Source organism: Megascapheus bottae, chromosome 6, assembly GCF_031878675.1.
Source record: "Megascapheus bottae isolate mThoBot1 chromosome 6, mThoBot2.hap1, whole genome shotgun sequence".
NCBI lineage: Eukaryota > Metazoa > Chordata > Mammalia > Rodentia > Geomyidae > Megascapheus > Megascapheus bottae.
In genome coordinates, this window is record NC_143514.1 from 75,998,411 (window position 1) to 76,142,589 (window position 144,179).

Here is a 144,179-nt window from a genome sequence, read left to right on the forward strand (position 1 = left end):
GATCTTAGAGGTGGCTTTGTTTGCCCTTGGTCTACTTAAACACAATAAAAGCCTGTGATCAGAGGCAGGTCAGCTGTGGAGATAGCTGTACTGACAGCCAGGGCAGGCTCACAAACACCAGTGGATGAATGACTTCTCTTTGAGGCCTAGGGAGTTGCCTTGTTGCTAAAGGATGGATTTCGCCTCTGCCCTTAGCATGGATTTGATTTCCCAGTTCTGTGTCACTGAAGCCATTGTGTCATTTATTGCCCAAACTAAAGCCCTGGAAGGTGCAGAGGCAGTGGTAGTCATAAACTAGAAGAGTGCTAACCAAAGTGAGACGTTAGCTTGCAAGCCAGCTCGGGACCAAGCTCACACTCCAGAAATCTCCCAGTGTCACCCAGGGGTGGTCGGAGATTGGAGCTAGGCTGCCAGCTGTGTTATTAAAGCAGAGCAATTGGGCTTTTCTTAACTTCCTACCGAGCAGCTCCAGCCATTAGATCTGAAATAGGAGCAGCTTTTATGGGATGTGTGCAGACTCTCTCTCTCTATCTCTCTCTCTCTCTCCCTCCCTCCCTCCCTCCCTCCCTCCCCCCCTCTCTCTGCATTACTTGCTAGGTGCCAAATACCATCACTGGCAGAAGACAGGCACGGTAGGCTTTGTCCTTGTGAGAGGCAAGCCAATACCCAATCCTTCTGATTGTCTCTCTCAGGTTTCCCAAGTCAATATTAGAGGCTGAAAATCTGGACTGCTAAAGGCAGGGGACCCCAGGGCTCGCTGCAGGAGTTTCATAAATAGTTGTTCAAGTGCAATTGCCTCTGAACATCTAACTTTCATACCTGCTGCTTTTCTGTGCCTGAAAAGCTCTTCCCCTTGGTCCCTTGGTTAGGTTAACTCTTTCCAGCCCTCAGTATCCAGTACAGAAATCCCTGAGGGCCACAGAAGCTGTCAGATAATATGCAGACTTTGCCAATAACCATGCAGAGAAAGAAGAAGTTTAATGGAGGGGAGGGGGGAGGAACTGGAAAGCCCTTTCCACAAACACTCATGTGAGAAGAAGCACCCCTGGCTATTGTCTCGGGTGACTTATATTACCTGTGGGGTTTAGGGGGTGGAGAGGAGGAGGAGACCCTAGTGTGGACGTGAGGACTAGAGGCAGATTAGGGTGTGTGAATACTGTCCAAACCGGAGATAAGAGGGTCTGCAAGTTGCTCAGACCTGAAGGTCACTCTGGGGGAATGCTGTGGCCCAAATAGATTATGGCTACCCAGCGAAGTGCCATCCAGAGGTAAAGGGGTGGGAACTAGTCATTTACTGTCCTAAGCAGGGCTCGGTGTTGTTTGTGTAGGGCATGCTAAACTATGGGAAGGGAGAAGGGGCCCTGGGCCAGGGCCTGCTATGTTACAAGCTCAGCTACTGGAGAGGAGGCCTCTGGGCCTCCAGCGTCACCATCAGAAGTCAGGATGTCTCTGTCTCACATGACTCAGACCTCCAGGGAGGAATCAGATTTTGATCTGAGATTCAGTGACCTTTGTTTAGCTCTCTCCTGCCCCAGGACCTTTGTAAGGGCTGCTATCTGAGCTAGGGTGTTTCTGCAGGACTCCAGTAAGCTCGTCAGGGGTTAAAGATTATGGTCCTGTAGGTCAAAGCATCAACACTGCAAGCTGGTTAGCAGGCCGCTCTGGAGCTGGTGTCATGGCACCATGACATCTTCCAATGCACAATGTCTCCTGAAAGTGGAGCCTCAACTTTCTCCCCGTTCCCATGCTCTCCCAGCCATTGGGGAGGGAGGAGAAGGTCACACCTCTGCTTAGTCAGGGAAACAGAGCTTACAGAATGAGTGTGCATCCCTCAATGCCAGGCTTTGCCCTGCAGTTGCTGCTGGGCTTTCAGGAGCAACACCATCCCCACAGAGAGTGGTGGCAGGGAGCAGGCTGGGAGGCACTGGCGCCCTGCTAGGAGCTCCCAGGTGACCTGGGTGCTCACGTGAATAAGAGCCAGCTGATTCCTCAGACACATGGCCACCAGAGCTGCAGGAACAAGAGACAAGCTCTACCCCGATGCCGCGTCTCCATCTCTCCAAGTTCCAGCTCTGCTTCTTCTTCACTGACACTTTGTTTCCTATCAGCTCTCCACACTGGAGTATCATGGTTTTATTGAGTCCTGCAGACCTGCCTGAGAGGGAAGGACGGAAGGAAGGAAGGAAGGAAGGAAGGAAGGAAGGAAGGAAGGAAGGAAGGAAGGAAGCAGGGAGAGAGGGAGGGAGGGAGGAAAAGAGTAGAAGGAAGAGATGGAGGGAGGGGGGAAAGAGTCCAGACTGAGATTTGCTGTGCTACTCAGTTGACCTTGGAACAGATTCCCAGAGCGTGAGCTCTGATCTTTAGAAATACAAGTCTTTGGGCAAACCTGTCCCTTTTAGAGACCCCAGGGCAAGGCTGTCATTTTGGAGAGGATGGAGGTTACCCTGCCCCAAGACCTTTGCACTTGCAATACTCTCTCACACTGTGTTGTGTTTTTTTTCCTACATGCCCTGTGCACAGTGAACTCGACTTGTCAATCTGGTTTGGGTTGGACATTCTCCTCCAGACCTTCACAGTAAATAGAACTTCCAACGGAAGCTCAGAGTGCTTTAGGGAGTCCCTCCACCATGGCTGCAGGAGAACTTTGGTCAAGAGGGGAAGAGCACGAGGATAATCCAGGGGCCTTGTGTTCACAGCGTTTCCTGCTGTGCCTGCACTCGTAGAGCTTGTAAATCTAAGAATAACCAACTGAAATCCAGGAGGACTCTCTGGCTGAAAATACACATACACCAGGTGTGGCAGGCTTTTTCATCATGCAGTTTAGCTGTGTTGGCTTCCACTGTGTTTGTAGTCTTTATGTTCACCTTGGCCAAAATGTGATTATTCACCATTTTTAAAATGCCATTTTTTAAGCCAGGCAGTGGTGGCTCATGCCTATTACCCTAGCTACTCAGAATGCTCAGCTCTGAGGATGGCAGTTCAAAGCCAGCCAGGGCAGGAAAGTTGTAAGACTCATCTCTAACCAACCCCCAGAGAAAGATGAAAATAGAGCTGTAGCTCTAGTGGTAGAGTGCTAGCCTTGAGCCTAAGGACAGAACCCAGTCCCTGAGTTCAAGCCCAGGATTCGGGGTGTGGGGAGGTGGTGAGGAGAAAGATCTTTATGGCTGGAAGTATGGCTTAGTAGCAGACTACTTGCCTAGCATGCCCGAAGCCCTAGGTTTGATTCCGGGGTACTACATACACAGAAAAAGCCTGAAGTGGTGCTGTGGGTCAAGTGGTAGAGTGACAGTAACCACACCCTGAGTTCAAGCCCCAGGACTGGCAAAAAAGAAAGAAAAGGGGGGGAGAGGAAGGAGGGACAGACTTTATTAAGGTTGGTATACTTGGTAAGATTAAGGTTAAGGTGCCATTTTTGTTAAATATATTGGATATTTTTACCCATAACATTATGAAGGTTTGAGCTTGCTTGCTCAATTGACAGCTCCACTGAGCCATGCCTCCAGCCCTGTTTTCCATTGGTTATTTTGCAAGACAGCGTCTCTCTGTCCAGGTGCATGCCTGAGCTGTCATCTACCTCCTCTAGACTTCTCATCCTTGCTGAGATTACAGGCAAGAAGCAATGCATCCAGCTTCCCTCCTGTGGAAATGGGGTCTCACGACTTTTCTGCCCAACCTAGTCTCGCGCCTTGATCCTCCAGTCTCAGCCTCCCATGTCTCTTGAGGTGACAGACAGGTGGCAGACACCCAGCTGTGAGGCTGGGAAGGGACTGTGGTAGCTTTTCTTTGTGTTTTTTTTTTAATTAATTAATTTATTTATTTTTTTGTTGTTGCCAGTCTTGGGCTTAGGCTCAGGGCCTGAGCATTGTCCTTGGACTTTCTCAAGGCTAGAGCTCTACTTGAGCCTCAGCACCACTTCCGGCTTTTTTCTATGTATGTGGTACACCGAGGAATCGAACCCGGGACTTTGTGCATGCTAGGCAAGCACTTTAACCACTAGGCCAAACTCCTGGCCCCTGTGGTAACTTTTCTGTGTCTGCTGCCTTGGACAGTAACCCTCTCAAGTCGCTAGGATTACAGGCAAGCGCTGCCAATCCTAGCTCATTTTGTCTTTAACTTTTTCTACAGGATTTTTTTTTAAATAAGGGACTGCAAATGTAGAGAACTGCGTGTGTGTGTCTTTTGCCGGAGGCCTTAAAATTCCAGTCTTATTTCACACATTGGAAATTGGTGGAGACTTTGCCAGAAGCTCTAAACATTTCTAGTCTAAACATTTCTTTGGGGTTGTGGAATGCTAGCTGAGAGAAAAACAACCAAAACTGTTTTCACACACACAGACCTAAGATGGCTTTTGCTGCTTTTTTACGTGATTTTTTAAAGCTCTTTCTTTTCCCTTCTAGCATTTTGACAAATATGTGTTTCAGTTGCCCTAAAAGTGAATCTTTGAAAGTTAAAAAGAAACTCAACCAAAAGACAGTACCAAAATGCCAGTAGCTGAATGTCAGAAGGCCACTCAGGTGATACAATATTTAGGGCAGTGTGTGTGTCTCAAGTTAAGGCCTCTAAACCTCCAGCCAAGTTAATATGACCTGGCATTGGCAACTGGCTCTGCCTTTCTGGCAAAATTAAAGACAGAACTGGTAAAGGTTTAAAACTAAAACCTACCAGCATCTGACAGGCTCCCTCCGCCCTACCTGACATATTAACAAAAATACTTCCTCTTCTTTTCTCATTTCTTCTTTGATGATACTGTGATTTGAACTCAGGGCCCTGCACTGGCACTCTACCACCGCTCTAGCCGTATTTGCCTTGGTTCTTTGTTCTTCCCAGAGAGCATCTCATATTACCTAGAGCTGCTTACGACTGTGATTCTCCTATTTATTCCTCCCTCATGGCTGTGATTACAGGTCTACACTGCTATACCCAATCTATGAAAAATGCTTCCAAACACTTACAGGCACATTTTCAAAAGTTTGGTTAGCTGTGCGCCATCTGATTGGGTTTTCAGTGACTCTCAGGCCTAGCTGCCATTCCAACACCGGCTTGTGTTTCTTCATTGCAATTACCAGTGGCTTGGATGCTCAGGATTTAGTTGGAAGGATTTTTGCTGGAAATCACAGTAGCTTGAACTTGCTAGATGTGAACACAGAACTTCAAATCACTGTGAAAATAGAAAGACTGCTTCTCCATATCCATGTTGAGAGCCAGCACTGGGTGAGCTGTACTTATTCTAATGTGATTAAAGTAAAAGGCTAGAAGGAAAGACAAGGATGAGGCCAACAGAATGAGTCTGATCCGCAGTGACATAGCTCATCTCTGGTCTCTGAGTTTGGTAACTCGCATTCTTTTATCTCAAGCATTGTGTCATAGCCTAACTGTCCATTGTCTTGTCTGATATTGTCCACAACTTGACTACTTCTTTTTTTGGTTGGTCATGGGACTTGAACCTTGGGCCTGAGCACTTCAGATCAAAGCTACTTCTCTACCCCTTTGGGTCACCATGCCACTTCTGGTTTTCTGGTGATTAATTGGAGATAAGAGTCTCATAGATTTTGGGGCCTGGGCTGGCTATGAACCACGATTCTAAGTCTCAGCCTCCTGAGTAGCTAGGATTACAGGCGTGAGCCACCAGCGCCCAGCTAACTCAACTACTGCTGACCACTGGCTACCCCTGGCCTCTACTCATCCACCCAGCTTCAAGGCGAGACAAATATACAAATATACCTAGGAACTTAGCACCCTTCTGCTGACAATGAAGAACCAGACATGAATCATTATGGCTATAAAATAAATAAAACATTATCAACAAATAATCCCAGTTGACATTTATACGACACACCACCTAACAACAAAATCAGCATTATTCTCAAGTTCCCCCTGAAACACATACGAAACATACCATTTGTGCCATAAAATAAACTCTAGGAAAAAAAATTAAAGAATGAAATCAAACCAGGTGTTGGTGGCTCACATTGGTCATCTTAGCTACTCAGGGGGCTGAGAACAGAGGATCATGGGTTCAAAGCTAACCCAGGCAGGAAAGTCAGTGAGATTCTTATTTCCAGTTAACTAGCAAAAGGCCAGAAGCCAAGCTGTGGCTTAGTGGTAGAGTGTCAGCTTTAAGGGGGGGAGGTGGGGAAACCTAAGTGAGAGCTCAAGGGCCTGTGTCCGATACTGGAAGCTTCACCCCCCAAAAATCATGCAGCATGTTCTCTGAGCATAATAGAATACACACATAAGCCAATAGTCAATAATAGAATATAGAAGGAATTCTCATATGTCTGGAGACTGAGCAACTGTGTCATCTAAACATATGGGTAGAAAAGGCAGAAGTCTCAGAAAATGCTAAGGATATATTAAACCAAGTAGGAACACAAGATATAAACATTTCTCACACATAGCTAAAGCCAAAAGGGAATTTACAGCACTAAATCCACACTGGGAAAACAAAAAACAGTCTCACATCAATCATCCAAGCTCCTACCTCATCTTCCCTAGCAAAATAAATGTAAAGCCAGACAAAGCAATGCAATAGTGAAGATTCAAAAATCAATTAAATTAAAAGCAGAAAGACAATATTGGAAAAATCAATGAAATAAAGAGCTGGTATATATATATATATATATGTGCATATATATATATATGTATCTTTTTTCATTTGTGCCAGTACTAGATTTAAACTCAGGGCCTCAGATTCATGCTTTTTTACCCAAGGGACCATGTCCAGGCCCTGAGTTTAAGCCCTAGTACCAGTACAAAAATAGACACATAGGGCTGGGAGTGTGGCCTAGTGGTAAGTGCTTGCCTAGCATGCACGAAGCCCTGGTTTTGATTCCTCTGTACCACACACACAGAAAAAGCCGGAAGTGGTGCTGTGCAAGTGGCAGAGTGCCAGCCTTGAGAAAGCCTAAGGTCAGATTCCATAAATACATAAATTGGAGGTGGGTTTTGTGAATGAGCCGGTTTAAAAGCACACAAAAGACAAGTTGCAAACGTGGAAGAAAGCATCTGCAAAGCACAGATCCGGGCCAGGACAATCATAGAAAGGGCATAGAGTCCTCAACTCAGCTATAGGAGACAAATGATTGCAAGAAGACACCTGAGAGGCACTGCTGGCACCACGCCCACCCACCCCCACCCTGCAGAGACCCTGTGTGCAGACTCCACCTCCTCTCCTGCAGCCAGGGGGCCCCACATTCACCTGCATGGACACAACTTGCTCAGCTGTGCTGACTGTACGGGGGACAAAATAGCTCTGCCCCAGGACTCTGATCCCCGAATGTTACAATTACAAAGCCATCTCATCAGGCAGAACAGTCCCTTGCCTCTTTTCTGCCAGATGCCCCAAGGTGGCATTACAGAATCTTGTGTTGGCAGAAATCCCATAAGCACTTGGGGACAATGATGCCCTTGAACTTCCCACACAACTGCCTCTCCCTTGCGCACCTGCACCTGAGCCCCCGACAGGCTGAAAGCGTGGAGGGCTGGGCTTCCTCTCCAAGGAGGACTGCCAGAGGGACTGTGTTCAGGAGAACACGACCAGCGTGGTCGGGGGAGGAGCTCCCGCCTGCAATCCCAGCACCCTTAGCTACTCTGGAAGGAGAGATGGGAGAGGAAGTCAGTTCAGATCCAGCTCAGGCAAATGGTAGCAAAGGCAGCCAGCTGGGGTGGTGGCACACACCTGTGATACTCAGTATTCCAGGAGGTAGAAAAAAGAGCTGGGGGCATTGGCTCAAGTGGTAGATCACCTACTCTTACAAGCATAAAACATTGAGTCCAAACCCCAGTACCACCACCAACGTCCCCCCCCCAAATAAAGTACTTTTTCCAATGTGTTAAGTAACCACTGAGTCCTAGGGGAATGCCTACAGGAGCTGTGCTCCTTATGAGTTGGCCACAGCCCAGGCCTAAGGAGGAGACATGTGCTATGGTGCTGGCCTGGCTTCATCAGGGCACCCTGCGGGCCTTCACACCATGTGTGCCCCCTGCCTGCCCTCCCTCACCACGGCACTGAGCAAGGTGGCAGCGAGGCACAGGGCAGCATGACCAGAAGTCCCTATGTGGCTACCAAGTGCTGAGCTCCCCAGTGAGGCCCCCGCAGGAGGAACCCTTTATGCTGTCCTTCCAGCTGGTGCCAAACAGGTCCCCTCAATTGTTCCTCTTGGCATCAGAGAGCAAGAGTGGGTAGGTGCTTAAACAAAATAAAAAATAATAGTAGTAATAATCTGGCAAGCAAAGGTCAGAGCCACAATCCCAGCATGCAAGCAGCCGGTCTCTAGGCCACTTGAACTCTCCCCAGAGCCCTCATGGCTGCACTTGACATTGGGTGACCTTCACGTCTAGGCGTGAGTGGCTGTTAAGAGTGGATATAGCAGGCGCCTGGGCGATGGGCTGAGGGCCAGGGTGGACTGCAGGCAGTGGCAGTACTGACCATGAGACCCTCCCACTGACCCAGAAGAGAAGGTCCTTGTGAAGGGGCTCAGCCCTCCAAATCTGGCCACCAACTCCTTGAATTGCAGCCCAGAAAACCCATCCATCGGATTTCCTGATAATGGACGACTCTCTTAGTGCAAGGCTGGAATGGACCACACTTAAAAGAGTATTCAGTGGTTATTCAACAGTCACATGTACTCAGAATGGTCCTTGTGTTTTGATTGATTGATTGATTGATTTTTGTGGGTCATGGGGATTGAACTCGGCCTGGGCACTGTCCCTGAGCTCTTCAGCTCAAGGGTAGGGGGGTGGCCTACCCCCCTACCCTTGAGCCAAGCCCCACTTCCTGTTTTCTAGAGGTTAATTGGAGATAAGAGTCTCAGGTCCTTTTTGCCCTGGCTGGCTTTGAACCTTGATCCTCAGATCTTATCCTCCTGAATAGCTATAATTATAAGTGTGAGCCACCGTACCCGGCTGGTACTTGTGTTTTGTATTGTACTTGGGCAAAATGTTTCTGTTTTATTTTTGTTTTTGTTTTGCTGGTCCTGGGGCTTGAACTCTGGGCCTAGGCATTGTCTCTAAGCTTATTTGCTCAAGACTCTACCACTTGAGTTCCAGTGCCTTTTCCGGCTTTTTCTGTGATTAACTGGAGATAAGGAGTCGCCTGGATTTTCCAGCATGAGCTGGCTTTGAATCATGATCTGTAGATCTCAGCCTCGTAAGTGGCTAGGATGGCAGCACCTGGCTGTATCCTGTGTCTTGCTTACCTGGCAGTCCCATCTCAACCAAAAGGCTGGCCTGGAGTCAAAGACTGGCACAGAGAGCCCTGAGGCTGGAAACCCACCAGCACCTTCACTTCTGGGGCAGGATTCCCAGGAAGGCCTCAGATGGCTGAGGTGGTGAGCTGGACGGACTTCCTGGCAGCCTGAGTACTGCTGGGGTGGAGGCACACCGTGGAGGGACCAGGACAGGCCGAGCCCCTCTGCTCCCCAGGGTTGCTGTTCTAATCAACCAAGCGGCCTGAAGCACCAGCAGCACTGAGTGCTAAGAATAAAGCAAACCTGCGTCCAGCTCCTACTGGGGGAAGCAAAGGAGGAACTGGTTTGTGCCAAGGCCCTGAAGAAAATTTATACATCCCAGAAAGGAGCTGTGACTGGAGTCAGAGAAGCTCTTCTCCTCCCCCCCACAGCCCGCCCTGCAACAAAGAAACCCAGAATCCTGAGCCACAGGACCAGAGCCAGGGCGCAGTCGGGGCCTCAGGGCGTAACACTCAACACCCCTCCGTCTCTGAGCCTTCCTGGGGACCTGGCAGGTTGAAGGGAGTTGGCTGAGGCTGAATATGGCCTCTTCCCCCACTCCAGCCCCGGGCTACATGGCTCTGGGGACCCAAAGCTCCTCTGGGGAGGAGCCACTGCTGGCAGGGCCAACAGGGCAGCCTCAGGGCGCTGCCCCGCCCACCTGGGCCTGGCACCCAGCCACGATGATGACCATGCTGATGCTGTGCGGTGAGCAGCCATCGGGTGCTTCTGGTTCCCTTGACCAAATGAGCAAAACCAGTCTTGATCACGTCTGCCTGCTGCAGAGGGGGATGGGCTTCCTGCCCTTACGCCCCCATCTCCCCAGGACTCTGGGGCTTCAATGAGAATAGGATGAGGTGCAAAGGCCCTGAGTGGTGGCCAGGAGGGGCTCACGGTGCCATCTCAGCCCAGCTCCCTCCTGCTCCTGCTGTTGATGCCCAGAGTTGCCAGGGACCCCGGGGGTCGGCTGTCATCCCGGAGCCCTTGGCCTATGGGTGGGCTGGAACCCGGGTGCTATGCTTGGTCACACCTCAGACCAAACAGGTATAAAATGTGCAAAACGAAGAGCACACCGACGAGGCAGGGGCACAGACGCACAGCTCACCCCTCCGTCTGACTCAATCTAGTCTTTTCTTTGTGTGTGTTGGTTCTGGGACCTGAGCTTTTGTGCTCAAAGCTGGAACTTTATCACTGGAGCCACAGCTCCACTTCTGCCTCTAGCCGCAATCCTCAGATCTCAGCCTCCTGAGGAGCCGGGATTACAGGTGTGAGCCACCACTGCAGCTCAATGGGATCGCTTTTAACCAATTCAGCAGGTGATTCTTGCAACTTTGGTTTAGAGTGACTGGTCTAGATTGGCAACTACACAAATGTCACCATGTGTTCAAACAAGGAACAAAGCTGAGCTCCGGAGCCAGCCTGATCTAACCCCAGGGAGCTGACCTGGGCTGGGCACAGGTGATCACGGGTCCCAGCTGAGCCCTGGGGGCCAGGGACTGACCCCTGTTTAAGACCAGGACGAACCAGCAGGGTGTGGACAGAAGTCGTGGGGCGGGCAGGGAGGTGTGAAGAGGGCTCAGAAAGATGTGGTGTGGACTTCCTGGCCCACAACAGCCAGCTGTGAGACCCTCACCGAAATGTCCAAGCTCTCTGTGGACAAATGGCTGTGGATAGAGATGGGGCCTTTGCCTGACAGGCCCCTGGGCTCAGTAATGGTTCCAGGATGACTGAACAGGGTGGGGGTGGGGGGTGAAGTTGAGAGCACCAGTGTCCCTGCCTCCTGCAGGAAGTCCTCCCAGATACCACCTGTCTGATTCCAAACCCAAGCAGGACTGGCCTTGAAGCCTGCTGTCTCCTGCAATTGTCCTTCCTCAGCCTCTGCCAGCCTTCTTCCTGCCTGCTCTTCCACGTGGAGGCCTGTTACGAGGCCTGCGTGGATTCAACTCCACCTGCCTGAGGTTGGGAGTGGCTGGAGAGCCCAGTGCGAGGGTCCCACCCCTTGGTTCAGCGGTGGGTCTTTGTGGAAGTTATGGCGGGTGAGCGAGTGGATGGTAGGGAACACTGTGTCTGGAGGCTCTTCCCAGAGGAGGTGACCCCCGATTCGCAGTGGGGTGTGGTAGTGACTCCTCACCCTTCCTCACCTACATGAGTTCTGGGACCTCGAGCCTGGGGTAGCAGGATTGCTTGGACTCAGCTGTTTCCATGGAGACCCCTGGTCCCCAGAGCGCAATGGCTTTTCAGAGGAAAGTGCTTGAGTGAAAAGATAGAATTCGGGGCTCTTTCTTACCATTGTACAAGATTAAGACAGGAGCAGAGCCCCTCCGGGGGGCCTCACCCCAAACCCACTCCAGAGAGGAGAAGGCAGGGTCTCTTTTGCCATTGCGCTTTGGTCCTTGGCTCCACGGCCCCCGGGGCCTTGGTGTCTGCCTGGCCTAGGATCTCAGCCCCTTCCTTCTGTGTACTGAGTGGCTAAAACCAAACCAAGTCAGCGCTAAGTGCAGTCAGACCTGGGGAGAAAGTTGGGCTCTCACTGGGAGAGCCATCGTGTGTATGTGTGTGAACACTGGGAGAGCCATCGTGTGTATGTGTGTGAATGTGCGTGCACCAGTCCTGGAGCTTGCACTCCAGACTCCAGGGGGCTGTCCCTGAGCTTTTGTGCTCAGGGTTAGTATTCTACTACTTGAGCCACAGCCTCACTTGCAGCTTTTTACTGGTTAATAGGAGACAAGAATCTCATGGACTTTCCTGCCCAGGGCTGGCTTTGAAATGTGATCCCCAGATTTCAGCCTCCTGAGTGGCCTGGATTCCAGTCGTGAGCCACCGCGCCTGATCAGAGCTGTCTTTCTACCAGCCCCAGGTGTGCCCAGATGAAGTGGAGACGTGGACAGGGAGCATGCATTCACAGAATACCGGAACCTTACAAGATGGCTACTGCCTGGAGACGCTACACTAAAGACCGTGTGTCCCCTGGCCTATTGATGTGACGTGCCTAAGATGGACAAATTCTTCTTTTTTCATTTTGACTAGTTCTGGAGCTTGAACTCATGGCCTGAGCACTATCCTTGGACACTTTTTGCTCAAGGCTAGTGCTCTGCTACTTGAGCCTCAGTGCCACTTCTGGTATTTTCTATGTGTATGGTACCCAGGAACCAAACCCAGAGCTTTGTGCATGCTAGGTGAGTGCACTCTACCACTAGGCCACACTCCAGCCCTGAGATGGACAACTTCTTAGGGACACAAAGGAGGTTTTATAGTAAAGGAATTCTGGGAGGTAGGTGGAGTGATTGCTAAAAGTTTCTCTCTTTTGTGGTGGTTTTGTGTTGGTGTGTGTGTGTGTGTGTGTGTGCATTCACACACACACGTGCTGGTCCTGGGGCTTGCATTCGGGGTCTAGGTGCTGCCCCTTAGCTTTTTCACTCAAGGCTGGTGTTCTAGAACCACAGCTTCACTCCTGGCTTTTTTTTCAATGGTTAATTGGAGATAAAGAATCTCACAGTCAGGGCCAAGAGCGTGGCCTAGTGGTAAAGTGCTCACCTAGCATCCAAGAAGACCTGGGTTTGAGTCCTCCAAACCACATCCGCAGGGAAAAAAAAGCCAGAAGTGGTGCTATGGCTCAAGTGGTAGAGCTCTAGCCTTAAGCAAAGCCTGGGGACAGTGCTCAGGCCCTGAGTTCAAGCCCCAGGACTGGCAAAAAAAAAAATCTCATGGTCTTTTCTGCCCAGGCTTGTTTTGAACTGAACTGTGAGCTTTCCCCTGAGTAACTGGGATTACAGATGTGAGCCATCTGGGTTTCTTTTGAGGTGACAAAAATCTCCTAAAGCCAGAGGGGGGCAGCTGACACCACAGGAGTTGGAAGGCAGAGTTAAGGAAGATTATAGTTTGAGACTAGACCAGGCAAAAAAGTGGGCAAGACCCTTCCTTGTCTCAAATAATAAGTTAGGTGTGGTGGTGAGTGCTTGTCGATTGAGCTATGTGAGAAAACACAGGTATAGGTGGATCTCAGTTCAGGCCAGCTATGGAAGGAAAAACATGAGCTGAAAATGAACAGGCATGGGCCAAGTGGTTAAGCTCTGAGTTCAAATCCTAGCCCCAACAGCATAAAGAAATAAAGTTGCTGGTCACGATGGCCGTACATCTCCAAACATTAAATTCGAGGGTGACATTTGCATTTGCAGCTGCAGGTGGCCTTTTGACTTGATAAATGGCTTCATCGTTGCTTGGCGGGTGGGTGGATGGTGTGGCTCCTCTGCTGTCTCAGGCGGCATTTCACCCACCCAGCCGCCCATGTGGGAGGAGACCAGGCCGATATCCACAATGACCACGCCACGCCCTATCCTCACCATCCCTTTCCAGCCTTTATTTCCACTGGCTTCCCCTGGTAGAGCCAACTGACGATGCCAAAAGCTGGAGGCCTTTGAAGGCCCCCACAGCCAGGTCTGTCCCCACAGGCCAGCCAGCCTCTGCCGTGAGCAGAGCAGCTCTCCTTACAGCCACGCGTGGACTGGGCTCAATGTGCGTGTGGACAAGGGGGACTCCAGGGGTGAGGGTGACGTCAGCCGCTCTCTGCGTGGTCCTCGCCCCTTGGGGTGCAGAGGCTGGGGGACAATCCGTGGGTGGGGGCGTGTAGTGGACAAGGCAGCATCCGTGCTTCGTGCTGGCGAGGGCTCCCACGGGGGGACAGATGGGTTTAAACAAAGCACCAGCTTCAGCTGGGTGGAAGCTAGGAAAAGGAGGACCCCAGCCACTGGCCGGCTCATTTCTGCCCAGGTGTCCTTCTCCCAGAGTCCCCCAAACCCCCATCCTGCAGCCAGGACACAGATGAATTCAATGAGAGGCATTATAAAACTTTAAAAATGGGGCATTTACAATGGGGGGCATAAATAACGTGCTTTTTTAAAAGCGTCTCCATACGTATTTACAGAGTTGGGAGATAAACCCGAGTAGCCCTGAAAAAGGAAACAAAATCTCTACGCGCCTCCCCAGGCGCTGTCCTGCCACCCCAGGGACATGGCACCACAGGGGTCCCAGGGTGCCTCTGCCCGGGTCCACCCCCAAGGCACCAGACCCCTCCACCTCGCTGACCCCCAACTTCCCGTGGCTGGCAGGTCCTGGCCTCTGAAAATCTTTCCTCCTTCACTGTGCTTTTTGTAAATTCTTCCTATTTCTTTTCTTTTCTTTTTCAGTTCGTGTGTGTGTGTGTGTGTGTGTGTGTGTGTGTGTGTGTGTGTGTGTGTGTATACGTGTGCACAGCCTTCTGCTCCCATCCCATGGGCAGGGAAGGGAGAAAGGGGGTCCCCAGTGTTGGGGTGGGGGACTCGGGCTCAGCCTGTGGGGTCTGTATGCTATGGATTCCCACGGGTGGGCAGGGGTGGTGAGGGGAGGCAAGGATGGGAGTCGAGGGGAATTTGGCCTCTTAGAAAGCCCCTGAACCCCAGGCAGGACTAAGGCTGACTCCTGGGTTAACCCAACGTCCCTACAATGGCCAAAGACAGCTCAAGAAGCAAAAAAAAAAAAAGAAAAGAAAAAAAAGCAGGGCAAGGAGCTCTTGAGAAATTGCATAGTATGAGAGACCCCATCTCAACAGCAAGGCTGAGCTGCAGAACACCTTCTGCCGTCACATCCAAGGGTCAGTCCAGAGGAGGTGTGAGCCAGCTGCCTGCCTGCTCCCCCGGGTTTGGGACCTCGGTGTGAAGAGCATGAGTGGACCTGCAGGCCCAGACACACACGCATGCACTCGCCACCTCACACCACGGGAGCAGGCCACTGCTCCCTGCAGGGTCGGCCGACAGTCCCTTTGGCTTCACTGATTCCAAGTCACTTCCGGTGCTGAGGAGAAACGGGAAACAGAAATGACAGTGGTGACTACATGCATTGGTGGTGGTTTCGTGGCTGTTGCGCGGTCCTGAGGCTCAACCTCTGGGCCTGGACACCATCTCCCCTTCAGCTTTTCCTGATCCAAGGCTGGTGCTCTATCACCTGAGCCATGCTTCCACGTCCAACCTCCGGTTGTTCACAAGAGATAAGACTCTCACGAGGGCTGGAAATGTGGCTTAGAGGTAGAGGGCTTGCCTAGCATGCATGAAGTCCTGGGTTCCATTCCCCAGTACCACATACACAGAAAAAGCCAGAAAGGATGCTGTGGCTCAAGTGGTAGAGTGCCAGCCTTGAGCAAGGGTAGCTCAGGGACAGTGCCCAGGCTCTGAGTTCAAGCCCCAGGACAAAGAAAGAAAGAAAGAAAGAAAGAAAGAAAGAAAGAAAGAAAGAAAGAAAGAAAGAAAGAAAGAAAGAAAGAAAGAAAGAAAGAAAGGAAGAAAGAAAGAAAGGAAGAGGAGGGAGGGAGGGGAAGGGAAGGGGAGAGGGGGGGAGAAAGGGGGGAGAGAGGGAAGGGAAGGGAAGGGGAGGGGAGGGGAGGGGAAGGGAAAGGAAGGGAAGGGAAGGGGAAGGAAGGGGAGGGGAGGGGAAGGGAGGGGAGGGAAGGGGAGGGGAGGGGAGGGGAGGGGAGGGAAGGGGAGGGAAGGGAAGAAAGAAAAATATCTCATGGATTTTCCTGCCTGGGCTGGCCTCAAGCTGTGATCCTCTGATCTCAGCTCCTGGACATCTAGGATGATACGTGTGAGCCATGGCTGTTCTGCTGCCTCCCAGGTTTTTAACCACCTACGTCTAATGTCTACATTTCACGGATTGGGATCATTTTTGTTCTCAAACCCATGGTGTGAATGGGGACTCCACAATGCGTTGTGGACCTAACGACACTGAAGGTTTGATTGTTACTGCTTCTTTCCACTGTGTATCATCACATCACGACACCATAGGCCAACACCCAGAGCTGGCTGGCAGCCAGGCACTGGGCCATGTGCTCTGTATATGTGTCACCTTTACACGTTGCCCAATCATCCCACAAAGCATGCTGTTGTGTTCCCCATTGTACAGATGTGGAAACTGAGGCCCAGAGGTCAGTGAGGGGCAGACCCGGGGTTTGGAAGCCCAGGGGCCCAGGGTCTGCACCTTGAGTCAGGAAGGCCCTCCCTCGGGAGGTCTGGAGAAGCCCACGCCAGCCTCTCCACCCCAAGAACCACCACAGGGGTCCTGGAGACATACACGCCACCACGTCCTGCTTCCTACCTGTTGGGGCAGGCGAGCGTCTACTCTTTGAAGAAAGGCGCCTGGAACTGGGCCGCGGCTGGGGCCTTCACCTTTCGGCATTGCCTGGTGATGTAGGTGGCCGCTGGGGGACTCCGGGACGCCAGGCGGAGGCTGTAGCTGCAGGGAAAGAGGAAGAGGAAGAGGAGGAATGGTTCCCTGGCACCCAGCTGTGCTCTGACACGGGAGGAGTCTCAGCCACCGACCAGGTGGGATGGCACGTCCTGAACTAGTGCCTGGTTTCAGCTCATGCGCCCTGGGGTCTCCTCCTTTGTTTTGTTGTGCCAGTTCCAGGGCTTGAACCAGCCGCTATTTCTGAACTTTTTTCAGCTCAAGGCTGGCTCTATTGCTTCGGCCACAGCTTCACTTCCAGCTTTTGGTGGTGGAGGGCAGGGAGGAGATAAGAGTCTCACAAGCTTATCCTGCCTGGGCTAGCTTCCCACCGTGATCCTCAGACCTCAGCCTCCTGAGTGGCTGGGATTCCAAGTGTGAGCCACAGTGCTGGGCTATGCTGAGAGATTTACTCATCAGTATATGCACTGTTGGGTCCCATCAACACATCTCTCCCTGGGGGATCACACAGAAATCTGGGCAAGAAGAAATAAACATCCATTTCTGAGGCCCCACAGTGATCCCTAGGAGATAGATGGACAAGCTCTGGCTGCAGAACCCACAGCCAGCCTTGCCTGCTCTGCCTCCATTTCCCACCGCCTCCCTAGTCCTTCTGCCTGTGAGGCCTCAGTGCTCACAGGCAGAAAGCACCTGGGGTGGCACAGACACACCTGTGTGGGGACAGGATGGGGTGATCATGTCATGAACCCCCAAAGCTGACATCTACCCTGAGTCTCAGGAACATCAAGGGAGATGAGTCTCATGGACTTTGCTGCCTGCCCACCTCTGGAGATGGACCAATAGAAGGCCAGCAGGATGCTGGTCAAAGCTGCAGGAGGTGAGACGTAGGCAAAGCCTTCTGGGCCTCAGCTCCCACAGATGCCAGCTGACAGGGAGATGGGGCTGGGGAAAGCTCAGCCTCATCAAGGGCACTATGGGAGCCAATGGTGTTTCAGCCGGGCACGCAAGGTGGTATTGAACATTGATTCTAGAACATTCAACGCCCAGCTCTAGCCAGCCAAGCCTGGCTTCCCTGGCTGCCCAGGTTCTCTCTTGTCCCCCACATGTTGCACAGCCATCCATTTCCACTAGGGGGCGTGCTCGTGCCTGCACCGCCCCCACCCCCAATCTGTACACTGCCCACCCGGTGGACAGCTCTAGCTGCCACGCCCGGGGCCCCCACTTCTTTTCCTACCTTCCTTCTGAGTCCTCCAGCAGCCCAAGAGGGAGGAAGGGCTGGATGAGGAAACCGAGGCTCAGGTCCCCACCTCGGGACCCTGACTCTGGAACTAATTAGTCCTCTGGCGGTCAGCCCTGAGCCCCACAAATATGGCAGCAGGGGACATTAATAACTGCACAGCGCTAGGTGCTCACTCCATGGCCACAGCACCTCAGCAAGCCAGGGCCCTCTCTGAGCACCAGGCCCACCTGCAAGGTGGGAACATGTGGAGACAGGTCTCGGCATGCTGCCAGTCCAGGGTTTGGAGGGTGGCATTTGGGGACACTGATGCCACAGGGTAGCGGTGTGGCCCTCAGAGAGCTGGGATCCACCCCACCACCCCACGCCATCCAGGCTCAGAGTGGAGGACAGCCATGAGCACGGGAGCCTGCCTGGGGGAGGAGGCACAGGGGCCTCTTGGGTCCTCCGAGGCCAACAGGCAGCCTGCGCCCAGGCTCACGGTTGTCTTCCGCAGCAGGCTGAGATCCAAGGACGGGAACGGGAAGCCAGGGCAGGCAGCAAAGTCCACGAGACTCATCTCCAATGAACCATCCAAAAGCCAGACGAGGAGCTGTGGCTCAAGTAGTGGAACACTAGCCTTGAGTGCAAAAGCTAAGGGACAGCACCTAGGCCATGAGTTCAAGCCTCACTACCGGCACACACACCAGGACACACACATAGTGGCAAGAGACACTTCATGGGCCTCCCATGGCCTCCTTCCCCTCCATCCCCTTCAGTCCTCCCCACCAAACAATGGCAGCGGCCTCTGGAGGACCCCAGATGGGACACCGCCCACAGCACCGCATCACACAGTGTCCTGCTGGCTGCCCTCGGCTCCCCTTGCCCATGGATAGTGGACGGGCCTTGGCTTCCCCATAGCCATGCCCAAGGGACCCCAGTCCCTGGGGCACACTGCTGTCCCTCCTTGTGCCCTGGGCCCGCCCAGTACTTACCCAGCCCTAGCTTTGGGAACATTCGGTACCTTGGCTGCAGGGATTGGGGGAGGGGGGCGGGGTTAAGGCTCCAGGGTGTGTGGCATCCATTCCCAAGAATTGTCTGGTGTCATTCAACACAGGGGCTTCTTTGTGCCACTTGATGACACCCTCAGGCTGGGAGCCAGTGTGGCAGGGGAGAAGGTGGCTGGGGTGACTGGCTCTGTTACTGACTTGCTGTGTGGCTTTGGGGAAATGCCTGCACCTCTCCGAGCCCAGGTAGACACATGGGTCAAGGAGGCAGGAAGTAAACTGAGGAAGCAGATGGGTGCCCCTCCTCCACACCTCCTGGGGTATGCAAATCTGATTTCTTAAAAAGAAAAAAAAATTAAATCCCGGGAACTTCACAAATGGGTAGAAACAGAAACAAGGAAAGGTATGCACATGTGGCACAGAGTTCCTTGCCAGTTTCCAGATGATGGGGGGACACCACCTACCTCACCCTCCCTGCAAAAACCCCTGTCTAAGGTTGAGGAGCTGCTGGCTGCACCCGTCCTTGCCCAGCTCGGAATGTGGAACAGCAGCAGGGAGGGGGAACTGTCCCCACAGCCTCCACCCCACTTCCTGAGTGGGGAACACAGTGTTTCTCTCCTTTTCTATTTTTCTCTACTTTACCCTGAGATACAAAAATAAATGTGTGCTAAAACTTGAAAGAGAGAGGGAGGCAGGGGAGGGAGGGAGAGAGGAAGACGGGGAGAGGGAGGGAGGCAGGGGGAAGGGAGGAGGCAGGGGGAGGGAAGGAGAAGGAAATAATGTAACAGCATGTCTGAGCACCTCCATGTGGGGTCTGCCTTGGGGTGTCTTGCAGGCCTCAGGCCCCCTGTTTTGAGGGCAGGGCTTCTACCTGTGTGTTCTAGACAAGGGGACAGAGGCCCTGAGGCAAGTTCTCTTGGCCATTTGAGCTCTTTTGGCCAATAAGAAAGCTGTGAAATTTGAACCCAGGACCCACGGTTCATTTCTCTGCCTGTATCTGTACAGCCCCAGGCCTTGTGGTGGGGATGGAAGATCAGAGCATGTGGGCCCTGGCCCTGGGTCACGGAACTGCCATGCAGAACTGGCAGGGGAGGGGGAGGCTGCCTGGGAGAATCTCACACACCACGCTCTGGGTCCCCAGGTCCCAGATGAAGTGCCCCTGCCCAGGAGATCTGAGTGGAGATGGCTGGGGTGTGAGGAGGCGGCAGGCTGTGCTCTCTGCCCAGGTGAGGTGGGAGCCGGCAGCCCAGCAGCCCAGCAGCCCAGACCCTGGGCCCCGCCAGCAGTCGGTCATCTCCATCAGGGTGTGCAGTGAGTGAGGCCAGGCTGGGAAGAGCCCAGGAAACCGGACGCGGCCAGCCCCTAGTGCCCGTGGACCAGGCCGCTAGGCCATGTCTACCTAGATTTCACTCTGGCCCATTTCCTTCCCAACAGTCCTGGGGGAGGATATGGGCCCAGTGGGCCCCCATTTGGCCTTTCCCCCCAAAAGCCCCGTCCTACCCCACCCGTGGGTCATCTAGGCCATGCCCTGAGCCTTTCCGGGCTCCAGGTCCTGAAACCTGTGTGGTCTGCCCTCAGAATGCCCAGCATGTGACACGCTGGTCACACCTGATGCTGTGAACAGGAGGAAGGCCAGCACTGAGGCCTGATGACCTCTGTGGGGTCCCCGTGTGGCTGCCACCCTTCCTGCCAAGAGTCCACACCCAGACAAAGAAACCAAGTGATCGCCGAACAGCGGCTGGCTCACCAACATGCTGCATGCTGCCTCCTGGGAAGAGAACAGGCCAGGTTCATGGCTTCCTGGAGGAGTAAGGCAGGGAGGGGATGAAGCCGCAGGAGACGAGAAGGAAGTTCAGAAGGCAGGAACCTGCTGGCACTGCCCTGGCATGGCACCACCCACCACAGAGCCACCACTCTGCCTGACACAAGAGCCCTCAGAGAAGGCAGTGCCAGTGAAGAAAACAGCAGACCTGGCCCTGCCCCACCCAGTGTGTTTTCAAGAACAGATAAGGTCTGAGGTGGCTCCTACCTGTAATTCTAGCTACTCAAGCAGCTGCAATCCAGAGAATCAATAGTCGAGGCTAAAAAAATCCTTAAGACTCTAGCTCCAAACAGAGAGCTGGGCTGGGGGCATGGTTCAAATGGCAGAGCAGCAGCCAAGCAAGCAAGCAGAGTAAGCATGGGGCCCTGAGTTCAAACCGCCATACATTAAAAAACAAACAAAAAACAAAACAGACTGTCCAGAGATCCAGCTTCCTTGGGGCAAAGGCTCCATTTTTTCCAGTTCTGTGAACCCAATTGTGTGGCTGCAGGTCCCTGGGGCAGACCCTGCCCACTCATCTCAGGGCTGGGCTCCAGTCCTAGGGACCTCATCCCTGCAGGAAGCCACCATGCCCTGATGTGACCCACTTGGGCCAACGAGCCACAGCCAGCCTCAAAGCTGCTTCTCCCAGACCTCCAACCCAGCATCGGACCTCACCACACTCCTCTGCACTCACCTACAGCCCCAGCACACCCCAATCCCCGGTGTCTGAGCCAGCCTGCTTCTTCCCAAAGGAAATGACTAAGAATGGACACAAGCCCAGACAAAAACTTCACGCAAATTCATGATACAGACAGATTTGCCTAGGGGAGACATATTTCCATTTGGGACAAGAGACGTGGTATCCTCTAGACATCAGATAAGGAAACTTCAAAGTGGTGAAGCCCTATAAGGACCCTAAGAGTTCGTTATGCCATCATTATTGGTCTCCTAGGCCAAAGGAGGTAAAAAGCTGAGGTCAAGCTGTAATCTCAGGCATGAGGAGGCTGAGATCTGAAGATGGAGACTCAAAGCTACCTTGGGAAAACTCTTAGCTCCAATTAAGACACAAAAAGTTGAAATGGAGCTTTGCTTCAAGTAGTAGAGCTCCTTCCTTGAGCAAAAACGTCAAGGGACGGCATGCAGGGCCTCAGTTCAAGCCCCAGGAGCAGCAATCCTACAGCTGGCACTTGCAGGCTTACTAGGTGTCCAGGACGGGACATAAAATCACAGGAACTTGGAACTGGGCGGTTCTGGATTTCAGGTACATGACCAAAGCACAGAGAGGTCAGGCTGCTTGTTGGACAACACACAGCTGGCCAAAGCCAGGACTGAAGCATAGCCATAAACCTACCACAGGACTGAGAAACACAAAACAATAAAACACAGCCACGTCTACACCCCCAAGAGTCGAAGGCGGCTTGTCCTTTACACCAGATGGCATTTCCAGGCAGCCTACTCCAGGCCAGGCCTGAGGTCAGGGCCGGCCACACAGCATGTGCCTAATGCGCGAGGGAGCACGGCGCATGCTCAGTACTCACACGAGCAAGGCGCGCAGCGCATGCTCAACGCGCGGCGGCGGGGTAGGGCGGACAAGGCGCATGCTCAGTGCGCACGGGGGTGTTCTAGGAGACGGCTGTGCTCCCGGCCCTGGCCGAGCCTCAGGAGGACTCTGGAAACGTCCCAGACGTTTTCCAGGTTAATCTTCTTGGGTGGACGTTCTCCCGCAGCAGGCCGGGCTGGCTTCTCGTTGCGCATGCGTGCTGGACAGGGCCGGTGCACACGACCCCGCCGCCCCGGCCTGGTCTCCCCGGGCATCGCGGGCTCACGCCTGCAATCCCGGCTACTCAGGAGGCCGAGGTCCGAGGACCGCGGTTCGGAGCCAGCCCGGGCAGGAAGGTCCCTAGATCCGCATCGCCACTCAGCTACCCCCAAAGCGGGCAGTGGCGTCGTGGTCCTTGTGGCAGAGCGTTAGACGTGGGCAAAGAGCTCATGGACGGCGCCCAGGCCGCGAGTTCGAGCCCCGGGACAGCCCACGAATAGACAGCAAACTCGAAACATGCCGGGTGTCGGGTGTGAGCAGGCGGCGCACACAGGCCCCGCGCGGAGCCCTGCGGGCCCTGGACCCCCGTCCTCATCACAGCCCCTCCGGACCCGGGGCCCCGCGCAGGCCCAGCCCAGACGGCCCGGCCCGGGCTGCTGAGCCCATTCTGCATCCACACATGGAGGGTGTGGCCTGCTGTGTGGGGACGCCCGGAAGGGAGCGTGCCAGCAGGGGATTGCTTCTGCCCCTGAAGGCCACAGCTGGCAGAGGAAAGGGGCTTTCTGCGGCGGCCCACTAGTCCTCTTCTAGCTGTGTCCCAGTCTCCCGAGACCCAAAGCAAGGCTCCCGAGGGGACACGGGAGCTGCAGGCTGGCTGACAGTTTTCCTCCAGCCGTTCTGCTAACAGTGGATACGGAATCTGGTAACCAGCGGCCATTGGCCTTTTCCCAGCGCTGGATCTGCAGGTTTGGGAGCACAAGCAGAGGTTACAGTGTGAGGTCATGCCTGGCTGGCTGCAGGCAGCTTTTCTGAGGAGACCCCCGCTCTCCCAGCCCAGGCATACATGGAGAAGTGAGGGACCCTGCTGGGGACTGTCTTCAGGGAGAGCGGGGGCCATGAGCACTGTGTGCACCCCGGGGCCACCCATGGCAAGGCCATGCAGCAGAGTGCCCATCATCCTAGCTACTCACACGGTGCAGCTCTGAAGATCACAATCACACCATTAGCTCCGACTAACCACCCCAAAGCTGCAAGTACAGTTGTAGCTCGAGTGCCAGCCAGGTGACTGTGCAAGGCCCCGAGTCCAAGTCCCAGAACATGCACAAGTGTGCACACACACACACACACACACACACATTCCTGCTTGCATAGAGCCAATGGGATGTTCTCTTTTGAATCAAAGTCATTTTAAAGCTTCCATCTGGCACTGACATTCCAATCCAGGGAAGGCATGGTAGAATATGAACTTGCTGACTTCCTGTCCTCACCTCACTCTAGTTCCTTGTGGTCTGATGTGTTTTGGGGTAATGGTGTCCCAGTGGCTCAATCTCTGGGTGGAGGAAGGAGAGGATTAAGGGAGCTCTGGCTATTGCAGTCCGGTCTCTCCTGAAACCTTACACCAACCATGGTATCTCAGGTTCGAGTTGAGGCTCAAGAGGACATCTTTCAACCACAGCAGTGGTGGCAGCTGTCTGTGAGGCCCCCTGAGGGCAGCAGCTGCAGTTTTCAGTGGCCGGCAGACATCTTCTCGACTTTCTGTGGGCCCAATGGAACGGCTTCCTCCCTACCCCCTCCAAGAGGGCCAGTCAATAGCTAGCAGAAGATGTGTTCAGAATAAGTTCAGGATGGAGCCACGGATTCAAATACTTTATTCAACAAGGATTTACTGAGCAGTTACTACACGGGAGGCATTTGTCTAGAGGCTGAGAATGTACCCAGAGCCAAACCAAGTTGCTGCCTGGGTGGAATTCTCTTTCAAGCAGGGGGAGCCCTATAGTGAGCAAGCTGATACCACAGTGCAGAGAGGAATTCAAGCCTCAAGAACAGTAAGGCCAGTGTGCAGAGGGGCAAGGAGCACTGTCTGTTTCTTGGAAGGAGTCTTGTTTCTGAGAAGTTCCTCTCAAGGAGTTCCTTCTTGGTGACACAACCTCCACTCCCCCATTCAGTCCCTGAACCTTACTTGGCTGTTAGCTTGGTGCCCCCCAGAGTCTGCCCCTGAAAGCCCTCAGGGGTTGGCAGTCAGTGCCACCATCATCTGGCCAGCAGCCATCAAATTCTGCCTAGGGACCTGTGCCACCTTTAAGTACCAGTCATGTGGGCAGGGAGCGCGTCTAGCCTGTTACTAACAGGGACCCAGGGGAGGAAATGCAGATCCACAGCAACAAAACCACCCAGTCATCTAAACCCAGGCCCATCAGCTGGCTCTCACTGCCACAGAGCATGGCGCCTGCAACCGCCATGCCTGGTCACTCTACACCCATCCGACTGACTGATCCGAAAACAAGAAGCCCGTCTTCCTTGGGCTGGGGCAGAGCTCAAGGTGAAGCACGCCATGGCTGTGCAGGACAGTGGCCAGAGACATCGGCTCCCTCCACGGCAGCTGGCAGCACCTGGTCCTCACCCCCAGCCACCATGCACAATGCATCAGCTCCACAGCCCAACACCTCTACAATCCAGCTTGACCATTTAAGGGCTTTTCTTTTTAAAGTTTGAAAACCATGATCACTTCAGGATGTAGGTGATCTCATGAGTTCCACTAATTGCTTGGGAAAAGCAGGCATCTGAAAATATTCCTCTACTCTAATGGGCTGGCACCATCACATGTAATTGTAAAAGAAAAAAAAAAGGGACAATGTCATCATAAGGAAAATTGAATCTTCATCTTTAGTTTCATTCCAATAAAAAATACTACTTTTTGCCAAAATTAAATACCAAAAAATAGCCAACTGCTTTAAATTGAAATTGTTTTTAAATAAAAAATTAAAAGTTGCTACAGCTATATCAGTACCCTTTGGTTAATTAACTTACCTGTGTAGCAAATTCCAGGTCCTGTTTAAAATGCACATTTGACATCCAGGTGCGGTAGCTCACGCCTATAATCCTAGCTACTCAGGAAGCTGAGATCTGAGGACTGCAGTTCAAAGCCACCCTGGGCACTAAAAGACCCCGAGACTCTTAGCTCCAACTGATCACCAAAAAACCGGAAGTGGCACTGTGGCTCAAGGGGTAGGAAAGTAGCCTTGAGCTCAAGAGCTCAGGGACAATGCCCAGGCTCAGAGTTCAAGTCTCACAATTGACAAAATAAAATAAAGTTCTTATTTGGATTCAATGTTAAAAACTTGGTGATTACTAATATAGGTGGAAACTGTCTAGCAGTAATCTGGAAGAATTTGGGGCTTAAAAGTGTGTCGTGTTCAAATACAATCCTGTCTCCCCCCCCCCCCCCCCAAGGGACCCGGTACTTCCTCCACACAGGGAAATGCTGGGCTGGCACTGATCACCGGACATGGAGAAACGGAGGTTTCCCAGCTGACTTTCTGCTACGGTTTCTTGGCGGGACAAGAGAAGGCACATTTAGGCAGCCATGTCTTCAGATATTTCTACTACTACCACAAAGACTTGCAAAGAAATCCAGCTGGCACCGGTGAGGTAGGAAACACAAATCCTATTGTCTCAGTAGGCTGATAAATTTTACTCTCATACAACTATTGCCAAGTCTCATACAAGTTCGCCACAGAACTTTTTTTCAGTGGAAGCAACTAACTCTGCAGAATCACGAGGGTTTTCCAATTCTTTGTAATCCAGGGACTATATGAGGCTACCCCACCTTCCCCACACCCACACCCACGGCCTCCACACACAATGCTCTAGTGGCACTTCTTGTCGGGGTGAGAAGTGAGCCCGAACCAACTCTTTCTGGGTTCATACCCAGCCGTCAGGTCAAGGTTCTCTGGGGATACCGAGGCGTCTCATGACACCCCAGTGCCTTCTTTAGTCCTCCCCCAAACCATTGAGCCTGTTTTTAACAGGACAGGAGGAAGCAGCAGGAGGTCAGCCAGCAGCCATGGTGGTAGCATATTTCTCCTGAGAGAAGTCAAGGCGAGGAGTGGCTGGCCAGGAGACCCTCAGCCCAGGTGACTGCCTGGAATGCTGACTGATGCTGGCAGGCTCTCATGGAGTGGGGGTTGAGGCTAAAGTTCTGCACTGACAAAATGAAAGCCACTTGTGACGAGAGGGGTGGCAGCCGACACCGGATATTGTTCTCCCGACAGAATTGCTTCCGGCCCTCCAAGTCCTGACAGCCCTACCTGGCATGGCAGCCCCTTGGCTCCTGAACAGCTTACTCAGCGCTGGGGAGGTTGGAAGAGGTCTGGCCTGTGCAAGGCTCTCGACTCCATCCCAGAAAAGCACTTATCCCAGTACCCAGCAGAGCAGCTGGAGCAGGAGGGGCAGATGGGAGGAGAGGGAGAAGTGACGTGAAACAGGCTGGTGGTGGCCGCAAGTGGGTGTTGGCCTCGTGGCACCCTGTCCATGAGCCAAGGAGCAGCTGCTTGTTTCCCCTCAACCTCACATCCACTCGGAGCTCAGGTGCCGGCTTAGTGTCACCGCTGGCTCTGTGGAGAATGTTGCTAAACACCAGAGGTGCCACCAATGTGGACCTCATTGTTGGCAGCTGACCTCTCAGAACACTGTGCAGGCCTGCATAAGGCAAGCCCTGTAGAAGTTAACTAAAGCACCAGGCAGGGCTGGCCTGACACAGCTGAAGGGAAGCAGCGAACAGGCCAAGGTCTGCGCTCCCCCAGCAGCACAAGGACCAAGAGTGACTCCAAACCGTAGTTCATGCCTGTCCTAGTTACTCAAGAGGCTGACGTCTGTGGATCATGGTTTAAAGCCAGCGAGGGCACGAGATGCTTTATCTCCAATTAACAAAAGTCAAAAGTGGAGTCGTGGCTCAAGTGGCAGGGTGCCAGCTTTTGGTGAAAATGCAAAGGGACAGTACCCAGTTCCTAAGTTCAAGTCCCCCAGAATAGCCCAGGTTCTTCACCTTTATCATGGCCACTGACCTGAGGATTGATGTGGCACAAGCCCTCGGACAATGAAGAATTATAAGAATTCCTTATTTCCCAGCATGTAGTCGAATTACCCAGAGCCTATATAGGCAGAGTAAGGTCTAATTAATTTGTCTAACACAAAAGGGTGGCCCCAGGAGAACCATAGCAGCAGCATGCTCGGGAACAGGACTTATGGCCCATCTTGTCTCTCTGATCCACCATCCAGTGCTTTACTGGAACCTTCACTGAGAGCCCATCCTAAGAGGCAGAGCAGGGCTGATGCCAGAGGAGGCAAGCCTGTAGGGAAGCAGAGCCAAGTCCTCGGCGTGCCGTGGACTCGATATCCATCCACCCATCCATCTCAGCCCTCTTCCCACCTACCTGAGCTCTCATCCATCTTTTCAAAGTAAATCACCCTTAGGAATGTAAGCTGACCTAAGCAAAAAAAAAACCTTGATACCAAATAAAAATCCCCATGATATAATCTCCAACCCACTAAGTGAGCTCATATCCCAGAAGCCCTTCCACAAAGTACCACGGACCGTAGCTGTCCAGATGTGCTCAAGTGTGACGCTGGAATCGCCTTGAAGATGAGGGACAATCCAACAGGCAAGCAGCAGCTCACAGGGCCAGGAATTACATCCATGCTGCCTCTCATGAGTCCTCAGATCCAAAGACCCAGCCTGGCACATACTGAATACTCCACCAGCTGTTGACAACCACCCTTCTGCAAAACTAACCTGACATCACCAGTCTGAACAGGGCGTCCTCACTGCACTCTGAGAGGTTCAGAAACAGACGTGGAGGCGAAGGCAACCAAAATGAGACAGCAAGACAGTGGTCAAGCAACGTGTAACATGTGTGAAGCCCTGCTGTCGGAGCCAGGGTGGTGAGAACCGGAGCCTCGCCAGCTCCTCGAAGCAGTGTGGCCAGGCGCTGCTGTATTGGGCCCAAACAGTCTCACCATTTGTCCTCACCTCTGTAAACTGGGGACTAAGATCCAGAAAACAGAACTCCTCCAAGGCCCTCCCCACCAAAGCAGGGGACAAGGCAGCCTCCTGAGGTACCTGTTTCCTGAAGACCTGAGGATGTGTCAGGCGGGGTATGCTGGGAGGGACCCCCAGGTCTCCTGCTCAGACAAGGGCTCTTGCCCCCCACAATACCCAGTTCCTCCACAAGGCACTGCTGTGTTTGGTATTTAAAACTACCAAGACTGGGGGCCATTTCCTAATTCTCACTGCTCCACAAGCCCCATCCCTAATACAATGAAACTGGGAGGCCACGGGGAGCTGGCCATGGCTCCAGCGATATCCACGGAGGATGAGACAGGAAGTGCTATGTGGTGCTACTCACAGGACACAGCTGATACCCAACCACTTTTGGTTCTTAAGACCCTGTAGCTGGAGAAACCCTAACAAAAAGGTTACAATGTCTTTGACTTCTCCTTAGCAGAGTCACAAAAATAAAGGTCAGCCCACAAACTACTTGTAAACAAGGAAACACCAAAACAAAATCCTTTATTCACACTTACCAAATTCGGTCCACAGGCACTTCCTGGCCCTGCCGTCCAAATGCGTGTCTGCCCTCCAGACACGACATAGCAACTGGAATTAGCCCATTTCCAGCCAGTGCCAAATAAAGAAGCAGGCAAAGGAAGACCTCAAGCTGACCACACGCCACGTGCTGTGCTTAACACAGTGCTGGCCCGCTGCCCGGTACGGTGGTACAAGGCCCGTATTCCCAGCTACTCAGGAGGCAGAGTTTGGAAGGATTGTGATTCAAGGTCAGCCTGGGCAAAAGACATGAACAAATGAGCCTGGTGTGGTGGTGCATGTCTGTGATGTCTGAGGTGGGAGATAAGCAGGCCGATCCTGATCCTGGTCCCCCGGCCAGTCTGGACAAAAGCATGAGAATCTATCTGAAAAAGGGGCATGGCTCGAGTGGCCTCCTAGCAAGCCTGAGGCCCTCACTGCAAACCCCAGTGCTGCAGCCCCTACCTAAGTACTCAGCCTGATCCTCCTCCTGCCCTGCCCTTTCCACTGTTCCCATGGGTACAAAACCAGTCTTTCCACAAGTGTTTACAACGTTTTTATTGGTTACAATGATATAAAATGTGTCATTAAAATTCTCCCCTAATGACTAGGTATTTGTAGTACCATAAAACATCTTTCTTTTTTATCTATAGAGCTGACAAGCTGGGGATATCCTTTCTCACTAGCAGGACAAGGCAGTGAGTGACCCACAACTGTAATCAGCTTTTCTCTCTCTGTCTCTCTCAAGGCTCTATTAGTTAAAATCAATGAACAGCCTCTTTTGTACGTCAAATTGTAAATTTTAATGTTTTCATTAGAATAAGCTTTTGTAGCACTCTCTGACAAGAATAAAATAACTAACAGCAAACTTCAATACAGGACACTCTTCCAGATTAACAATGCAAACAAAAATGAAAACGTAAATCACGTATGATACAATTGAAGCATCCAAAACAATTTAAATAATTTTAAATAGTTTATTTTTAAACCGCTACAAATGCATTTGATACAATATTTCAACATAAAGTCCCCATAACAGAAATGTAACAAAATGGGAATGACAGTGAAAGAGTTAAAGTGGCACAAGTTCACCAAACAAGCATTCAACTACAATCTTTAAGAGGTAGATTACTTTTGAAGTTGATAACAAAAACAGTATGAATAAAATGCAGGCATTTTCCACCAACTCAGTCATTAATTTGGGGGTGGGGAGGGGAGGCATAAAAACGCATGGAGAATGATACTGCTACACATAGAAAGAGGCCAATTTGTTGCTTTTAATCTCTGCTAGATTTGTGTGAGCCTGGGGTGTGCACTGATTTATACTTAAGTGTGAACCATCCAGGTCTGCAGAGCACTCTGCCCACTGACATATTGCTACATTGTCTCTCATAATAGAACAGCTATAAATTAGTGCCAGATAACAATCTGAGAGGATAATGTCCATTTGGATATATACATGACATTAGGTAATAAAGAGGCATATCAAGAGTCCATATCCAATGTGGTTTCCTCTCCATTATGCTGGCAATCTGCTTATGATTTTCAAAAAGGGATGAGGGAGGGATGGGAAGAGACCAGTCCAGTGTCTCTCTCTCTCCCTCTTTCCCTCTCTCTCTCTTTCTGTGTAATTCACGTAACAGAAAGGCATCAAGAGCTGGTGTGTGAAGGAACATTTTAAACTGAGTGCATCATGTCTGTTATCCCTGAAATCTACAATCAACTGCTGATAGAGAACTTGCTTCGCAAGGTTCAATTCAAGCATTCCCTTCTCTGCTATGTGCCAAACACACAGAGGGCCACACTGAGACCTGAGTCCCAGTCCCGACGAGGAGCCCATGCGGCTAGCCTGTCTTACAGTGCCCTTCTCTTTGGATCTCAGTTCCCTGGGAGCCCAGCTTGCGTGTGGGCACCCGTGAAGAAGCAGATGCCTGACTCTAACCAAGGCAACAAGGAGCCTGGCGGCAAGCAGCTGTGTGTTACAGCTTTTGAGTCAGCTTCAAATAGTCTTGCAAGGTTGGTAGATTTCATATCCTTTGCCGTAGTGCTTATCCTAAGTTGAGCATGCAATATCTTTTAGTCAATTAAGGGCTGTTTTGTTTGGGGGACTTTTCTACAGGAAGTTCCTAGAAAATAAGAAAACTGAAGATAAATGACAACATAACACAATCGTACATGAACTGACCATGTTAAAAGAAAAAGATGAAGGGACCATAAGACAAATGTTATCAACACAAACATAAATGACTCTGCAGGCATTTGCATTCAGAACTCTGTCCTACTGTACCAAAGCCACAGGCTGGGACAAACTATGGCAGGCTCATTTCTCAGGGTCACTTCCAAGCCATATGGCAGACATGCATAAGGGGAAGCAAGTGCTTTATTCCAGCTCAGTTCATCATAAATAGAATCTGGTCTGGCATTTTGTCTGGCTTTTCTGCCTTTCAGTTTTCTGGACTGCCTGCAATGGGAGTTCCATATAAAAAAAGCACTGCTCAAGATGGGAGCATTTAAAAATAAAAGCATCCTGGGACCAGTTTACATGAGCAAGTGTAGACCAGGAATGTAGCTCTTTCTTTTCCTCCTGGGATCTTAGGGGTCATGGAAAGAAACCCCTGACACCAGATCTCAATCCCCCACCATCTAGAAGCTCAGGTAGGATGTGGCTGCTAACTCTGGCAAGCCACAGTCTGCTTTCCTCTGAGATTTTGTCTGAAGAAAAGGATTTGAGTCATACAGCTTTTGTGCACACTGAATAGCACAAAGGCTGGTGTTCCCAGAAATGACCAACCAAAAGCCCACAGAGCCAGCCCTCTGCTGAGTGGCAAACTAGCTACAACCACATGCTAGTGGCAGGCAGGCCTTAAAATGGCTTTCAAATTGTGAGTTGTTCTAAAGAAATAAGCAGGAGAAGGATATGCTACTAGTGTCAGAACAAGAGCACAGCATGCATGCATGGCGAGAGTGAGTTCTTGGCTTACAGCAGGTGTAAAAACATCATAAAACCACCTCTAAACTGACTTTGCACATGGAAAGACACTGAAGCAAAAAGACAACTGTAAGGAAAGCCATTCCATACCAGTTAACACAACAAGGGTGTGGAGACGAGGCGTCTGCATCAGTAGGGATGACACGTTATTGACATCCAGCAGACAGATGCCCCTCTCTTGAGCCCAAGAATCCCAGCTTTGCACAAAGTACTAAGACAACCCTAATAAGACCACTCTCATGCCCAGTCACAATAGGATGCTCTCTTGGACACTTGCTTTTCAATTCCCTGAAGCACTCCATGAGGTCGCTGGGTAAGTGCCCTAAATAAAAGCTGTGGTCCCATGGCAATGACCCCAGCATAGTTCCAGTGCCTCTCGGGGCAGCAGGACGACCATTGCCACTGTCTGTCTGTCTGTCTGTCTACCTACCTACCTACCTGCCAGTAAGTACATTACCTCCTTTTCTTACCTAATCCATCTTTTCAGGGCCAAATTTCAGTCAAGCCATGTAATCCTCTAACCATGAAGCAAAGCAAAACAATTAACATGACAATAAAGGAGAGAGAAACACTTCTTAAGGCACCCCAGCCCTTAGCAACTTTAAGGGCTCTTTAAGTACTATGAAAGAATGAACAAACTTCACAAATGCGTCATTTTTTGACATCTTTCCTTATCAACGTTATCCCTACACTCTCACTGTGCTGCTGGCAGGGAACCTCTACGACACAGGCCAAACCCACGCAGGTACACAGACCCATCAATAGCTAGAGGCAGGCAGCGCCCAGGCATGCTAATCTAGGCTTGAGCTGGCCACCCCATATTCCTGAAGAAGTCACTCCTTCACTTCCACAGGAACCAACTCAGCGAATCTTTCTGATGTCTTTAAGCCCTGCTGCAAATCACATCCGCACCAAGCATTCTAGCAGTGACCACCTCACCTCTGTGTCTCATGCCTTCTCCAAAACAGAGGCTACTCTAGTTAGTCCTAATTCTGTCTGCTTTAAAACTCTCAAAAGTGTAGCTATGCAAGCCTGTAGGTCAGGTCAGGCTGCATACAGTGGAAAGAGAAGATTCAAAAGCATTTGCAGAAATGTCATTTGATGATAAACGAGAGACTCACAAGAGACTGATCTATAGGCATTATTTGGGAATCAGCAAGAATTCTGGGAATGCATATCAACTCAGGGTAAGAGGCTCAGAAAGCTCTACCAGTCAATGTAATGCCACAAACTTAACTAAGGCCACATTTTTTCCATCTGTCCCTGAGAACCATTCTCAATGTGGGAAGAATATGGAATAAGGCAGAAAAGTCAACTCAAATCTGAGATGAGTCATTGAGTCATTAAACATCACTACCAGGGGGGTGGGGGTGGGGGGAAGGCACAAATGACCTCCCCGACTCACCATGGGCCTAACAAAACTGGGGGGTGTGGGGGGGAATCCTGTCTCCCTTGGAGCACTGAGCCCCTTTCTTCCTCTTCTCTTCACCTTTGGAACCTGGCTCACTGGTCAACCACCCTATGGCTAGAGGCAAGGGAGGGAAGGAGGACCATAAGGCATTTAACAGAAATATGGTGTTTTGTTTTGACCAACATGTCAAGAGCTTAAAATTCAAACTATCAGTGAGAGAAAGCATTGGTACTTAAAGCAGCACCAGTTTATTTGCTCACTTTGTGGAAATCACAGCCACTACACAAGACCTGTTTTGATAATGAACTCACATTACACGTCAACCAAAGATATGATCTATAATCAGAAAGTACAAGTGACTGAGATAATATATCCAAGATATAAAACAAGTGTAAGAAAGCCTCATCTTTCACATAGAGCATTTCCAAGGGCTTTCCCATGGATTCAAAATCAAAGAAACGGTATCACTTTTTGAGTCCTTGGTCTCAAATAAAAATATTTATTAATTCATCTCTATAAGAGTCAGAGCAGTACCCATTCATGCCTATACCTCATACAACAGCTACTCCATCTAAATGCTTATGTAAAAATCTTGCAGGAGAAGAGTTAAGCAAGAACACACGCACGGTTTCCTGCACCATCCTTACCTCCCCCGAGCTCTGCGCTTACCTGAAGTCCTTCAGCTCGTGCCTGGCACTGCTGTCCTCGCTCCTGTTCTCACTCAGATCCGCAGCAGCTGCCAGCTGAAGGCTTCGGGTAATCGGGCCCCCGCTCCGTTCTCTGGATTTTACATTGAACCGGTCTGTTCTCTTCTTACTTGTCAGAGCAGACTTACTTTGCAGAACAGCTCTGCTCTTCTGCACCCTCACGTGCAGGGCCCGGGACGGCTTGCTCGAGAGCTGAGCAGAATGGTTCTTGGCCACAGCTTTGGACTTCCTGCCCTCCATGTGGGACATTTTGGCCATTCTTACTGGGCTGGAGTTTCTTAAAGAGGAGGAGTTTGCTTTTTTGGCCTTGGCCGAAGCTGCAAACTTGACGTTCTGCTTGGACCTGAAGGACGAGGAGGGCAGCGTAACTTGTCCAGGACCAGAGCTGCGAGCTCGAGTCTTGCCCAGAGGCGCCTGCGTGCTCTGCATCTTGATCTCAGAATCTGCGGTCCGCCGGCGGTGGTTGCTGCTGTGATTCTTCTCCCCGCCTGCAGAAGACGGGTGGCTACCTTTCTTGGAGGAGTGAGACACTTTTCTTTTGGAAGGAGAAAGGGGCTTTTTGGGACAGCTGAAAGCAGCATGCTTGTTCAGGCTGCCAATGTAGGTGAACTCCCTGTTGCAGTAAGGGCAGATGTGTGAGGACGACTCGGAAGCACTTCTCAAGTCAGCCTTCTGCTTTGCAGATTTGTTTTTTTGAAGGATTGCTTTCTGGACAAGCTGATTTTTTTTCTTCAAGGCATTTAGTTTCAGCTTATTTGGTGACATCTTGCTGAGCTCCATACTGAAGTTCAGTCTTTTGGGCTGCCCCATTCTTCTGAAAGCGTTTTTCCCAGGACCATCGGAAACCACCACTCCATTTTTGGGCTGCACAGTTTGTTTCAAAGGTACCGGATTTTTCTTAGGGGTGTACCTCTTCTTGTCACTGGCAGAGGCACAGGCCAGGATGTGTTTGTGCAACTCAGGCATGTTGTCAACACCTTTCCCGCATTTTGTGCAGCGGATGGCTGTGGTGAAAGTCTGTGGGATATTGTGAGTAGTGAAGTTTGTAGCTGTCACCCCAATTCCCATGGGGTTTCGATGATGGTACTGAAATGGGGGTGGTTTAAAGCTTGGGTAATGCTGATTCAGACCCAATCGAACATCTGGATCTTTCGTCTTTATTCCAGAGGCCATTATTTTTATGGTGGTGTAAAGCTCTTCAGAGGAATCGTTTAATTCCTCCTCTTCTTTTGAAGGTTCCAGAGGATCTTCTGGCAAGCCCTCCATATGCTCCATGTGGGCCTTGCTGGGGTCTGTGAAGTTCTGGGGCCTCAAGGTCCCACTTTCAAACTCGTGGTGTGTACACACCTTGTCTGGGTGGAGATCTCGCTGGTGTTGCTGTAAATTGCACAGAAAAGCAAATTCTTTTTTACATACGGAACACACGAATATATTCCCAACTCCATGAAGCATAAAGCGATGCTCTGATAAATCCGTTTTAGCCTTAAAAAGCTGGACACAGAATTCACATTTGAAGGGCCATTCTTCAGCATGGATAGATAAATGCTTGGTAAGATCTTTAATGGAAAGAAAAGGTGATTCACAGACATTGCAAATGAAGTTTTTGCTGAATGTTTCCTGAATAACATCCTGTTCCACGGCAGGCTGGGGCTCTTCCTTGGGCGTCACACCTTCAGTCTCTAACTCCTCCTGTTTGAAGGTTATCGAAGGGAGAGAAGCCTCCAGATTGTCCCCAGAGGAAATGACTGATGACACTGCTGACAGAGGGGGTGGTGAAGGGGAAGAAGAGGCAGGGGAAGACGAGAATGAGGAGGAGGAGGAGGAGGCAGCAGCAGAGGAGGCAGAGGAGGAAGAAAGCTTTGGAGGCCCAGGTGAAGCGGCAGACACAAGTGGCTCCACGGGAGGAATGGGAGAGGGGGATGGAGACACGGTTGGGGAGAGAATTGGAAGGGGAGACTGGGCAGTGGCATTTGAGAGTGGAGAGGGACACGGGGGAGGAGAGGAATCGCAAGAAGGGGTAGGAAGAGGGTCGGTAGGCAGCAGTGGTGGGGGTGGAGTGGCAATAGTTAACACAGGAGGGCAGGGAGGCGGGGAGGATGGATCTGTGGGGACCAAAAGGGGAGGAAGTTGACCAGAAGACAGGGAAGCGGTCTGCAAGGTGGGTGATGAAGGACAAACTTCAGGTGGGGACTCAACAGCAGGGGCAGAAAAGCCAGAGTCAGGACCCAGGTCAGGATCTGTCTGGGCATCGAGGGACTTGCAAGGACTCGGGCTCCTGGCCACGTCGGGGGTGGCTTCCTCAGGCCCGTCGATGCCGTTGTACTCGTTGAGCAGGACCTTCTGCAGCATGCACGTGGTTGGTTTCTTTTTCTTTCCAGCACAAGCTGGCAGTGCCAAATGATTTTCTTTGGATTCCTTGCCCTCGAGGTCAAGACCAGACTTTTTATGCACACTGAGATCTAAGACCGCCTCCCATTGGACCGGGGTCTTGCCTGTGCCATCCGTCTTCTGTTTGACACCGCTGGACAAATCCAGGGGCTGCTGGTTACACACATTGCTGAAAGTGGAAGAGGTTGCCCACTCTTTTGATATTTTGTATTCTTCAAAGCAAGGAGGGCTGCCAGTTTCTTTCTCATCTCTTCCGGACAAACTCCAGGCAGGCGAGCCGCCACGACTTTCTAACCTGGGCTTCTTGGAAGTTAGAACTACGTCTGTCCACACCACTTTCCCGTCACTTGGCTTCCCAAAGTCCCGAAGGGCAGGGCTGTGCTGTGGAGAACTGGGTGGGGAGCTGGTCCGCCTCTTAAATCTACTGGAGGACCCAGGTAACATGGATGCTGGCGCAGACACACACACAGGACCTAACTTAGGGATCTCAGTGGCTGAAACTCCTGCAGGAGGAGTCAGCTTGTCCTGGGTTTGGAGAAGCTGCTTGAGCTTTGATGACAAATACACACTCTTCTCCTTATGGAAAGATACTGCCTCGGTTGTTGCTACGCTAAGAGGCAGAGTTAAGGAGCACGGAGGGGCTGTAGGCTCAGAATCCATTTCTGTTTTAATCTTGGGGAGCACAGGTGGACTGGCAGTCCTTCGCTTCTTGGACTCACAGTTTGTGCTGCTGGGAGGCTCCTTCGGAAGATCACCGGCTACCGGGACCTGGGTAGTCTTTACATTTTGAGTAATCTCCACCGTAACCGGCGTGAGAAGACAATTTATGCCATACAAATCTGCTGAACTAGACTCCATCTCGATCACATCACAATTACTAGTGCTGCTGGTGGTCTGAATCTTACCATCAATGTAGTAGTTTAAGTTTTCAGAGATATTGCTAGAAATGTCCATGATGTACACGTCATCGGCCTCTCCTTCCTCCTCTGGCTCGGTGCTCGGAACATACACATTCTGGGTAGGCTGGGCTTGTTCGGTTGGGGGCTGTGGCTCTTCCACGAAGCCTCCTTTCCGCCGGACGCCTTTGGGAATCAGGTGGCGTTCGTGAACTCGGCGCTGATGCCGTCTCATATTTGTGTGAGTTCCAAAAACCTTCTTACAGTATTTGCATGGATGAAGTTCTTTCACTTCCCCGTTCTCCTCTATAACCGAAGAATTTACTGTTTCCTGGGAGGCTTTCTCTGAGTTCAAGGTCAAACAGTCTTGCCCAAGTAGAGGAGGATTCGATTCGTCTTTAGGAAGAGCTTTTTCTCCAGAAGCTTTGCCATCAGCCAGGTCTTCTGGTGGCTGTAGTGCCAGGCTGGGCTTTCGTTTTAACCCTGCTTCGTGGCGACGCTCATGCCGCCTCCTGTTGATCTGTGTGCCAAAGGCTTTCCCACAGTACTTGCACTTGAAAGCATGATTGACTGTAGATATGTGGATATGCATGTGACGCTCCAGTCCCTGCTTAGTTGTAAACTTCCTTTCACAATGCTGACAAGGGAACATGAATGTGTCAAGCACATCCCCGCTGGCCTCTTCCTTAGCTCTGAGGACTTTGGTAAGAGGTGGTACTTCCTCAGAGTCTTCAGGAGTTTCTTTTGAAATGATTTTTGGTTCTTCTAACAAATCCTCTAGCTTCTCATCACATCTTATTTCTGGTTCTTTCACAGAGCTTTCATTCGTCATGTCAGCTTCTTCCTCCCCATCTTCTTCCAGCTCATCATCCTCACCATCATCCTCATCTTCTTCTTCCTCCTCCTCCTCTTCCACTTCCTCCAGATCATTGATCTCACAATCTGCGGCTTGTTTCCCACCTGGCTCTGGCTGCGGCTCACAGGCAGGGGGACTGGCCAGCTCTGGAGGCAGGTCCTGACTGATCACCTCTGGAACCAGAGCTGGCTTTTCAGGCACTGAAGCCAAAGGCCTCTCTTCCTCTTCTTCAGGACCTAGAAGACACACGGAGGCAGAAACACAGAGGTGAGGGCAAAACTAGGCACCATGCTCAATTCCTCTGATTCTCACCACTTCTCACCTAAAATGCCCAGGAGTACAATTAAAAATAACTTCCATTTTATATGCTTCATCTATAAACCTTTCATCTACTCACTGCACAAATCTGTACAAAGCATCTATTTTGTAGCAGGCACACAGACATGGTGGACACTGTGTTTTGTGTCAGTTCATACAAACAGATTTTTATAGAAACTATAAGCATTAGAGGTGAGGGTAGGGGGGAGGGAAATGGGGACCAAGACATGAGAAAGGGTATCAATGTATGTGAATTAATGCACCTCTTATCTGGCAAATATTATGTAACCCTTCTATTAATTACAATAAAAAATATATGAAAAAAAGAAATTATAAGCATTAGTATTCAACAGTTAATATTATATTTAAGGAGACTATCTGTAAACTCCAATTCCTCATCATTCACCAAACTTGTTAAACCCATCACCAGGCTATATTCTTGGTAGCATTCTTGATACATTAGATGATCCTCTCTCCTTTTCCTCCTGAGCAAAACTCTGTATTCAGTAACTAGACCACTATCTAGAAGTACATTATTAGAAGTTCCTCAATCACAAAATTGGATCCAGTTAGTAAGCAGGCCACTTCTAAGTTCTATGGCCAGCTGCACCTAGGACAGACAGAAGTCAGGCTGCAGGAGGATGGTGGGCTCTAGTAAGAAGACAACACCCAGGCAATGGTGCTCACGCCTGTAATTCTAGCTGTAATTCTACTCAGGAGGCTGAAATCTAAGGATTGTGATTCGAAGCCGGCCAGGACAGGTAAGTCCTAGACTGTTATCTCTAATTAACCACTAGAAGCCAGAAATGGCACTGTAGCTCAAAGTGGTAGAGCACTAGTCTTGAACAAAAAAAGCTCAAGGACACTGCCCAAGTCCCATAACCAACACCTTACACACACGCAAAAATGACAACCTAAGAAGCCATGTAAAGATCAGGAGAAGCAACAAACATACAAGCTGAGTTAAGAGGTTGTAAGACAGGTTCAAGGGAAGGGCTAGGAAAGAAGAGGCTGGAATGCTAACCAGGGGCCGGGTTACCTCTACCTGCTAACACAAAACATCACAGGCTGGTGGCCTTAACTTTGTGTCAACAGGGACACACCTCAGAAGAGTCTAACAAACAAGTGAAATGACTTACAATCAAGAGAATCGTGTTGGTGGCTGTAAGGAAGACGGAGAACTGGACGTGGCCAAAATGGGGAGGCAAGAAGAGGGAAAGTGTGTATTCCAGAAGGCCAGGGTGGTGACATGCTGGTAGCAGAGCGGGGGAGGGTGGTGCAAGTAGTCAGACTCTGGACGTAGATTTTGGAAATGAAGCTGATGACGTGCTTACACAATGGTAGTATGAGTCACTGAAGCCAAGCAAGGACTGCACGAAACTATAGTAACGCTGCTTCCCACACCAGAAGGCTGCAGGACGAGCAGGTATACTCTAAATACTCCTGCACCCAGTGGAGGTGGGCAGGGGACCACGGGGGAATGGCTGCTGCAGCTCTGAGAACGAGTTTAGTATCCAACCCAGCCCTCTTGCTACTTCCGAGGAATACAGGCCCCGCTTTTCCACTTTTTGTAGCCATGATGACATTGACTAGTGATGACGTTCTTGTTTCTTTCTTTCTTTCTTTTTTTTTTTTTTTGCCAGTCATGGGCTTGGGCTCAGGGACTGAGCACTGTCCTTGGACTTTCTCAAGATTAGAGCTCTACCACTTGAGCCTCAGCACCATTTCTGGCTTTTTTTTTCTATGTATGTGGTACTGAGGAATTGAACCTGGGTCTTCGTGCATGCTAGGCAAGCACTCTACCACTAGGCCAAAATCCTGGCCCGACATTCTTGTTTCTAAATAGAACCAATTGCCTCTCTTCAGAAATTCGAAGCACTTTCCACAAACTGGAAAACTCATTCAATCTCAAATTTGGTTTCTTCTCAAATATACTTTCACCAAACACCTAGAAAGCCGTTCCAACTAGTAACACAAAAAATGAATCGCTTCCTACAGTTCATTTTCTGTCACCACCTGTGGCTTCCTCAGATTAAAAAAGACACTGAGCAAATGTGTTTCCATATATGTTTGGCAACAATCTAAGCTAAAACTGTCAGATGTTATAGGAACCTAACTCTTAATTGCCCATACCAGGGTGTGTCTACACACTGGATGTGGTCTGCCCAGACCTAAACACGCAGAGATGGGAGGGGAACACAAAGCATCGTCTCAACCATTGGCTGAGAACTATGTAAAACACCCAGGAGACCCCCAATTATGCTGTTCAAGACCAGCCTCATTCTGAGCAGCAGTATACCAAAACAGGTAATTACTATGTACTATCCTTTTCTCTCAGGAATTTATAGTACATTAAGCAAATAAATAAATAACCTGCTGAACTGCTAAAGAAAATGAAGGGCCAGGTGTGATGGCGCATATCCTAGCTACTCAGGAGGCTGAGATCTGAGGATTTCAGTTCAAAAGCAGCCTAGGCACTAAAGTCCATGAGATTCTTATCTCCAATCAACCACTAGAAAACCAGAAATGGTGCTGTGGCTTGAGGGATAGGGTGTTAGCCTTGAGCTGGAGAGCTCAGGGACAAGACCCAGCCCAGAGTTCAAGCCCTATGACTGGCAAAAAAAAGAACAAATTAAAAAAATGAGGGGTCTGTTGAATTTTTAAAATTTACTATCAAAGGCTACTAAGTTCTTTAATATTTCCTTGTTACCCAAAAACATGTCTTAGCAAATCTGTAGTCAGAAAGTAGAAACTTACATTTATAAAGCTTTCTCTCTCTCCTTCTCCCTCTCCCTCCCTCTCTCTCTCTCTCTCTCCCTCCCTCCCTACCTCTCCCTCTCTTTCTTTTTCTTTTTTTTTTCTTTTGCCAGTCCTGGGCCTTGAACTTAGGGCCTGAGCACTGTCCTTGAGCTTTCTCAAGGCTAAGGCTCTGCCACTTGAGTCACAGTACCATTTCTGGCTTTTTCCGTCTATGTGGTACCGCAGAATCAAAACCAGAGCTTCTTCTATGCTAGGGAAGCACTCTACCATGCTCCTGGCCCAACAGAGCTTAATTTTAAACATTTTTTTCTTCTTCAAAGAAGTAGGTAATCATTTGTAGCTGACATAAAACATAAAGGAGGATTTGGAGACAGGGGTGGGACAACCTCTGTTCTTCTACAACAAATCCTTGTCTTACATCACACTGATCTACCTTTACCTGCCTCTCCAAGCTATCTTAGGTCATGTGCACTTCAGTCCCAATGAACTTATCTATTTTTGCTTCATAACTAGGGCACTGAAAAACTACAATTCTTTATCAATGTCATAAAGGCACCCAAAATATTATGTTGCCTTTTTTTTGCCAGTCCTTGAATTCAGGGTCTGGGCATTGTCCTTGGGTTTTCTCAAGGCTAGCGCTGTACTACTTAAGTCATAGGACCACTTCCAGCTTTTTCTGTGTATATTGTACCGAGAAATTGAACCTAGGCAAGCACTCTACCACTAGGCCACATTCCTGGTCCTCTTGCATATTAAGGCTCTACAAATGTTTAATAAATCACAGCCTGTATTCTGAAATCCACCTGTTTGTGCTACTCTGAACAACTCTTAACCAAGTGCCAGTTTGTGCATATATTTGTCTGAAACAAATTGAGACACATCTCCTTCATTTTTACATCAACAGACTTTACATGGTGTTCAACTGCAATAAGCAAACTGCTTCACTCATTCAATACTTGCTTCTGAAATTTCTTGCATTCTCTAAGACCTAGAACACTTATGCTTGAAGGGACTATAAAAACATTTTATAGATACACAAAGAAATAAGAAGAACCAAAGACTTTTAGTATTTTATACATTTCAAGTGTCTGGTATGTTAAGTAAATATTTATTCACAGTATAAAGTATAAAGTGAACAAATTATAAAATATATATACACATCAATGTAATTTCTGTAAGATAAATGTGCCCATTTAACCAGTGCACAGATTAGCAGTGGAACACTGCCGCTGCCCTGGAAGTCTCTGCCTGTCCTGTCAGTCCTGCCTTCTATCACTACAGAGTTGTGTTGATGTCTGCGCACTTCATTTTCTTTGTAAATGCAATCAAATAGGATGCTTCTTCATTTTATTTCAACAGAAGAGTAAGTTCCAGTTTAATGAAGACACACTAGGGTTATTTCTTGAAAGAAAGATGTGGAAGGTTTAGGTCACTGAACCAAATGCAGGCAGCTTTGTTTTCTTTTGTTTTATCTATTTGAATCCTACATAGCTCTTGGACAATTCTCCAAAGAACAAGACAACACCAAGGAAAATTCACTGGTGGTACATACCCAAATCAGACAAGTCCTGTATCACAAGCTTACCTTCCTCGGAGTCTCTCATACTTGCACTGGTGGAATCTGGATGACTGACTTTCAGTTGTATGTCCTGGGCTTTATTTCCTTTATTTTTATTTTCCTGGGATTTTTTCTTCCCTGCAACACAACATTTATTTATTTGCTCATTCATTTGTTACCACTTTGAATTCTCATACATTGTGAATTTGTAGGAAATTATCATTTTTGATTTCAAAAGAAAGAATGAATGATGAATATATTTTAAAGTCATGTCTTGGGCATTTGTTTCCTTCATAGCTACAAGCTCATAATCCTATACATGGAAGGCAGACACAGAAGCATATTGGATAAAAACAATTCAGGGTAACTTAGGAGCCCTTCTGGTTAAAACTATTCCTAAATATCGAAGCAAAACAAGAGCAGAGATTCTACAGAGTTGTAAGGGATATGACCGCACACTGTTCCAGTATCATCAAATACAGAGTAATTATGAATAAATTGCAAGGAACAGCAAAGTTCAGCATTTCACTAATGGTGCAAGGGAGGATGTTCAGGAAGTACTAACTGCTGCAGCATTTCATGTTGTCTCACCCTGCAGGAATTGGGAAAATGAACCAAGGTCCAGAGGGCATGCAGTAAGGTCAGGAATATATTATAGGCAGGTTTCTACCCTGCCTGTAGCATATTCTTTTCCCTGAGAGCTGCTGTACCCCCGTCTGCAGGTGCAGGCAGATTTGTACATCTTTTCTAGAGCATTTCTTTCTCTCTGCACTACTCTCATCCACAGATCCCTACTGACATGCCCACTCCCCCCATCCTTTTTGGAACAATGATTATTACTGCTTTAGCAAAATGAAAAAACAAGAACCCATTCATAGCTTCTGGAACACACGAAAAATTACATTCTCTACAACATAGAATCACTAGAAGAACATGTTGAAAGCAGATGACATAAAACAGCACTATTAAAAAATAATAATCAGAAATGAGCCAGGTACTGGTAGCTTATGCCTGTAACTACAGCTACTCAGAAGGCTGAGATCTGAGAATCGTAGTTCAAAGCCAGGCAAAGCCCGAAAGTCCATCAGACTCTTATCTCCAATTAACCACAAATAAAAGAAAGCTGTAAATGGATGTGGATCAAGTAGCAGAGCAGTAGCCTGGAGTGAACGAAAGGGACAGTGCACTTAGGCCCTGAGGCCAAGCCCTAATATTTGCACAAAAAGAATACCGAAGAGTTGTTAGTTTGGTTGGCTTCTGTCCTATCTTATCGATACCCCATAACTACAGTATGTAAAGTTTCTCTGAAATTCCTAGTAATAGTCCTGTTTTTGTCCCTAGGTAGTCAGGATAGCTTGGGACACACACATTTCATTAGAGTCACATCTGGTGCAAACAGAAAGTGAAGGAGCCGAGGACAGTGGGGGGGCAATGGATACGACCTATTCGTGGTCCTGCAGGGAGATGGGCCATACACCTGTTCATTCGGGAACCTCCCTGTGCCAAACTAACAGCACTTAGCCTAAATCTGATGGCAACAGAGGCTCTGAAGGTAACCACTTGCATTGAAGGGAAAACCTGGGTTGTCGCTTGTTAACCAGCTTTCTTGCCCCCAGTACGACATATGCCCTTCCTATGTGAGGCTGTATTAGATTACTGATACCAAATGCAGTGTTATCACCCACACACATGCCAACGGAAGTGACTATCTGCCCACACAGAGTGACCTAATGCTATCGGTGCTCACGCTGCCTAAGAAAAGCCACACTTCTTTCTTTCTTAACTTGTGAAGAGCCCCTGGTCCAACTCTCAACATGCTTCATTCAGAAATTACATTGATATGTTTCTCCCTGAGTGAAACGCCACAAAAAGACATCCTAAGACATCAGAACAACCCGAAACCCCAGGCAAACAGAAGAATGGCCACCTATTCTCTACAATGTATGAGATTTTAAGATAAATTGAAATACAGAGTCATGGTTTGAACATAACCACAGATTTAAAGGTCCATACTATAAAATGCAATAGGAAAACGAGTGTCATTTCGTTATGATGCAGTCACTTACACAGACAAAGCAAAGATCTCCTGCAATTCACTGCTGTGCAAAACCCAGTTAGCAGTTCACATGCAAAAAATCACACTGGCACTTAAGTACAGAACTAAATAAATCAAAGTTGCCTCTATTGCAATGAAGTAAAAAACAATCTTACTAATACTTATCAAAATGTTAACCACATAACTATTTTTAAAGTGCTATTTTATTCCTTCCTGCCTAAAAGAACATCAGAACACCCAGCTCAAACCAATGTTAAAAGTCCATTTTTGGACTACTCCCCAAATCTAATCAATTAGAAATTCCCTTTCACCTCAACAAAGATGTTTATGTTAAAAGTCATGACCGTGGCAGTACAAACCACTGGGAAGAGATCAGAAGCCACGTGTACCCAACTACAGACAGCTACAGGATATCCAGGCATCTCGACAGCAGCACATATGATATTAGGGTTAGGCGAATGCAGGTTAATTCTTCATTGTGGGCAGGGCTGACTCATCCAAGAATGATGTGCAGCACTGCTTTATCAACCTCACCAGCAATGGCCCCAGTCACCTCCAGTGTGATAGCCCTGTATCTCAAGACATGGCCAATGTTCCCTGGGGAGGAAATTTCCATGTGTTAAGAGCTACTAGGCTGGGCCAGGAGTTTGGCCTAGTGGTTAAAGTGCTTGCCTAGCATGCATGAAGACCTGGGTTCGATTCCTCGGTACCACATACATAGAAAAAAGCCGGAAGTGATGCTGAGGCTCAAGTGGTAGAGCTCTAGCCTTGAGAAAGTCCAAGGACAGTGCTCAGGCCCTGAGCTCAAGCCCAGGACTGGCAAAAAAAAAAAAAAAAAAAAAAAAAAAAAAAAAAAAAAAAAAAAAAAGAGCTACTAGGCTAACCCAATATACTGTATTTTGGAAAACATTGAAGATATATAAGACACTGTAGTATGCAGTAAATATGTGATTAACACTGAAAAACCCTTTGTAAAAATGAAGGAATGCAACAAGTAGATTTACCACCAAAATGAGACTGTGCACAAGGGAGTAGTCTAGCATGGTCCTATGACTCCTTCGCTGAAACCAGACTGCCCAACACATCAAATAGTTGTCTCATTCCACCAAAACCATCTCTCAAGGCACCAGAGATGAAGGCACTCTGAAAACCACCTGTCCCACCTGCTGTTTTATGAGACATAATGCTGGGGATGCAGTAGTATGATTGGTGGTATGAATCAGGCCAGCATCAGAGGTCCTGCTCATACTTAGGCCTAGGGTCGCCATACCAACAGTGCAAGGGCAGACAGAAGAATCTGCCACATCTCCTCAATCAGGAAAGTTCTTTCCTGATGCTTGATTTCTATACTCATGTTAGCAAGCTAAAAGAAAAAACAAAACCAAAAAACTAGCAGGACATTGCCAAAGAGGATGGGGGACTTAAGAGCTTCCATCTTCCAGGTAAGAGGCGCGGCTGGCTGGCACGTGGCAAGTACACGAGTGCACTTACCATCGGGGTCCTGCAGAGTCCTGCATGGCGCTACTGCCAGCTGGCTGCTCCACTTGGTCTAGACAAGAAAGATACAGGAATGAAACACAGGAAGTGAAATGGCAATGAAAACAAAGAACAGCATGAAGGACAGGACAAAAAAACGTCATGTATAGAAGGAGAGGTGATGGGGAAGGAAGGAAGGCAGCCATTATCTACCACAATAGACCTTCACACAAAATCTGTGTACGCAGCTGCTGATGCCAAGACCAAAGAAGTTGATTCTATCTCAGGCCTGATCAGCACTCCTATTTAACCTGATGCTCATACTATTGCGGGTCACTCTGTTAGAAGACCCCAAAGTTCCAACCTCTTCTCTCCTTTCACAGAGTAAACACTCCTAGACTAGAGATGAGAGTTACCTTTACCTGCCTGGGGTCACTTGACTAGATTAGCTCAGAGCCACAATTAAAACTCAAAAGACAGTAACAATGAAAGTGCTCTGCTAGGGTTATTTTTTAAAAGCAACCATGACAATAAACATGCCTTTTATTCTTTAGAGAACACACTTTACATCTATTGTTTCACTTGGCAAACAAAAAAACCAAGTCATAAAACCTGAACACAGTCCACGGCTCACATAAGAAAGTGGCTGCAGGCCAACACTGGCAAACAAGTTAGCAAGAAACTTCTCAATTCAAATGAGCTAGGTGTGCTAGGACACATCTATAATCCAGCTATGCAGAAGGCTTAAGTAGGAGGATCACAATCTTGATAAGTCCCAAGCAAAAACCCAAAAGCCTAAATGAAAAGACTTAAAGCAATGAGAGTTGAAGCATGGGGTATGGCTCAAGCCTGCCTACAAAATGTGAAGTTCCAAAGTTAAACCATAGTACAGATAAATATGTAAACAAGTTTTACAACTTCTATTGCATTTGTAAAGAAACAGAATCAAACTGTAATTCAGCTTTTCTCCATTTCAGTTTTTGTCCTAAACAAGATTCCTCAAGCCTAGAGGCCTGATCTCTGCCTGACAATGAATAATCTCAATGGGCAGGCTTTGTAAAATAAAAACCGTAGCTTCCTTAGACAATGGATGGCCAGCTTTACACTGCTACAATCTGGGATGCCTAAAGTAGCATGTGAGCAATTTAACCCACGTCTGGTCTAGGTGCTACTATTCTAATAAACTAGACAAATACCAGGACATTCTAGAGAATAATGTTTCACTTTTTAAAATGCTCAGGCAGCAAAGAGGATGTAAAATTCCAGGTTTGCTCAAGTTACATTAAAAATTCAACACAGCAGTGAAGGCTCATGTATTTGGTGATTTCAATAATGGATGTGGAGGTGTGCTGTGTCCTCAGTCACAAGCAAACTGCAGTATAAAATCAAGAAAACTCCAGAGCCCAGAAACCAGGCCACAAGTCTTTCTTGAGCTTTACCCTCTTGTTCACATGCACAGTGTGGATCCCAAATCAGTCAATACTGAATAAGAGTTCCACAGCTATGGCATGAAAAGTCACTGAAGAACAGGACAACACTGGACAGAATCAACCCCGTGCCCCCTGCCTCCCTCCTGTCCTTACCACCCAGCCAGCCAGCTCCATGCTCACCATTCCAAAAGAAGTCCACCAACCTCCTTACAACAAGTCTAATGTCCTGGTTTTCTCCTTGCTATGTTGATGGTGTGACACAATGACCTATCTTCTCTTTTCTATAATTCTCCCTAGCCCTGCAATGCTGCCCTGAAGCTTGGCACAGTCTTTCTTTTCTTCCTGCCACTAGTGAGAGGCCCTGATGGTCCATCTGAAGGCTGAAACCATTGCTTTCACACTAGGCTTCAATGAATGCAAACAGCTCCACAGAGGGTAGAAAGGCCTGGGGAACACACAGGTATGAGATCATGAGATGAACTGGGTACATTAAAAGGTGAAAGAGAAACACAGAAGACCATGGAGTAGGGGAGTCTTGAAGACCATCCCGGCCAGCTTCCTGAAGCTCATAAACACAGCTGTAAGCTTCATGTCATTCCATGAACCACCTCAAATTTCCCATCCAGTTAGCAGACACAGACTTCCACTCCCATCCAAATCCACCACTCTGACTTTTGTGTTCTTGTAGAACTGGTAGTGACATGTTGTGGGTTGTAATTTCACTCCTAAAAGACAGACCTAACAATGTCATCTGCCTCTCAGACAAATGTGAGAAACTCACTAAGGCTTCAAGTTCATCATATCTTTTCACATTCCTGAAAGAATGACTGTAGGTCGTTGGCATTCAGGGTATCTGGTTTACAAGGTTTGAGCTGCAAAAGGACAAGGAAGACAAGCTAACATACATGCTAAATGATTCCTTCCAATGTTTTAAAAAGCTCAACCCCTTGTTTGATTCTCCCAAGTAAGGAGAATTGAGGTGGCGTTAAACATGGTCAGGTGATGCTTTACAAGAACCCATCAGTGGGGTGAGCCCAGCATTACTGTACAGCCGGTTTGCAGAAGAGAGAAGCTGGAACCAGGTAAAGCAAGGTCTGTCCCAGGAACCAAGGCGCTATCAATGTCAATATCTGCTTTACACTGGCTATCCAGAAAAACAATGCACCCAGGAGGCTTTGGGGGAAGTCAACAGGGTCACACAGGGGAAGCAAGTGGCCAGAGGAAGTTCAAGGGGGCCAGATTGGGGCCCTGTTGGTCCAAGCTGGAAGACACTGCAGACTATCTAGACGTTTCTCACTTAAAACAACTTTGAAATTCACTCGATAGTAAGAAAATTCTGCTAAGCTTCTTTGGCAAAATCATAACTCCTTTCCTTCAGTTAAACTTACCAAGAGCTGCTGTCTATAATCCTGGAGGTAAATTATAAAAATAAAGCCTCATTGGTTTTAAGTTTGCTTGTGGTATTAAAACAGGGCTGGAGACTCTGCTTCCAACAGCAACAATGGAGAAGTTCTACAGATTGCAGTAAATTCCTAACATAGCTGCTCCCTACCAGGGAGGGGGTGGTCTCGGAGCCTGGCTTGTGGGCTCCCTCATTCTTCCAACCGGTAGGCTGGCAGGACTGGCAAATGCTCAAAACTGAAGGGAGTCAGATTTTCAATTTTTCTTTAAAAAAGGCTTTTATGGTAGTTCTGACTAGGTGATTCCAAATCCTACAAACATCTCCCCAAATAAACTTTAACTCTAAGAAAAGAAAAAAAAGCTTTCTTGCCTTCTTTGAAATCTGAAAAAGACTAAACTTAAAGTCACTAAAACTTAAGCATATTGCTAATCTATTCTATATAATTTAATTTCTAACTTTTCATGGTTTTTTAGTATCCTTTAGCCACATTTTTTTTGAGGGGGGAAGATGTTTAAGGACCCAAAGACAAAGGCATGCACTCCAAGTGCCTGATAACCCCACCTGGAAATCAAGACCAGTTCTTTTCCAAGCCCAGGAACTTTATAATCTCATGAGTATACTATCAAGTTCAGTTCAAAGTATTTTAGGAACAAAAATTTAAGTAAATCTGAGACAAAATACAATTTAAACACATAGTTCTTCATATTTTTTATAGAAACGCACAGAAGCAAGCGTCATACTGAATTATTAATCATTTTTTAAAAATGAATGACATCAAAAGCAAAATTAATGAGAAACAAAATATTTCTTCTGGTTGAGATTAACATACACAATTTTACAAAAGCAGGATCTGGAAATGCCTCTATCGGAGCAGTACTGTTTCTGTCCTTTACTTCCTGGGTGTACCCAGGTACAGCGGTTCACAAGACCACGATTCCCAATCCACACCCACCATACATCCATATGGAACTTAAAATATTCCTAACTAGTATTAAGTAGCCACAACTGTTTATGCATCTGAATGATTGCTAACCTTAGTGCATACCTTCTAAGTCTTTTTTGTGTGTACCACATGACTTCAAACAAAAAGCTAACATCTCCTTCTTCCAAACAACCTCACTCAGTCGTCTTGTCTCACTGAACTCTGTCATTATACCTGCCACCATGTAAATAAAAATCCAAACAATCCCTGTCCGCCAGTGCTAACTTGAGGGTCAAGGTGCTCACAGTCATGACCTGCTTTTATTTTGCACTTAGCTTACAACTACACATTTAAATATGCTCAACTTTGGCAGAGGTTTCTAAGCACCAGAGCATTTAGAGACATAACTTCTTGGCCTGTCCATGAAGCCAGGCACTTCTGTATCTCATTTATTTTTCACATCAGATGGGAAATGTGCCCACATCCTAACAAGGTCTGAGGGAGGCACATGTCATACAAGCCTTTGAAGACCCAATCATCCTGCTTATGAACTAGAAAAGGATCTGTTCCACCGTTTTTGCCAGGCAATCCAATCCTCCCTCTGGAAGCTCTCTCCAGCCCTGCAGCACTCTCCACACCTGTTACTATTCCCTTTTCAGATCAGAAGTAAAATATCAAAGGCTAGTGAGGCCCCATCTCAGCCAACAAGCCATGTGTGGTAGCTCACATCTGCAATCCTAGCTAGGCAGGAGGCATGGGCAGGAAGAATGGCCAGGCAAGAAGGAAAACCTATCTGCAAAACAAAAGATAAATCTAAAGAAAAATAAAAAAGGCTCAAGAGCATAGCTCAGATGGTAGAACACCTGCCTGGCAAGCTCATAGCCCCAAGTCCAACCCCAGTATTGCAAAAAACAGAATTAAATGAAAAATTTAAGGACAGGAGGAAAAAACTGGGAGACAGCAAGGGAAAGATGATGTCCAAAAAGAAATGTACTCTTTACCTGTCACCTCTTTGTATATCACCTTTATTATAATAAATGCAATCTATGTTAAGCAGTATCCACTATAGATTTTACTGAACAAGTTGCAGAATCCCCACTTCTGCAAGTCTAAATTGTCAGCAGATGTTCCTTCTTATGAAGACAATGCCATTCTGCTTCCACTAACATGCCTGAGTCAGTCATTTGTTTTGTTCATCTTACCACCCCCAATTCTCCCCCCACCCCCAACACTCTGGATGTTACAAGTCCACCAAAGACAAAGGAAGAAAAAAGGAGAATCCTGTTACTCCTTCCTTATGTCCCCACCCATACCGATGCTATAACATTGTCAGCTGCAGTTAACTATATTCCATATTTTAAGTCGATAAGCCTCTGGTTTTACATCATTAACCAACTGTTCATAATTTTAGGACCTAAACCCTTCCTCTAGACAGCATCTAGCCACAGATGCAGGCCACCTGGGACTAGACAGGTCGTATGGGCCTCAAATGCTGATGGAAGAGGAATAGAAGCAACTATTTGTGCTGCCTGTGAGTCCCAACTTCTCACACTGCACAGTAAAGATGTGGCCCAAACTAGCACCGCTGCTTCTCTAAAACAGATACTGCCTACTTAATAACTTCTTAAGAAAACAGTTCTTTCATACTTCATTTTTTCTTAATTTCAAATCCAGAAAGATGGTGAAGAAATCTGTCATGTATTATTATAAGTAACAGGAGAGTTCATGAACTTCATTAATTTTCTACAATTATGGTAGTTAGCATGTAAAAATTTGTACACACATCTTAAAATCCTTTAATTTTACTCCTTGTCGTTGTTGTTCGGGGCCTAGGACTTGAACTCAGGGCCTGGGCACTGTCCCTAAGCCTTTTGTGTTCAAGCTTAGCAATCTATCACTTCAGGCAGAGCTCCACAACTGGCGTTTTGGTAGTTAATTGAAGATAAGAATCTCAGGGACTTTCCTGCCTGGGCTAAATTCAAACTACAACCCTCAGATCTCAGCTTCCCAAGTAGCTAGGATTGCAGGCCTGGGCCACCTATGTCTGGCTTATTTATTTACTCTTTACTTCACTTAAAGAATTTACTAATGTATTTGACAGGTTTTTTTTTTTATTGGTCCTTCCCAGCTATAACTACTATTTTGAATTTTATTAAATGCTACCTTTTACTATTGCTTATTTTTCTTGTGTATCTACTCCTAAACAATGTAATGACTGGTTTTGTGTACTTTTATTGTTTATTCCATCTGGAGTTCATTGAACTTCTTTAATTTGAGGGTTCACAGTCTTAATAAAATTTAGTACAAATTTAAAAAAACAACACAAGACATATGTCATATACAGCTCTGTAATTGTTTCCAGTTGCTTTCATGGCTATCAGATGCTACCTAACACTTCAGCAGTTAGGAGTGGAATGATCCACATAAAAGTAAGATAAGGCAGAAAATAAGCCCTTTCCTCAAGCAAAGAAGTCAATAGTGAGAGACACTCATGTCTAACCAGGCCCGCACAGGTGTCCTAGTTTGGGCAACAAGCAAGAGAAAACTGCTTTGAAGAGTGACGCAAGCCTCTGCATAGGGGGAAGAAGAGAGAGAGAGAGAGAGAGAGAGAGAGAGAGAGAGGGAGGGAGGGAGGGAGAGAGAGAGAGAGAGAGAGAGAGAGAGACAGAGAGAGAGAGAGAGAGAGAGAGAGAGAGAGAGACAGAGAGAGAGAGAGAGAGAGAGAGAGAGAGAGAGAGAGAGAGAGAGAGAGAGAGAGAGAGAGAGAGAGAGACCGCGTTCAAACTCCAGGCTTCAATTTTTACTGGGTTTTCTTGCCACAGTAGGGAATTCTTCAGTGCTATGAATCACTCACAGGTCTTAAAGAGCCCTTTACAAATCTATGTAAGCTCACATTACAAAGTAAAATATATGGATTGAAAAGATGTCAGAAAGCCTTTAAACTGTTCGTTTTTCCCTAAGTGTGCTGATAAGCTCAAGGACATAGTGTTACCAGAGAGAGAGCTGGTGCCTCCCATGGCCACAGTTGATGGGTTAAACAGCAAATCTGCAGGGTAGGTTGTTACCTTATTTTGCAGACAGGTAGATGAATGACCAAAATATGTAATCTGTCCAAAATCAAAATGGTAGAACTGGGATTTGACAATAGCCTCTTAATTCCAAGATTATGTTCTGGGACATTGTAATAAATTCTACATTTTGTACACTCAAAATATAGATGAGTCTAGTTTTCCCTTCCTCTTCAAACACAGACATACATTTTATATTACTTTAAAGATACTATCAACTTTTGAAGGATTAATTTGGATGCAATGCACAAGAAACAGAAAATGGAAAGCACAGAAAATGAAAGTGGGGACAATCCTACACACTCTCCCACAGGATATTCACAGCCCGGTCTCTCTAAAACAGTAAGCATTGTTTGTCATTTACTATTTTCTATATTATACTGTAATTATGAGTTTATCTTGTCATACAGGCAATAGTAATCCATATTATTTTTGATCTTGAACAGAATTTATAGTTTTAATGGCATCATAACTGTAATAGGTATGATATGTAGTAAGCCTAAAAAATTCAATCATGTTAATTATTTCTACGGTCCACCTAAACAAAGAAAAGATATTTCCTGTAATAATTCATTTAGCAGCTACAGGCAAATAGACCTGGAACCCTAGGTCCCTTATTAAAAGCAAAAACAAAAACAATACACAAACCAACACTGCAACCAAGGATAATCTGATTACTTATCTGGATGCAGTAAAAAAGAACTGTAACTTCAACTTCACTCAATCTTAACACACACACACACAGACACCCTTCATATGTGAACAAACAAGGAAACATCCACATGTAAAGACTTGGCACAGTGACGATTACCACCACGAGCTGCCTGTAGCTAGGACCTCCCCACCCTTAGGGTCATCAAAGGAATCAAGGCAAGAGGGAGAGGACAGTGAGTTATCTTCTGCTAGACACTGGACATTCTGCTCAAAGCCAATGCTCACTTCTTTCCACAAAGAAACAGGCTCTGATAATCCCATAGACAACACAAAACTATGGGCAACGGACCGCAAAACACATTTTCTGCGTTCAAACTTGCTAGAGAAGGAAAACTGGACCTGAGAAGCCAAAAGTAGAGACAGAAGCCCAGAAACTGCACTGTTGTCCGTTCTAAACTGTACTGTAACTTCAAACATTGCACATAAATTCCATTTTGAGACTTCAACATGGGTGAGCAAACCAGTTTGCCTTCATTTTTGTGGGCATGTCGTGTTTCAGGAAACCTACAAAAGACTGCATAAAGAGGGAGATTAGAAACACAAGAGAAAGATTGTTTATCACTGTAGCGTAGATGGAAAAAAGGAGGGAAAGAGATGCTAGTCTAAGAGGTATTTGTTTTTCTTTTTAGCCAAAGCAAGGACAACCCTTTACAACTACTTCAGAACTGGTAACATGCAGTTAACTCACTAATGGTGAAACTAGGCTTTGATCATTCAGATGCTGAGTTAAACCAATAACAAAATTTCAAGTTTTTAAACCATCAGATGAGCAATAATTTTCCATATCAAAATCTCTGAAAAGTGTAGCATTTTTATATACTATGTATGGTGTATTATTTTATATTATAAATCCCCTGCCTCTGAAATTATCTGGGTTTGAAATCTGGGTTTCACCTGACTTGGCTTTGCTTATTCAGCGGACACTACCATGAAAGCTAGGTTTCTGAGAAAAGCCTCATTTTTAAATCAAGGGTAGTTTGATTTTCTGATAGTCTTGAGAGAATTGTTCTTCTGGAGGACTCCTGTTTTGGCCAGGAAGCTTGGCCCTTGTCAATTACATTTTAGTTACACACACATCCTTTTCCTGAGTTCTTTAATTAATGTATCTTATTAGAAGCCCACTGAATTTTAGTTACCCACAGTTAGTTAAGCTGTATTCTTTTGCAGATTATGAACTCCAGCTCTACCAATGTGAACAGTGGGACAGAGCCTGCTGGGTGAAGCTGCTCTATGTGCTTCCTTGCCAGATTTTTGGCCAATGGCACACCCTTCTACAGAAATGAACTTTGCCTTGTGAGCTTCTTGTCTTTTATTCCTATGTGACACCCAACATCCAGAGCTATTTCTAAAAGTCACACCATTTTACTATTGCTTTTTGGAAAAGGCATCTTATGGCCTTTCCAGCTTGGCTGGCTTTGAACCTTGATCCTCTGGATCTCAGCTTCCTCAATAGCTAGTATTACAGGCACAAGCCATTGGTGACCCTCTAAATGTACTTTTGAGATGCAATAGTTAATTACACATTTACTGGTTAATAATAATACAGTAACAATAATAATAATATTTTTCTTGCCAGTCCTGGGGCTTAAACTCAGGACCTAGGCAATGTCCTTGGACACTTTTTGCTCAAGGCTAGCGTTCTGCTACTTGAGTCACAGTGCCACTTCTGGCTTTTTCTGTTATGTGACACCAAGGAATTGAATGAACCCAGGGCTTGGTGCATGCTCAGTGAGCACTCTACCACTAGGCTATGCTCCTGGCCCATGATTAAGTTTTCTATTAAAAATATTGCAAAGCCGAATGTGGTGGTTCATCTCAAGTAATTCCCACACTAGGGAGCCTGAGACAGAAGGCCTCAATTCTAGGCCAGCACCAGGCCATAAAAAATGACTCCATTTCAAAATAACCCCCTCCCCAAATATTTAGAAATTCTGGGACCATGACCAGACATAGAAACAAAAACCAACTACAATCAATGCTTCAGAACCTCTTTCTAATATCTTTATAATCCCTCAAGTTCCTCTTAATAATATATGTATCAAGGCCAGGAGTTTGGCCTAGTGGTAGAGTGCTTGCCTAGCATGCATGAAGACCCAGGTTCGATGTTTGATTCCTTAGTACCACATACACAGAAAAAAGCTGGAAGTGGTGCTGAGGCTCAAGCAGTAGAGCTGTAGCCTTGAGAAAGTCCAAGGACAGTGCTCAGGCCCTGAGGCTCAAGCCCAGGACTGGCAAAAAAAAAAAAAAAAAAAAAAAAAAAAAAAAACCATATATGTGTGTGTGTGTGTGTGTGTGTGTGTGTGTGTGTGTGTGTATGTGTATCAAGTTTGTAATGTATGTATGCATCCATGTCCACACAACCTGAACCCTGCCTTTATGTTCTAGCTCTGCTTACATGCTACAGCTGGCACTCTACCACTTGAGCTATGTCTCTAGTCTGGTATGTTTTTTCTGATTAACTGGTGATGGAGTCCCATGGACTTTACTGCCCCAGCTTTAATCTATGTCCTCCTGGTCTCCAGACTCCTGAGTAGCTAGGATTATAGGTGGGAGACTCTGGCGTAGGACATGTGCTTCAAGTTTGAACTGTTCATCTTCTCACGGTAAATTTCTGGAGAAAACGGTAGAAAAAAAAGAACTATGTAAGAAACCTGAAAACAACAATAACAAAACGGCCTGAGCATGGCCATCAGGAGGATCCAGATTTTGGCCAGTCCAAGCTAGCTGGATAAAAGTCACTAAAAGTAGTGACTTTTATCACCTACTAACATGACAAGAAGTTCACTTACATGTTAAATCATTAGATGTGTCCATATCAGATACAACTTCATAAATGAATTCAGCCAAAACACGTGCAGTGTTATGAAACTGGTTTAATCTGAGTGGTAAAAAGACCAACAGCTATTTTCGGTTTTTGGTTCAAGAAACCACAGCACTATTTTGAAATAGTTCTTGCTTCTCAGGGTTAATGTTAAGCATCTCTAACCATCAACACTAATAAACACCAAGCTTGGTAGCTGTCTTGGCATACGAATATGAACTGGTAACCTGCCCACCAGCAGAGAATCACACTGGACAATGTGAAACTGTAGCCCAGTTCTCAGCTCAGCACTTCACGGAGGAAGCTCCTACTGATGTATGGCCTCCATAATGGTGCTCAGAGGCTGCTTAGCCAACCCACACTGATTCCTGAGGCACTTCAAATATACAATGACTCCTCCTCTTTGCCACACCCGGAGGAGCAGAAAGCCTTCTATCCTAGCAGTAAAATGGATCGAGAAACTGCCAGCTTTGCAACTTAAAAATCTGAAATTTAAGAAAAGATCCTAATATTCATACTTAAGGCAAGAATAACAGACTGGAATTTTTCACTTTCAAATCATAAGCAGATTTCTAAAAAAAAATCTGCTACTTCAAATTAGGTCTTTTTAAAAATCTTCTCAGAAAAAGTAATTGAACTTCAATAAGCCAGTCTTGACTTTCATTTATTATACATACAGAAACAATACCATCTAACAATCAACAGACAGAGCATGACACAGTTCTTAATACTCCAAGTTACCTGAAGCTTTTCAGAATGGCATTATGTAAGAATACCAAAGATTCACTCCCAACAGTTGAAATTTTTGCAAGACTGTTTGGAGAAAATATTAGCTAATTCACATAATTTCTCTGTAAATAAAGTTACATATAAATAAGAATCAAAGTCATAAAACAAAAGCAGTGATCAACATTTTAGCCTAAATCAGAAGTAATTCAGTGATAGCAGAAGTTGAATTAGAAATCCATAAAACCATTAAGACTGTACTGAGTTTTTAACAGCAGTCCACCATGGTGGCAGCGGCTACCAGACATGAGACAGTCAAGGCTCAGCACAGGGCCCACTCAGCAGGTAGGCAACGCCACCTGCACAGGCTGACCCACCACACAGGACACAGACCCCCTGGGTCCCATGTGGTCTCTGCTGTATGCTTACAAGCCATAGAGCAAGCAAGGACTCTCCAACTGTCCCACGCCTTGCCTAGCACCTATAAACAAGAAGTATGGACAAGTGTTTATCAGGGCCCACGAGGTTCCTGGGCACCACAATCAGGTCTCTCTCACTCAGTTTTGGTCAAGGAGCATAAAACAGACCAGCCAGCTGCTATGGTGAGTCAAGACAGCACTCTACACAAACCTACCTGTTCTCTGCTTTTATTAAATGCATTCTCTATGTTCATTATAAGTTGAAGCAACCTTCCTTATCCTAGCACTGCCAAGGCAGTGCAAGTGTCAAAATTCAGCACATCACCTGAGAGGATCCCAAGAGAGATCCTGGGCAAGTCCTTGTCTGGAGAGGCACCCCTCCAGCCAGGGCTAACAGGTGCTTGTGGGTGCTCTCCAGGGTGCAGATCTGTGCGTATCTAGGAGTTTCCGCAATACCATCAGACGTACCACATCTGCTTCCCACATATCATCCAGCAGTTTCCTGTGACCTCTCATTCTCTCTCAGGGGAGATGTGTAATACTCTTCTCTTCTTCTTCTTTCATCTTCCTCCCTGACACCACCCTCTGAGCTTATGAGACAGTCCACCTCCTCTTCCAAGGAACACCCATCAAGAACCACTGCCATTTGGCTCTAATGACACCAAAGGCGTCCAGTGACACCAATCTCCCCTAGCATCCCAGCCATTTATGAGATGATAGCAGGAAGAAGGCCAATATGGCCACTGATAGAACTCAGTTTCATAACTCAAAAACATGAAAATGGAGCCAGGCACCAGTGGCTCACGCTGGAATCCTTGTTAATTTAAGAGGCTGAGATCTGAGGATCGAGGTTCAATGCCAGCCTGGACAAAAAGTCCAGGAGATGCTTATCTCTCCAATAAACTTGAGCACAAAGAGGTTCAGGGACAGTGACCAGTCCGAGTTCAAGCCCCAAGAGAGGAAAAAAAAAAAAAAAAGAAAAGAAAAAGAAAAAAAATCACCTGGTTTCTATAGCAGTAGAAATGCTACTAGAATCTTCTGTGTCACTTATGCTATAGCCTTAGGAAGACGACTAGCTCCCGTTGTGCTATCCCTGGCCCCCTCCCTCCCATGTGCTGATATCCTAAGGCATGTCTTGCTTATAGCCTGTGGTACCCTCAACCCCAGAATGTCAGTTCTCTACTGTGTCTCCATCATGCAGATGAACATCTTAAAAAAAAAAAAAAGGTAAACTTGTTGGAAGAACTGAAGGCACCTCCAGGTGCTTGGAACTTCTCTGGTGTGCTCTGGTGGAGCCCTTTTCTAAACAAGGTTGCCTGGCCGGCCCAAATAGGAGTGCCTTTTCCCTCCTCAGAAATACAGCTCCTTACCCAATTTGAGTTCTTCAGTACCTTTGGAGATTTCAAACACTTGAGTATTTTGTACTGCACAAAAGTTGGTCATTTGAATAATTTGTTAACTTAAGTGTTCTATAGCAGATTCACCTAAAAATGTAAACAAGTTGGCATTTTCAGGCACTTCAGGTTTGATTAAAAATTTAGATTACTAAGTAAACTTAAGCAACTCCACTCATTACTGTATTTGTTATAGCTCTTCTTCAATGTCTGGTTAGCTGTACCACTTCCTGGTGTTATAAATAACCCCCCTCTAATTTACTGAACTAGTGAGGTCAGTAGGTTACAAGTAGGCCTCCAGTAAGGGTAAATCAGCAGAGAGAGCCATAATGCTGGGCACAAGGAGGACCATGGGAAGTGATTTGATGCTCCTGGGGAATTGCAGGAAGTGTTCATAAATACCTATTGGTTAAAGAAGTCACAGACTCATCACAGGCTCAGGAGGTCCTCAGCATACACAACACAAAAGCTGCAGTCAGCCTGAGGTGTGGCACCTGTAGTTAAGCAAGAGCCCACTGACTTCCTTCCATTAACTTGCTTGCACAATGACATTAGCACTGCTACTATGACACACATAAAGCTAAGGAACTACACCTCAGTGATTTGACTTGCTCCAAGTCCCCTGATAGAAACCTGTGGCTGTTCCTCGTTCCTTCCATGAATCCCCCTTGCAAAAACAACTCTGTTGCTTCCTGGTTAAAAGGACTTTGGGTAAGGCTGCTTGCTGGCCCCGGGACGAATGGTCCCTGGGCTGTGTGCAGTGCCATGTTCCACAGTGTCTGTCCAGCATGAGCAAGGCTCTGGGTTTCAACCTCAGCAAGGCGAGAAAATCCCCAAATACACGGGAAAGCAAATTTCATCTCCCACTTCTCAGTCCCAAAAAGGGACCAGAGATCCAGCAGAGATGACTAAAGCTTCTAAATGTGGCCTTTCCTATGCTACTTCAGAGAATAGAATCTTCCTATGGTTCACATCCAAATACTCTGAAACATCAAACACTGAAACTCCCTCTTCCTGTCTACCAGAAAGGTTTAAATTCAACCGTATAGGACTAGTCAGACATGTTTTTTATTGTTCGTTTTTTTTTTTTTAAAAAGCTAAACACAAAAAACTCCCAGTTAAAAATGCCTAGTGGGGGCCAGGACTTTGGCCTAGTGGTAGAGTGCTTGCCTAGCATGCATGAAGACCCAGGTTCAATTCCTCAGTACCACATACATAGAAAAAGCTGGAAATGGTGCTGTGGCTCAAGTGGTAGAGCTCTGGCCTTGAGAAAGCCCAAGGGCAATGCTCAGACCCTGAGCTAAAAAGCCCAGGACTGGCAATAAATAAATAAAATAAAATAAAAAATTCCTAGTGTACGTACAGTTTGTGCAGCTCTGGCCCATGGCAAAATGGCATGCTCCTTGGTCAGGAACAATATAACCTGTGTTCTCACAGCGAGATGTTCTTTTCCTTCTTTACATGTTGTTTCAGTCTTTGTTTGCTGATCAGTGAATATTTATTGAAGGCCTACTACCTGCCAACCAGCCGTGGTGGTGCTGATCTGCAACTTACCAATACTGTGTGTTCCTCTGCCAGACTCCAGGAGAAGAATTACTGCTGATTTTGTGCATACTACACAACCCAGCAGAAAGCCTGACACACAGCAAAGCCTTCATAAACATTAGTTTGAGTTAATGAGAGAGAGAGAGAGACAGTCAGACAGAGATAGACAGGCCGGAGGAGGAGGGAGGAGGAGGGAGGAGAAGGAGGGGGGAGGAGGAGCGAAGGGGAGGGAAGGAGAAGAGAGCAGCAGAAGGAAGAAAGAAGGAGCCAGTTTCTTCTACATAAAGGAATTAGGGTTGTTTTTTCCCCCCCACTGCCCAAATAGGCAGTGCAAGCTCACAAATTCTAAAAGGCACCATATTCAATGCACAGCTGTAGACATCACTACTGTCAGGCAAAGGAGCTGGGGTCCAGAATTATGAAAAATTCCGCCCTTTGTTTTTTTTCTCCTCTCTCCCCTCTCCTCCCCCCTCCCTCCCTCTTTCTCTCTCTCAAAATGAGGGTAGACCCAATGTCAAGCTGTCAGCTCTATCTCTTCAACATCTGGATTTCAGAAAAATGAAAGCTAATCCGGCCTGAGAGAAATTTATGTTGATTTTTCTCTCTGACATCATTGCCTGAAAAGGTATTACTTAAATGTCTGAGGTCAAACATAAGACCTAGATAGAAGCAAATTAATACAAAAAGTTTTCTTTTCAGGTATTTGCAAGCCATTCTTCAACTTTCAGAGTATTTAATTTAAAAATTAAAAAAAAAAAAAAGTCCCCAGGTGCCAGTGGTTCACCCCTATAAACCCAGCTACTTGGGAGGTTGAGATTTGAGGATCACAGTTCAAGGCCAGCCCAGGCAGGAAAGCCCGAGAGACTTTTTATCTCCAATAAATTACCAAAAATAGCTGTAAGTGGAGCTATGACTCAAGTAGTAGAGTGCTAGCCTTGAGGAAAACTCAGGGACAGCACTCACGCCTTGAGCTCAAATCCAGAGAGTGAGAGAGAGAGAGAAAGAAAGAGAGAGAGAGAGAGAGAGAGAGAGAGAGAGAGAGAGAGAGAGAGAGAGAGAGCGAGCGCACGAGAGAGCGTGAGAGAGAGAGAGAGAGAGAGAGAGAGACACAGAGAGAGACAGAGAGAGAGAGACAGAGAGACAGACAGACAGACAGACACACACACACTTTAATTTATAATTTAAACTTTCTAAACTTTAGGTCACAAGAGAGCAAATAGTAAGTGTCCAAAACAGTTTGCCTGTATGTTCTGAGTGTGAGATTCACTCAGGTTTCTTTATTAAAACCAATGACTCAGCCAGCCGGTACTGTAGCTCACACCTATAACTAGCTACTCAGGAGGCTGAGATTTGAGGACCAGGATTCAAGGCCAGCCTGGGCACTAACTAAAAAGTCTGTGAGACTCTTAACTCCAAGTAATCACCAGAAAACCAGAAGTGGCACCGTGGATCAAGGGATAGGGTGGTAGCCTTGAGCTGAAGAGCTCAGGAACAACACCCAGGTCAAGTTGTAGGGACGAATCCTTGAGTTGAAAACCTAAGGGACAGCGCCCAGGCCCAGAGTTCAAGTCCCACTACCCATCCCCCTAAAAAACAAAACAAAAACCAATGACTCAATAGGTTGTACACTGCATGGAGTAGTTAAAAAAAGACTAAGAAATAATAATTTAACATTCAATAACCCAGCAATGTAGGCATGAATGTATAAGTTCATGTATCACTAATAAACAGAGATTTTCAGGTTTTCTCCACATTTAAGTAACAATAAATTAGGGATAAATACAAAGGAATGAAACAGCATCTAAGCATGCACACCCAAGTATGCCAAGCAGAGAAAAGTGTTAATATGAGTACTACTGAGCTACTAACACCCTTAAATAAATGACTGTGTTAATGTGCAGTGGGTATAGTAAAGAGCCTCCAGTCTTCAGCTCCTACAAATCACAACTTACCTGGAAGAGCTTCAAGCATATACAAAACGTAGTCTAAATAAAAGAACAAGTCATGTGAAGAGTTTACAAACACAGTTGGAACAGTTTAAAAATAAAAAGACCTGGAATTTTCTAAATTGTTACCACTCAATACAGAATCAGTGTCTAATGACTAAATGCAGGAATTGTAGGAACTTCAATAAACTCAAAAGTTAGTCACCACAAAGCCCATCCATCCTTTCTTGGGTGAATCTCTACTTGCATCATTCTGTGAGATACAAAGAACATGTCAATGAAAAATCAAAAATGGACTTATTGTGTACATTTTAAATACTGCTGCAAAAATTTCCCAAGATTAAGTCTCTTTTGTGATCTTATTTACAGTCTGACACAGTGTACTATGTTATGTTCTGGATTAAGGATAACCTCGTTTGTTCAGACATTACAAAAATTTACTTATGACCTTAGGAGGGCAGAAAAACCTAATGTACTTACTCTAAGAAAGGAACTACCGTGTCGTGCCTGGGTACAGTCCAAGCAGGGCTCTACACAAGACACCCACATCCACATTAAAATTCTACATAAAAAGTATTCCAACGACGGATCCGCATGCCAGCTGGAAATGTGATACAGCCAAGCAAACTATTTTCCTACCCACACATTACGTCCTCCCTTTGTAAGAGCAGCTCCCCTCTGCCTCCTGCTCGGGACCATCAGAGACCGGGACACGCCAGGACCAAGTCTAAATGACAAGCGGCCGCGGGCCCGACGCCCCCGGCCCCGCGGCCCGGCCCGACCCGCGTCCTCGGCTGCGGGCTGTCAGCGGGCCCGAGGGCGCCGGCCGGCCGGCGGGGCGGGCGGGCCGAGCCGGCAGCAGGCCGAGGCGCGCTCTCCGCCGCGCGGGCGCTCCCACACAAGTTCACTCGCAGCCCGAGCGCCCGACACGGCCGTGATTCAGCAGCGGGCCGGGCCGGGCCGGGCCGGGCACCAGAAAAGGTCACCGAGAAGCCGCGGCGCTGAGCCCGGCTCGCCAACCTGACGGCGGCGGAAGGGGTGGGCGCGGGCGCGGCGGGCGCCGGCCCGGGGTCCTACCTTTCCGGCTCTTCGGGGAGCTCCGCTTGCTCCGGGCGCTGGCTCTCTCTTCCTCAATCGCAGCTGCTATCTCGGGGTTGTCTTCCCCATTGTACCAGACCAGCAGCTCCTCGCCCGGCGCGATTGGCTGCAGAGAGAGACGAGACAAGCACGGGGCCAATCAGGGAGGCGGTTGTTGGCGGAGGCGGGGCGGCGCCGCGGCGGGCGGGAGCGGCGCGCCGGTGGCAAACAGCTGTCGGGCGGGTGCCGCCGCCGCCGCCGGACGCGCGCAGGAGGGGCCAGCTGAGAGGAAGGGCTCGCGGGCACGCGCGGGGAGGAGGGGCTCACGGACACGCGAGGGGTGGGAGGAAGGGCGTGCGAGCGGGCGCGCGCGGGAGGAGCCAGCGGGAGGAGGGACCCGGGGACGCGCGCTGGGCGAGAGGCGCTCGTGGTCACGCGCAGGCAGGCTTCTGGGCCCCGGGTGGGCGCGGCCGCGGGGGAGCGCGGCAGGATGGTCCCGAGTGCAGAGCTAGCTCTAGACTCGGCGCCGGGGCGTCCACGTCCCCACAGCCCCGACCCGCGCCAGGCTCCCGCCGCCGCCTCAGAGCCGGAGGGAGGGGTGACTGACAGCCGGGTGGGCGGGACGTTAGCGCAGTCAGGGAGGGCGGACGGAGGAGGGTCTGCGGGCCGCCGCTCCCGGCGGGGCTCGGCTCCCGTCCGTCCGTGCGAAGGCGACCGCCACACCTCACAACTTTGAGAACTCGGGAAAGGCCCACGATGCCACGCCGAGGGGGTCGTGCTTCCAGCACCAGTTCCTCCCAGCGCCCCCGTGGCTGGAGTGAGGGCTCACCAGGCAGAGCCACGCCCACCCCACCCCCAGAAGGCGGGGCAGCCTGCCCGTGTCTTTCTCTCAGGGACTCACCCCTCCCCAAACCCGGAGACCCAGAGTCCAGGAGTCCACCCTGCCTCTAAGGTAAATGAATGAACCAGCGACCTCAAGGCACCAAGGAAGAGAAAAAGGACAAGCGGAAATCCACCAGTGGGCAGTCATCCTCAGAAAACTAACCGGGACAAGACGCTCAGACTAGTAAGGGGAAGCCTGGAGGGTAACAGAGTGAGTGCTGTGCAACCTAGAAATAACTCTCCACAAAATTTAACTTCTTTGTAATGAGACAAGAGGCCATCACATGTCCCTCCTGAAGGGAGGCATACACTTCTGGGAGATTTCTACCTATAAGGTGTAAATGCAATTGAATCAGAAGACACCCAAGAACAGTTTTTATTCTGTAAAAAAAATAATTGTCAGTTTTCCTCAAAACTGAAAGGTTACCAAATTGAAAGCACCATCCAAGCTAAAGAGCCAGGACATAGGACATTCAAAGACCACAGCATTCTTTCCGGTAAGGAAAGATACACGGAGTGCAGTGTATAGACCAGCAGTGGAGTACAGTCTCGGTTCTGGCTCCCTGATTCTTTCCACTGTGTGGTGGTCAAGTGAGAGAATGAGCCAGCTGTGTGGGCCACAGCGCACCGGTCCTGAGGCATGAATTCAGGGCCTGGGTACTGTTGCTGAGATTTTTTTCACTCAAGGCTAGTACTTTACCCACTTGATCCACAGCACCACTTCCAGCTTTATTTTATTGACAGTTAATTAGAAGTAAGAGTCTCATGGCTTTTCTGCCCAGGCTGACTTTGGACTACTATCCTCAGATCTCAGCCTAAGTAATAGGATTACAGGTGTTCAGCCATTGGCACCCGATTGACTCTGCTTTTGTTAAGGAAAGGAAAATTCCACCTAAAAGGACAGTTTATATTGATGAAATGCATTTTCGTACTCCCAATCAGACCTCTGGAATTGAAGCCCCTTTGTACAACTACTTAAATCATATCTTAAAAAATCTAAAAAGTAAATGTTAGTTAAGAGACAATAATAGTTCCTCACTTCGATGCCTGGTTGTTTAAAGCACTTGAGAGGAATATACAGAACTCCTACGATGTAGTTCCCATTTCAAAATACTCTCAATTCTTCAAACTAAAAAGAGCCAGTTTCCTTTACTCCTCCAAAATGCTAAAAAGCTATCATTTTCTTATCTTTTCACCAACACATTCCTTTCCTCAATCAGTTTAACCTTAAAAAAATTTTTTAAGTGTATTAATGAGTTTAAAAAGCTCAGAAATACATTCTGGCTCTGACCAGCTAAACTGTTTCAAAAGTAAGTTACTTTTGGGCTGAGAGTTTGGCTTAGTGGTAGAGTGCCTGCCTAGCATACACGAACACCTGGGTTTGATTCCTTCTGGTTTGATTACTCGGTACCACATACATAGAAAAAGACAGAAATGGTGCTGTGTCTCAAGTGGCAGCATGCCAGCCTTGAGCAAAAAGTGTGCAAGGACAGTGCTCAGGCTCTGAGTTCAAGCCCCAGGACTGGCAAAAAAACAAAAACAAAAACAAAAAACAGTAAATTGCTTTTTAAAAATAAATTATTTCGGGGCCGGACTTTGGCTTAGTGGTAGAGTGCTTGCCTAGCATGCACGAAGACCCGAGTTCGATTCCTCGGTATCACATACATAGAAAAAAAGCTGGAAGTGGTGCTGAGGCTCAAGTGGTAGAGCTCTAGCCTTGAGAAAGCCCAAGGACAGTGCTCAAGCCCAGGACTCGCAAAACAACTAAATAAATGAAATAATTTCTAGATTATATAAATACCAAATACAGTTTATCCCTCTACCTTTTGGTTGTGACACTTATGAATGGACTGAGGACACATGTGTTTAACACGGTCCTCACATGAACATCATCACTGGAATGCCAGCTAGAGGCCACCACGGCATCCACAGGAATCCTCCCAGAATGAGCTCACCTATTCCCCGCTTCCTGTGTGTACATCCAGACCCCTGCAGGCATCGCCAGGGAGCTAGCCTTGGGCATCAGTACAGGGCCGGGGAATGTGGCTCAGTGGAAAAGCACTTGCCTTGTTTGTTCAAGGCTCTGGGTTCAATCCCCAGCAACAAAAGTAAAAGAAGAGAAAAAAAAATAGCCCAAGCTCTTGAAGTATTGGAGGATGCTCACTCCACCCAAGTTATTCTTGTTGCCAAACACACGCCATGAAACCACAGAACTCTACTTGTGTGGCATATGTAAAATGTTTTACACACCAATGGGTTGGTGAAATGTCAAAGAAGGACTGGATTTAACTTATTTACTACTAAATAGTTTTCAAAATTGTTGGTGGCTGAGATATTTAGACTATGGAGCAATATACTTCCCCGACTTTTATATTAAAGCAGCTGCATGGGTAAACAATACTTTATAAAGAGGAATTTTTTTTTTTTGGTGGGTCATGGGGCTTGAACTCGGCCTGGGCACTGCCCCTGGCTCTTCAGCTCAAGGCTACCACCCTACCCTTGAGCTAAGCCCCACTTTCCATTTTCTAGAGGTTAATTACAGATAAGAGTCTCAAGTTCTTCTGTGCCAAGGTTGGCTTTGAACATTGATCCTCAGATCTCAGCCTCCTGAGTAGCTAGGATTAAAGGTGTGAGCTACTTACTGCAGGCAAGAGGAAATTTTTTACAAAAAAAAAAAAAAACCCAAAGACTTACTTTTCTCCCGCCTGTATAATGCCATTTTAAAGTATTAACTCCTCTCATTTTCAAGGATTTCTTGTCTCAAATTTTGAGAGAAAAGCTGTGTCATTAAATAAAGGAAGTATAAATCTATAACCCAGGAGTTATTCAGAAGTGTGTTGTTCAGCTTCCAAGTATTTGAATGTTTTTTGACTTTTACTGCATTGTTCAGAACTAGTGTGACTCCACTATGATCAGATAGAATGCATGGAATTATATCAGTCCTCTCGTATCTGCTTAAGTTTTCTCTATGAACTATTATATAATCTATTTTGGAATGTGTTCCATGTGCTGCTGAGAAAAATGTATAAAGTTTCGACATTGGATGGAAGACTGTGTATATCTGTTAAGCCCAGCTGGGCTATGGTGTCGTTTAAATCGATGGTGTCTTTGCTTAACTTTTGTTGAGTTGGCATGTCATTTGGTGAGAGTGGCGTATTGAAGTCTCCCACTATGGTTGTGTTTGAGTCTATCTTGTTCCGTAATTCTAAGAGAGTCTGCTTGACGAATTTGGGTGCTCCCGTGTTGGGGGAGTAAATGTTTATAACTGTAATATTGTGGGTATGGATTGTACCCTTTACTAATATGTAGTGGCCATCTTTACCTTTATGTACTGATTTTACCGAGAAGTTAATTTTGTCGGAGATTAAGATTGCTACTCCTGCTTTTTTGCCCCGTGCGTTGGAGTGGAAAATTCTTTTCTATACTTTCACTTGAAGTTTGTTTCTATCTTCAGCAGTGAGGTGGGTCTCTTGGAGGCAACATATGGATGGGTCTTGTTTCTTAATCCAGTCTGCTGCTCTTTGTCTTTTGATTGGATTGTTCAGCCCGTTTACATTTAGGGAAATTATGGAGAAGTGGTCAGTATCCTTTGTCATTATTTATTTTTACTTCTGAGTTTCTTTCTCTCTCTTTTCCCTTTTGTGTTTAGTGATTTATAGGTAATTGCTTCTTGATGGGGGTTCTTGCTATTCTGCAATTTGTGCTTGGTTATTTAATATTTTTTTGTAATGCTGGTTTAGTGTGCATATATTCATATAGCTTCTCTTTGGAGTGAAATATTCTTGTTTCTCCCTCAAATGTAAATGCCAGTTTTGCTGGATATATCAGTCTGGGTTGGAAGTATAAATCTGTATTTTAAAAAGTAAAATCAAAAGACAATACATAGTTACACATCTTGTAGAAGGCAACACTCCATTCTGGGAGTTGTTCTGGGCAGCAGAAGCGCCTCTGTGCACCTACACCAACTAAAACCAGGAAGAGTCACTGGCTGCTGGTATTCACTGAGACTGCGATCCTGTGCCTGTGGTACATGACTAGGTTAGATCTTCACATTCAAAACACAGACAACAAGATTTTTAACCTTTCCAACTTTATCCTTTTACAATGCCAGACAACATGAATCACGTGTGCTGTTCTCTGGTCCCTGTACTCTACCCTTTATAAAAATCAAGTACACTCCCTTCTCTAAATCATCAGAACATTTAACCTTGAATTTTACTGAAACAATTGAGATTGATGCCCAGGTTTTCTTATTTCTGCAGCTAGTTGAGGGTGAGAAATCACTACGTACAGAGATTACCTCCCCTGCCTCCACAAGCCATTCTTGAGCGTGGTCTCTATGTCACGAGCAGAACTCAGCCTCTACTGTGGAATGGGCACAGGGTTGAAGACTCACATTCCTGCCTCTCCCCTTGGGCCATGGGGTCCTCCTGATATGGCCCCTATGTACCACCTCCTGTGACTCCTCCCTTTCTTCCAGCCCCGCTGGCCTCTGCTCTACTCTTTCAACAAAACAAAACAACCTCTCCAAACGAAAGCTCCCTATTGGTTCACAAATCAAGGTATTTCGTGTACTGGCCCATCTTCCTGCACTTCTTTTCCCCCAGCCCTTCTCAGGGCTGGCTCCCTTCTATGAGGGTATGGTAGGTGGAACTCAAATATCACTTCTCAGAAACATTTTCTCTAACCCTCGGGAGCCAAAGTAGGCTTCCCTCTATCTAGTCACTGTCTAAAGCACTGTTGTCTGGCATTATTTTGTCAATTTAGTTACTCATTATCTTTGTCCTTCTCTATAAAATGGACAGACATTTCATGGGGCTGGAGACCTTGCCTATCCTGCTTATTACTGTAGACAGTACTTGGTACACAGCAGACACGTGATCAATACTTGTCAAATTAATGAACAGATGAGTAAATGGACAGAGGCTTAACTATTAACTATGGAGAACTTCAAACAGCTTCTTTTCTTTGTTTTGGATTATTTTTTCAATGCTAGATGTAAGTGGCAAATGCTCTACACTGAGCTACATCCCCAGGCCTAAAACAGCTGTTAACTGCAGTACAAACAAAAGTGGTGCTGATGGTACCAACTACTTGGGTGGAATACAGAGACCAAAGAACAACACATTGATTCATTTACAACACCTAGAAAAACACACTTCCTGTTGTCAGAGAGGGGCCTGAAAGGTCTCATATGTCCTTGGGAAGATACCAGAGGTCAGAAATCAGAACCATGCTGTTTGAAAGTTAGGCAAAAGTAACAGTATCCTGGCCAGTAGGGTAGCACCCTTCTTACAGTGCCACTAGCATGCTAAATAGTGGCTTGGTTAGTTTTCATGACAAATGCAAGAATTTGTTTTTAGGTTAAGTATGCCAAAATCTGAAACCTGAAAAGCTCCTAATTTAAATTCAGCATAAGTGGAAAATTCCATGCTTAACCCTTAACCCCATGCATGTGGCAGGTCAGTCAAAAGACAAGGATACCAGAAATACTGTACTAACTGCCTCTAACTACATAAGCCATATAACAAGTGATTGTTGTCCTTAATGTACTATGTTATCTCTCATCTCTTTTGCTGTCCCTTGGTTATCTCATATTGTTATAGTATTTCACCTTGTATAGTATTTCACCTGATATATTGTATATATGCTTATTTGATTATTTGAAATAGGATAGGGAAGGGGGGAAAACAAGATGAAGGGCCAGGGGTGGGAGGAGGGAAATGGGGACCAAGACATGAGAAAGGGTATCAAGGGTTTGTTAAGTAATGCACCTTCTATCTGGTGAATATAATGTAACCGTTCTGTTAATTACAATAAAAAGTATATGGAAAAGAAAAAATTTAGCCTGAGAACTTTTTCTGGTGTGGTATGCAGACCTGCCAAAGGAAGACAGCAATACACAGGGCTTCCTACCTGTAACACTCTGCAATGTGTGGATTCCTCTCCCAGCCTGAACATCACTGTCCTTTCTTTCCTACTTCAACAGTTAATGTCTTCAAATAAAATTTTGACACAAGGAAGAAAGAAGCTCTGTTTTGAAGGAAAGGAAAGCCACCAATTCAAGCTGTGTGTGCACGGCTGGGAGGCGGGGGGGGGGGGGGAATATGGACAGGAGTGAGTGGCCACAGCAGTCTGCAGCTGGGTGCAGAATCAGCAGCATGTAATTACTCCATGCAATCTTCCTCGTACTTTTGCGCCCTGACCAACACAAAGTGGCAGCAACATGTATTTAACCAGAACTCAGAGCAGAGGTCACGTGACCCACCTCACCCATAATCCTTCCCTGGTCTCACAATCACTACTGTCAATGACAACTCAGACCCAACTTAGAAGAGGCATGCAGAGTAAAGGGCAGAAGGATAAATCCAATGCTGTTACCTTCAAAGTTTTATAGTAGATTGCTCTGTTGATCTCCAGTGGAAACAAATTCTGCTCTTGTCCTGAGCAAGCCCAGTTCACATAGCGCAGCCAGTTTCCCTTCTCTGGATCCGTGGCATCGACACACATCCACCCCAGGTTTGGATAGTACACCTTGGAAATGGGGAAATGAGCCTGGATTAAAACAGGGCTCCACTGTCAAGTTCAGAAACAGTGCATTTTCATTAAACACAAGTAACGCTAAGAGCATTTCAGAGGAACAAAAGCAACCAAGCAACAAAGAAAAAAAACACAAGGTGAAAAAGTGAAATCCAAAGTTATAATTCTCATTGTTTTTCTATTATTTTTCCCTCTAACCGTAAATGCACTGTAGCCAATATACTCCATCTCCAGATGGGTCCTACTTTAGCTAAAGTATGTCATCCAAACACATAATGACAAGTGACAACTCCAAGCCCCTTAAAATGGCAGCAGTGCTCAGCAGCAGCTTAATCCAAGGTTTCTGGAATGTTCTGCTAGTCCATGCACAGGTGGACTGCTGGACTACACAGTTCTAGCAAGGTGGACAAGAACTGAGCACCTTTGATGAACTGGCATCAGTATGCATTTGCATATGGAACTCACTACACGCTCAGTGTGTTAAACTCTGTGGCAGAGACCTCCTCCTCCAAGCACCATCGCAGACTCATCTCACAGCAGCTTCCCATACTGGCCTCTCTGTGCATAGCACTGCCTACTCACCCTGCTGCTGACTGCTCGTGGACACTCAATCTGACTTCCCCCTCTGTGGCGCCTTTAATACCTTAACCGGTGCTGGCCTGTAGTGAGCAAACACCAGCTAACCATGGTGCACTTGACTATGTGGCTACCAGCTAGCTAATGAACACCTATCACAAGACAGGGACAGGCCCAAAGGGCTGTGCAGCTCATTTACTTAACAGGAAGTTCCCAGATGAATACTTTCACTCATATAAATATCTCTGTGAGTTTATTAAAAACATGGATCATTTACTAAACACCTATCAGCACCAATCTGAAAAGAGGTTACCTATGTTGTTCAAGATTCCTTTCTGCCCCATTATCACATTTACCCTCTGCTCTCACAGGGACAGACACGGACAGATACATATGCACACATGGAAGACACAATAGGCCCCCAAATGGTAGGTCCTGAAGAGATAGTGTAACACGGCAAAACTAGGTTAAACTTAACATACCCAAACAACAAAAGTCCTTTTAGTTTAAATGTTTGAACATTTTGTTATGTTTGTTATGATAAAGCAAGCAGGCAGGGTAGAGGGATGGTCATGAAACAATGCCTGTCCACACAGGCTCAGAGATACCCCAGTGGACTTCAGGGCCCCCTCACATACCCTGGCACACTGACAGAGATCAGTAGGACTGCAGAGATACACATAGAGGTAGCTGCCAGAGAAACCCACAAATGAAGAGGGTGGCTAGACTATCCACATGTTTCAGGTCAACGCAGACTCTGTAGGAACTTCCTGGCTCACAAGTCGGTACAGACCTTTGCAAAAAGGAAAGTGTTCTAGTTGACTGAGTTCCTTATGCCCAGCTCCTAATGCTCCACAGGGGACTAAGGGATCTTCTAAGTATACTAGTATGCAAAAAGAAAACAACAACAACAACAAAACCCTGATTTTTACAGAAAAACCTTTTTAAATACAGGCACATAACTCACAAGGAACTACATATCTGAAAACTCATAAAAGAATAAATTTAGCCAGGGGCTGGTGGTTCATGCCTGTAATCCTAGCTACTTGGGAGGGGAAAGGGTAAAACTGGAGTATCATAGTTCAAAGCCAACTTTGAACAAGAAGGCTTATGAGACTCATCTCCAATTAAACACCAAAAAAAGCCAGAAGTGGAGCTGTGGCTCAAATGGTAGAGCACCAACTTTGAGCACAAAAGCTCAGGGACACTGTTCAAGCTTCAGAACTGGCATTTTTTTTTTTTTTGCCAGTCCTGGGCCTGAGCTCAGGGCCAGGAGTTTGGCCTAGTGGTAGAGTACTTACCTAGCATGCACAAAGATCCGGATCGACCCCTTGGTACCACATACACAGAAAAAGCCAGAATTGGTGCTGTGGCTCAAGTGGCAGAGCACTAGTCTTGAGCCAAACATGTCTAAGGACAGTGTCCAGGCCATGAGTTCACACAAGGACAGCAAAAAAAAAAAAAAAAAGTTTTCACCTATTAAACTGAAAACAAGTACTTAAGAAAAGGAATACTTGGGAGGACGTGTGTGAAAGCAGATATTCTGACCAAGTACTAATGATCAAAGAACACTCTGGTAGGATTTTTCTTCTTTTCAGATACAATACCAGGACTTAAATGCTACCTGCTGAAAATGGTGCTGTGGCTCAAGTGGTAGAACTCTAGCCTTGAGAAAGCCCAAGGGCAGTGCTCAGCCCTGCGTTCAAGCCCCAGAATTGACCCCCCCCCCAAAAAAAAAATTCAGACACTTTAAGCAGGGTGCAGTGGCTCACACCTGTCATCCTAGCTACTCAGGAGGCTGAGATCTGAGGATTGAGGTTCAAAGCCAGCCTGGGCTCTAAAGTCCTTTAGACTTTTATCTCCAGTTAACCACTAGAAAACCAGAAGTGGCTCTGTGGCTCAAGGGGTAGAGTGGTAGGCTAGAGCTGAAGACTTCAGGGACAACACCCAGGCTCAGACTTTAAGTCCCACAACCAATAACAACAACAAGAAAGCTACTTGCTGTTCTCACTAACTGGCTAGTGCTCTACCAACTAAACCATGCCTCTAAGGCATGGATTTTTTTTTCTTTTGTCAGTCCTAGGGCTTAAACACAGGGATTATGCACAGGTCCCAGGGCTTTTTAGCTCAAGGCTAGTGCTCTATCACCAGGAAGCAACAGCTCTACTTCTAGTTTGTAGGTAGTTATCTGAAGATGAGTCTCATATTGCTTAAGCTGGCACAGTGGCTCACACTTGTAATCCTAGCTACTCAGGAGGCTGAGATCTGAGGATCAAGGTTCAAAACCAGTCTGGGCACAAAAGGACCTGAGACTCTTATCTCTAAATAACCTCTAGAAAACAGGAAGTGGGGCTTGACTCAAGGGTAGGGAGGTAGTCTTGAGCTGATGAGCTCAGGGACAGGGCCCTGGCCAAGTTCAAGCCCCATAACCCACTCCCGCCAAAGAAAGTCTCATAGCCTTCTCTGCCTGATCATCAGATATCAGCCTCTTAAGTCTCCTAGGTAGCCAGGATTATAGTTGTAAACCAACAGTGCCCAGCCCCCCAGGATTTTTATTTTTTGATAAAATTTAGCTATACCTGAACGAAAGAAAATGTTCTATACACATGTTTAATCTGAAAATACACTTAGAAAACTTACTACGTGATAACCGGACCACTGTACTCTGATATGCATACAACGATGTTCGTAGCCATGTGGCTTACTACTAACACTCCCAAATCATGGAAAGATGGAAGACAGTATTGGATTAGCTCAGTACATTATAGCCTGTGCATGCAGCAAAATACAAATATACACCAAAAAGCTGTACACATGACTAACTGGATTACACAGAAGCTTACTTTCTGTTAGATATTTCTACACTGCTCAATTTTATTCAGTGAACATGCATCATTTCTGTAATCAACGGAAAATAAAAATACCACAAGAAACCCATTATTTTGTAGTTAATATAAATATATATAACATATTTATAAGTTAATGTATATCTTAATTTTTAAAAAGGAAAAACTAAATAGATGTTGTATAAGTCCATTTACTGAAAAATATCCACAATAAATTTGTCACTAAATAAAGCATTTCTGGAAAGAATGAGTTGTTTTAACTATGAATATATGAAGAGAAAAATAAAAAACAAATAAAAAATAATGCTCCCCTCAGCCCAAGTAGGAAACTTCCGATTGCTATTTTCTTTTCTTTTTTTGAGTCTCTCCATGTTCGTCACTGATGTGTGCGCGTGCATGCGTGTGCGTGTGCCAGTCCTGGGGCTTGAACTCAGGGCCTAAGTGCTATCCCTTAGCCTCTTTGTACTCAAGGTTAGTGCTCTACCACTTGAGCTGTAGTACCACTTCCAGCTTTTTTCAGAGTAGTTTAATGCCTAAAAATAAGTCTCAATGACTTTTCTGCCAGGACTGGCTTGGAACCACAATCCTCATATCTCAGCCTCCTGAGCAGCTAGATTACAGGCCTGGCCCTTCAATGATTTAGGAGAATGTGTACCACAAAGAAAGGGGAAGGATAAGAAGAGTAACCCAGACAGGCGCAGTGGCTCACAACTGTAATCCTAGCTACTCAGGAGGCTGATATCTGAGAATCACAGTTCAAAGCCAGCCCAGGCAACCAAAAAGTAAGATGACCAAAAAGGAAAAAAGAAAAGTAACCCAGACTTTTGGAAAGCAGGTAGCTAAGGTCTGCTGAATGCTAGGCCCTCTTTTTTTTTTTTTTTTTTTTTTGCCAGTCCTGGGCTTAAGCTCAGGGCCTGAGGACTGTCCTTCGATTTTTCTCAAGGCTAGAGCTCTACCACTTGAGCTTCAGCACCACTTCTGGCTTTTTCTAAGTATGTACCAAGGAATTGAACCAGGGTCTTCGTGCATGCTAGGCAAGCACTCTACCACTAAGCCAAACTCCCGGCCCCTAGGCCCTCTTTTATATCTTTTTGTATTATTCTATATACTGATTTTCTAAAAGAAAACAGTGGAATATAGCTTTCTTGTTTGTATTGAGTTTGATGTTGTAATTAGGATCTGGAATAAAAGGTTCTGACAGAAGTCACCTCTTAGTCAAACTTGGTTTCCAAGGACTTCAATTTTGCTGACTGACACATAGAACTTACTTTCACGATCCGACAAGATTTTGTTTAATGTAACTAAATTAAAACTGCCAGTCCCCATCAGCCAGGGTAGAGGAAAGACAGTGAAAAGCCAACTACTCTTCCTTCTAAGCAATGACAGAAGGTCTCCCACCTTAGTTCAAACTCAAGAACTGACATGTAAAAAGTCTATTTCCAGATCTTCATGGTGAGTTCTGCACTCTAAGGAGAAATACTACATAAATCAAAGATGTTTTTCCTGATAATTAGATTATTTTCCAATCCATAAAATAATTCCTTTCAAAACACCAGTGTTTCTGGATCATGGACTACATTGCTGACAAGTAAACTGACTTGACTAAAACTCCTCTTTTGGCAAAGAACTAGCAAGAGAAGTCCCGCTATACAAAGCACCAGGCTTTACAACCTTCAGAGAATCTAGGTAGACAGGTTGAATCTAAGTAGACACTGCCCAGAATACCCAAAGCACACCAAACTTATCCGTTATCCCAAGTTATCAAGGCCCTCTCTGCCTCTGTCACTCAACAGAGACCAAGTGCCACTCAATTTTGTTCAGTTTAGCAATCATTTTTGAAATAGTTACAGAATACAAAGTAATTTAAATTCAAAATTTAACACAAAGACTTGGGGGAGTGTAAGGCTCATCTCAACCTGAAAGTTGACAGTATAAGGAGGTGTCTTCATTGTCTTAATTTCTAGGAGTGAAGGGAGTTCTGTCACAACTGATTGCCTACTGCAAACTGGGGTTGGTATAGGGTGTTCCTAGCCAATAGACTAGGATTCAAGTGATGGTATTCTGTGTAAAGTGAATGAGAGGTTGGGTTTGTTGTTGTTTTCATTTACAACGTGAATAAATGTGTTCATACATAGAGCAAAACATAAATGAACAGGAAGGCCTTACTTCAGTTTGTTCTCTAAATGGCATGAAGCTGTAATTTTTAATGTGTGTTTAAAGTGGAACATTTACTAAATTTTGAGTTTGTTGCACAAATAAAATACAAAGAGAAGCAGGGAATTATCTGTTAAAAAGAACACATTGTTTGTAATCCTCTCACACCTGTCATCCTCACTACTCAGGAGGTTGAGATCTGAGGATCAAGGTTCAAAGCCAGCCCGGCACAAAAAGGACCTGAGACTCTTCTCTCCAATTAACCTCTAGAAAATGGGAAGTGAGGCTTGGCTCAAGGGTAGGGCAGTAGCCTTGAGCTAAAGAGCTCAGACAACACCCAGGTCCAGAGCTAGGGAAGGTAGCCTTAAGCTGAAGAGCTCAGGGACAGTGCCCTGGCCAAGTTCAAGCCCCATGACCCACAAAAAAAAAAAAAAAACAAAAAACAAACAAAAAAAAAAAACACCAAAAACACATTGTTGTTTTTTTCCAAAAAAAGTTCAAAAGGTTAAAAGTACTGAGTTTCATAAGGCTATGGAGAAATACACGAGAGACAGGAACATGACCATTGTGGAGAATAGTTTGTAGAAGTTCCCAAATATTGGGGGGAGGGAAATAGGTACCAAGACATGTGAAAGGGTATCAATGTATGCGAATTAATGCACCTTCTATCTGGCAAATATCATGTAACCCTTTTACTAATTACAATAAAAAAATTTTTTAAAAAAAAAGAAGTTCCCAAATATTAAAGAGTAAATAACTTTAAGTCTGACTTCATGTTTATATTTTTCTGTACTGCTCAGATTACTCTGTAATGAACATACATTACCTTCAAATGTCAAATGTACCCTACATAAGCAACAATGACACATCAACACGGGTTTCACACAACAGCAGTGCCCTTGTGAGGACAAAATATGGATGGCAGGGAAAGCTGTGGATGTGAGCAGTGGCAGACAGAAAGGCTCTGGTTTAGTGGGTCCCAAAATACAGCATTGGGGAAACATAATCCCCATGTAACAGCATTGAGATTCAGGCTAACTGGAGACATTTAGGTCATGATGAAGGGATTATGCCAGTAACAAAAGGGCTTGAGGCGATGTGTTCAATCTCCTGCCCCACCTTGTCCTGTGCTGCTTTACCAAGATGTACCTAGAACTCAGTCTCATCAGCCTGCAGCACTGTGGGCCAAGCATGTTGTGGTATCTTATTACAGCAGGATAGAAACCTTCAGATCAGTATCTAGGAAACTAAAATGCCTTTTTTAAAGTCTATTTTTAAAAGATTATTATTTTTTTTGCCAATCCTGGGGCTTGAACCCAGGGCCTGGGCACTGTCCTTGAACATTTTTTGCTCAAGGCTAGCGCTCTGCCATTTGAGCCATAGTGCCACTTCTGGCTTTTTCTGTGTCTGTGGTTCCCAGGAATCAAACCCAGGGCCTCTTGCATGTGAGGTGAGTACTCTACCACTAGGCTACGTTCCCAGCCCTAGGAAATTCCTGAAAGCAAAAATGTACTTTCTTTTGGAGCATAATTTTGTGGTGGAGACATTTTTAATGATGCAGACATGGTCTTTACTAATCAAAGCATTTCTTGCCCGGGCAATCTTTCTACAGTTAGAGCTGTGACCTCAAAGTGGTGAAACAGCATAATACAATCACTGTCGTGGTAAATCCTGTTTCCTAAGGCCCCTAGGTTCTCTGTCAGAAGGTATGTTCTACATGATTACAGGAAACACTATGGCTCAAAGGGGCTGGGAACAACAATGAGATCAACCCAAGAATCCTGCCGTAGCCTTGAGGAAACAGCCCTGCCTCCAATCCCCCCATGCCCCAGCTTTCTAAGCCAAGTGCCTACACACTTCCTAGCCATATTTTTCTTTCAGGCTTTTATAGGTCGACAGGTAAGGAAACAGTTGTGAGAGCTTATCATCTCACAGTTGAACTTGTTTTAAAAGGATTTACACTGTGGAGGCCCTCTGAGACTAAGAGCTCACCCAAGGCAGTGACCTGAACTCTGTTCTACATGAGTGCAGGGTTCCATTCAGTACCCTGGGAACAAGTTCTATCTTTACAACTTTCCTAGTGAAATGTGTCCTAGTATCACCATTTTTTTTTTCAACTGAAGTACTTGCAGCTCTGAGACTAAACAGGCTGCTCCAAGTCTGCAAGCTAGAAGCAGGACCGGAACCCAGGCAAGGGTGCAAACATTTGTAACTGCCCTCATGCTGGGCAGGAGATGCTCATCTAGCTGGGACTGTTTCCTGGTTGTTCCTCTAAAAAGGATGTGCTGGCTACCCAGACTGTTAGAAGAACACAAAAGAGAAAGAGTAGCTTGTGCAAAACTAAAAGCTCCATAACGTGACTGACTCTGACCACCCTGGTAACAGAGAAGTGATATTCTGAAACAGTGACTCCGCTATAGCTATCTGCAGTGCGTGCTGTTTATATTGTGTATCTGGTGTTACCTGTAAAGTGACAGACCAAAACACAGGAAGTTCAGGCCTATAGCGCAAAGCAGAACACCTGGACAAAGAAATATAGAGAACAGATTTGGCATTTTCTGTTGAGGAGAGCAGAGATACTTCAAAAATAGAATACATATATAGTCTGTATCCAGAAAAATGTATCTGATGGTTATTTTTGCTTCAAACTATCCCATTGTAAGAACACAGAAGTGATGTCTCTATACTGTGCAGACCACTCATAAGCGAAGCTGGAGCTTGCCTTACCTCCCACATGTACACATTGTTCTTCACCTGGGATCTCTTCTTCTTTTCACCAACGAATGGCCCAAACTTTTTCCCTTTTAAAATTGGTTTAGTGGCCCATACACCTAGGAAATAAAATCAATATTTTTATAGTTTATTGTGGTTGTTTTAAAGACTGAAAACATTAAAGTCAACTCCATTTCACAAAACAGTTAAAAGGCTAGATTGCCTGAATAACAAAAATAAAACAAGGGGGCGGGGCAAAAAAATAAATAAAACAAAATATTAAATTAATAGTGACCAAGTAAAATCATATTAAACCACATTCTTAAGGGGCTTTTGATTTCAATTGATTCTACAGATACTTTCTGTAAAGTACTTCCATTGTTTTATAACTAGATAAGAGTTTTATGATTTGTGCATAACAAACATAAGATAATCACTTCTGCCTGAAGAAAAACATGATCATAAGTAAAGAAAAATATTAGTCTATCTACAGATTTTGTAAAGGATTCCTGACAATATGACAGCTGGGAAAACTTGATTTCAGTTTCTAACAGCCAGAACACACGCCCATCACCTATGCGCTGGCCAGGGAACCCAGAGCCACAGGCTGGAATCTGGCAGTGTGCTCCACAGGTACCGTCATCTTTGGGCTTCAGGCTCCTTACCTTCAGGGTGGGAAGTAGAGGCAAGACTAGGATATAAGAAATTCACTTTTATCTAAGCCTGCTTTGAACAAATAAATTTGATGATACTACCGGCAATTGATATGCAATCAACTTTCTTTTTTAAAATTTTGTAGGATACAGTGCCAATTCAAAGGTTTAAATGTAAGACCTCATACTCTTAGTTGACTTTTGTACACTTGGTTTCACTTTTTTACAGCTAGTACTCTACTACTTGAATCACAGGCCCACTTGTGGTTTTTTGGACAACTGGAATCTCAAGAATTTGGGCTGGGAATAGGGCTTAATGATAGAGTGCACCTAGCATGAACGAAGCCTGGGTTTTGATTCCTTGGTACCACATACACAGAAAAAACTGGAAGGGGAGTGGCTCAAGTGGTAGAGCTCTAGCCTTGAGAAAGCCCAAGGCCACTACTCAGTCCCTGAGTTCATGCCTCAAAACAGGCAAAAAAAAAAAGGGCCAGGAGTTTGGCCTAGTGGTAGAGTGCTTGCCTAGCATGCACAAAGACCCGGGTTCAATTCCTCAGCACCACATACATAGAAAAAAGCCAGAAGTGGTGCTGAGGCTCAAGTGGTAGAGCTCTAGCCTTGAGAAAGTCCTAGGACAGTGCTCAGGCCCTGAGCTCAAGCCCAGGACTGGCAAAAAAAAAAAGATTTTGTCCTAGCTGGCTCCTGAGATTCGCAGATCTCAGACTCCTGAGTAGTTAAGATTACAGGTGTGAACTACCAGTGTCTGGCTAAAAATCAATTTCCTGAGCTTCTTTTACTCAAAGCTAGCACTCTACCACTTGACCCACAGTGTCACTTCTGCCTTTTTCTGTTTATGTGGTACTGAGGAATTGAACCCTGGGCTTCATGCATGCTAGGGAAGCACCCTACCAATAAGCTACATTCCCAGACAAAATCAACCATTTTTACTTGAATACTACAAATACTCCAATTACTCAATGACTAAACTTTGAATGAAAATTTAGGAAACTTACTAATTAAAGCAATTCATATGTATATACAGAAGTATATCTAAAAAGCAAAACAAACAGGATATAAACATGGTATCTTTCAGGAATAAATTTTTATATTCTGCTCCTTTAACTTTCTATCCAAAAACAAGGCAACAAAACCTGAGTGATCCTACTGCAGATGAATGGATACAGAAAATGTGATCTATATACACACACATATATATATATACATACATAGACACACACACACACACACACACACACACACACAATGGAATTCTACATAGCCAATAGACAAGATAAAATAATGGCATTTGCAGGGAAGTGGATGAATCTAGAGCAAATCATGTTGAGTGAGACAAGTTGAGACCAAAGGAACAAAAGGCGCATGGTATTCTTAATATGTGGCTATTAGATCCAAACAGTACAAGAGCGAGGACTCAATATTTGTGCACCCAATGCTATGGACATGGTATTGGAAATATAAACACAACTACATAGACATAATAAAAATCTATGACTCTATAGACATAATGTCTTATTACATAGATTAATATGTATCTATGACATATAAACCCTCAGCCTAATTTTAATTATGTTCTAAAATCTAAGTGCCAGCGATTGTATATAGAGATTCCCTTCTTGATGTAAAAATCGATGTTAATAAGTTCTTTAATAAAAAACAAACAAACTGGTCCACAAGTGTAGAGAGTCATTCCCTAAAATGTAAAAATAATTTATTTTCCATATATTTTTCCTTCTGAAATCGTTGTTAAAATTTGAGCCAGGCTAGAAATTACCAAATAAAAGAAAATTTCTAATTCTAAAAAACAAACAAACAAAAACCTGAGTGATGTAAGCTTGCGTGTAGTCAACATGAAATCTCAGACAGAGGCATTTGAACACACTGCTCATGTCTCTCATTGAAATACCTATTGAGGGTCTACAAAAAGCCTAGTACTGTAGACATAAGTAAGAAACCAAGGCATCCACAAACAATGACAGGGGCAGAGGGAAAGAAAGCTACAAAGCCATGAAATAAACATAATAACATAACCATATGAGTTACGTTTTGTGGGAAGAGGCCCACAGAGATGAGGAGTGTGAATCGAGAAGGGTGGGGCTTAAGGTGGAAGTGGAGATGCATCCCTACTTTCATCCTCTATGTCCATCTTGGATTTGTTAAGGGGAAAACACATCAACACCACACAGTCTAAGTGAAGGACAGATGTATAAGAAGAGTGCCTGTTGCACGTGCTCCCACAGGAAGCTGAGCTGCCTGCTCTTCACTGCCTGTCTCTCTGTGACTGAGTACTCACCAATCCGGGCCTTGTCCACAGCAGAGGGTAAAAGCCTTACTTCCTCTGGAAGTCCTCGCAACACGTGTTCAGGTACCTCAGCCAGCGTCTCAGTGGCTGCTGCAGGCTCAGTAGCATTCTGTAAATCAAGAAACAAAGGATCATACCAAAGGATCATAGTGTTTCTGAGTCTCTCTTTCTGGTCCAATAAACAAGTTTGTAAAACTGCAACTGAAATCTGAAAGAGGTAACCAGACTAAAACCCAACATCAAGCATTCAGTAGTTCCACTGATGCTTGTTTGTGAAGGTACAGAGGAAACCACTGCAACCTTCAAGCTCATCTATGTGGACTACTGCATTCCCACTACCTAGAAACATTTGTAAAATGCCTGAATCTATAGCACCACAATGCTAACAATTCTAACAGACTCGCACGGCAAAAATGCATCTTGAGTTTCCTTTTAAATCAAAGGTTAAAAGCAGCATATCTGCGCAATTAAAAACTAAAATCAATATGCTCCATTAAAACAAACAAAACTATGTTGAGCCTATCTTGTAATGGCTGCGCTGACCTGGGCACCAGTGGCTCATACCTGTAATTCTAGCTACTTAGAAGGCTGAGAGCTGAAGATGGAGATTCAAAACCAGCCTGGGAAGATAAATTCAAGAGACTCTTATCTACAATTAATCAGCAAACAGCTAGAAATGGGGGCGTGGTTCAAATGGTAATCACCAATTATGAGCAAACACACACACATACACACACACACACACACACACACACACACACTCAAAGTGAAAGTTCAAGGCCAGACCTGAGCAGGGCAGAATATTCCACCAAGAAAAAGGCAGCCCTGTGGTCTTTCTTGTGAGTACGACTGTCCCGGTCATGCAGCACCTGACCACTGTATAGGGCCAAGTCACCCTCACCCCCTAGCAATCACCGAAAACAGTTTAACACAGTTACTTGTCCAAATTTAGGCTGGGACTGATCATTCTTAAGAAATAAGATTGCCGGCTGGGAGTTTGGCCTAGTGGCAGAGTGCTTGCCTAGCATGCATGTAGATTGGGGTTTGATTCTTTGGTATCACAAACACAGAAAAAGTCGGAAATGGTGCTGTGGCTCAAATGGTAGAGCTCTTGTCTTAAAAAAAAAGCCCAAGGACAGTGCTCAGCCCCTGACTGAGTTCAAGTCCTGGGACTGGCAAAAGAAGAAGAAAGAAGAAAGAAGAAAGAAGAAGAAGAAGAAGTAGTAGAGGAGAAGGAGGAGGAGGAGGAGGAGGAGGAGGAGGAGGAGGAGGAGGAGGAGGAGGAGGAAGAGGAGGAAGAAATAAGATTGCTATTAGGTAAAAACGTAAGGCAGGGGAACATTGCTGTTACTTTAGGAATAACTTTGAAATCAACGGGAAATGTAGTGTCTATTCATTGTCACACACACAAGAGCTCACTGGGTCTGACAGCCCATGAAAGGCTGCAAACATGATGGGTTTTGTAGTCTGAGTACTCTGACCTCATGACAAAGGTAAACACAAGGACCAGCAAAGGAGCCAACATAGGCAGAAAGCAAACCCCAAGCTGAAAAGATTCATTTTTCTCACAATGAAGCTCTTGTAGTTAAGAATGATACATGCCAAGGAAAAAATTTATCCAAATTTGCAGCCTGCCAGCACTTCAATTTTTAAAGTATCATCAGTTGTCTGCTTAGAGAGAAATAAACTCTGAAGCTACACAGCAAGCATGCTGGTGTGCTGGGGACTGTGCCACCTTGTAGGCAGAGCCATGCCACTTTCAGAAGCACAATTTATTAGGTGCTCAGTTAGATCTCTGTCTCAACGAAACCTCACAAGCACACTTACAAAATAGAGGAAAATAGCTCTGCTACCTTCTAATAGTTCAAGTACAGATAAATTCAGAATAGGCATTTTTCACTTCTAAATAAGAGAATCTCCATTTTTACTTTTAATGTATAAACTGGGTCTGGGAAATGTGAATAAGCTTTAGTCCAAAGAGGAGAAAAGTATTCAACTGGTACCTGTAGCCTAGAGCACATAATGATTATTGCATGACACTGACAACTAAGCAATGAGTAGTTTCAAGTCCACTTGGAAGTCAGAGTTTACGTCCCTTTTCCTATCGGTGACCCTGGGCCCAGCCTTGGCACCACCTGAAATCCCCAAAGACACCAACCTGGCAGAGGCACTGCACTGCTTCCCTAGCCCAGTGCTTCTGGTGCAACCACAGCACTTCAGTAACAAGCCTGGGATGCAGGCTGCCGTTGGTAAGCCGAGAGACAATGACACGCTCCATATTCACATGCAGAAAAGGAAAGTGAGGCTTAGCAGGCACTCAAGTGGCTCATGGTATGAAAGTACAATCTGACCAGCTCTGCCCTCCAACTCTAGACTGCCATGGAAATGTCTACAGGAAAGGTAATTCCCCAAGGACAATGTAGGATGGGAAGACAATAAAGGAGATCACATGCATTAGCATTTGCCAAACACCTGTGAAAAGAAAGGATTGAAGCAGGGCTTACTAGAGTTGTACTGGCTCAAGTACACCTTGCACACACATGTAAGAGCAGCCAGGGAACAACAAAATCTCCAAAGGCTTTGCTTACCTGGTTTGGTGCTGTTTTGTTTGAGACAGTCTCACTATGTAACCAGGATGGCCTTGACCTCTTGAGCTATTGCCTCAGTCTCCAAGTGCTAGGATTATAGGCTTACACTACCACTCCTGGCCTCAACACATGACCATCATTAAAGTAGACTCAGTGCTGCCCATGTAAGTAGACAATGGCGGGGCCAGGACCTACCTGCCCAGCTGCTAGAATCTGGCTCTAGCTACAAACAACCTGAGACATCCTTAGAAACAAGAATGCAGATGGCCTTCCCTCTGCCTGGCCTCTCTCCCATCTGTCCAATTGCGTGTACCTTCCCTAGGACTGCCTCTCTCACACTTGTTACTCTAATGTGGGCTCATTTCCCAAGAACGGCAGTGGACTCGACGTGTCTGCTGTCACTAACATACCTGAATATGTAGAGGGAGGTAAGAAGGAGGGGGGAAACAAAACAAAACAGTGTCTGGAGCAGGGGAAGTGAAAAGCAGCCAGAGCTGAGGCAGGGACTCAGAGGAAGGCACCAGGAGACAAAGCCACAAGTAGCCAGGGAACTGGGGTTGCTCCTCCTTCCAGAGGTTCTGCTTCGAGTGCTGCCTGAAGGTTCTCCACTTGACTGTAGTGCCAGCCTGGCCATAGAGGCTGCAGCCTGGGCACTGTACCAGTGCACAGCCCTGCAGCCACCAGCACACCACATCTCAGTGAACTTCATCAATTACCTGCTCCTTAACTAGTTTAGATTTCCTTCCCTGAGCTTTCCCACTTCCTACTGCAGCCAGCACAGTCTATATTCTCTCCCTTCCCCAGCTAAAGGCCACAGGGCTCTGCTTTACTGGATCTGCTGTCCAATCACTAACAAAAACTTCCTAAGAGCCGGTTCCCTGCTCCCTCCTACCTGTAAGTTCACAGCACCAACCAAGAAGCCCACCCCCTAACGAAGGGACCTCTGCTTCTTCCCCACCACCTGTAAGCAACCTGAGAGATTTTCATTCTCCATATGTGACTGTCACACCATCACATGGGAAGGGTCCTGTGCACTGCACTGTCCTTGTGTCGCTGGCTGAGTGGGCGCTGAGCTCACTCAGAACTTACTCCTTCCTCTGGGCCAAGGTCACGCTATATCCTCTATGCAAGTTCCTTAACTCCATCATTCCATCAACAATAGCCTCAGAGAACGCTGATAGGCTCAGGACATATTGCTCATTATTCCAAGCACTCTGGGTTGCCTCTTGCCTTTCTCCTCCCCCTACTTCTCTGTCTCTCTCCTCTCTGCTCTCTTTCTCGGGTTACTGAGATTTGGATGTAGTGCCTGGCACCACCTAGGTAGGCCTTGAGCTCATTTAAGCCAAGCCAAGCTTGCTTTTTGAAGAGTCCCACTTTGGGGGCCAGGAGCATGGCTGAGTAGTAGAGTGCTTGCCTAGCATGCACAAAGACCTGGGTTCGATTCCCTGGTACCATATATATACAAAAAGCTAGAAGTGGTGCTGTGGCTCCAGTAGTAGAGCTCTAGTCTTGAGAAGGCCCAAGGATAGTGCTCAAGTTTGAGTTCAAGCCCCAAAACAAAAATAAATAAGGAAAAAAAGAAAGATAGGAAGGAAGGAAGGAAGGAAGGAAGGAAGGAAGGAAGGAAGGAAGGAAGGAAGGAAGGAAGGAAGGAAGGAGAGCCCCACTTTGTATCAGGGCAGTGATTCTATTCATGCTTACCAACATAGCTGGTATGACAGGCATATACCATCATACTCAACAACTGTTTAAGAAGTGGTCTGCCGAAGTTTTTGCTTGGGCTAGTCTTGAATCTATGCCTCCAGAGAAGCTGGGATTATAGGCATGTGACATCACACCTGGCTGGCATTTACTCTGCACTACCACCTGCTGCAGTTTCTATATGGTCTCTACAGAGGAAACTAGGTCTTGCTCACTGTCACAGACAGCAAGTGGCAGAACTAGGTAATTCCAACCCAAACAATCAGGCTTTGGGTCTGTCTCTCAAATTCTAGGCACAAGAGAAACCTCAAAGAGTCCCTCAGTTCTAAACTCATGGAGACAGAGTATGTATATTACCATCAACCTGGCATCCAGGCTTCCTGAGAAGGCTCTTTCAGGGTCTACCAAGGGAGGGCTAGATGACACCACTTGTCTTTTTCTCTCAAATATGCTGAGTACAGTTTTCCTAGGGTTATATTTATAGGATGACATCATATTGACAGCAGGCAAAATGTGTGATTGTCTTGATTTTACATTTCTCTGCTTTATGACTAATACTGGTATACTAAAATTATACGAAAGCAACCTCTGAGTTTTGCTAGTTCATTCATCCAGCCAGGTGAGCCTGTGGACTGCAGGGAGCTAAGATGAAAGTGAACATGAGATTCTGCAAGATTTCTTTTTATTTATTTTTCTTGGGGGGAGGGGAGCAGGGGACACTGTGATGCTGATCCTGGAGGTTGAACTCAGGGCCCGGGCACTGTCCCTGAGTGCTTTTGCTCAGGACTAGTACCTACTACTTGAGCCACAGCTTCATTTCTGGCTTTCTGGTAATTAACTGGACATTAATTGGAGTCTCACAGACCTTCGTGCCTGGGCTGCAATTCTAGATCTCAGCCTCCTGAATAACTAGGATTCCAGGCACGAGCCACTGGTGCCCAACTCTCCAGCAAGGTTTTGTTGGAAGGTTTGGCACTAATCTCTAAAGGAACAACAAGAGCAGATAGATAGGTGTAATGGCTTCTGGGCTAATGCAACACTGACACCACTGCAGGGACCATCACTACAGTGAGCTCCAGGTTAACACCACACTGGCCACAATGCAGGGAGCTCTGGCCTAATGCAACACTGGCCACCAACGCAGTGAGCTCTGGGGAAGGGACAGAAAGGCTGGACAGCTCTGCCATCTACTGAACCCCAGGGAGCAGGGGCTGAGACCTTGCAAGATGAGAACTAGTTAAGGGCGAGGTGTACTTATACTCAAGACCTCTGACCTACCAGGGCACAGGTGGCTCCAGGATCCACACTACTATCCTACTCTGGCAGGCCTTTGCCTAAGGCTCCTTACCAGCTGGGGTCCCCCTCACCAACTCACAGGGCATTCTAGGCAGGCTGACAGGAGCCAGAGACTCTGCTTTGTTCACACAGACATGGGGCTGGTGTGTGGCCTGGGGCAAAGGTCCTGGAGTAGGATGGGGATGGAGAGTGGCCAGGCCTCAGCAGACTTCAATCCAGAGTGAACAGATGAAGAGGCCAAAAAGAGCCCTCGTTCAGAAGTCAGGGCAGGAGAAGAAAGGATGGTAGGGAGGCAGTTCTCCAATAGCCAAGCCTTTGAAAAGGCTTTATCTGATCCCTTTCTCCATCCCCATGGCCACAGCCTTTGTTCAAACCAGAAAGAGCAATTTCCAACAGGCCCACATGAGCCGAGCGTGCTGACGTATGGGCATTATCCTGTTCTCCTAGGCCAGCAAGATGGGCAAGTCCAACCCACTCTGCTTGCAACGTAGGCAAGTGGGGAGCTACGGTATCTCCACTATTACCAACAACACAGAAGTAAAACATGTTGAGGTAGAGTTCAGTGGTAGAGCACCCCGTCCCCTGCTGCCTCTACACACATACAGCCTCAGTTCCCCCCTCCACTCCTGAAGAACACGGGTTGACAGAGAATAGGTCAGGCAGGAGGAGAGATGGGGGTGGCGGGGGTGTCTACTGTCCCCGGAGAGGCTCCTGATGGTTAGTCAGACTGAATTGCCACATTTGGACCCATTACCATCCAAGGCCGTGAGGCTTAGCTGTTCTATCCAGGGCTATATTTCAGGAAAGAAAAACTACTGAAGAATTAACAGCAAATCTCCACTTCATTCTTCATGTGGAATTCCAGGCTTACAATCTAGCCTCCTCCCTCCTAGACCATGTCCTCTTCCTACCTGGGTCTGTCACAAATCAGACTTTCAGCTGCTACCAAGCTGAGGATATTTGTCTCCTGGCCTCTCCACTTCTTCCCAGCACTCGCATCCTCCACGGCCTTTCAGGTCAAGTTCAAATCCCAGCTTATCCACTAAGATATTCAACATCCCATCATCACTGCCCTTTTCTGATTTCTTGTGTGGTAAGTTTAGGGGCCTGGAGAAGAAGGTTCCCTGAGAAGTGGGTCACTCCGGAGGTGTTTGAGGATACTGGGATATGCCAGGCATAACCAGAACCAGGACTGACCAGTGGCTGAACACATCAGGTACTGGTCTCAGGACCTTATGTTACAGGGACCTGTCAGATAAAGAGCAAAGACCAAGAAGCCAGGTGACCTGCCCAAGGCCACACGGCCAGTGGGAACAGCAGTCAGAGTAGGAGGAGGAAGTGGGACAAAAGGCCATGAAGAGGAGGTCAAGCCGGCCTGTCCCCAACCCAGTCCAGGTCAACACCACAATAAGAGAGAGGGTCATGTTTCCCACCACGGGGCCTTCTGATGATGTATGGAAATGCTATTCAATGCAGTAACGTTTTTCAAATTTTAGAAATAACATAATACTTTCATTCTGAAAAACTATGTTCTACATTTTAGTAAAAATTTGGTAATTTGGGGCCAGGAGTTTGGCCTAGTGCTTGACTAGTATGCACTAAGACCCAGGTTCAATTCCTCAGTACCACATACATAGAAAAAGCTGGAAGTGGTGCTGTGGCTCAAGTGGTAGAGCTCTAGTCTTGAGAAAGCCCAAGGACAGTGTGCAGACCCAAGTTCAAGCCCCAGGACTGGCAGAAAAAATTTAATTGCTAATTTATCTAGAATACATGACTCTAGATCTAAGTCTATCATTACTCAAGATGTGAGCTGCTTCTTCTTTTTTTTTTTCTTTGTGGATCATGGGGCTTGAACTTAGCCTGGGCGCTGTCCCTAAACTCTTCAGCTCAAGGACCCTTGAGCCAAGCCCCATTTTCTAGAAGTTAATTGGAGATAAGAGTCTCAGGTTCTTTTGTGATAGGAATGGCTTTGAACCTTGATCCTCAGATCTTAGCCTCCTGAGTAGCTAGGATTACAAGTGTGAGCCACCAAGGGCAAGATGTGAGTTTCTTCAACTATATATTTATTGAGATTTAAGTCATAACACATAGGACTCACCTCACTAGAAAATATTACTGTAAAAATCAGAAAATAGTTAAAATTTATATTCTTAAAAAAATATGTAAAATGCTAAGCCAGGAGCTGGGCTCACACCTATAATCCTAGCTATTCAGGAGGCTGAGATTTGAGGATTGAGATTCAAAGCCAGCCAGGCCACAAAAGTCCTTAGATTCTTATCTCCAATTAACCTGGAGAAAACTGGAAGTGGTGCTATAGCTCAAGTGGTAGAGTGCTACCCTTAGCTGATGAGCTCAGAGACAGCACCTAGGGCCAGTCAAGGCCCTCCTCCCCCCCATCACACAAATAATAATATGCCATATAATTACCATGTATTAAAAAAGCAAAATGGTTTTGATTTTTTTCATACCATGTATATTTTTAGGATTAGAAAAGAGTGGTAAAGGGACTAGGGATAGAGTACACACCTATAATCCCATTAAACTAATCAGAAATTAGAGAAAGGAAAAAAGGAAGATCATAGTTCTAGAGGGATACAGACAAAAATCCTATCTGAGATGTAAGAAAAATCCTATTTGAGATACGATCTGAAAAACTAAATAAAAAGGTCAGAATGTGTGACTTGAGTGGAGAGCACGTGTCTAGCAAGCATGGGGCTCTGAGTGTAATTCTCAAGGAAGGAGGGGTGTCAGGAGTGGTGATACACACTTATAACCCAGCACTTGGGAGACTGAGGAAGGAGGAGCCAAAATTCAACACTAAATTTAGTGACATACTATGCCTGGTCTTGGGGCGGGGAGGAGGGGGAGGGAATGAAGGGAAAGAAGAGAGAAAAAAAAGCAAGTTTTTAAAAAAAAGAAGGGAAGAAAGGAGGAGAAAGGAAATGAGGAAAGGTAAGAAAGAAAAAAACGCCAACCCAGGCTAGATTTATGAAAGCCTCTTCTAAAATGATGTCTGGTAAAAGGAATGAAGATTTGATGTGGCCACAGGCACCTCATTTCAAAAGCAGTGTCCCACCTGCCAAAAGCACACAGGAAAGAGCAGGCAGCTCAGACTGCCACTTCTATAAAACTCTAGACCAAGATAAACCAATCTACTGGACAAAGGGCTGAGCAGTGGTGGTCGGCACAGAGGACCAGAAGCACGGGACAAGAGAAATGCCTCATAGACTGATGCTGGCAGTAACTACAGGAGTGTAGACATTTGTCAAGCATGCCATACTTCATATGGCCACATCTGGCTACACATGACACCCTGCAAGGACTTAAAGTCAAATCACCAGATTAAGTCCCTAATTGTTCAAAGTTCATTCAAGTGAACCTTTAAGGCACCTATGAAATAGGGTAAAGAAGGAAAAGTACCAATACAATAGAAAATATTTCAGTTAAGATTTCTTTTTGTTTTGTTTTGTCTTTTGTAGGTCACGGGACCTGAATGTGGGGCCTGGGTGCTATCTCTGATCTTTTTCACTCAAGGCTAGTGCTCTATCACTTTGAGCCACAGTGCTACTTTTGGCTTGGCTTTCTGCGGGTTAGAGATAAGAATCTAATGGATTTTCCTGCCTGAGCTAGGTCTGAACCATAGTCCTCAGATCTCTGAGTCCTGAGAAGCTAGGATTACAAGTGTGAGGCACCAGCACCCCACTAAGGTTTACTTTTTTTCTTGGCCAGTCCTGGGGCTTGAACTCAAGAGCTTAAGCACTGTCCTTGGGCTTTTCTCAAAGCTAGCACTCTACCACTTGAGCCACAGCACCACTTCTGGTTTTATCTGTGCATGTTGTACCAAGGAATTGAACCTGGGTTTTCATGCATGCTGGGCAAGCACTCTACCACTAGGCCAAACTCCCAGCCATAAGGTTTACTTCTTTATGTAAGAAGTTCCCATGACCCAGGAAAAGTGTGCTGATGCCACCCCTCCAGGTTGCTTGTGGCCTCTCTGCATCCTGGAGCACTGTCGGACAGTGGTAAGGGGCCCTGGGCAGCATGCAGACAGACACCTCTGTGGCATTGGCTGCTCTGATATAAAACTGCTTATGCCACCTACAGAGCAAAGCCTATCAATGGCGTTTTAACATGTACAAGTTCTACTAAGTTTTAACCTAGTTTAAATAGTATTTCATGAAAACATAAATAACTATATATATGTATATATATATATATATCCTTGTCAATTGTAATTTGTTTAGAATGATTTATAGCTTATAATTATAGTTTGATCAAGGATAACATAGAATGAGAACAGTAGGTCACAGAAAATTCAATTTTGTTTTACATTAAGAATACTTTAGGGGCCAGGAGTTTGGCCTAGTGGTTAAAGTGCTTGCCAAGCATGCATGGAGACCCAGGTTCGATTCCTTGGTACCACATATATAGAAAAAAAGCCGGAAGTGGTGCTGAGGCTCAAGTGGTAGAGTTCTAGCCTTGAGAAAGTCCAAGGACAGTGCTCAGGCCCTGAGGCTCAAGCCCAGGACTGGCAAAAAAAAAAAAAAAAAAAAAAAGAATACTTTAGAAGCAAGCAAGCCAGTAGCTCACGCCTGTAATCCTAACTAATCAAGAAGGCTGAGATCTGAGGATCGTGGTTCAAAGCCAGCCCAGGTACAAAAGTCCTGAGACTCTTATCTCCAATTAACCACCAGAAAACTCGAAGGGGAGCTATAGCTCAAAATGGTAGAGTGATAGCCTTCAGCTGAAGAGCTGAAGAGCTTAGGGACAGTGCCTAGGCCCAGAGTTGAAGCCCCACAATGACAGGGAAAAAAAAAAAAAAGAATACTTTAGAGCTAAGCTTTGGCTCATACCTATAATCCCAAGTACTCATGAGGCAAAAACAGGGGAATTATAAGTCAGGGTCAGCCACAGCAAAAAAAAAAAAAAAAAAAAAAAAAACCCTAGTAAGATCCCATCTCAACAAGCATGTGAGGCATAGTGGTACAGTACAGGCCTATAACCCCAGCGACACAGAAAGCATAAGCCGAAAGAACCACAGCTGAGCAGGCCAGAAGCCGGGGCATATCTCAAGAGACAGAGTGAGCACCTACCCAGCAAGTACAAGGACCTGAGATCAAACCCCAGCTCACGCCTATAATCCTAGCTACTCAGAGGCTGAGATCTGAAGGTTGCATTTCAAAGCCAGCTTGGGCACTAAAGTCCATGAGGCTCTTATCTCCAATTAACCACTAGAAAACTAGAAGTGGTGCTGTAGATCAAGGGTGGTAGTGGTAGGGTGGTAGCCTTGATCTGAAGAGCTCAGGGCCTGGGGTAGGATGGTAGCCTTGAGTTGAAGAGCTCTGAGCCCAGGGCCAGAGTCCAAGCCCCACAACAGACCAAAAAGAAAAGAAAAACCCCGTTATAAAGAAAAGAATGCCATATTAGATTCATGCCAAGATATGGATTACTGAAACAACAGAGAAGTAATACAATATTCCCTGCAGATAATCTTAAAATATTAGAAAGCTCTAAATTTCTAGGGCCCGTTCAAGACCCTGTTCTCAACACACGTGTGCACACACACACATACTCACATGTTCATACACACTCAGAAGACGAGGCTACTACCAGAAGGCTGAGGAGAAGACTAGGATTCTGAAGCAGCTGACGTGGTGCCTGGGTGAGGAATGAATGAGCCCTCCTCAGGGAGAAGTGCCAGGCAGGAAAGAAGGTTCTAGTAAAACAAGCACTCTTCTTATGAAAGTGACAGCTGTGAACTCAGACAGCCAGTTTCAGCAACAAGTAAGCAAACCCCATATGTTTACCTGCACTTGGCCTCCACGCAGTCAGGGTTCCAGTCTAAACATGCAAACCAGAGTACGCCATTGTCACCACATCCCCACTGTGCCTGTGATAAACAGGGCTCTCCATGTCTCTCATAGCCCTGGCCCCTCATGCTGAGTCCCTGATGGGGCCAAACTGCAACCCCTGGTTTGCTCTCTGTTCTTTAACCAAGCCCATTCCAACCCCAGGGCCTTGGTACTTGCTGGTGTCACTCTGCCAAAAAGTCCATTCCAGATCTCTATAGCTGGTGTCTGTGGGCACCTATACCAGAACCTCCCTCCCTTTCACCTACCCACAGTTCCTCACCATAGGGACCTAGCCTGCAGTCTTTCCCACACTATTTCTACAGCAACTGTAGAACATGGTCCACCTGGTCTGGCTGGGCTGCCTTGCGCAATGTTCAGGGTGGACCTGCAGCACCAAGTCACTAGAAGAAGCCTCTTGAGGTGCCCACGGATCTTTAAAACCAGTCTGGAAGGCAACCTTGCTTTGCTTTGGCTGATCAGGATACTGAGACACTGCTGCCATTTGCCAAGAGGCTGGGAGAGAATTCTAAACACTAGTAACAATCTGACTTATGGGGACACCAGGAAAGCACAACTGTGGCCCCAGTAACCTAGTCCTCATGGCAGCCAGGGTACTGCACCACCTAAACTTTAAGCCAGAATCACAGTGTGTCTGCAGCCAGCCTCCATATATGTGGTCTTCCAGGGACCATGATGGCAGAGCATCACACTGATTCACACCAGATGTGCAGCAAGCACAGGAGATACACACCAGGGCTATACTTAATCCCTAAGATTGGGAATTGCCTAGTATGTCAATGTAACCTTGCTTTTCTTAACTTACACTACCATATAGCAAGGTGACCGAGAATGGGAACTTTAAAATTATACAGGCCCTGTACTAGCAAGCACTCTTCCACTTGAATCATGCCTCCAGTCCTTTTTACTTTACTTGTTTTTCAGATAGGGTCTATTACTTCTGCCTATGGCCAGCCTCAAACAGAAATATTCCAAGGTGAGATTACAGATATGTGCCACCACACTCAGCAGGCTTTCTGAAGTTGGGTCTTGCTAACTTTTTGCACAGGCTGGCCTCCTTCTCTCAAACAACTGGGATTACAGGCATGAGCTACTGAATTCAGCCCAAGCTGAGTCTGTTTGATAATCAAAGCTCTGTCACCTCTCTGTAGTCTTCACCTCTCTATAGTCTTAACATCTTCATCACAAAATGAAGCTCTAATTGATGTACTCTATGAGCAGTTAAAAAGACCGAATCAACAGGAGACTGCATAGTCTGTGCTAGAGTGCTGGCATGTCCGCTAAACACTCTAGCTGGATACAAATTAGTATAAACGCCTGCATATCTAATCTAAGCTACCATATGTGAACATATCATGTCACTCAATAGACCTAGAAAGAATAGAACAAAAAAGAAGTTACATTTGTTCTCAAGATGGCTCAGACTTCACGATATACGTATCAGGATGCAACCCCATACAAGGTTGAGAAGCACCTGCCCTGCGCTACATATGAGCTACCAATGAAGGAACAGAGGACAGAAGCAGTGATTTAAAAATGGAGAAGCAGAGGGGGATGTGATGACTCCTGCCCAGGCACAGGGCATGGGCACAGCAAGAAGGAACAGGGCTGATATGCAACGCAAGCTGGGCTCTACACTCAGGAAGCGATGGCAAAAGCGTAAGTAGTGTATAGGAACGGCAGGGAGCCAGGGCACAGGTGGCTCTGCCTAAAATGGTGTTCTCCTGAAGTTTTCAATGCATTGAAATGAGCATTATGAAAATAACTGGCCAATACAAGTGAAAACCATAAACTATCCTGAATTCTTAATTTCTAAAAATTGTAAAGTCAATTGCACTGACACATTTTATGCCACAACAAAACCAAATTTTAACAGCATACAGCTAATCTTCCAGCAAAGAAATATGACTGAGACTACTGAAGATTTCAGACTAATTTTCCTAATGCAAATAAAACTTTCATTACTAGCAGATTCCCGACATCACAGCCCAGTGAGCAATTTGCTGGCACCCGTCTACTGATGGCACATCTGCCACTAGAAAGAAAAAAGGCCCGTCCACTGATAGCACATCTAGCATCAAAGCAGACCTCTCCATCTGATATTAAAACTTGTCAAAAGTAAAGGGAGATTGTAAAAGAACCAAGAAAAAAAATGGTTATTGCTACAACTTTCAAACAGCATGCAAACTTTGAAACAGGATCATTTGTAAAATATTAAAGCCAAACACACTAGAAATATTACTAGCCTAACACAATATAAGACTTAATAAGCCTAAGGTCAAACCCATAGATACCTCAACGAGAGCACAGTGACGGGATTCCACAGAACAAAGCACTTCTAGATTCTACTCTGGAAGCATTCACTAACTCAGTAAGGAAGCAAATTCATTCGGTGACCAGATTCACGTTAGGAATCAATCTTAAAATAGGAAAATTAACAAAACCTATGGCATATAAGCGTGCAACAGTGATGGGGTGGGCCTGACGATCTGTTCTGTGCTGCCTTCCTTCTTGCCACTCCAGAACTCATGGGCCTTCAAAAGCACGTCGGTAAATCTCTAAGTTTCAAATAATAGAAACCATGTGCCCCATGTGTTTCCTGGACTCACTCCTTTTGATGGAGTCATCGGCAGTAAAATAAACAGATTTCTGATAGACAAAAATAATGAAAGGAAATCAAAAGAATCCAGTCCCCAAATTTCCCATCTCCTAAAGCTACAAAGAGTGAATGCACTGAACGTGGCTGCCTGAGGAAGCAGGATTTGTGAGCTTTGGGTAGGAGCATCTGTGCTCAGTGAACAGTGTCCACGGAAGGACAAGGATGAGCAACACAAATTATTTCCAAGTCTGAAAACTCTAAGTAAATGAGTCAAATCTATAACATAAGTTTTGTCCATTTTTTTAATTTAACAGACTTTATTTACTAAGGTTTTTAAGACAGAATGTTTCTGACACCCATAAAATTTTTTGCAACTGCAAGTAAGATAATATTGAGACCAGAAAGAAAGAACACTACTCTAGAAACACATAAAATCCTCACAAAGAACACTCTTGACATTGTCTATACAGCCAGAACCTCTTCTAGGAAGAGGATTTTGCATGACAAAAGACTTAAATGTGTTTGCTCCAATGCACTCTCCAAAAACAACAGTCAATATTCCTGTTCCAATCAATGGAAACTTATAAAACAAAAAGTGCTAAAAATGAAAGTTTGGTAAATTTCAAAGGAAACAAAGGACAAAAACCTCAGGCTGGGGAGGGCAGGGGAAGGTAAAACAGAAAGTCTGAACTAAAATCCCTATGAATGAGGCGCAAGGGCCACGGAACTGCCAGCCCACACCCAGACACGCACAACCCAGTCTACACCAAACGCACATGATGGAAGAACACAGGGACGCATGGTTTGAAGAAACAAAAATGAACATCTGGAGGAAGGAATGGGAGTGGTGCTATTTTCTTTTTTTAATCAGGAGCTGGTCTAACATCTAGGTCATGAATTCATATAAATTTTTATTTTTAAACTCACCTGATTCATTTTCAGTTCCTGTTGTGTTCTGTAAAGATACACACAACAAAGAAACTTCTTTGATTACATGAGCCCTAAAAAGAAAAACAGACAATTGTAATATGTACCTGCCTACAAATGTACAGTGATTTAAAACCACATACAGACCTGCGGTTTGCTCAGGGGACATTCACACAGCAACTGGGATCACCTTCCAGCTCTGCTAGGCTGACAGCTCACAGCTCAGACTCCCTTCCACAGCAAATGCATTCCTATTAGCCTCACCCAGCCGTCAGTTCAAATTTTTGCTCAAGAACTGCATCATTTCCAAGAAGTGAATGAGCTTTGTTAATAGTCCGAAGCACAAAGCGCTGAGGAGTGGCCGGCAGTGCCTCTCCCTTCCAATAACTGCTGTCTGCAAACAATGAGACCCCATTACATTCCTGTTTCTCCAGTTCCGGAGGTAGAACGGCGGATTTACTAACTGGCTGTAGGAAATTCCCTTTGAGGAAAAGAGTACAAAACATACAGTAAAATGCAACGGTTTTAACGAAAAGGTTTGGAAAGAGCTACAAATAAGTCACAAGATTTGTCTTCAACATATTCACAGTACAGCAGAAGATGGGCCCTACACAGAAGATGGCCCCTAAGATGACTTTGCCTCATGAAGCCACAGCCATCACTGCACTGTGTTAGCACGCTGTGATGGCCACAGGGACAAGGTTGCCTAATAATCTTCTCAGAAAAGGCCCTGTCCTTAGGCGGTGCATGACTGCATTCATTTCTAGGTAATAATGCACAGTACACGTCTCCAGTCACCTGATGTTGTTCACAATATATGAAAAGCACACCACTTTAAGTTGAACAACCGCTGTCATTTCTAAATGTTTCCAGTACTTGCACGTATACACATGCATACCCCATAAAGTCTAATTCTTATTTGTTCTCAGGCACTTACTACAAAATCACTTTCTCTTTTCTTACACCAGAGACACAGCAGTACTCTAACCTCCTGTTTCCTCTGGAAATAGCCCAAAGAATATGTAACTGAATGGCATTCTTCTTGCTGCTGACACTACCCTGCCTCCTCCCATCAGAAAGAACTTGGCTTTGACATTTTACCTTTAGCTCCGTTCCATAGGAAGGAGAGCTGTATTGTCTTTTCTTGAGCTTCCATTAGCAAGCAAAGGCATTTATCTTTTCATTGGGGCTAGTTCACCAATTTTTATTTTAATGTTATAGAATACATTCTATAACATTACATCTTGAAAGTTACATCTTGAAAGAGGTCCCTGCTGGCCAAGCCAATATAAACTATTTATATACAAATAATCACTGAATGAAAAGTCAAAAGAACTGAAAGATAAGCCATGTAATCCACATCCATAAGGTCTAATACCATGCATCTTTCTGTACATGTAATGTCCCTTACAATACATCACATATTGAACACAACCAACTCTAGTGTATGAGACCTGATTTCAGGATGGCATGTTAAAAATGGCTATCTGGTTATGTGTCTATCTGGCTATAATAAAACAACAAAAGGTTCATGGTCTCTGAGATTACACAGCTGGGGCCCCTTCCATAAACGCCCAGGGAGCACCATCAGTTCCACTAGGTGGTCCTGTGGCCATAGGCCCCAGGGCTTCACTGTGCTGCACTCCGGGTCAGGGGCATTTTTACCATTCTGCAGAGGGTGTCCTATGTCACATACTTGCCTCACGTCAAATGCACGACTCAAAGTACGAATACGTCCACAGAGCTGTATAGCTGCCACCACCAGACCAGACCAATGTCAGTACAAAGTGAGCCCCTGGAGCCAATGGCAGGCAAAGATCCAGGCCTTTTCTACACCTCCCTGCCCGGTCCCCCCCTAGATAAATACTAGTCTACTTTTCTGCCTCTACACAATTACCAACTCTGGACATATAATGTTGGAGGTCAAAATTTACTTAAGGATCTTAAGTTATATTCTTTTTTGTTGTTGTTGTTGGCTATGTGGCTTTAACTCAAGGCCTTGAGTGCTGTCTCTGAACCTTTTGGCTCAAGGCTACAGCTCTACCACTTTGAGCCACAGCTCACTGACTTTCCATCCCAAGCTGGTTTTGAACACAATCCTTAAGTCTCAGCCTTCTGAGTAGCTAAGATTACAGGCGCTCTGACACCAGCACCTGGTGTTTAAATGATATTCTTAGGAAAGGAATACAAAGGTATCTCTGTTCGTATAAAGTAATATTTATGAAAATGAACTCCAGGAAATGAAAATGAGAGCTTTATTCTGGATCCTAGAAATGGGCAACACTGCCCTCTATAGAAAAAAGTGGGCACTCCTTACCCTGCACTGGCCTGCTCCTGCCTCTCCATTAACACCTACTATGTGTCAGCACTTTTCTTGAGCAAGCAACAGGGAAGGCTCCTATACTCTAGGGAGGGGATTAGTTAGCAAATACATAAAAGGCATAAAAGGAAAGAAGGGTTGTAGAAAGCAATCAAGAGGTATTAGGAAGAGGGAGATGAGTTCTATCTCTGCCTCCACCTCCACACCTGCCAATTTAACACCCCGGTCTTAAGGGACAAAGGACAAGCTCCTTCCTAGGGAATGCTGGGAGGAAGAGCCAAGAGCTCAGAAGATACAGTACCACAGGAAGGAAAGCAGGAGGGTGGTTGTGAAGCTGACAGGAGGTAGCCCTTGGGCCAAGCACAGGGGTACAGCAATTTGCAGGAGATCAATGTCAATCTAGATAAGAAATGGTATCTGGCTCAGCCCAATAGGAGAAGTGATGGGGTCCTGTGGATACTTTAAAACCAGAGCCTGAGTTCGTTGCTGTGTCAGCTGTGTAAATCAGAAGAAGTCAGGGATGACATGGAGGGGTCTGTCCTGAGCCCAGGGAGGACGGCTGAGCCTTCTGTGGCACTGCATTCATCTCCCCCTTCTAGACCCTTTGCAGTTGCTAGATCCCAGCGGTTGCCTCAACTGCTGCCCTGGTCTAGCTTCTGTTCTGGGCTAGCTCGAACAGCACAGAACTGAAAACACTGCAGTCCTTCATTTACTGTCAACCAGTGGCAACTTTATCTAAACTGAGAAAGTTACAGACTGGTCAGATTATTACATGAGTAAACAAACATCTTTTCTGGTTCTCCACACTACCTGTTCCCTCTTTGTCCAAACACAAAGATGTACTATTCATCCTTACCAGAGAAGAAATGATTCTAACACTTTCTTTTGAAGGCTGACCATGGACCTGTGAGCAGGCTCCCTCTTCTCTGTTACTTCTAATTCTAGTTGCTAAACACCAGGCCTTCATTTTAAACTCCATCCCTCCTGACGCAAAACATGGTCAAATTATATAGGTAAAATATTTTACAATACCCAAAACATCACAAACCCAATATTGGCTTCCCAACTGCTAGTTTAAAATGAAATCTGTACCAGGTTCCACTAAACATGAATTAAGAGAGGTAGAGGTAGGCATAGCAGTCCTAGTCACATAGGAGGACAAAGCAGGGGAGAATTTGAGTCCAGAAGTTTACGAACCAGCTTGAGCAATCCTACAGCACCCTCTGGGCAGTCTCCAAAGGCCTAACATGGTAATGATGCACAGTAAGTCACAGATAGGACTTGCTCAATCTTCAAAAGCAAATGGAATTTAGAAAGAAAGAAAGAGATAGAGAGAGAGAGAATGAGAGAAAGGAAGGAAGGAAGGAAGGAAGGAAGGAAGGAAGGAAGGAAGAAAGGAAGGAAGGAAGGAAGGAAGGAATGAAGGAAGGAAGGGAGAGAGAGAGAAAGAAAAGAGAGAAAGGAAGGAAGGAAGGAAGGAAGGAAGGAAGGAAGGAAGAAAGGAAGGAAGGAAGGAAGGAAGGAAGGAAGGAAGGAAGGAAGGAAGGGAGAAAGAGAGAAAGAGAAAAGAATAGGGAAAGCCAGGCACCAGTGGCTCACACCTGTAATCTTAGCTACTCCAGAGGCTGAGATCTGAGGATCCCATTTTGAAGCCAGCCATGACAGCAAAGTCTGTGAGATTCTTATTTCTAATTAGCTACCCAAAAAGCTGGCTCAAGTAGTAAATTGCTAGCCTTGAACAAAAAAGTTCAGGGAGTTAAAGCCCTAGAACTAGCACAAAAGAAAGATGTAAGGGAAGGAGGGAGGGAAGGAGAGAGGGAGAAAGAAAGAAGAAGGAAGGAAGAAAGAAAAAGAGAGGGGGGAAAGGGAGGGAGGGAGGGAGGGAGAGAGGGAGGGAAGGAAGGAAGGAAGGAAGGAAGGAAGGAAGGAAGGAAGGAAGGAGGGAGGGAGGGAGGGAGGGAGGGAGGGAGGGAGGGAGGGAGGGAGGGAGGGAGGGAGACACAGGACCAAAAGTAATCATTTTTCACACTTCACAAAATTTTCATCTGCTGCAGCCCAGCATACCCAAATCCCTGAATGAGCACTGTAAAGATCTGATGTTCAAAACACAATTGTGCCAAGAGACTGGAGGGTTTGTTGCCCAAACGGGCTGTAGAACCATAAAGTTCACATGAAAAAAATGAACCATCACAACTTTCTTTAAAATATGAGAGTTACAGGGCTCAGAGATCAATAGGCCTCAGGCTTCAATGGGCCTTGAACAATTAAACACAACTACATTAAAATATCAAAGAAGACAGGAGCTAATAAGCCAGGAAAGTACTGTGAATCTGCATTCAGACTTGCAGAGAAAACATACATATAAATATATATTTTAAAATATGAAAGCAAATATGAATCATATAGCCACATAAATATAAACATAAATATAAAATTATATACAAGTTATATATTTTATAAATATGTATTTGAGGGAAATTTTTGAAAGAACACTGCTCCTGGACTGGGGAACTAGCTCAGGAGTAGAGCACTTGCCTGGCTTACCACACGTGTGCTCACACACACACACACACACACACACACACACACACACACACAATATTAGAGGGAAAAAAAAGACTGCTCCTAGCACCAATAACAAAACTAGACTTAGAAATGTAGCCACTGCAAATTATCATTTACTTGATTAATCTCGTAGACATCTATTAGTCTACCCTATATCATACCACACTAAACATGAAATTTATGACATCATAAATCTCAGGCTTTGGACAAGAATTCTCACACTAACTCAAAACACCTAGCTTCTCTCAAGAAATTAAAACACATGTCCATATCTCCCACTACTACAGTAGTTTTCTTCCCCTTGGTACAAAAACCCAGCTTTCTAGGATATGCTAACTCCACCCCATCACAATACTTTGAATTAAACGTTCCTTTCTCTTCCTGACTTTCAGGTCCGTCAGGATATACAGATTTGAGAGATATATGACAGGAAGAGCAGGGCACAGGAATACAGTTGCTCTTAGATCAGCCTGCTCTCAGGAGGTACAGGGGGCTCCAGCCAAGACCAGGTTATAACTGCCATTCCTCTTGGCGCAAAAACCCAATGCTAGCTGTATATTCTGCAAACAGATACTGAAGGACTTTCCTTTCCATAGTTAATATGCAAGAGCTCTATCTCATTATAAAAGGAAAAAGTAATTCAATTTCTTACTAACCACTCTAATGCCAGATTCAAACAAAATGTCCCAAGCAAGGAGCCATGTGACAGTCTACTGCACAAAATGGAGGTGCAACTAACTCGGGAGGTGCCTGTTCTCCAACAGAGCTGCCAATGCAAGTACTAATCTTGAGAACTTTTGAAAATTAGTACGTTCAGGACATGATTAACCTGTTCCTGACAGCACTTCAAAACAACAGCTATGCCTACTGTTTGCAATGTATGCTACTCTCCAGTTTGAGAAACCTGGGAACACATCTGAGTTACAATTTTCAAAAGAAAATATACTTTCACCAAATACGTTATCTATAGCTGTCATTTCAAGTCTTCTCACGCCAGGCTCCTGTGTTAGCTGGCCCCCAGGAAAATCTCCACAGTCAAGAATGGGACAGTCAGGGGAGGCTTGAGCTCCAGGTGAAACCTGGAAGATGACTCTGGGGGCAAGTCTCTCTAGCCAAAGTCCTGAAGGTCTACAGCAAAAGGTGTAAGAGGAATCCTGAAAGCAAGGGTTCAGCAGGAAGCAAGTCAGTTCCAGCATAGCCTGTCAGAAAGCTGCTTTAGGTGGCTGAGATGGGCGACCAAGTGCTTCTCACTGAGGTTGTACTGTAAATAAAACAGCTGAATACATAAGGAAGGTTAAGTAGATAGGAAGGAGTCAAGTGGGCAACCAGAAAGACATGGGTAGCCAGAAAGATGGGGCAGACATAACAGTTAAGAACCCATGACTGACAGGGAAAAAGAAAAAAAAAGAAAGAATACAAGCTAATAATAATCAGTGTCTGAACCACAGAAAACAGCTGGAAGCAGAAGCGGCAATAGAGTGGAGGAAGAACAGAAAGGAAAGACAGCCCGAAGCATGGATGTGGCTGAATACAAGACTGAGCTTGAACATATCTGCAGAGGTATTTTGGAGAGTAACTCTGAGGAAAGACCAGACACTCCACAGAAAGCTCAGTCAGCCATGGTCTCTGCATACTCAGGCATAGCACTTGGTGTAGAGATTCCTAAGTCTTCAGTTCCAAAGGGGTGCTCAAGGAATTACCGAGGTTGGAAAAGTAGCCAGAAAGAGTAGAGGACACAGATCTGACTTTGTGAATGGCACAGAAAGGACTTGAAAATTAGCTGCCTCTTTCTTTGTTCAAGAGAGAACAAAAACCAGTAAGATCAAAAGGCCCAAGGACTCCATGCAGGAGTGAACAACTGTGCCAAATTATTGCTCATGACCTGCTGTAATAAGAGAAAAATGTTACTGCTGATTTCTGAAAGCATGAAATTGCTTACATATTCTTGACCTGCTAAGAGGAGGTAAAGGTGATGTCACTTTATGGATAGTATGAGGTGCTCAACCAACCCCCTCCACATGCACATATACACCCAGAAAGCTGCTCCACTACATCACCACAGGACCTGCTTCTGAATTATTTCCATCTCCAGCAGTGTTCACACCACTTCTCCTAACCAATGGAAAAGAGAGCTTCACAATTAGCAATGAAAAATGTAGCTAGGGGTATGGCTCAAGAGCATACAGCCCTGGACTCACAGAAAAAAAGTCTATATTTACCCTAAGAGGCTTCCTTTTGATTAGTCCTACAGGGTTACCATAAAACCAGGGCTTTCAGAATATGCTTAACTTATACTGTCTTAAGATCTTAGAAAATATACATATTTTATCCTAAAGTATATGCAGGTTTGGGGATTCCCAAAGTTCTTTGCCAATTTTCATGGCATCATTTAACTTATATGATAGTACCACAGAACTGTTCCTGCCAGTGTTTAACCAAGACTTAGAAAAACTACCAATAAGCAATTATAAAATGTATAGGTTTAGCTGCTTCCATACTGGCTGCCCAGTAATAAAGCTCCCCAGTTTTCTATATTTCACGAGAACTGTGCAAAAAGTAATTCTGTTCGTTCATAGCAAAATTTAATATATGATTTATTGCAAAGGCTGTAAAATATTCTTCCCTCCAAAATAGCTGAAAAATATGTAAGTATTCACTGACATCCCCTTCATTTCGTATTCCAAAGGCCTAATAAATACAAACACAGCATAGGTGTGACATGGATCAGACTGTCATAAATACTATGCAGGGCTTGGAAAAATATTCCAAGCATATTTCACTCCAAAGGTATCATATATCCAATACATATAGTAATTCTAACTCTAACTTGCAATTTCACAATTCCGTCTCTGAAAGCATATTTACCCCACTGCCATGAAAAAAAAGATTTGTTCATTCCAGTGAAAGCTACCCTATTAGCACATGCAGCTCCCACAGAGATCCTTCCTTATGTGTTATGTCTAGACACTTCTTATTCCAGAACAAAAATCCAGTATAAACAACCTACACTAGTGCATTACTGATACATGCATTCCATGAAGATCCACAAACTTTCATTTTAAATAATAACATATCAAGTTCTATCTTTAAGGGGTTACTCCAATAGTTCTCATTTTCTAAAAGAAAAGACAGTACAATGGACATGTTTACGCTATTCACTAGGCATCACTGATGCAAATTTATTCAAATTGTATAATTTAATCTGCACACTAAGAATGCCAATCCCATGTCATGAACACTTCAGCATCTCCATGGTTTCTTACATTGCTTTATTTCTGTCACCTAAGGAGGTGGATGCAAAACTTGCTCAAAGTGACCACTCACAAAGTCCCAGAAACAAAAGGTAGAAGGAACTGGGGCAGTGCAAGTAGCCCCTACCTTCCAGGTATAGCACACACCATCTATTATTGCAGTTCTTTTACAATTTTTCCAGTGCTTCAGCCATTAAACCATTCAGTCAGAGGAGCATTCCTTGAATGTAGCCTTTAATGTACCTGCTGAGAACCGCTTAATTTTGTGGCCCCTTGCACACAGGAATGTACTTTGGGAATGTCTGGAGACTTTATTTCCTGTCATCATCATGGTGGGGGTTGGGGAGGGGTGATACAAGAGACACCCCATAGGCAGGAAAAGGAAGCGCTTAAATGTTCTACAGTGTGCAACAGTCCTCCCTCTCCAAACCAGGAGTGAGCCAGTCCAAATGTTAACAGCTCAGAGCTGAGAAACCCTGCTTAATAGAATCCAACCAATGGAGTCCACAGCTTCCAGCCTGTCAGCTCTATAAAGATGATTTCTTACAGCTCCAACTAGAAACTTCTGACTTCAAAAGGAGAGAACCAGGACATAATACAATCTCTAAACAAATGCTGCAAAGGGTGGTGTATACAGTGATGGTTCAAGACACACATAAGCAGAGCAGGCATTTCCAAAGACGGGCAGGTAAGTTCCCCCACCACCCAGAAACTCCTGCTGCTGGCCCTCACAAATGATCATTTCCACATCTACACTTCTCTTCCACTCCTCACAATGGAGGTTTCTAGGGGAAACCCACAGTTTGGGGTGCTTCCTATTTTTTTTCTGCGATGGGTATTAAAAATATGAAAAGTGATTCAGAAGACATGAAAATAGTAAATAACCTAAGATGCTTTCCATCCTAGAAAATAATTTAGCAGTACCTAAGAGATTTGTAAATCATTTCCTTGGAACTTGAAAAGAGATGAGCAGTTTAAAGGACAGTCTCATGAATAAACATCTAAAGTATAATAATCATCAAAAGAAATTGTGCACAGTCATGTACATAACTGCACAGATCTGAGAAAAGACAGGGAGCAGAATGTGCTACCTTAGGACTGTACCTGCCAGAAAAATGTGTACTGAGATGCTAAAATATAGAATGTATGTTTTTTATATGTGAGATTGAAGAACTTTAAAGCTCCTTGTAGGAAAAAAAAAAAAAGCTTCATTTTAATGAAAAGTGAATCTCGGGCTTCAGAAACCTGAGGGATCAATAGGGAATTGATTAGTAACTTATGGCCCATCCACATTTCAGACAACCATTAAACAGCACACCGATGAACAGGTGAGGCTCACAATATCATGAAGGAAGACAGGTTACAATCAATATACACAGGACATCCTGTGTGTTTACAAATATATAAACATGCATGCACACCAACAGAGATATAAGATTTACCAACAATGGTTATCTTTGGAGAGGGATGGTTAAGGCCAATTCCTCCTCTCCCTTTATGCTTTTTACTATCTTCCAGTTATTCTACAGTAAGAATACTGTGACATGTTCTCTACTTACAAAACTAATAGGTTACTACAGATTACACTCTATTATTTCAAGCACCATCTACAAAATAAGAAAACCTGAATGAATATTCCAAAAGAAACTGCCTTCCACAAAGCAAGCATGCTTTAGGCATTATTATTCTGCGGCTGACCCTTTCCTAAGCAGTTTAATATACTCACTGATTTAATTCAAACCAAAAGGCTGTGAGGCTAAAATAAACCCCGTGAAATCTGCAAACACCTTTGTGATCAATTCCTATATCCTTTTCCATAGCTTGAAGTAAAATGGTTTGATAAAATTATCTTTGCATTCTTAAGGATAAATGAAGATTTCTCATGAAAAAGATTTCATGAAAAATATTTCCGCCAAATGGAATGTTTACAAATAAGAAAGACTTCCGCCAGGAGGTGCTGGCTCACACCTGTAACCTCCTAGCTACTTAGGAGGCTAAGGTCTGAGGATGAGGTTCCAAGCCAGCCCAGGGCACTAAAGTGCTAGAGACTCTGATCTCCAATCTAACACTAGTAAGGGGGAAGTGGTAGCCTTGAGCCGAAGAGCTCAAGGACAATGCCAGGCCCAGAGTTCAAGCCCCATGACCCCCCCACACACACACACAAAAAAGCCTCCAGTGGCTTTTGAGACCACAGCTGGGCACCGTTTCAAAACCACAAAGAAATACATTTTATCTCTCATTTTATCATCCCTAGTACTTTTTTCTACCCACGTTTCCTAATTTAAAAAAAAAAAAAGGAGAAACCACTGGACACCAGTAGCTCAAGTTTGTGGTCTTAGCGACTCAGGAGGCTGAGACCTGGAGGATGACGATTTGAAGCCAGCCCAGGCAGACAAATCTTTGAGACTTTTAGCTCTAATCAACCAGCAAAGAGCTGGAGGTGGTGATGGAGGTGTTCAAATCCCAGACCTGGCACCCACCAAAAAAAAAAAAAGGAGGGGTGAATCCACATGTTTAAATACAAACAGCTGACCAAATGGAAATGAAGGCGGGTGCTACTGTAGGTAAAAAGGTTGGGAAAGAGAAGTGGTGGGTGTTGAAATCGTTGCAGTCATTTACCAATAAACCCAGGGGATCCAAAAAATCCTAAGGTAGATTTTAGTCGGGTTTAAAGGGGCAAAGAACTGCTCCGGGGACCATCATTTCGGTGTCCTGTGACGAAAGGGTTCTGAGGATGGATTCCAGGGATCCGGCCAAAGGGGGTCCACGTCTCAAGTACTCCCCCCCCCCCCAAAAAAAAACCCTCCACCTAGCGTAAAAGGCAACCGGAACCTCGCTTGTCAGAGGAAATTCAGCTGTGCCGTTGGGGAAACGCGGCTTCCAGGCTGGCTGTGGCGGGGTTTCCCGGCCCGGGCCTGACTCCGGTCGGCTTGGGGGGTCTGGGGTGGGTGGTCCCGGCGTGGATGGAGAGGACCCTCGGGGGTTGGAGAACGCTGGCCTGTGCTGCTTTGCTGCTGTCCCATTGCCGCCCGCGGAACGAGGTTCGCGGATGGCTTCAGTGAGGAAAGGACGAGTGCGGAGACAAGTGCGTGTCACACAGGCACACACAGGGGGCCGGCGGACCCGGGGGGAGCGGGAGCGGTTCCCTGCGGGGGAAACCGAGGCACGGGGGCGGAAGGCGCACTCACGACACAAAAGAGAAAAGCGCCGCGAGCTGACAGCCCCGGGGCGGCCCCTGGGGACCCCCGCACCGCCGCCGAGTGAACCCCAACTCCGCCGCGGGGACCCCGACCCGGAGATCCGCACCTCGTCCCGCGCGCCCCCCTCCCCCCGGCCCCATCAACCTGTCGCGTCCCGGACCTCGGAGGGGGCGCGTCCGACGGCCCCGGGGCCCCGCGACGCCCGGTCCCCGGCGTGCCTTCCCCGCCCCCCGCCACCGCCCGACACCGTCGCCTGCCCCGCACCCGGCGTCCCGGCCCCACCGCCCTCACCTGCGCCTTCGCGCGCCCGAAGCCGCCGCCGCCGCCGCCGCTGGTCCACCCGCCCCGGCAACCGCGGCCGCGCCGCCGCCATCTTGGACCCGGCCGGAAGTGACGTCAGGCGACGGCGCGGCCTCCGCGACCCTCGACCTCGACCTCGCGCGGTGCCGTGGAGCGCGGACTTGTCGGGTCCACGCGCGGCGACCGCGCCCCCGGACCCCGGGAAAGCGCCTGGGAGAGCAGCCCCGCCACCCCCCGAAGGCGACCTCGAAGGGACCCCCCCCTCGGCTTTTCTCAGGGGCGAGGACGGAAAGTTGGCCCTCCACGACGGCGGGGGCCGGGGGCGAGTGTGCGGACGCGCGGCCCGCGGCCCCGCAGCCCGGCAGGGCCCTGACCTCGGGGGAGGCCCGGGGACGCGGCCCTGTGATGTCCCGACGGGCGCCGAGCGCATCCGGGCAGGCCGGGCCCGCAGTCGTCGCCTCCACGTGGATCTAAAGTCTGGAGCCCTGGGAGATAACGGCCGTCGGGGAGGAATCGAAATACACGGGCTCCACACCTGGAATCCCAGCTCCGCACAGAGGCCGAGGCCTGGAGGATGCAAACGGGCTGGCAGAAAAGTCCACGGGGCTTCACTGACTCAGTAGAAGGCTGAACTGGAAGAGGGAGTCAAGTGGTACAGTTGATGCTTCCCAACTGGAACACACTCAAGCAGTAGTAATTATATATGTATATATAGTGGAATGGGTCCTCTCAATAGTACAGTAGGCTCAGGCATGCCGCCAAAGCTTTAGACAGGAAGAGCGCATTTGTTGCGTAATTCTTAAGAAAGCACGGTGGACCATAATCTGAAAGGGTCCACTCTGTAGCCAGTAAGTAACCTAGCCCTGGTGAACAAGGGAAGATAACTTCATCCAAGGAAATAACAACCAAAACGGCAGGATCAGCAGAGAACCTACGAAAAGTGCAAGTCGAATCTCCAGAGTTTGCTTATTTCTTCTGCTCTATAAGGAAAACCATCTGTAGATCAAAGAGATTCTTAGCAAGTCACTAAAGTAAGTATGTTTTGTAAGCCAGGCAATCATGAAACTACTGTATTCTTTGCCTTGATTAATACCTTTCAGCTTGATCCCTGCATCAAAATCATTTGGGTTATCTCCAGAGGAGAAAATAGGGAGGCCTCACTATCCCATCCACTACCAACACACACACACCAACGTTTTAAAGGAAAAGCTACATGCCACAGCATCCAATGAATGTAAGGAAAATCAAGTACCAAGTTGAAAGTGACAGGAATCATGGGACAGAAGGTTGATAAAGTAGTTGGTGGTTCATCTGAAATGACTGGATAAATTTGTTCCTTGGAACTGCCACAACAAATCTGATTATTGAAAATGTTTTAAAATAGTTGATTATGAGCTGGGTACCAGTGGCTTACACCTGTAATTCCACCTACCCAGGAAGCTGAAATCTGAGGATCATGATTCAAAGCAAGCCCAAGCAATAAGGTCCATGAAACTCTTACCTCCAAGTTGTGACTCAGTTGTACAGCCCTAGTCTTGAGCACAAAAGTACAGGGACAGAACCCAGGCTCTAAGTTCAAACCCCAGCTCTGTCAAAGAAAAAAAAATGTAGACTGGCCAGGTGCCCATGTCTCACTACCTGTAATCTTAACTTCTCAGGAGGCTGAGATCGGAGGATCACAGTTGGAATCTCTGTGAGATTCGTATTTCCAATTATCCACCAAAAAGCTAGAAATAGAGCTGTAGCTCAAGTAGTAGAGTGCCAGCCGTAAACACAGAAGCTAAGGGACAGTGCCCAAGCATAGTCTCAAAACTGGCACACACACACATACACACACACACACACACAATATTTGGAAGTGCAAAATGAAAATGAAAGTATCTGAGATAAAAATCAAGGTGTTAGAAAAGCTATGTTCAGGCTGGGAATGTGGTTTACTGACAAAGTATGAAGTCCTAGGTTCAATTCCTCTGTACCACATGAAGAGAAAAAGCTGGAAGTGGTGCTGTAGCTCAAGTGGTTGCCTTGAGCACAAAAGCTCAGGGACAGCACCAAGGCCCTGAAGTCAAGCCCCAAAAATGGCCTGTCCCTATTTTGCCAGGCCTGGAGTTTGAACTCAGGGCCTGGGCACTGTCCTTGGGATTTTTTTTTTGACAGTTGTGGTGCTTGAACTGTGGGCCTCAGCACTGTCCCTGAGCTGGTTCTCTGGTGGTTAATTGGAGATATGCGTCTCATGGACTTGAGTGCCTGGGCTGGCTTTGAACTGTCATCCTCAGATCTCAGCCTCCTGAATATCTAGGATTACTGGCATGAGCCACTGCACCCAACTGTCCTTGGGTTTTTCTCAAGGTTATTGCTTTACTACTTGAGCCACAGCACCACTTCCAGCTTTTTTCGTGTATATGGTACCAAGGAATAGAACCTGGGGCTCTGTGCATGCTAGGCAAGCACTCTACCACTAGGCCACTCCCCAACCCTTTTTTTTTAAGTACTTTTAAAAAGAAGAGAAGACCAATTCTACAATGCTAAAACATTTCCAACCAGTTTAAATACAGAGCCCCAGAGATAACTTCATTCCATCCTAATGGACAATCCTGAGCGCGAATTCTAGATTCTTCCACTGCAGTTCCTATGCCACGTATTTTTTTTTTAGAAGCAAACATATTAGTCAGAAGCAGTTCCAGCCTTTCCTACCCACATGGCCCTAAGTAGCAGAGTTTGCTCCTGTCACAGACACCCCAGTAATGAGCTCAAAGATGGATGTGGTTTGCTTCAGAGAACACAAAGGGAAGTTTCTGTCTTCCTGGAAGACAGAATTAATTCTCTAATACACCACCATGAGAACATGAATAAAACATGTAGGTTGGAACAAAGACATAAAGTGAAAACATTTTTTTCAGTAGAAAAAAAGCAATGTGAGAAGAAATGGAAGCTAAATTATATGCTGAAACCCATAGGATATCGCTTGGTGACACCACAGCTCTCAAGCATGCAGCTTTTGGGTGGAGGACTGCAAACAGGATGACCCATTCTGCTGACATAGACCTGTCACATAGGCTCCCCCTGCTACAGTGACACTGCAACTTCTTTCCTCACCTTTCCCTTTGTCTAGAATTCTCTCCTGGCCCCTGAGTTCTACATCTGTTTTTGTCTGTCTTCCAAAGTCAGCTTTGGGATGCAGTACTTGTCAAGGTTGCTGTAGTTTTCTCTCCCCATTCTTCAGGGGTGGACAAGCTTGTTTATGGCTCAGGACTGATGTGAGAATGCCTTTCTCAAGCTTTGAGAGTTTGTAAAGCCTTGGCTCCCATCACCTCTTTCTTGTGACAGTCTTATACCAGCCACTAGAATTAAAGCCAACACTCTACCAGAAAAACCTCAGTAACTACCTGTGTTGAAAAATAGGGTCACAGTCTAAGTTTCAGGGGGTTAGAGGAGGGCATGAATTTGGGGAAAATACTACCCCCAAACAGAAGTATAGCTCTTGGGAATCATTTCCTCTTTTTAAACATCATACCATGAAAACACCAGAACATTTCTGAATGCTATTTCCTGCAGTCAGACCTGTGAATGCATAATGTCCCAAGTCGCAAATACAGCCTAAGTCCTGGAGAATTCACTTCTAGGCATATAGGCTGTTGAACAAATGTCTCTAGAATGGAAATATATTCACCACAGTCAAACAACAAACGTGTGTTATATATGTAGCTCAGTGGAAGAGTACTTCTTGGCAAGTGTAAGCCTGGGTTAGATCCTCAGTAATTGAGTTCCCTTTTGATTCCTTTTCTTCTCATTTAATTCCCTCCTTAATCCCTCCCAAAGGATTTAAAATCTGTTGCTTTAAGATTCTTGGGGGGCGGGCCTGGAGTTTGGCCTAGTGATAGAGTGCTTGCCTAGCATGCATGAAGACCCGGGTTTGATTCCTTGGTACCACATACATAGAAAAAAGCCGGAAGTGGTGCTGAGGCTCAAGTGGTAGAGCTCTAGCTTGAGAAAGTCCAAGGACAGTGCTCAGGCCCTGAGCCCAAGCCCAAGACTGGCAAAAAAAAAAGATTCGTGGGGGCCAGGAGTTGGGCCTAGTGGTAGAGTGCCTAGCATGAAGGAAGACCCAGATTTGATTCCTCAGTACCACATACATAGAAAAAGCTGGAAATGGTGATGTGGCTCAAGTGGTAGAGCAATAGCCTTGAGAAAGCTCAAGAACAGTGCTCAGGACCTGAGTTCAAGTCCCAGGACTGGCAAAAAAAACCCACCAAAACATTCTTGGCTGTTGATGGAGATAATTCCTTGTCACAGCTTTGTAAGTAGTGTTGGAAGTCCTTGTGTTCATGGCCAGAAAAACTCCATCTCCCTTAACAAGCAGATAAGCAGGAGATGAAAATAGGACTGGGATCCAGGTCAGCCTCAGGCAAAAAAAAAGGGGGCTGAGGGTATGGCTCAAGCGGTAAAGTGCCAGCCTGGCAAGTGTGAGACTCTGAATATGAACCCCAACACCCCCAAAAAGCGGGGGGCTATTGACCTTTGTTATAGTTTTTCCCCAATTATTTTTAATACAGAAAGTTATTTATGCAAGATGGCTTTCTTTTACAACATGTACAAGGAGTGTGCTTAGCAAATCCAAAGATGTACTCAGACCAGAGCTCTGAGCTATGACAAAAGCCAAGCTTCACTTTCTGAAATGTGATCACCTGACCTAAAAATATCCACATGGCCAGTCTCTGTCAGGACAGTAGAGGGACTTTGCCCCCATCCAGAGATATTTCATGATGCAGTGCATAACAACAGCCCTGTAGAAAGATCAATATTGATAATGCTCTCGTTATATGTTCTGCCCCTAGAGCAAATGTCAAAAACAGAAATTGCCAGCAAGATTGATGCTTCACTACCACTGCCGTAGGACAGTGAGATTATGGACCTGCTTCAGAGAGGGGCTACACATCCTGGGCCACAATTTTCAACATCCCTTCTTCTGACATGACTACCACTTGCAAGGGGCATGCTTGGGGCTTATGTTCTGATCACCTTATGAAGTCCTCAGTCATAATGCTTCGTATGTATGTATGTATGTATGTATGTATGTATGTATGTATTTATTTATATGCCTGTCCTGGGGCTTGAATTCAGGCCTGGGAGCTGTCCCTGAACTTTGATCCTCAAAGCTCTAGTGCTCTACCACTTTGAGCCACTTTGACCTCCACTTTTGATTTTTTTTTCAGTAGTTAATTGGAGATAAGTGTCTCATGGACTTTTCTTGCCTGAGTTGACTTTGAACTATGATCCTCAGATTTCAGCCTCCTGAGCAGCTAGGATTACAGATGTGAGCCACTGGCACCCAGCTTTCAATTGCTTGTTTTAGTTGTTTGTGAAGAAATAGGATGATTGTGGTTGTACAAGAACATATTTTAGTAAGAAGGAAGCATTTTTCATGTAAGAATATAAATAGTGCTTAAGTGTAAAATGGATCTTGTGTTCAAAATATTCTTTTCATCTTTGGGAATCTTTTAAAGCATTAATATGACTACTTAGGATACCCAATGTTAATGTTAATGCACAAGCATTAACTCAAAGTGGGTCAAAGACCTCGGTGTCAGACCAGAAACTGTGAAACTGCTACATGATAGAGTAGGAGGACACTGGAACTCATAGGCACAGGCAAAAGGTTCCTGAACAGAATCCCAGGGTCACAACAGATTGCAGAGAGACTCGATAAATGGGACTACCTGAAAATAAAATGTTTCTGTACAGATAAAAGCATAGCCACAAAAGTAGAGAGACAGCCAACCAACTGGGAAAAGATATTCACCAACAATACATCTGACAAATACTTAATATCCAGTATCTACAGGGAACTCAAGAAACTAATCCCCCGAAAACCCAATAAACCATTCACTAAATGGGCAAGGGAACTAAAGAGAGACTTATCAGAAGAGATTAAAATGGCAGAAAGCATATGAGAAAATGTTCATCATCTATGGTCATAAAGGAAATGCAAATAAAAACAACCCTAAGATACCACCTTACCCCAACAAGAATGGCCAAGATTTTGAACTCAGACAATGACACATGCTGACAGGCTTGTGGAGAAAAAGGAACCCTACTACACTGCTGGTAGGAATGTAAACTAGTTCAGCCACTCTGGAAAGCAGTGTGGAGGTTTCTTAACGAACTGAAAATTAATCTTCCCTACGATCCCGCCATACCACTTCTGGGCATCTACCCTGAACATCATAACCCAAGATATGATAAGGACACCTGCTCAGCTATGTTCATCTCTGCACTATTCACAATAGCCAGGTGATGGAAACAATCGAGATGCCCTACTGCAGATGAATGGATACAGAAAATGTGGTATATATGTATACAATGAAATTCTACATAGCCAACAGAAAAGATAAAATAATGGCCTTTGCAAGGAAGTAGATGAATCTAGACTAAATCATGTTAAGTGAGACAAGTCAAGACCAAAGGAACAAAAGGCACATGGTATCCTTAATATGTGACTATTATATCCAAATGGTACAAGAGCAAGGACTCAATATTTGCAGACCCAATGCTATGGACATGGTATAGGAAATATAAACATAACTACATAGAGATAAAAACTTATGACTTTAGCCGGGAGTTTGGCCTAGTGGTTAAAGTGCTTGCCTAGCATGCACAAAGACCCGGGTTCGATTCCTTGGTACCACATATATAGAAAAAGCCGGAAGTGGTGCTGAGGCTCAAGTGGTAGAGCTCTAGCCTTGAGAAAGTCCAAGGACAGTGCTCAGGCCCTGAGCTCAAGTCCAGGACTGGCAAAAAAAAAAAAACTTAAGACTCTAGACATAAAGTTTTATTATATAGATTAATATGTATCTATGACATACAAACCCTTAGCCTAATTTTGATTATTTTGATTGTTCTAAAAACTAAGTGCCAGTGATTGTATGTAGAGATTCCCTTCTTGAATACTTGTTTGTTAAACACATCATTTGAAATCTGATGTAAAAATCAATGTTAATAAATTCTTTAATAAAAATGAATATCTCTTAGATTATCAGAAATGCTCTAAAAATTAAATTTCCAAGTGATAGTACATATTTGTAATCTCAGCCATTGTGAGACTGCAGCATCAGAATCATGGGTTCAAGCATCAGCCTGGACTACATTTTAAGATTTTTCTCTGGAACCACTGAAGTAAAAGCCATATGACAGTCCCCATAGGCAAGCACACATAGGGAAAAATGCAAAACAAAACCAAAATAGCCTGGTGCTGTGGCTCATACCTGTATTCCTAGCTTCATAGGAGGATGGAATCTGAGGTTCACATTTCCATGCCAGCTGAGGAAGGAAAGTCTTTGATTTCCCCCACACACACCTCTCTTTTGGTCAGTGATGAGGCTTGAACTCTGGTCCTAGGCGCTGTTCCTGAGACATTCAGCCCAAGGCTAGCCCTCTATCACTTGGAGCCACAAAGCCATTTCCACTTCCAGTTTTCTGTGATTGATTGAAGATGAGTGTCATGGGCTTTCCTGCTCTAGCTAGCTTTGAACCACGATCCTCAGATCTCGGCCTTCTGAGTAGCGAGGATCTCAGGCATGAACCAGCAGTTTCTTGCTGTCTGTGAGACTCATCTCCAGTTAACTACTAAAAATGCCAGAAGTGGAGTGGTGGCACAAGTGATAGAGCGCCAGTCTTGAGCAAAAAGATAAAAACAAATCAACAACAACAAACTCAAGGACAGTATCCAGGCCCTGAACTCAAATCAAAATACTGTGTAACTTGAGATGTTCAATTGTATTCTTTTGAAATGTTATCATGGAATTTCAGTTAAACAAGGCCTCCCACACCCCAGTGAAAAGACTAGACCCACCAGTACCTGTAATCCTAGCTACTCAGGAGGCTGAGATCTGACAATTACATTTTGAAGCCCATATAGGCATGAAAACCCATGAGGCTTTTATCTCCAATTAACAACCAGAAAACAGAGAGTGGAGCTGTGGCTGGCTTTGAATTAGTATCCTCATATCTCAATCTTCTGAATAGCTATGATGATTGACTTGAGTCACCAGTGCTTTTGACTATTTTTCTGAAAAAAAAAAAAAAAGGCCAAAATAGGGGCCAGGTGTTCAGGCATGAAGACCCAGATTTGATTCCTTGTTACCACATACATAGAAAAAGTTGAAGTGGTGCTGTGGCTCAAGTGGTAGAGGTCTAGCCTTGAGAAAGCCCAAGGACAGTGCTCAGGCCCTGAGTTCTAGCCCCATGACTGAGCAAAAACAAAATAAAACCCATCCTCCATATTAATACATAAAAGTCACCACCACCATGACACAATGATACTGCAGTCATTTCTTGGGTTCCGTGCTAGAGCTCATGTTTGCAGAAAAAGCTGTTTTGTTTTTACAGGTCTGTGACATTCCAACATAAGCAGAAAAAGCCAGACGTGGCACTGTGGCTCAAGTAGTAGAGTGCTGGCCTTGAGGAAAGCCCAAGGATAGTGCCCAAGCCCTGAGTTCAAGCCCCAGGACTGGAAAAAATGAGGGGGGCTGGGTGACAGTGGCTCACATCTGTAATCCTAGCTACTCAGGAGGCTGAGATCATAGTTCAAAGCCAGCCGGGGCAAGAAGGTCCATGAAACTCTCCAATTAACCAGCAAAATATGGACTGGAGGTGTAGTACAAGTGGTAGAACACCAGCCTTGAGTACATAAGCCCAGTGACAGTGCATTGACCCTCAGTTCAAAAACAAACCAACAACAAAAAAAAACCCCAATGCATTCCCAAAGCTGGGTGCTGGAAGCTCACACCTAATATTCCAGTTACTTAGGAGGCTGAGATCCAGAGGATCAGAGTTAAAGGCAAACCTAGAAAAAAAAGTCTACACGTCTCCATCTCTAATGAAACAGTAAAATTCTGGACTGGAGACAAGTGTGAAGTCCCTATTAACCAAAAAAAAAAAAGTGTAAAAGCTAGTACTGTTTTAAATAACCATTTGCCTTGTAGTCTTTAAAGGAACAGAAACTTGCATTTTCCATTTTCCTTGTTCCCTCGATCTCTTTACTGCACTGTTGGTTAGCTCAGTGAGATGAATTGAGGCAGAGATGTGAACAAACTGCTATCTGTAAATTGACTCAGTGCCCGCTTGCATTATAATGGGTCCCGATTCCTTCTCTCTCGTGGCACAGATTTATTGAGCACTTTGCAAGGGAGAGAGATTTACCACCAGCAGGCTGACCTCGGCCTTCATAGGATTGAGATTTACAATCTTCTGATCCGGACTCACTCTCTTCTGCCTGGCTGTCAAGGCCTCTCAGGCCATGGCGTTATATAGGCCAGCAACACCTGCCTTGTCTACCTTAGCCTGGTCATCCTGTGTCTTCCCTATCTGTCCCCACCACTGGCTCCCTCCTCTGTACTGTGCTCAGCTTCTCTTTGTGAGCCATTGCTGGTCCTTTCTTATCCTACAGCAGAGAGAAATCCCTCTCACCTCTTACTCTCTGGACTTACTAGGGCCCACCAAGCCTCTCTGATGGCATCTAGAACTTTCTACATATTTACATAAGCAGCCATCTTGTTCTTTAGACTTATCTGTATACACACCTATCTTGTTCTCTCCATGGCTAATGATCTCAGGACAGGAGACCCCACTGCTATTTATTCCTATTACCTGACCACATCCTCCATATGTTACTCTTCATACAGGACAAATAAATTAGTAAATGCATTAGGGGGAGTCATCCGATCTCATGAATGCCAATTGGAAAAAGTAAGTTGAGTGGTACAAACACCAGAATTCTAGTTGTGTAAATATCTGCAATAGCAATTCTTCATCATGTTTTTCCCTAGTTACTAAAGAATGGACTCACCATATTTGAATCATATATAGAAATCTGGATTTATGACTGTAAACTTAATGAATACAGCATATCTGGGGGAAAGCAAAGGAGAGGGTGACATTGTCCAAAAAGAATTGCTCTTGGGCCAAGAGTTTGGCCTAGTGGTAGAGTGCTTGCCTAGCATGCATGAAGACCCAGGTTCAATTCCTCGGTACCACATACATAGAAAAAAGCCGGAAATAGTGCTGAGGCTCAAATGGTAGAACTCTAGCCTGGAGAAAATCCAAGGACAGTGCTCAGGCCCTGAGCTCAAGCCCAGAACTGGCAAAAAAAAAAAAAGAATTGTTCTCATTTCCTGATGAATGAAATGATAACACAACTGTACAACACTAATATTAACCATGAACATACAGTTTTTTTATTTAAAAAAAGAATGTGGAGAATCTTTCTCAAGCCAGTAGGTGATTCTCTGTCCCGACCTAACCAATCTTCCAGGCCAGATTGTCATGGCCCTTCGCCAACCATCATCTCATTTCAACCTCCCCCTCTCATTTCAGAGCTCCCGCTTCTTATAGGGGCTGAATCTCCCACACAGATTGAACCCACCCCCCTGACCAGCCTTGCTTCTGGAACTTCCAGACATGCCAAGTCCCACACAGCTCACGCTTTTCTTCAAATCCATCGTGAATTTACATGACCAGTTTCATGACATGGTATTCCTATCTTATCACAATGTCTCTCCTCCTGTCCATCCCTTAAAACTGTCCCCACTCCCACAATTCCGCTTTCTGCTTTCTTTCAGAATGCTTTCTTCCCATGTCCCTAGACCTTCCTAGGACCCATCAGTCTTCTCTGATGATGTCTAGAACTTTCCATGTATTTGCATATGCCCCTACCTTGTTCTACATACCTGTTTTGTCTCTCCATTGCTAATGATCCTCAGAGAGTCCCCTGCTATGCATCCTGACGTCCTTCAAGAAGGGTGCTCCTCTGGTGCCTCCTTCAAAGCGTCTTTGGGTTGGCATTGACAGTCTTCTTACTCAGTCTGTCACTGGGTCCCAGGAGGCTACTGGCCTCATGAGGACCAGGACTGTGGCTTGCCTGCCTTGGTGACATAGTAGGAATTTAGGCGTAGGTGTGCTGAGCTTCCAAGTCAGCTCTTTGGTATTCCTGGCCTTGAGTCCTCCCTCCACCATTCATGACCTGTATGGCAGCAGACAAGGCCCTCATCCTTTGTAGGCCTCAGTGAATCACCCCAACAATAACGAAGCCTAACAATAACAATACCCAAGAGGGAAGCTGAAGTAGGAGACCCTGACCCAATCCACAGCCCTGTCCCAGCCCTGCCCCATGCTAAAGCAGCCCGGAGCTTATTAAAGATAGACACATCCCGGTGTGAAGTGGTGGTGTGCGCCTTTAATCCTAGCACTAGGGAGGGGGAGGCAGCATGGTCACGAGTGACAGGGTAACCTGAGCTACACAGGATGAACCACAAAAGAGGGATGCCATACCATTTACACTGGGTCCGCAGACCTGCCAGAGTACGTTCTCAACCCTGTGTATGGAAGGAATGGGAGAGAGACGGGACTCTGCATAAATAGCATCTCCTAGAACAGGAAACAATTCTTCTTCCAGGCTGAAGTTGAGATGGATTTGTCAGTCCAATGCAGACGGGATGAAAGGGCCGAGCCATCATTGTTTCTCCAGAATTTCACAGAAACGCGTCGTAAGATAAATCTCTGAGAAAGACAGGAAGGAGGAGGAGGTGGAGGAAGAGGATGATGGGAAGGAGGAGTGGGAGGAGGAGGAGGAGGACAAATAACTAATAGGAACATGAAGAAATCCTCAACATCTTCAGCCATCAAGGAAATGCACATGAAAAATCACACCAAGATTGGCTTTCATCCCAGTCAAAATGGCAACCATAAAGTAAACAAGTAACAAATGATGCCAGTGAGGAGTTGGGGCAAAGGGAGCTCTTGTCCATTATTATTATTATTATTAATCATGGGACTTGAACTCTAGGCATAGGCATTGTCCCTGAGCTCTTCAGCTCAAGGATACCACCCTACTCCTTGAACCACAGGTTTTCTGGTGGTTAATTGGAGATAAGAGTCTCATGGACTTTAGTGCCCAGGCAGGCTTTGAACGGTGATCCTCAGATCTCAGCCTCTTGAGTAGCTAGGATTACAGGCATGAGCCAGGGTGCCCTGCGTCTCATGCATTATTAATAGGAACCTAAATTCATGCAACCGCTATGGAAGTCAATGTGGAGGCTCCTCAAAGGACAAACAGTAGACCCCACTGTACCACTCCTGGGCACATAGCCACACAAGTGTAAGTCAACAGACAAGAAACACCCCCACTTCACTTTTGACATTAATTTTATTGGCATCCATGAATAGTTAATGGGGGCAGGGGTTGCAAGGGAGAGCATAGAACATGATGGAAAAAGGGGAAGGCAATCCAGATAATGAGTGGTAACATCTACATGTATTCATTCACTTCTGATAAGTGATACAAGACACAGAAGGCGTTGTTTCAGTCCAGTAACTAAAAAAGAAAATTAGGGGCCGGGAGTTTGGCCTAGTGGTAGAGTGCTTGCCTAGCATGCACGAATACTTGGGTTCGATTCCTTGGTACCACATACTTAGAAAAAGCCGGAAGTGGTGCTGAGGCTCAAGTGGTAGAGCTCTAGCCTTGAGAAAGACCAAGGACAGTGCTCAGGCCCTGAGCTTAAGCCCAGGACTGGCAAAAAAAAAAAAAAGAAAGAAAATTAAACCCATGTGTTACAGGACACAAAGAAGATAGATAGTTAGGGGTTGGGGATTTAACTGAGAAGAACACTTGCTTAGCAAGTGCAAGGTCTTGATTTATGTTTCCAGCATCAAGAAAAAGTAAGGAGGGGGCCGGGAGTTTGGCCTAGTGGTAGAGTGCTTGCCTAGCATGCAGCAAGACCTGGGTTCCATTCCTCAGAACCACATACATAGAAAAAGCTGGAAGTGGTGCTGTGGCTCAAGTGGTAAAGCTCTAGCCTTTGCCCAAGGACAGTGTCTAGGCACTGAGTTCAAGGCCCAGGACTGGCAAAAAGAGAGAGAGAGAGAGAGGGAGAGAGAGAGAGAGAGAGAGAGAGAGAGAGAGAGAGAGAGAGAGAGAGAGAGAGAGAGAGAGAGAGAGAGGAAAGAAGAAAAAGAGGAGCAGGAGGAGAAGGGAGGGAAGGAGGAAGAAGAGAGGAAGAAAGAGGTTAAGCAGGAGGAGGAAGAAGAAAAGATAAGACTAGCAGCAGAAGGAGAAAAGAGAGGAGAAGAAAAAGGCTGAGCAGGAAGAGGAGGTGGAGAAGAAGAGAAGAGAAGAGCAGGAGGAAGAGGAGGAATAAAAGGCCAACAAGCATATGAAAAGACATCCATGACATGAAAAGATGTGGTTAAGGAAATGTAAGTCAAACCCACAATGAGACACAACTCCACACTCCCTAGGGTTGTTGTCACAAAAACAGAGAGAAGGAATGCTGGCCAGGTATGGAAGAGCAGGAATTCCCAGCACTGCCCAGGGCATGATAGGTAAGCCTTAGAGAAAAAACAAAGACAAAGACAAAAACACTGGCCTCCCTCCCACAAGGTTACACATCATTATTATGGCACCTAGCAGACCTGTTCTGGATCCAGGTGACCTCACAAACATCTGCACACTGTCACTGTACCCTAGGTGGCGAAGGCCCCAAAGGCAAACAATGCCGTATTCATCAATGTAAGATTAATTTCTTACACAAGAGAATGTGTGTGTGGGGGGGAGGAGAGACACCGACACGTGCTTCAACTAGAACGACTTTTGAGGCCAAACTTGGTGACTCAAGCCTGTAATCCTAGAGACTTGAGAGGCATAGATCAAGCTAAATACATATAGGTAGATAAATATATGCATGTTTATACAGAATATATTATAAACCTGTGATATACATATCCAATATATTATAAATCTACAAGATACATATGAAAGAGAGAGCAAATATAGATCCCCAACCCATCTTTCCCTGCACATTTCTAATACATATGGAAAAATATATTTAAAAAAAGAATAGACCATGAGTTAGGCTATAAAAGAAGTCTCCACACATTCCAAAGACGCAGATGCATGTTCACAGCACTGGTCTTTTCCTCAGTCCAAAGGCAATAAAACGAAAAGCTAATAACAAAAGATGAACACAAGAATGCTGTGTGCCTGGTACCCCGAGTAAGAAACGGTCCATGGCTTGTAAAAGAAAATCAACAGGGGGAAATTAAAAATTCTTACAGCTGAATGCCATCAGTGAACACATTTATCTGGCAGGGTTAACTGCCCCTCAAGACGCATCCTGACCTGCACTGTGTAACAGTGACTTTTGACAGGAAGCCTGAACCTCCTGCTTCACGATTGAAATGGCATGAATTTTTTTTGGAGGGGGGCAGTCTTGGGCTTGAACTCAGGGCCTGATCACTGTCCTTGGGCTTTTCTCAAGGCTAGCGCTCTACCACTTGAACCACAGCACCACTTCCGGCTTTTTCTGAGTATGTGGTAGCAGGAATTGAACCTGGGTGTTCCTCCATGCTAGGCAAGCACGAAATGGCATGAGTTTTAATCTTGAGGTTCAAAGCCATTCCATGTGTGTGTGTGTGTGTGTGTGTGTGTGTGTGTGTGTGTGTGTGTGAGATGAGGAGACAGGCTCTTGTGGTGTAGCCCAAACCTGAGTTCTTCCTGCCTTAGCCTCCCATGTGCTGGAATTGCAGGATACAGACTTTTTTTTTCTTTTTGCCAGTCATGGGGCTTGAATTCAAGGCCTGGGTGCTGTCCCTGACCTTCTTGTTTTCTACCACTTGAGCCACAATACCACTTCTGGCTTTTTCTGAGTGGTTTATTGGATATAGGAAAGTCTTCTCACAGACTTCCTACCCCGAGCTGGATTTGAACCTCAATCCTCAGATCTCAGCCTCCTGAATAGTTAGGATTACCAGCGTGAGCCACTGGTGTCTGGCCTAAAGACTGGCATTTTGAACATTGCTATGGCCTGCTCATTTTCCACAAGACCAGCTGACAGGAAAGCAATGGTGACCTCCTGAGAGTCAGACACGCTGACTCTTATGCTGGTATGTGGGTGAGTCTTCGGGGTACTCACCAATGCTGCCACCTTGAACTTGAGTACAAGGCACGCTTGCTACTCCTGCCTCTCCGAGAAAGGCATAATGAGGAAACATCAGGAATGCACAGCTTCAGAAAAGGGGCAGAGAACATACTAAATTCTGAACATAAGGGCCTTTTTTGACAGGCCATATATCAAGAGTGATGTCAAGAGAAAAAGCATCATGTGACTTAAGGGGAATCAGTTCCCTTTTCTTGCCATCACTCATTTGTATTTGAAGAGATTTAAATGTTATGGGAGGGTGGATTCTTTAGAAGGGGTAGGGTCCCCCCTTTTATAATTTGAAAGCGTTCAACTTCTTGACATCACCCGAGCTTCCATTTTCAAGCCTTGGTTTATAGGGATGTTGCTTTGGACTAAGAAAATATGGAGAATTTGTAATAGAATATTAATAACCGAGTTTGTTTGTTAGCAGACAAGTTAAAAGGCATAGTCATCTAATGTATAGTTTTAAAAGACATTAATTGTCCTGGGAAAAATAACACAGCTCACAGCTCAGCCGGTCTCCCAGACAGTAATTGTCAAGACAGTAGTGACTAGAAAAATAACAATAACAAATGCTATATCATTATGAAACCGACTTCAGCAGTGTCTCCTTAAGAAAGGCCACAGGGAGTTTGGCCTAGTGGTTGAGTGCTTGCCTAATATGCACAGAGACAAGGGTTCAATTCTTTGGTAACACATATATAGAAAAAGCTGGAGGTGGTTCTGTGGCTCAAGTAGTAGAGCTCTAGCTTTGAGAAAGCTCAAGGACAAAGCTCAGACCCTGAGTTCAAGCCCCGGGACTGCAAAAGAGAGAGAGAGAGAGAGAGAGAAAGAGAAAGAGAGAGAGAGAGAGAGAGAGAGAGAGAGAGAGAGAGAGGGAGAGAAGGGCCAGGCTAGGGATATGGCTTAGTGGTGGAGTGCTTGCCTAGCATTTATGAAACCCTGAGTTCTATTTCTCAGCACCACATAAACAGAAAAAGCCAGAAGTGGTGCTGAGGCTCAAGTGGTAGAGTGCCAGCCTTGAGCAAAAGAAGATCATGGACAACACCCAGGCCCTGAATTCAAGCCCCAGGACTGGCAAAAAGAGAGAGAGAGAGAGATGGGGGTGGGAGGATGAGGGAGGGAAGGAGGGAGGTAAGGAGAGAGAGACACAGAGAGGAGACGAGAAGGAGATTGGTTAGAGGTGCCAGATTTCACTCCTGTAATCCTAGCTACTCAGGAGGCTGATATCTTAAGATCAAGATTTGAAGCCAGCCCAGGCAAATAAATCCAAGAGACTCATGATCATTCATTAAATAGTAAAAAGCCACAAGTAGAGCTGTAACTCAGGTGGCAGAGCAGAAAAAGCTAAGCATGAACAGGAAGACCTGAGTTCAAGTTCCTCTGCTGTCACCAGAAGAAAGAAGCAAAGGAAGGAAGAAAAGAAGAAAGGAAGGGAGAATAGAAGAAAGGAAAGACAAACCCAGGACTGAATATTTGTAAGGTATACAACCCAGAAAGGAATCTGAATTCATGCCTGTAATCCCAGTGACTAATCCCCAGCTGAGATCTGAGGATCCTGGTTCAAAGTGAGCCCAGGCAGGAAAGTCTGTGAGACTCTTATCTCCAATTAACAACCAGAAAATCCAAAGTGGAGCTGTGGCTCAAATGGTAGAGCACTAGCCTTGAATAAGAAAGCTCAGGGACCAAGCCCAGGGCCTGAGCTCAAGCCCCACAACTGACCAAACAAACACATTTGTGTTCCAAGGACATGGGTACAGTGGGAAGATCCAGGCCTTTCAAGTGTGACATGATTTTATGACCCTAGGCTACTTATCTGCTTTCTTGCTTCAGCAAGTACCAGAATTTAACAAAAACCACCACCATCCCCCAGATCCTGGAAACACAAGGGAACAGTTCTGTGTTCATTGCTGTCCTTTGTTTTGCTTTGCTTGCAGGAGGAGAAATGTCATTGACTTACATACCTTTCTTGGTTGTTTTCCACCATCCAGCCACAGGTAGTCCCGACAGCCATTTTAATGTGATGGCTTCCACCAGGAGCCTTCTCTTTCTGTGTAGGCCGTGTTGTATACACGGGGGGATGGAACCCCCTTGTGGCCATCTTGGGGAGTTGCAGGCTTTGTTTGAGGCTTTAAAAAAACATGCGATATCACAGCTGTGAGATGTGTTAGAACAGAGTTAGGAAATCAGATGTGAAGGTCACCTTCAAGACTTGAAGGTCTATTAAAGCCTGCTGGGGCTGAAGGATTCTCTGAGGCCCCAGGCGTTCAGTGCTAAAACCTGGATCCCGTGTTGTTCACTCTGGGTTTCATATTGTGCTGAGGCCTCTCTGCGTGAGATGCAGGGCTAGTGATGGCAATGGGGTGAATGGAAGGCCCTTTGCCATGAGGGCAGGGTGAGTCATACCTGTAATTCCAGTGATACAGGAGACTGAGATCTGAAGGCTCATGGTTCAAGGCCAGCCCTGGAAAAAGAGATAGATTGCCATCCGAAGCAATAAACTGGGAAAGGTGGTGTACCTCTGTAATCCTGCCTACAGGGGAAGGTGTTTATAGGAAGGTGGGTCGCCAAGGGGCCAGGAGTTTGGCCTAGTGGTATAATGCCTGCCCAGCATGCACAAAGACCCGTGCATTCCTCGATACCACATATATAGAAAAACTAGAACTGGAGCACTAACCTTGAGGAAAGCCCAAGGACAGTGCTCAGGCACTGAGTTCAGTCCCCAGGACTGGGGGAAAAAAAGGAAGGTGGGTATCCAAGAGTTTTTGTTTTTTGCTTCATACCCTGGCAAAGAGATGAGACCCTATTAGAAGAATAAGAAAGCACGTTTAAAAAGGTGTGTAGCTTAAGCGATAGTCTCTGTCTAACAGAGACATCACCCAACGTGGGGGAAGGATATTTTAAGACATCAGGAGGATGATATCTCCACTGAGGGTTCTGGAAAGTGTAGTGTTGTCTTGGGCAGAGCTAAGTGCAAAAGTGAGCTTTCCCTCCCCTCCCCCACCAGGTACAGTTCTGACTTCAACAGTCCAAGCAAATCACGAATCTCAACATTCCCTAGTTTATTCCTGGACAAGACCCATGATGTGCGGAGGCTGGAGAAAGGCGAGGCCTGAGGCCGGTGCTCACCCCAGCTAGGGGCTGGCCAGACCACAGTGGCTATTCTTGCCATTTGCCTGTAGGTGTCTCAGTGCCTGACACCCACAACCTTCCATCCTGTTTCTCGACATTTCCCAGTTTCCCCAGTGCCTATGCCAGGTTCAGCCCAGTGAACCACAGCCAACAGAAAATGTTCTGGCTTTCCATGCTACTCTGCCTGTGGAAGTTTCTTGGGGCCATTTCCAGGAGGGGTGAGTGCTGTCAGCCAGGGAGAGAGTTCACCCCATCCTGCTCCTCTCAGGGATATTTGGTCACGTCTGGGAAATTCTGGTCAGCACATACTTGTGGTGTCCTGTGGACTTCTGAAGCTAAGGGACAGGATAATGCCTGGGTGAATTCTTTTGTGTCACCCTCACCAAATACTGTACATAAAGGACACCAAAAGACAGAGGGTTTATTTCACTCATGGTTTTAGACATTTACCCCCTGGTTGCTTGGCCCTGGCACTTGGGCAGAGCATCATAGAGGCAGGTGTCTGTGGCGAGGGGAGTCTCTTAACCTCATGGTGGACAGGAAGTAGGGAGAGGCTGGGGCCTAGCTCAAGGCAGTGTGCTCACCCAACATTTGTGGGCCTTGGCTCCAACCCTAGCACTACTAGATAAACAACAATGATAAATAAATATTGCTATGCACATGCACACACACACACACACACATACACACACACACATACACACACGCACGTGTGCGCAGTTTTTTCCTCTTTCTCCCATCTTTTTCCTTCTTTCTCCTCCTTTTTCTCTCCTCCTCTTCCTCTTCCTCTTCTTCTCCTCTTCCCCCTTCCCTCCTCCTCCTCTTACTCCTTCCCCTCTTACTATTCCTCCTCCTCTTCCCCCATCCCCTCCTCCTTCCGTTCTTGTCATCATCCTCATTCCCCTCCTCCTCTACCCTTTCCTCCTCCTTCCTCTATTCTAGGGATTAAACCAAGGGCTTCCAACATTCTAACAAGCTTAAAAACCACTTACCACAAACCAAGTCCTTTTGTTTTGTGGAGGTATTTTGGAAATAAGGTCTCACTAACTTTTCCAGAATTAGCCTCAGACTCTTGATCCTCCTGCTTCTGCCTCCCTAGCAGCTGGGCTCTGTGATATATATACAGATTATGCCATCTTTTTTCTATATCCCTTTTTGAAATCTATACTAGGCCCTAAGAAGAAAATACATATTCCTGAGATCCCATGGAGAGTTTTCTAATTCTTTGCTTGTAGTCATAAAAGATAGCTACTGCTTCTGCTCTAACCCTGCCGTGTGCGCCTCATGAATGTGTGTTCTGTGGAACCGTGTGGGCACACGTTGCTATGCGTGAGCTGGGCATGGAAGCACAGGCCTGTAATCCCAGCATTCAAGAGGCACGAAGATTACAAAGTTTCAGTTTTGTTTGGGTTGCACAGCAAGGCTCAGTCTCATCACCACTACCAACAAAGACATCCCGGAGGGTGGAAGATCTGAGCATTGGTCACCAGTCTGGCTGGCCGTATCAAGCTCTCCCCAGAGGCCTTTGACTCTGCTGGCTCAGGTTGGAGCTGTGTTATCAGAGTTTGCTCAGAGACTGATGGGTGGCTGCGAGATCGCAGACTCCTTGTACCAGGTCAGATGTGCAGACGGAGCTTGGGGCTGGTGGGTAAGAACTACCATCACAAACAGCCAGCAGGATCCTCAGGGCAGACCCAGGGAAGAAGACACCCAGAAACAGCTCTGTGCTCAAAGCTCCTCAAAATGTTTGAGGCTGAGGCTGTATGAACTCAGCTTTGGATTCTTTTCTTCATGTTTCTCTCCCTCATCCCAGCACTACCACCTGCCCTCCCAGGACTTTGGGTACTGTAGCACCAATGGGACTTACTGTGTGCAGCCATCAGCTTTTTAAATAACATGTCTGATTAACCCAGAGGATTAAAATTAATGTGTTATCGAAATTGGTTGCGAAATCGAGATGTAAGATTCTCTTGACCAGCCCTCTATTCTTTTTCTCAGGCAAGTAATTCTTGCCACTAGATGGCGCTAGGATTCCACATGGCCGAGGCCTGCAATTGCCCAGAGTCAGTGACTCAAAGCCAGAGCAAGGGATTTGTACAAATAAAAATGCTATCCCTGAATCTGTGTCACTACGTTCCTCCTTAGCAACTCCACTAAACAACTAGCAAGAAGCCCTTCATGTGACTGGCTTACACTCTTACATTTACAACCATGTTGAATATAGAATATCAAATTCTGTGCGTGCGTGTGCGTGCGTGCGTGTGTGTGTGTGTGTGTGTGTGTGTGTGTGTGTGTGTGTGTGCGCTGGACTTGGGGCTTAAACTTTGGGCCTGGGCACTGTCCCTGAGCTTTTGTGCTCAAAGCCAGTGCTTGCCACTTGAACCACAGCTCCACTGCTGGTTTTATTAAGGTGAGTCGGAGATAAGTCTCACAGACTCTCCTGCCCAGACTGGCTTTCAACCTTGATCCTCAGATCTCAGCTTTCTGAGTAGCTGGGATTACAGGCATGAGCCCCCTGGGCCTGGCAGTAGAGTAATTTAGAAGGGTTTCCCTGGTGGGGCCCAGCATGGAGTGTGACCCGCAGACTCTGTGATACATGTGAACAGCCATGTTTCTCAGCAGCAAATGGTGGGCTTTCCTGTGCCCCGGGTATGCCTGGGATGCATGAGAGGGCTGGGCATAGAGGAGCATGCCTGTCACCCCAGCTGTTTGCAAGGTGGAACCCGGAGGCTTGTGGTTCAAAGTAAGCTCAGGCAAAGACCCCACCCACAAACTGAACTGGGAAGCAAAAGGAGCCAGGCATGCTGTCCTGGGCCAGTCATTCTTGCAGTCGGCGTGTACCTGGTGATCTGATGGCGGCATATTGCTGCATCACTTCCGGAGAATGTTCACACACCCTCCAAAGTGTCCCCCAGCCAGTGGCTCACGCCTGTAATCCTCGTCCTCAGGAACCTAACTTGAGAATCACGGTTTAAAGCCAGCCCAGAGCAGAAAAGCCAGTGAGACTCTCTCTCTAAATAACCAGCAAAAAAAAAATGCTGGACTGGAGCATTGAGGGGAAAAAAGAAGCCCAGCAAGAATATTTCTCTCTTAGCCAAAGGGCCCAAGGACTGTTTATTTTTGTTGTTGTTGTTTTTTATTGGCAGGCTTTATATGTTCTTAAAATCGTGGTCCCTCGTTGCTAAAGGATTTCTCTTATCTGAAGAGTGCTCACTGAGTGGATGTGGGGTTTGTTTTTCACGGAGGCATTTTCTGAGCAAGGAAAGAGTTTCTGGGTTAGTCACCAGAGCAGGTGGTAAAGGGGCCCAGTTTGGCCTCCTGTTTGATTCCGGCCAGCACTGGCTCTGGCTATTGTTCTAGGCCATCTTTCTTTCAGCATGGATTCCTCTGACTGGAGTTCCACATTGGAATGACAGTTAAGGAAGGCCGGGGAACATCTGTCTGTCACAGAGGAAGGGCGATGGCTGCCAATCCATTGTTTGGAAGGATAGAGGGACTGGCTCAAGGTTAAAGAGGTCGAGGCTGCTTCCCAACTGGCCTGGGCTGGGCCACCAGTGAGCAGCCATCCTGGAATGGCCCTGAGGGTGTATTTGCGGTGACAGATGACAAGCAGTTGGGTGGTGTCACATGAGAGAAATGTGTTCTTTCACAGCACTGAAGGCCCCGTGTCAGGACAGAGCTGGATCCCCCTAAAGGAGTGAGGGGCGTCTCCGGGCCTCTTCCAGCTCTGGGGTTCCCAGCAGGCCTTGGCTTGTGGCTACATCCCTCTTCTCTTTACCTCCTCCATCGCCTCTGAGCTTCTCCTCGTCTCTCTTCTCTTCCTCCTCTCTTTGTGTAAGGACACTGCCTTTGGGTTTAGAACCACCTATACCATCTTGAGAAAATCAAATTACATCACACGCACACCCAATTCAATCACTCTCTGGGGACCAAGGAGAAGACCTGGACATGTTTTGGGGGAGCCACCATTCAACCCCCTCTGTGGTAGTCTGACTTGTGCTGCTTTCTGACGATGAGACAGTTTATTCCTGTGTTCAAAGAGAATAGACACTGGATGTTTTATGCCGAGGATTTCTTTCTCATTTTGGAGAAGTTGCCCGTTATAAGATCTTCCTGGTTTTGACATCGCCTCACCCATTTTGTGGACTCTGGTTTTCCTCCCGCAAGCCAGTGTCTTGTCTTTAAGTGAGTCCTCTACACATTAAGGACATCGGAAGCTAGATATGACTTGTGAGCCAGGACGGTGGCACACACTTGTAATGCCAGCCTTTGGGAATTGGAGACAGGAGCTTCTCAAGTGTGACACAGGCTGTGGCTACATAGCAAGACACTGTCTTAAAAACAATCAGACAGAACCACAACCAAATCAAAAGGGAAGAATCCATTTCCACTCTCGCTAGATAAGTCACCTGGCACTTAAAAATAAATGGTGACATGGCCGGGTGTTTGGCCTAGTGGTAAAGTGCTTGCCTAGCATGCACAAATACCCAGGTTCGATTTCTCGGTACCATATACATAGAAAAAAGCCGGAAGTGGTGCTGAGGCTCAAGTGGTAGAGCTCTAGCCTTGAGAAAGTCCAAGGACAGTGCTCAGGCCCTGAGCCCAAGCCCAAGACTGGCAAAAAAAAAATGGTGATCTTAAAATTCACTAAGTTGTACTTTTATTAGACATAATGAACTAGCTCTAAAATGTATCTTTGTGGAATGTAGATGAGATAGCTCTATCATTTTGAAAGGAAATAATAAACCTGTGTCATGCAAATGTTTTATTATCAGTGGGGGAAAAAAAGAGTTCAGGTGTTCCTCTGAAGGGAAATAGGAACAAAGGATGTGTGTGTGCATGTGTCTATTTATAAAAATAAGTATTTGAATTTAAATCTAGACCTTCAATAAGCCTCAACAAAAAGGGCTGGAGGTGTGACTGAAGTGGTAGAATTGCTTGCCCATTCAAATCCTGAAAAAGAATTCAGAATTCAAAAATAAAGAGGAAGGGAGGAGAGAGAGAGAGAGACAGAGACAGAGACAGAGACAGAGAGACACACACACAGAGAGAGAGAGACAGAGAGAGAGAGACAGAGAGAGAGAGGTAGAGAGACAGAGACAGAAACAGAGGCAGAGACAGAGGAAGATGAGAAGAAAGGGAGGGATGGAAGGAGGGGAGGGAAAGAAGAGACAGAGGAAGGAAGGAAGGAAGGAAGGAAGGAAGGAAGGAAGGAAGGAAGGGAGGGCGGGCGGGCAGGTATGTTGTTGGGATGGCTGTCAGGACAGCGTGCTCGGGCGTGGAACTAAAGCCCAGTCTGTGCACTAAGATGACCCCAGAGCACCGCAGCAGAGCGCCGAGGGGCAGAGCTGGGTGGCTTTGATGGCACTTGGCCTGTGCCAGGTCTATCTATATCACCGGCCACAGACCGCAAATCCCACTTCCCTCATACCAGCGTGGGGGAGGGGCCCCACCCCACCCGAGGATTTCAAATGGATTCGGCATAGTTGCCCAGCAACCCCAGTCTCGTGATGTGCACGGCATGGCATCACAGCACCGCATCTTCTAGCCGTGGCAAGCTTGAGGAAGGCAGCGGCGCAAGGCCCAAACCTACAGGCCGCAAAGCTGAGTCTATTAGCTGGGCGCTACTCTCCTGTTACACCTGAGAAGTTCTCACCCTCTCTATTGGCAAAAAAAAAAAAAACAAAAAACAAAAAACAAAAAACAAAAACAAAAAAAACCTTAACATCCAAGCCTGCCTCAGTCTCCATGGAGCCTTTCTCACAAGCAGCCCAAACACAGCCTGAAAATCAAATAAATGAGAGCTAAGGAAAGATGATGTCGCAGAAAGATGACTCTCCCGTGTGTTCTCATGTGCAGATAACGCTGGACATGAATGTAAGAGAAGAATTAGAACTGGGGAACCAGTGGACAGTGCAAGAGAAGAGAGGCCTAGTGGGGAGAACATTTATGCATACATTAGGAAAAGATCCTAACAAAAATCCACTTACACAACACACGTGTCAGCAGCTTCCACGTGCAATCCTAGCTACTCAGGAGGCTGAGATCTGAGGATCAGGGTTCAGAGCCAGGCCCAGCAAGCAAGAAAGTCTGTGAGTCTCTTATCTCCAATGAGCCAGCAAAAACCCAGAAGTGGAAGTGAAATTGCTGCTTAAGTGATAGCTAGCCTTGAGCAACATACACCCAACACACACACACACACACACACACACACACACACACACACACACACACACACACACACACGACACATCTGAGGGGGGAGGAGGCCTAACAGAAATGCTCAAAGTGCATTATAGACATGTATAGCACTGTGAGACCGCCCCCCCCCATAGACAGAACAATTCATGTGCAGTCATAGAAAAAGTGGGGAAGTCATAGGGCCAGCAGGCCAGGCTCCTCATCTATTTTCTCTTTGTTAGAATTGGTTCTTAGAGGAGGTGCATGAGATAGGACGAAGCCTTCATTTCCAGATGGTTCTATCTAGTTGAAAGAAAAAAACAGAGGCTAAAAACAAGCAATTATTATTCCTATTATTATTATTATTATTATGTACTGGTACTTAGGCTTGAACTCAGGGCCTTACATTCTTGCTTAGCTTTTGCCACTCAAGCCTGGCACTCTTTCACTTGAACCATATTTCTACTTTTTTGGGGGTTAATTGGAGAGAAGAATCTCATAGATTTTCCTGCCATGAGTGGAGTAGCTAAGAAACAAGGTCTAATTTCAGATATGGAGCTTTCAAGGAGTCGAGCATCACCTTTGAGCGAAAAAGCTAAAGGACAGCACCTGGGTTCTGAGTTCAAGTCTATGTCAGATCACACACACACACACACACACACACACACACACACACACACGATAGGGTTTTATTGTTTGTTTGCCGGCCTTGGAGCTTGAACTCAGGGTCTGGATGTTGTCCCTGAGTCTCTTTGTGCTTAAGACTAGCACTCGACTACTTGACGCTTGAGCCACAGCTCCACTTCCTGCTTCCTCAGCATCATTATTGGAGATAAGTCTCGTTGACTTTCCTGCCCAGGCTGGCTCCCAACCACAGTCCTCAGATCTCAGCTTCTTGAGTAGCGAGGATGACAGCGTGGGCCACTGATGTCCAGATAAAAGATGCAGGTATTTTGCATAGGCTACAGTCTTTCCCGGAGAATAACAATGCAGACTCAATGGAGATCACAATCAGAGGTGTGACTCAGGCTTTGCACTGGACACTGCGTGGAGTCCCAACGCAGGTGAGACTGAGAGTCCACAGCCAGGACCAGCAGGCTCAGGTCCAGTGCAGGATGTAAGACTTGGTGTGGATTCTTATTTTCTCCCTATCAGGGAGGTGGAAAAGGAAAGAAAGATTGGGACAGAAGAAATGAATCCTCTTCCTAACTCTTGCTCAGGAATCTGAATGATGTTTAATTCCCACCCTGGCTTCCAGGACCCACAGACATCGTGGATTTGTTGTTTAGAATAACATCCACACCCCGTCACACCAAGTGGTGGGTTATTCTTTCCTGTGTGATGTACTCTGTCTAGTTCAAGGGCCATCAGGGTTGTGCAATCGCAGTCACGACACAGCATCTGGGAGAACAAATCGAAAGGGAGAACAACTCGAAACAAAATTCCACAGAGGGAAAGGAGCCCTGACCTGGATGGGACAGAGGCAGGCAACTTTTATTTTGATCTTTTCAACACAATCCATAGGGTAATGACTAACAGCTTGTATTTTGAAAATCAGGTCTTTTTTTAAATCAGATTGCTTTAAAGATATTAGTATTGTATATTATTATTTTTTTGCCAGTCCTGGGGTTTGAACTCAGGGCCTGAACACTGTCCTTAGGTTTTCTCAAGGCTAGAGCTCTACCACTTGAGCCACAGCACCACTTCTGGCTTTTTCTATGTATGTGGTACCGAGGAATGAAACCCAGGTCTTCATGGGTTCTAGGCAAGCAGTCTACCACTAGGCCAAACTCCTGGCCTCTGTAGAAGATTATTTTAACTCTCTTTCTCTGTCCCCCAGAGGGAGAAAGCAAGTGTTAGAAGGAAACAAAATGAAAACAAAAACTCAGTTCTCTCCTCAATTCCACCATGCCAGGGGAACTTTATGGTCTCCATCTGCTCAGGAACCAAACGTGGCACATGGTTCTAGGCCAGTCAGGTCCCTGGCATCACGGGAGCATCCAACAGCTTCTTTGTCTGGAGCTGAGCGCTGCATAGGACAGAGCAGCCAGTCATGGCTTCTGGTAATCAAGAGTGGACAGGTGACATAAGCCTTGGAATCACTGGACTTGTGGTTGCTAGGTGACCTTAGGAGGAACAAAGTACCTTCACCCAAGTACCAACTTCTGGCTAGGAAATCAAATGCATGCTTCTGAAATGACCAATCTGGATGCCCCTCAAAGAAGTTGCTCATCCCATAATCCTCCAAGCACAGGCTTTCTTCCTGATTATTCACATCAGATCGGCCTTCCCCAAACCGACCCCACTGCACTGGAATGCGTGGATTTCAACAGACCGGCAACTGAAAAAAATGCCTGAGCTCTCCACTGACGTCACACCAGGACCCAAGGACTCCGGGGGTATAAACACCTCCAGATTCCTTCACATTTTAACAATAACACAGAACAGCCAAAGGGAAGAGAGACCCCTGTCTCTCTGCCATCAACGGAATGATATTTTCTTGGTTCTAAATCAGTTGACATAATTGAGTATTTTTTTTCCAGTCCTGAGGCTTGAGTTTTTCTTTTATTTAATTTTGTTTTGTTTTGTTTTGGGTTTGTTTTGTTTGTTTTGGTGCCAGTACTGGGACTTCAAGTCTGGGCCTCTACTCCTTGAGACTCCACTATTTCAGCTTTTTGCTGGTTCATTAGAAATAATAAGAAACTCATGAACTTTTCTGTGTGGGCTGCATTTGACCTGCAATCCTCAGATCTCAGCCTTCTGACATAGTTTTGTTTCATTTTCTATGCATCTGGTTGTTTAAATTATCTAGTATAAAATTTATGTTTACATTATATATATATATTTTTTTTTCTTCTTTTCAAAAAGCAGTTGCTTAGAGCTGCTGAGTCTGGTGAATTCCCTCTCCTCCGGTTTCTTCTGGCAGAGTGATTGGCTCCCCATGAGATGGGAGGAGACTGGCCATGGGGCCGTGGGTTATCATCTCCCACAGCCGGGGTTGGGGAGGGGAGGGAGTCAGAAACGCTTCGGATGTGCTCACCCTTCAGTCCTTCAGGGCCTGTGGACACCAAGAAAGGAGGTGATGAGTTGTTTTGCTGTCACTGTGAACAGCAAACCCATAAATCAGTGCTCTGATGGCCCTCTCCTCTAACTTCCAGTTCCAGAACCTGGAGCCCTTCTCCTCTTCCTCCTCCATCTCCCCTCACTCCTCTGGGGTCAGACATGCAGACACCTCCAAGCACAGTACCTCTGCAGCTGTAGCATGACACAGACCCCTCTACCCCCAACTATCTGTTCCCCACTTTGGTTTCCAGCATGATCTGTCTCCCCTAAAGACCAAACAAAGGTTTTCTCCTCTGGTTGTGAGTTTGAATGCTCTGCTGCCTTGTCTGTCTGTCTGTCTGTCTTCTTTCTTTCTTTCTTTCTTTCTTTCTTTCTTTCTTTCTTTCTCTATCTTTTTGGCAGTACTAGAGTTTCACCTTAGGACCTTTTACTCCTTAAGCCAGTCCTTTTTGCTTTAGTGTAATTTCATACAAGGTCTCAGCCCAGGCTGGCTAGATGTCTTCTGGATGTCTAGTTTTCAAAATTATTTTTTTGCCAGTCCTGGGAACTCAGGGCCTGAGCACTGTCCTTGGACTTTCTCAAGGCTAGTGCTCTACCACTTGAGCCACAGCACTACTTCCGGCTTTTTTCTATGTATGTGGTACCGAGGAATTGAACCCGGGTCTTCGTGCATGCTAGGCAAGCACTCTACCACTAGGCCAAACTCCCAGCCCCCCAAATTATTTATTTTTTAAAAAATATTTTTAAAGCCAGGTATTGATGACTTATGCCCATAATCCTAGCTACTCAGCAGGCTGAGATGGAGCATCATGGCTCGAACCCAGCCTGGTCAGGGAAGTTTGTGAGACTCTCCTCACCTCCAATAAATCACTGAGAAAACGCTGGAAGTAGATATGTGGCTCAAAGAGCTATAGTGGTAGTCTTGAGCAAAAGAAGCTCAGGGACACCCCAGTCCCTGAGTTCAAGCCCCAGGACCAGCAAAATAAATTTCTTTCATTCATTCATTCATTCATTCATTCATTCATTCATTTATCTTTAAGTGGTTGCACAAAGGACTTTCAATTTAACATGTCAGCTTGTGCATATAAGGCATCCTGATCGTTCTCCCACATCTCTCTCATCCCCACCCATCCCCTCAATTTTCCTGGTTCCATTTTCACATGTGTACATTGAATATTACAACTGCAGTCATGCACCCTTCCACTCTCCATTTGTCCTCCCCACTCCCCTTGATCTTACCCACACCCAATACAAATTCCAGCTTCCTGGTGTTCAATTTGTTAAATTAGTTGTTCGATCCTCCCCTGTGTAGCTCATACTTTGGTTGATATGTTTGTGTACAGATGCATATAACCCTGTATATGTTTACATGCATACATTTCTAATTTAGAGCTAAACTTCCACACATGAGAGAAAACATCAGAAGCCTACTTCTTTTTCTTTCTTTCTTTCTTTTCAGTCTTGGGGCTTGAACTGGGGGCCTGAGAGCACTGTTCTTGGGCTTTCTCAAGGCTAGCACTCTATCACTTGAGCCACAGCACCACTTCTGGCTTTTTTTGTAATGTGGTACTGAGGATTCAAACCCAGGGTTTTGGGCATGCCAGGTAAGCACTCTACCATTAAGCCAAGCTCCTGGCCCCAGATCACTACCTCTTAAAGTAACTAGATTAATAAGGGTAAGCCACCCAGCTTGATGGAACACTGAAATCTTAAAGGAAATATAATTAAGAGAAAGAATGTCTTCCTCCTCTCATCAATTATCAATGGTAGGAAGCTAGGAAGACCAGGGAAGGTTTTGTGTGTGTGTGTGTGTGTGTGTGTGTGTGTGTGTGTGTGTGTGTGTGTGTGTCGGAGGGTGGGGGGGCAGGCATGGAAGGATCTATAAAGCCCCACCAATCACCACGACCCCTCTTGTCAGCATGGGAGTTCACCCTGGTGACAAACTCTCTTCCAGAAACTTCCTACCTCCAACAGTGGGAAACCAGAACGGGTATTGCGGTTGAGATGAGGTCTCAAGTTAAGACTTGGTTTGGGTTTTCTTTCATGTTCAGTTAGGTGGAAAATGAAGACAAGAGATGGAGTTAGGTCAGATTTCAATGACAGACGTCACCTTAAGAACTCTCCCAGGCTACGGCCTTCTGATCTAGACATCTAGGCTGACATGTATGCTGGGGAATCCTCGGGTGCAGTGCTTGTGGTGGTAATGGGTTTTAAGCATCACCTTCATGTCGAGGTTTCTAGGCATTAACTAAAAGGCCAGACACTGTTCAGGGCTGCCCGTGGTTTACATACAGCAGTCACATTCAGTAGTTTACTTACGAGAACCTTCCCGAAACTTTCCGCATAACCACTACCATGACGCCTCCAATGAAGCCAATGGCTAATAAGACCCCAACGATGATGCCAACCAGAGCCACTGTGGCCAGACCACCTGAAAGAGAGGGGAGGAGAGGGCGTGAGGACCCAAGGAGAAACAGCCCCACACTGTGCAATAAATGGCACAGGCCAACAACTGTCCTGTGTCACTACATACAGCAAGTGAAGTTCCATGTCATCTCTCCCGGACCCAGGCAAAGCATGGAGCCTGTCCTTCCAGGCTGGGCGTCAACGCCAGGGCCTTGAGCGGCATCCCCAGCCCTAAGCGAATCCCGTTTTATGGATCCAGTCATTTTATGAATGAATGGCTCCGAACCACACAGGACACCCTGGCCTCCACCAATGGGAGTCATCCTGCAGGTCTACTCTGTGGATCTCTCTGTCCATTCCCAGCAAAAGCCAACAGATTCCCTGTTCCATGCGTTCATTCATCTATTTGCAATGCTAGGATCCCATGCCAGGAAAGTGCTTTACCAAGGAACTCTGCCCCCAACTCTGCCCCCATGTGTATGTGTGTGTGTGTGTGTGTGTGTGTGTGTATTATACACATACATACATACATACATACGCATAGATACTAGGGCTTGAACTCAGGGCCTCACACTCTGACTTGCCCTTTTTGGTTCAAGGCTGGTACTTTACCATTTGAGCCACACCTCCACTTTTGTTGCTTAATTGAAGGTAAGAGTCAAATGGACTTTTCTGGCTAGCTTGGCTTTGAACTTTGATACTTAGCGCTCAGCCTCCTGAAGACCTAGAGTTATAGGGTAAGCTACTAGTGCCTGGCTAGACCTGCTTTTTTTGTTTTGTTTTGTTTGTTCTTCATAGGGCTTAAACTCAAGGCCTGGGTGCTGTCCCTGAACTTTTTAGCTCAAGGCTAATGATCTACCACTTTGAGCTACTTTTAGTTTTCTGCTAGTTATTTAGAGATAGGAATCTCAGATTTTCCTGCCCAGGCTATCTTCAAACCATGATCCTCAAATCTTAGCCTCTTGAGTTGACAGGTATAAGTCACCTGCTCTTGGCTTCCTCCTTCTCCTCCTCCCGCACCCAGAAAATATAGGAGATTCTCTTTTCTCTCTGAATAAAAAATTTAAAAAGACACATGAAGAGCCAGATGCCAGTGGCTACTCAGGAGGCTGACATCTGAGGATCCTGGTTCAAAGCCAGCCCAGGCACAAAAGTGTCCATGAGATTCTTATTTCCAATTAACCACCAGAAGACCAGAAGAGGTGCTGTGGCTCAAGTGGTAGAGCACTAGTCTTGAGATGAAAAACTCAGGGACCCATAGTTCAAGTCCCACGACGGGGGGGGGGGGGGGGTGAGGGGAGGTGGGGGAAGACACGTAACCAAGCTTGGTGACTCATGCCTGAGATCTGAGGATTATGGTTCATTCAAAGCCAACCCTGGCACTAAAGAATGAGACTCTTATCTCCAATTAACCACTAGAAAATGGGAAGTGGGGTTGTGACTCCAGGGGTAGGGTGGTAGCCTGAAGAGCTCAGGGATAGCACCCAGGCCCAGAGTTCAAGACCCATGACTCACCAAAAAAAAAAAAAAAGAAATCTGTTTTGAGAAGGAAATCTTTTTCTGTTCCTAGTGGCTAAAATCCAGAAAAGAATGCAGTCCATTGTTCAGACTAAATTCAAAGAAATTTTCTTTCAATTCCCACAGTACTAATTGGATACCAAAAAGTCTTATTTACCATTCTTGTCTGTTGTCTGTGCCTCTTCATCCACTTTGCCTGTCAAGAGAAAAACATAATTATAAGGAATTATTGGGATTTTATAAGTATAATTGAACAACTAGCAAATATATGCAGAAGATAACTTCTTCAATGAACTGCATAGGGGAGTTTTAAATAAACGGATTGGAGACTAACTTTGTAACTCGTATTGGCAAAGATATAATACTTCATCACACCTTTGGGTTGATTTTATATGTACTTTTTCCATCCAATTTACAAAGCAGAAATTGGCCAGGCGCTGGTGGTGCACACCTGTCATCCTAACTACTCAGGAGGCTGAGATTTAAGGATCACAGCTTGAAACCATGCTGGGGAGAAATGGCTGAGACTCTTGGCTCCAGTTAACCATTAAAAAGCCAGAAGTGGAGCTGTGACTCAATCGATAGAGTGTTAGCATTGAGTGAAAAAGCAAAGCTAAGGGACAGCATTTAGGCCCTGGGTTCAAGCCTCAGTAGCAATGCACACACACACACACACACACACACACACACACACACACATACACACACACACACACACACACACATACACACACACACAGCAGAGACACAGCTAAGAAATAGTAAAAAAAAAATCTTCAGAGATAAGGGTAGCCAAAGAACCAGAGCTGTGGATACCCAGCCCTATGTGAAGATGAGAGAGAGAGAGCCTACAGCCTGTGGGGAAGTCTAGCACGCGCTTGTGGAGAGTTGTTTGCTGGTTTGGGAAAGTGGGGCTGAGTTATTTCTAGCTCTCTATTCCTTGATTTGTCAAGAAGCTTTCTCCTATAAAACTGTTTTTCTAAAAATTGTGGTTAAATTGCATACAGCAGCAATTGGGAATGTGGCTTAGTGGCAGGCTGCTTGCCTAGCTTGCATAAAGCTGGGTTTGATTCCTCAGTACCACATAAACAGAAAAGGCCAGAAATGGTGCTGAGGCGCAAGTGATAAGAGTGCAAAAGAAGCTCAGGAACAGTGCCCAGGCCCTGAGTTCAAGCCCAGGACAGGCAAACAACAACAACAGAAGGAAATGTATTAGATTAACTATTTTAAGGGTTCATTTCAATGGTGTTAAATATATCTATCCACTGTGTGTGTGTGTGTGGTATGTGTGTGTGTGTGTGTGTGTGTGTGTGTGTGTGTCTGTGTAGGCGGGCTTCCAGTGCTAATTATTAAACCCAGGGCCTCATGTATGCTAGGCCCTCACTCTACCACAGAGCTATGTCCCTAGACCACACAGTTCTTTTCATCTTGCAAAACTGAAATTCTGCAGTCACTTACCCATATGTCCCTTCCCTCAGCCCCCAGCCACTGCCAACTCTATCTACTTTCCAACTCTATGAATTTCCCCACTTTAGATACCTCATAGGAATGGAATCCTATTGCAAGGGACAACTTCAACGCTGCTTTGGCTGGGCTCATGAGAGGAGCCATTCTCTCCTAAAGTTATCTCAGGCTCCAAGAAAGGTGAGATTTATGACTAATGGCATCTTGGGACAGAAGGTAAACCACCCCTGGGACAGGCACTGCTAGCTACCTATTCATATCTTATCCAAAAGAGAGCAGCTAGCAACTTAGGACAGATCTGTAGCCAGGCAATACTGATGGGTGGCTTCTGTTTCCCTCAAGTGATGACAAGATGAAAATTTCTCCCAGAGATATCAACCAGGCCACACCCTCGACTAGGACTATTTAAACTACGCATTCCATTCTCATCTCCTGCCCTGAGTTCCTTGTCTACTTAAAGCCATGGTAAACATCTGTATTCTTAAAGATGGTTTAAGGTCTTACCACAGCTGCCGTGTAACAAATCTCCTCTTTTTGCCCTACACTGCCATGTCTCTTTATTTAGTATATAAAAGGAAATGACCAGACCTGACATGTGGGACTCCTGGAATTTGGGGCTAAGCATCTAAAAATCCAGTTTCAGTATTAGCTGTTCCTTTATTATTTTGTTTTGTTTTGTCAGTCCTGGGGCTTGAACTCAGGGCCTGAGCATTGTCTTTGGGCTTTCTCAAGGCTAGAGCTCTACAAGTTGAGCCACAGCATCATTTCTCGCTTTTTCTATGTATGTGGTACCAAGGAATCGAGCCCGAGTCTTCATGCATGCTGGGCAAGCACTCTTACCACTAGGCCAAACTGCCAGCCCTAGCTGTTTCTTTATGCCTTTTTTTTTTTCCAGTGCCATGATTTGAGCTTGGAATCTGATACTCAAAAAGCACTTGCTGCTGAGCAAGCTTGAACTGTACACCCAAGCCATGCTTCCAGCCTGACTGAAGTTCCTCCACCATACTGAGGAGGCAGGGCCCACTGAAATCACAAACACCACTCCCAAGTCCTGGTAAGTCTGGTTTAGATCTGACCTTGCTCTCATGTGTACAGCATAATGGAAAATAGAGAACAGTGCTGCTGAATCTCTTAAGCTGTACATAGACTGGCTGACCTTTAAGCTCTTTGGTGTCAGCAAAGCAACAGAAGGAGCTAATTCACTTACCCTCTCTTTATAAAAAAAGCATCATCATTATTATTATTGACATTATGCAGAGAGGGAGAGATATTTCCAGCAACTCAGTAAATTGAATTTGATTTAGCCACCTACATATCAAATTCTGAGGCCATCACACAAACGCTTGGTTCAGATGTCACTCCCATTGTCTTCTATTAAAACCACTCTATTGTCTTCTATTAGAACCAGTATATCCCCTGTTAGTTATAATACTATAATTGGAATGTCCACAAAAGCCAACCCACCTCTGCTGGGGTGGCTGGTCTTTGTGTCTGTAAGGAGGTGTGTGGTGACGGGTGTGGTTGTGGAGGTCTGACCATCTATTGAGCTGCCAGGCGTGGACAGATCTTCAAGGCCAGGGTTTTTCGTGGTCTTTGCCGTTGTTGGCACCTGTTAAGAGACATGAATGAGGAAACCCGGGAGATAAAGCAGTCTGAGAAGGCACAGATACATTAAAAAAATGCGCTAGCTAACATAAACTCGAACTGGAAACAAGAAACAAACAACACTGGTGGGGCCAAGAATAAAATGAGTCCATCTATTCCAGAAATGAACCCCAAATGTTTGGCATGCAGACTTCCTCATTTCTTAATTCTTCAAAATAAAAATACTGGATCATGACCCTCTAATTATTTTTCTCCCTTGAATTTCAAAACTGCTCTTCCTGGGGTGGGGAGGGAAAAAGGGACAAAAACATGAGAAGGGGTATTAAGGTTCGAGAAGTAATACACCCATTATCTGACAAATGTAACTGTAACCCCTCTATACATTATTGTGACAAAATTAAAAACAAAAAAAAACCTCTTATTTTCCCTTTTAACAATTATTGGTGCCTACTTGTATCTTTTTTGGGGGGGGGGTTGGTCATGGGCTTAAACTCTGGGCCTGAGCTCTTCAGCTCAAGGCTACCACCCTATCCCTTGAGCCACAGTGCCACTTCTGGTTTTCTAGAGGTTAATTGGAGATAAGAGTCTCTTGGTCTTTAGCTGCCAGGCTGGCTTTGAACCGTGATCCTCAGATCTCAGCCTCCTGAGTAGCTAGGATTACAGGCTGAGCCCCCACCACCAGGCTATTTGTAATCATTTTTTTTTTTTAATGTCTAGCTTCGGAGAGCAATGGTAGCTGGCCTCCACAGAGAACTTATGCTGTGTTTCTTAAGTGCTTCTCTCCCTTACTTCATTCATAAACTGGTGAGGCACATGCTCTCATTGGTTCTTTTCTAGGAACAAGGCTCAGGGTGGGCTGGCTGGAAGTCAAAGCCAGTACGTGACACAGCAAGACTTCACTGTGGTCCTGCATTTCTTTTTCCTTAACCTTGGTGCTCTTTTTGAGAAGCATAGATCTGGAGAAGTGCACAGGCCAAGGTTCTGTGGGAAGAATTACACAGGTCCTGAGCCTTCTCAGCCTGCCACCCTCCAAGGGCCTAACGAGACACCAAACCCTCACTGAGTTCTTAA

The 144,179-nt window shown here is 46.0% G+C and overlaps 2 protein-coding genes and 1 non-coding gene across 8 annotated transcripts in view; all 3 read right to left on the reverse strand.

Annotated features, from left to right (window-relative positions):
- Positions 1 to 13,568: 13,568 nt before the first annotated feature.
- On the reverse strand, positions 13,569 to 108,845 carry Prdm2 (PR/SET domain 2). 5 transcript variants are annotated; one of them, XM_090335777.1, is made up of 10 exons: positions 108,760 to 108,845; positions 97,133 to 97,206; positions 82,143 to 82,260; positions 79,194 to 79,297; positions 70,732 to 70,884; positions 63,469 to 63,595; positions 42,500 to 42,610; positions 33,659 to 38,072; positions 16,350 to 16,487; positions 13,569 to 15,053 (listed from the first exon to the last, which is right to left on the reverse strand). In XM_090335777.1, exons 2-9 carry the CDS (start codon positions 97,139 to 97,141, stop codon positions 16,370 to 16,372), a joined length of 5,154 nt encoding a protein of 1,717 aa, XP_090191903.1. In that variant the 5' UTR covers positions 97,142 to 97,206; positions 108,760 to 108,845; the 3' UTR covers positions 13,569 to 15,053; positions 16,350 to 16,369. The 5 variants fall into 5 exon arrangements, with proteins under 5 accessions (XP_090191903.1, XP_090191906.1, XP_090191907.1 ...); XM_090335780.1 differs by lacking the exon at positions 97,133 to 97,206 and having other exon boundaries at positions 108,760 to 108,842; XM_090335778.1 differs by lacking the exons at positions 13,569 to 15,053; positions 16,350 to 16,487 and adding an exon at positions 29,094 to 30,715.
- Positions 50,218 to 50,321, reverse strand: LOC150062460 (small nucleolar RNA U13). The gene has a single exon (XR_016536076.1). It is a non-coding gene; the product is annotated as a small nucleolar RNA U13 (small nucleolar RNA).
- A 25,036-nt stretch (positions 108,846 to 133,881) lies between the features above and the next one.
- The window catches only part of Pdpn (podoplanin), a 15,475-nt gene continuing 5,177 nt past the window's right edge, over positions 133,882 to 144,179 (reverse strand). Inside the window, exons 3-7 of one of the 2 annotated variants that reach the window (XM_090335784.1) lie at positions 142,968 to 143,112; positions 140,197 to 140,235; positions 138,435 to 138,546; positions 136,093 to 136,110; positions 133,882 to 134,453 (exon numbers count right to left, since the gene is read on the reverse strand). In XM_090335784.1, coding sequence (XP_090191910.1) covers positions 136,104 to 136,110; positions 138,435 to 138,546; positions 140,197 to 140,235; positions 142,968 to 143,112 — 303 coding nt within the window. In that variant the 3' untranslated portion in view covers positions 133,882 to 134,453; positions 136,093 to 136,103. Of the gene's footprint in view, positions 134,454 to 134,494; positions 136,111 to 138,434; positions 138,547 to 140,196; positions 140,236 to 142,967; positions 143,113 to 144,179 lie in introns of those variants that run through there. The other variant, XM_090335783.1, reaches the window with a different exon arrangement.

Excerpts from the sequence above, each read along its gene's own strand:
- Prdm2 (XM_090335777.1), bottom strand. Across the intron at positions 70,885-79,193 it reads ACAATGTGTACATGTGGGAG|GTGTACTATCCAAACCTGGG; the intron begins GTAAGGCAAGCT and ends CCCATTTCCAAG. Across the intron at positions 38,073-42,499 it reads TATGAGAGACTCCGAGGAAG|GTCCTGAAGAAGAGGAAGAG; the intron begins GTAAGCTTGTGA and ends TGTGTCTTCTAG.